Below are 135,952 nucleotides of genomic sequence, written 5' to 3'. Positions count from 1 at the left end.
GAATGCTGGGAGCCCGTTCTTTCAGAAACCCGGGAGGCCGCTCCCTAGCGCCCCCTATCTGCAGCGCGGCACGGCTCTCCCCCTTCCTGTCCCCACTCTGTCAGGGCGGGGCCCGGTGGACGGTAATCAGAGGCTTGGATGTGCGGCCCTCTTCGTGGGTTCTGCACGTGCTCAGTCGGTCCTCGCTCGGCCGCACTGCCCAGGGAGGAGCCGATGCTGACTCCGTCCGTGTCGCCGCTATTCAAAGATGGCCGCTCGGGGTCGGGCAGGCCTGGTGACACGGGCCGGTCTGGGCGGCAGGCTGGCTTCAGGGGGAATGCGCATGGAGGAGGGGGTGCGATCAAACAAAGACGATTTTTAGTTGTCTTTTTCATATTTAGGGTACGAGTCACTAAAACAAAATCGGAAGCAAAAAGAGAAAGCAAGGTAAGGAGATAACAGTTGGAGATAATGAGTAAACAGAAAGGTAACGAGGTAACAGTCAAATAACAAGTTAATGATCCGATAACAAGGTAACAATTAGATAAGGAGCTAACAGTGAGATAAGGACATAATGGAGAGATAACAAGGTAACAGTGAGGGTGAGGTAACAGGATGATGAAGCAGTGGTAAAATAAGGAGGTAACAGTGAAATGAGATAACAGTAAGATAACAAGGTAATGGCGAGTGAGTACTGAGATAGCGGGATGTAGCAGTTCCCCTGCTCTTTTCCCATTACAGTCGCTGAGCAAGCAGGCTCCCCCCAACCTGCAGCAGGGAGGCTGGAGTACACAGGGCCCTCTGAGCTGCAGCAGGGAGGCTGGGGTACACAGGGCCCCCGAGCTGCAGCAGGGAGGCTGGGGTACACAGAGCCCTCTGAGCTGCAGCAGGGAGGCTGGGGTACACAGGGCCCTCTGAGCTGCAGCAGGGAGGCTGGGGTACACAGGGCCCCCGAGCTGCAGCAGGGAGGCTGGGGTACACAGGGCCCCCTGAGCTGCAGCAGGGAGGCTGGAGTACACAGGGCCCCCGAGCTGCAGCAGGGAGGCTGGGGTACACAGGGCCCTCTGAGCTGCAGCAGGGAGGCTGGAGTACACAGGCCCCCGAGCTGCAGCAGGGAGACTAGAGTACACAGGCCCCCGAGCTGCAGCAGGGAGACTAGAGTACACAGGGCCCCTGAGCTGCAGCAGGGAGACTAGAGTACACAGGCCCTCCGAGCTGCAGCAGGGAGACTAGAGTACACAGGCCCCCGAGCTGCAGCAGGGAGGCTGGAGTACACAGGCCCCCCCCCCCCCCCCGAGCTGCAGCAGGGAGGCTGGAGTACACAGGGCCCCTGAGCTGCAGCAGGGAGACTAGAGTACACAGGCCCTCCGAGCTGCAGCAGGGAGGCTGGAGTACACAGGGCCCCCTGAGCTGCAGCAGGGAGGTAAGGTTAAACAGGCGTAAACCGCTGGGCGTCCATCACGGTGAGCTGTGAGTTCCCGGTTTGTGTGCGTTACGCAGCCTGCGCTCGGTGGCCGAAGGTGAGCGAGCGAGCTGCCGTAGCCGCCGGCGACCGAGCGGCCCGGGGCTGTAGAAACGCGCCGGCGCGGCGCCCTCTGCCCACCGCCGCGCTCGCCTCCGCGGACTGGCACCGGTGCCAGCTCCCCCACTCTGCGCCTGAACACTCTCGGAACAAAATGTACCCAAAATGGGTCAGAGACAGACCGAGAGGGAGAGGGAGGGGGAGAGGAGATGATCTCAGGAATGGTAAGCCTCTCTCTCTCTCTCGCTTTCACTCTGTCACTCAATTTTTTAAAAATCCACTTTACTAGATGACAAGATCAATATATTTGATTGCCATTTTATGTTAATAACATAAAACACATTGCTGTCTTTCTGTCTCTCTCTCTCTCTCTCTCTCTCTCTCTCTCGCTCTCTCTTTCTCAGTTTCCAGGTTTCTTTCAGCTCCATTGTCTTTCTTATCTCTGTAGGCACACTACCTGTACGTTTGTGTGCGTGCGTGTGTGTGTGTGTGTGTGTGTGTGTGTCTCAGGTAGTGACTCACTGATCTGTTTCCAGTAGCCTAAATGGTGTTTGTCTGTGTGTGTGTGTGTGTGTGCGTGAGTGTGTGTGTCTGTGTGTGTGTGTGTGTGTGTGTAAAGGGGGCTGTGACATGTTAGATTACCCAGCTTCCCCCGTTCCTCATCCCTTTTAATGTAACATTTTGGTTATCAGACTCTTCCTTCGCACCGCTTGTCCTGCCGTCTTCCATGCTCAGCAGCAGTGGAGCTGTGACTAGCCGGCCCGTGTCCCTGACTCCCCAGAGCAGGCAGCTAGGGACTCTCAGGCTAGGCAGCGAGGCTTCCTCACAAAATGTTAAGTACACAATACATTAAAATGCCTCTTTCAAACATTTTTTTTTTCTGTTTTGATAGTATATCTCTCTATTTATTTATGCATGCAGAGACAGTGTAAACAGTATATCTATGGGGACGCAATTTGAGCGTTTGTATATTGCAGGAGAAAAAAACGTTTTTGAAGGGCGACTTTCATGAAAAACCGTACACATGAAAAAAAAAAAATCTTCTGGCCAGAAAAAGGCAAAACAAGCTGAAATACAAAGAAAGGGAAAAGACAGGACCTTTCCTGTGGAGTTTGCCAGAACACATCTGGAAGTGATCAGGGCAGCGAGGCAGACCTGTCAGCCCAGCTCTGAGCCGGGGAGCTGAAAACAGGGCCAGGGGAGGCCAGGACACGCACACACTACTGCACACTACTGCACACACACACACTACTGCACACATACACTACTGCACACACACACACTACTGCACACTACTGCACACACACACACTACTGCACACATACACTACTGCACACACACACACTACTGCACACTACCGCACACGCACACACTACTGCACACTACTGCACACGCACACACTACTGCACACTACTGCACACATACACTACTGCACACGCACACACACTACTGCACACTACTGCACACACACACACACACTACTGCACACTACTGCACACACACACTACTGCACACGCACACACTACTGCACACTACTGCACACACACACTACTGCACACGCACACACTACTGCACACACACACACACTAATGCACACTACTGCACACACACACACACTAATGCACACTACTGCACACTACTGCACACACACACTACTGCACACTACTGCACACACACACACACTAATGCACACTACTGCACACTACTGCACACACACACTACTGCACACTACTGCACACGCACACACTACTGCACACTACTGCACACATACACTACTGCACACTACTGCACACACACACACACACAACTGCACACATACACTACTGCACACTACAGCACACACACACACTAATGCACACTACTGCACACGCACACACTACTGCACACACACACACACTACTGCACACTACTGCACACACACACACACACTACTGCACACTACTGCACACATACACTACTGCACACTACTGCACACACACACACTACTGCACACATACACTACTGCACACTACTGCACACACACACACACACTGCTGCACACTACTGCACACACACACAACTGCACACTACTGCACACGCTCACACTACTGCACACATACACTACTGCACACACACACACACACTACTGCACACGCATACACACACACTGCTGCACACTACTGCACACACACACACACTACTGCACACATACACTACTGCGCACACACACACACACACACACTACTGCACACTACCGCACACATACACACACACTACTGCACACGACTGCACACACACACACACGCTACTGCACACACGCACACACACACACACTACTGCCCACTACTGCACACACACACACACACACACTACTGCACACATACACTACTGTACACACACACACACACACACACATACACTACTGCACACGCACACACACACACACACACACACATACACTACTGCACACGCACACACACACACACACACACACACTACTGCACACGACTGCACACACACACACACACTACTGCACACACGCACACACACACACACTACTGCCCACTACTGCACACACACACACACACACTACTGCACACATACACTACTGTACACACACACACACACACACACATACACTACTGCACACGCACACACACACACACACACACACACTACTGCACACATACACTACTGCACACTACTGCACACACACACACATACACTACTGCACACACACACACACACACTACTGCACACGCACACACACACACACACACTACTGCACACATACACTACTGCACACTACTGCACACATACACTAGACAGCGCCGTTCCTCCCGACCTTTAGAGGGAAACGCTCCGCACGCAGAGGAAGGAAGCGTTTGAATACTAGAGACAGACGTCAGCGGTAAACACGCCGTCTCGGTGCACCCGAAAGGGAGCGAGGTCTGTGTGGGGGAGGGGGGGTCGGACGGGCTCAGGAAGAAAGCGCACATCCATCACGGTGAGTGGCGGGTGACGCTGAGGCATTAGCGCGTGTGCGTTCCAGGTGTGGGTGGGCGGCGTGTCGCGGGGGGAGGCGGGACCGGCCGGCCCATTCAGCTGGCTCAGGGAAGCGTGGACAGGACGGCGTATTGATGAGTTTGGTTTCGGTCGACGTTCGGTGGGCTCCCCGGTCCTCTCAGACTGGATGGGACGGGGACGGGGGAGGGGCGGGGGGCTGACGGATTCGACGAGAGAAAGGGAGAAGGGAAAAGGAGGCGAGGTTTGTTGGTTCATAAACAAACGCAGAGAGGGGAGGGGGAAGGGGGGGATTAGTCGCTCTCACTGAATGAAGTTTTTGTGTCTGAGGTAAAGTGGTGCGCCTCCCCCCAGACGGATTTCCATGGATAAACAGCCCACAGTCAGGAGACAAGCTGGAGAAGATCATCAATCACGCATTCACAAGAGCAACCAAAGGAATGACGAGCCTTTCTCGTTTGCTTAGCCCAAACTCTTTGGCCTGCTTGGTAAACTCAGCATGTTCCAACAGTACTTTCTAGATTTCAATCTCTAGGGTTTGACGGTTTGACTTCAGATTGAAAACCGTCCAATCCCGATGCCGTCAGTGGGAGCTGGGATCGTTTGGTAGTGTCTGGTGACACGTCACTTGTCGTCACTCCATCAGGGCCTGATCGGACGTCCTCCGTCTCTCTGGCAACCCGCATGCATTCCCCGCCTTGTTCTCCTTTACTCTCTCTCTCTCTCACCCTCTCTTTCGCTCTCTTTCATTCCATCTCCATCCATTTCAAAGTGCCCCTTTCTCTCTGTCTGTCTTTCTTTTGCTGCCCCTCTCTCAGAGTCTTTCAAATTCAAATTGAAATGGAGCTCTGTTGGCACAGCGAAAGAATCGCTTTACCTGAGCGTAATTGCCAAGTAACCAATTCAATTTGAAGTACTTTGACATTTACTTGCATGACACATTTTAAAATGCATTTTTCACAAAACGTCCGTGGTTTGGACTATTACAGATCAACAGATCAGTTAGGTCAAATATACATAAACAACAGCAAAACAACAGTAATTATTATTATTATTAGAATTGGAAAAACAAGAAAAACTACATGAATTACAAGATGAAAGTTAAAAAACAAAATGTTAAAAATATGCATACATTCCTCGACACTTATCCTGTTCTCCTCTCTCCTCTTTCTGTTTGAATGCTTTTCTGCAATGGCTTCAGAGATTTCCCTTAAAGACCCCGAAATGCAGCGGTTGCATGATTACAGATCAACAGACAACAGATCAGTTAGGTCAAATATACATAAACAACCAAAGCAACAACAATAACATAATAATAATAATAATAATTGGAAAAACAAGAACAACATGAAGTACAAGATGAAAGTTAAAAAACGAAATAATGCGTTCATTCCTCAACACTTCTGTAACGTTTCTCCGTTCTCCTCTCTCCTCTTTCGGTCTGAAAGTTTCTCTGCGATAGCTTCAGAGATTTCCCTTAAAGAGATTTCCCTTAAGGAGATTTCCCTTGAGGACGGCGGAATGCAGCGGTTGCATGCGGGCTGTAATATTTTCCAGGGCTTAAGCGCGGACGGCTCCTCTGGCGCACCGCGCCGGCCTTGCGGTACATCTCCCTTTCCCGCCAACTCCGAACCTACGTTCGCTCCACGTTCATATTTGGAGTTTTTTTGGCTTAAGAGGGGCAGTCGAAGGACGTCTGTCTGCCCGCGAACCGCGAAGCCTGACGTCTGCTTTTCCACGGTGTGGGATTTAAGACCCGGCGGGCGTGCACGCGACTCATCTTACATGTTCTGTGTCCCTTGATTACCGTCTGCAGTTTCGCCGTACGCTCTCGCGGAAGGAGGAACAGCTAAGCGGTGGGCCGTGGCGCTCAGACACGAAGCGCGTTCTGATAAAATCCTTCTCGAGCTCGTCGGGCGTGAGCAGCGTCGTGTTCACGCCGACACAGGACGCTAATGAAGGCTAATTAGACGTAATCAGGGGAAACGGTTTCTTTTTATGGCAGCAGGCTAACAGGCAGCTTCCTTTACGTGACTGTGGAGAAGCAGAGCTCGTTGAAGGCCTCGCCTCCATGGATTCTCATATATAAATGCACACATGAACATACACGCATACACAAGCGCACACACACACGAACATACACATATACACAAGCGCACACACACATGAACATACACGCATACACAAGCGCACACACACACGAACATACACATATACACAAGCGCACACACACATGAACATACACGCATACACAAGCGCACACACACACGAACATACACATATACACAAGCGCACACACACATGAACATACACGCATACACAAGCGCACACACACACGAACATACACATATACACAAGCGCACACACACATGAACATACACGCATACACAAGCGCACACACACACGAACATACACATATACACAAGCGCACACACACATGAACATACACGCATACACAAGCGCACACACACACGAACATACACATATACACAAGCGCACACACACATGAACATACACGCATACACAAGCGCACACACACACATGAACATACACGCATACACGAGCGCGCACACACACGAGCATACACACATACATGAGCGCGCACACACACATGAGCCTACACACATACACAAGCGCACACACACACACGAACATACACACATACACGCACGCGCGCACTCACACACACACACACACACGCACACAGCTAATTCTTTCACGCAAGCAGCGGTTCATACGTTTGCCCTGTCGTGTCTTTCGGGCATTTCTGTGATAAGCACCTCTCTATTGCGTTTTTCTGAGAAATTGAATTTAACGGTCATAAAATAAATGCGTTTCTGAGAAATTAATTTAACAGTCATAAAAATTATGGCTTTCAGATTATTTTCAGTGTGTTACTGCAACCAGTGCTGGTGTCATGGTTGAGGACACAGTGCATCACAAGCCCACAAAGCAATGGGAATTTCAGTAAAGATCTATGAAGCGACACATGCAAAACAGAATCTGCAGACCTGGGTTGCCACTTGTTGCTTGTGTTGGCCCCGCTGAAGGCGAACTCTTGTTCTTCTGTTGTGTTTAAACAGAACCACAAATCATCCAATCCGCTCTCGGATGAGGATGGCTCCGCCCTGACGGACGACGTGTCCAGCCACTCATCAGCCGCCGCGGACAGCGAGGAAGAGAGGAGGAGTGCCTTGGAAAAGAGCATGTAAGAGCTGACCCAGAATCCCACGACTCCTCCACCACCTTTACCTGTCAGTCGGGGTGGAAACTAGCTGGAACACAAGAGCCGAGCTATTTCTGCTTACCTGTGCCTTTTCACTTCAGCTGTCTCTAAACGAAACTCGAGAGGTGTTATAGCTCAGGAGGTAAGACCGATTGTCTGGCAGTCGGAGGGTTGCCGGTTCGAACCCTGCCCTGGGCGTGTCGAAGTGTCCTTGAGCAAGACACCTAACCCCTAACTGCTCTGGCGAATGAGAGGCATCAATTGTAAAGCGCTATATAAATGCAGTCCATTTATTTTGATCTGGCTCATGCTTTTTAAAGAAAGCTGTAGCTATGTTTTCTCATTTCCTGTTTTAGCTTTGCCTGTTGTAGAAATGGACTGTAAGGATGCGTCAGTTTCCAGCACAGGCAGGGCTTGCTCCTCGCTCCATTATTAAGGGTTCTGAACAGGGCGGCGAGGCTGGCCCTCTGTTTGATTGCACAATTCTAGGGACTGATTGAAGTGGCTCTCTGGGTAATGTCATCTGTCATTTTCCAACCATTCCCCAATAATTATTTCTTTTTCTTTTTCAACACATACTCACACACACACGCACACACGCATGCACGCACATACACACACACACACACACAAACATACACTCTCACACACAAACACACACGCATGCACGCACATACACACACATACACTCTCACACACAAACACACACGCATGCACGCACGTACACACACATACACTCTCACACACAAACACACACATACTCACGCACACACGCATGCACGCACATACACACACATGCACTCTCACACACAAACTCACACATAAACATGCATACACACACACACTCTCTCACACACGCAAAAACACCCACACGCACGTACACACACATACACTCTGACACACACAAACACACACTCTCACACACAAACACACACTCTCACACATAAACACACATACACACATACACTCTGACACACACACACACACACACTTCCAGCTACGTCCTGAAGGAGCTCATTGAGACGGAGAAGCTGTACGTGGGTGATCTCGGCCTGATCGTGGAGGTAACGTCATTCATTTATTTCACCGTTTAAAAAAGCAAACTCAAAATGGGACCGAACTCCGGGTTCACAAACCGGGGACACAGGCAGGGGGCGGGGACAGGGACGTATGGGACTGCCCGGCCAATCAGCTGCAGGGGACGCTTAGGAGGAAGCCGCCCTGCTAGCTTCCCATTTAGCAGATGCTCTTATCCAGATATATACTGGATATATAGTGAAGAAATTCAGGTTAAGTACCCTGCTCAAGGGTACAACGGCAGTGTCCTACCCGGGAAGCGAACCTGTGACCTTCAGGTTACCAGACCAGTTCCTTGCCCATTATACCACACTGCCGCTCCTGTGTGCAATCAGAGCAGCCTTTTTCACATGCGCAGCTATAAATACACCAGACTATGGGAACTGATAGAGCTTATAGCTGAGAGATGTGGAAAAGGGATTCATGCTAATCCGTGTATCTGGGCTCTGTTAAGATCCCTGGGTGAATCGTGGCTTCGCCGTTCCCAGGGCCAGACGCGAGGCCAGACGCGCGCTCTGACACGGCCCCATGCGGCCGCCTGAATTTACGGAGTCCGCTCGTCTAAACGCGCCGCCGGGCGCGTGGGGAATATTCAAGTGCATTCTTTGAGTTATAAAAACATATGTCATAAGCTTGTCATGTGAAACCTATTTTGTGCATTTTAAAAGGTTTTTGCTGCTCGCAATTTACGTGTATTTTCCCACGGATGTCCCAGTTAAGTGGTAACAATTTTACTCAATGTCGAAATGTTCAAATATGCTGTCACGTTGCAACAACGTTGTGGCACTTTTGAAAATCCAACATATGCGAAAACGGTTTAAAATTTTCCGATTGTGGGGTCTCGCTTTTTCTTGTGAAACATGGCCCAAATAGGTGAGGTGAGCTACAGTATAAGTGTTATTTTTGCCATTTGTTTTCCCGAAAGCTGGCCTTATGGGACACTGTCTCTCGCTGCAGGGGTACATGGCCACCATGAACAGCAAGGGTGTGCCAGAGGACATGAAGGGGAAGGACAAGATTGTGTTCGGGAACATTCACCAGATCTTCGACTGGCATAAAGAGTGAGCGTCTTGGAGCCGATTCCTACATGCAGGCGCACGTCTGTGTGTGTGTGTGAGAGTGTGTGTGTGTGTGCGAGTGTGTGTGTGTGTGCGTGTGTGTGTGTGTACGAGTGTGTGTGTGTGTGTGTGTGGACTGTACCGCATGTGTAGATCGTCAAATTTATCACATGGAAACCTCACACGTATTTACATTGTAAGATAGGGTCAACGCTGGCCTGTGTGTGTGTTCACGCGTGCGAGTGTGTGTGTGTGTGTGTGTGTGTGCTCGTGTGCGAGTGTTTATTGACTATACCGCATGTTTAGCAGTTCATATTTATCACACTGAAACCTCACACGCATTTGCACTCTAAGGCAGGGTCAACTCTGGCTGCAGTCCAACAAGTTTTTTTTAGTTTTCTTTAAACAATACCTTCAACACAGAGGGGAAAGGGAAAATGGTGGATTATCTTTATAATCAAATGGGCCTAAGCAATTTGGGTGGCGGGGATACAACACTGGCCCTGGAGAGTTCTCACTGTTGTTGTTACTCTGCGTTTACTTGACCAATTAAAGGGGTTTGTTGCATAGTTAACTAACCACAGCTGGCTTTTTTGGTCCAAACTGATTACAGTTTTTAGGGTGAAACCAAAAGCCGGCAGACACTGTAGCTCTCCGGGACTAGGGTTGTCTACACCTGATGTAGTGGATCTTAAAAATCCATTTGGATTCCATTAGAACTGGCATGATTGGCTAGTTCCATGAAGACACGGATGACATGGTCGCCCATCCGGCCCGAGTGAGAGCCCGCAGCCGTCTCAGGCCTTCAGTGCACTCCCATCTGACCGCCCCCTCCCCCCCCCCCCCCCCCCCCCCCCCGTCCCTTGCAGCTACTTCCTGGTGGAGCTGGAGAAGTGCGTGGCCGAGCCAGAGAGACTGGCGCAGCTGTTCATCAAGCACGTGAGTTCCCTTCCCACCGGCGGCCATGTTTGGGGGGGGGGGTAAAGGGGGGGGTTATCAGTGGGCTACTTCCTGTTCCTCTTCGAGGGGGGCAGAGCGGTCCCGGGACGGAACGCTTGAGGCCACGGCGCCGCATATTTCCCTTTTCTTTTTTTGCGTATGTGCTGTGCCTCAGTCCCCCTCCACTTTGCTGCACTCTTTTCTCACAGTTTCTGCATGACTGGTTGGAGTCCAGATGTGACCTGGTGTGGTCAGGAAGTAGAGAGGGAAAAAAACATTTTAAAATTAAAAAATGTGTGTGTGTGTGTGTGTGTGTGTATTTATATACACTACATGGCCAAAAGTGTGTGGACACCTGACATCCAGCATCTCATACAAAATTGTGGGCGTTAATAAGGAGTTGGCCCACCCTTTGCTGCTATAACAACCTGCACTCTTCTGGGAAGGCTTTTACTAAATGTCGGAGCATTGCTGCGGGGATTTGCTTCCGTTCAGCCAGACGAGCATTAGTGTGGTCAGGCACTGATTGGGCGATTAGGCCTGGCTCGCTGTTGGCTTTCTAGTTGATCCCAAAGGTGTTGGAGGGGATTGAGGTCAGGGTTCTTCGCAGGACAGCCAAGTTCTTCCACACCGTTTTTGACACGTCCATTTCCATATGCACCTTGCTGTGTGCCCGGCGGCATTGTCATGCTGAAACAGGAAAGGGCCTTCCCCTAACTGCTGGTGTAGCACAGAATCGTCTAGAATGTTATTGTGTGCTGCAGCGTTAAGATTTGCCTTCCCTGGAACTGGGGGGCCAAGCCCAAACAGTGAAAAACAGTCCCTGACCAAAGGGCTGTCCAGATACTTTTGGTCTTATAGCAGTAAATACGGGCCTGAGTGCTGAGCGGAGTGTAGTTCCTGGGAAAGCGTGAGTTTACGCTGAGACAGGAGTCTGGCTCTACAGCAGCGCAGGGCTGGGGGGGGGGATAAACACACAGCCTCACGGAGGAGCACGCCACGCTCCCGTCCACCCGCGCAGGAGCAGGGGGCGCGGGGGGTGAGCGCTCCGCACTAGGCACATCTGGGCAGGGGCCGCATCGGAGGGCCTGTTTCAGGGCCTATCAGAGGAGAGCGCGCCCGCCCGAGATTCTCCTCTGTTCTCTTTCCCAGTCAGTCAGCGCTTGATTAATTAACCTGATTGAATTACTCCCCTTGGGGGGTGGGGGGGGGGGGGGCGGGCTGGCGCTTGGTGGGCCCTGGAATGATTTAATAAGATGAATTGCGCCATTTGTGCGGTCCAATCGAACGCGTTCGGAGAACAGAAAGGGGGGAAAAAACACGTCAAGCGGCGTAAATGAGAGGATGGATGGGGCCTGGCTCTCAGGCTGCAGGCTGTACTACAGGCCTAGGAGTGAGGTACTGCTTGACTGTGGCAACATGAACCAGATCCAGTCTCTCTCTCTCTCTGTCTCTCTCTCTCTCTCTCTCTCTCTCACATGGCACCCACTCCCCTTTGCCCCCCTAGCCCTCCTGTTAGTCATGCACCCCCCACCCTGCTTTATTCACCACTGTGTACCCCCTTTCTCCACCCTGTCTCACAGAGACAGGAGTTATATATAGGAACTCCCTGGAACGTACTTCAGTGCTCCTAAGACTCCTCCTCCGGGCCCTGGCCCCGCCCCCTACCCTCAGATCAGGCCGTTTCCAGGCTACGCAGAGCGGGGGCGGGGTGTTCGGCCGCTCGGCGGATCGTACCTGCTTTTAAAAGCAGAGTTAGCACTTTGGTGCTAAATCACACACGAACCGATGCTCGCTCGCGCGCGGCTCCATTAGAGCCGGTGGGAGCCGTGGCGACGCTCGCGGGTGCCATGGCGACGCTCGCGGGCCTCGTCGCTCACGCGGGACGACACCCCGGCGAGCGAAAGAGAGCGTTGCGTAACCGGCGAGCGCTAGCTGGTTTCCTCGCGCCTGGCCGGCCTCGCCAGAGGACCGGGCCGAGCCGCGACATGCTGCGCCGCTGCCCCGCAGAGCTCAGAACACAACATGCCAGGCCCACTGGTGGCTTAGACACACAGCAGTCTGCTCCCTGGCGTTCCACACCAGGCCCACTGGTGGCTTAGACACACAGCAGTCTGCTCCCTGGCGTTCCACACCAGGCCCACTGGTGGCTTAGACACACAGCAGTCTGCTCCCTGGCGTTCCACACCAGGCCCACTGGTGGCTTAGACACACAGCAGTCTGCTCCCTGGCGTTCCATACCAGGCCCACTGGTGGCTTAGACACACAGCAGTCTGCTCCCTGGCGTTCCATACCAGGCCCACTGGTGGCTTAGACACACAGCAGTCTGCTCCCTGGCGTTCCATACCAGGCCCACTGGTGGCTTAGACACACAGCAGTCTGCTCCCTGGCGTTCCACACCAGGCCCACTGGTGGCTTAGACACACAGCAGTCTGCTCCCTGGCGTTCCACACCAGGCCCACTGGTGGCTTAGACACACAGCAGTCTGCTCCCTGGCGTTCCATACCAGGCCCACTGGTGGCTTAGACACACAGCAGTCTGCTCCCTGGCGTTCCATACCAGGCCCACTGGTGGCTTAGACACACAGCAGTCTGCTCCCTGGCGTTCCACACCAGGCCCACTGGTGGCTTAGACACACAGCAGTCTGCTCCCTGGCGTTCCACACCAGGCCCACTGGTGGCTTAGACACACAGCAGTCTGCTCCCTGGCGTTCCATACCAGGCCCCGAAATTAGGCCTGAGCGCTGTGTCCCCTCTTGTAGTTTCCCCCTTGGTGTGTGTTCGTATGAAAGAAGAATTTAGAATTTACCTTCTCAGTATTCATAAAAATTCATATCTGTTCAAATTTTAAGTAATCTGTAGGAAAGGGTTTAAGATTTCAAATGAATTATTTGCCCTAGGTCTGATACACGTTTATTGTGAATTATATAGTGCATGTGTTTTTTGTGGTAGTATATTTCTTGGTTGTACGATTGATATATATGAGTCACTTTTTATTAGAAGTAATTATTTTTATGAAAAGATTTCACATTTTCGCTGAATTTGTTTGATATGCCAGCTGTTATGCTTATGATTTGTTGTGTTGTGATATTTTTGCTTTGGTGCCAGAGACGGCACCCGTCGCCGGTGTAGCGGTTAGCCTCAGTTAGCGTACGTGGCGATGGCAGCGTCACCCGCAGCGCTTGTGTTTGCGTCTTCCAGGAGCGGCGTCTGCACATGTACGTGGTGTACTGCCAGAACAAGCCCAAGTCCGAGCACATCGTCTCCGAGTACATCGAGACCTACTTCGAGGTGAGTCCCCCCGTCGCCCTGGTTACCTGAGCGGTGGGCGTGGCTGTGACCCCGGACAAGCTCTTGTGTCTCTGCAGCACGTGCCTTTGGACCAAGGACATGTACAAATCCTTCTTGCATTTGATTGGTTCATCCAATCTGTCCTTAATTTATAATTTTACGAGAAAATGCAATTTTGTGAAAAGCCTTTTTCAGTTAAGGTACAGGTGTTTATTTTAATTTGGTGATGACTGCTGAACTCGCCTTTCTCAGAGTGAGAAGGTGCGCTTGTATTTAGTAGTAGTGAGCCAAAATTTCAGCGCAAATGGAACCGAACTCTGACGTCTTCAAAGGCACCGTGGCTAGTTTAATGGGGCAACTAAACCGAGAGAGTTTGGATTTTATTTGAAACGAAAATGGATGTAATCGACAAGAAAATGCCAAGTCATGTGTGCGAATAATATATTCTCTCTTAGTAAATGTTTTGCTTGCGCAGACTGGTTGGCGGTGGAATGATTGAGAGGAAAGTACAGCCAAGACACTTCGCATTACCTCATACAAGGCGGTCGTGATTGCAGAGCTGTGCTGCGCAGTCACGCTAAAAATATTTATTGCAACTTGGCCCACTTGCGCTTTTTTCCTCCTCCACTTTGCTAATTTTGCCACCTGAGAATGCGGTCTCTACACCTGCTGTGCTACACCACAGCAGGAAGGGCAGCGTGCGAAGGTCTGAGCATTTGTTGCTCAGCTGTGTGAAGTCGTTTTAGTCTAACTCGAAGTCTGGCTTGAAGTGTTGAATTCCCGGGATGCGGGCATTGCATCGTCGAAACGCAACTTTCAGATGCGGTTTCTCTCCATTTTTAGAGTATTTTGAAACACAGAAAAAATATCAAGTTGACCGCAGTCTGTCAGCTGGTCGTCGTGTAACGGAACTGTGTGTGATGGAACTGCGGCGGGTCACAGTTTTCTTTGAGTACATGTATCATCACACCTTTCCACACCCAACCTGTCCCCCATCCTCCCATCCCTCTGTCCTCCTGTCCCCCATCCTCCCATCCCTCTGTCCTCCTGTCCCCCATCCTCCCATCCCTCATCCTCCCATCCCTCTGTTCCACTGTCTGTCCGTCCCTCTCTCCCTCTGTCCCTCTGTCCTCCTGTCCCCCATCCTCCCATCCCTCTGTTCCACTGTCTGTCTGTCCCTCTCTCCCTCTGTTCCTCTGTCCATCTGTCCCTCTGTCCCCCTATCCCCCTGTCCCTTTGTCCTTCCGTCCCTCTGTCCCTCACTCCCCCTCTCCCTTTGTCCTTCCATCCCTCACTCCCTCTGTCCCTCTGTCCTTCCATCCCTCACTCCCTCTGTCCCTCTGTCCTTCCATCCCTCACTCCCTCTGTCCCTCTGTCCTTCCATCCCTCACTCCCTCTGTCCCTCTGTCCTTCCATCCCTCGTGTCCAGGAGCTGAAGCAGCAGCTGGGCCATCGCCTGCAGCTGAATGACCTCCTCATCAAGCCCGTGCAGAGGATCATGAAGTACCAGCTGCTGCTCAAGGTGAGCCTGGCCCCACCCACAGATCCTGGTTCCCCTTAGCAACCCCTAGTTCTCACTCCAATGAGTGCAGGGACCGTGCTGATCCTGGATCAGTGTTTTTGGGCAGCATGTGACCCCTAGGAGCCGAAAGCGATCGCTTAAAGTGATCTGACCCAGTCAAACAGAATTGGATAGCAAGAGAGCAGTCTTCTTCCGTAAGTGGTCCTTCCGTGTAAACAGGTGCATTGTGGGATGCAGGGAACATGCATGTCAACATTCCTCAATGCGTGTCAATGACACATGTCCCTCTCTCCAGGCTCGGCATCACTCACTTGAGTTGAATTTCCCACAGTTCCTAAATCTTTTTTTGCCATCTGGCCATCGGCAGGCTGGCTATTTTACATCCTTCCCAAACCGCTGGAGGAAGCTGTAGCGATGGGGTAGCCCTACAGCTAGGTTTTCAAATCTGGCAGCGAAAGAAATACGAGGGAGTCAAAGAATGTAAATAAACGAAGATGAAAACATTCCTCTAGGATCAGGACAGCCTTGCTGTGGAATCTCTAATGATTTACCTCTAGTCCAGGCCCTGAGTTGAAGATTCTCGGACTGAATGGCAAAACCCTTACGAAAAAAATCACGAGAAATTCGCCTTTTCACTCGTGAATCTTACATCTTCACGTGTGAATTAAAATATTCACACGTGAAAATAAAATGTCGAGTGAACTGGACATTTTCACACGGGAATGAAAATTTCCACATGTGAGCCATTTCCCCCTTCACATTTTGACATCTCTGGCTTATGAGAACTACAGTTTTTAAATGTGCAAATCAAAACGTGTCACTTGAAATAGCATAGGTTACCTTTTTCCGCTCTCGTCTTATAAACGGGATTATAGTTCACATGTGTACTCTTCACATGTTTGGTGTTCACATGTGGTTTTTGAACAGCTCCCCGGCGCAGGGCTGCTCTCCGGCGCAGGGCTGCTCTCCGGCGCAGGGCTGCTCCCCGGCGCAGGGCTGCTCTCCGGCGCAGGGCTGCTCCCCGGCGCAGGGCTGCTCTCCGGCGCAGTGTTGCTCCCCGGCGCAGGGCTGCTCCCCGGCGCAGGGCTGCTCTCCGGCGCAGGGCTGCTCCCCGCACTCCGTCGCCGGCGTTGGTGGAGCACAATAATTAAGCCGGCTGTGTAGTTAGGGGTTGAAATGGAGTAGAAAGCAGAGAGGTCTGTGCCACCCCCCCCCCCCCCCCCCAGGACCGGGCTGGCCGTCCCCTGCTCTTATGACTGCGTATTCGGGTGCCTTGAGGAAGGGAGAGAGTGGCTGGTCGTGTTGACTGAGCCGACGTGTCGTGTGACATTTGAAACAGCACCAGCTGATGGGTGTTTGGGGTTAGCGTCTGTAGACGTGTGAGTGTAACCTGAGCAATGCAAACACAAAGCAGCACCTGACACTTTAACACAAACAGCCCGGTAACAAAAAATGTAACTATCCCCTGCATCACAAAATTGCACACTTTATCAATGGCACCTATCATTAAGTAGTAATTATTATTATTATTATTATTATTATTATTATTATTTTGGAAATTAATTTTAAAAATAAGCGATCTACAGGGTCTATCTGTGCAAAAGAATATGAAACGTTTTTTCAATATATGTTCATCTGTGTCTATGTATAAATAGTTTCATAATTTATCATTAATAATAATAAGTTACCATAAAACACTGGTACTCTTACCTCTTATACATTTGAAATGGCAGCTGAGATGTGACACGTTGTTTTTTTTTCTGAACTCATTAAACCTCTGTTTTTCATTGTGTGTCGCTTACTCCGGCTGCAGCTAATGAATTGTGATAAGTAATTATTTTTAATGAATTACTGGTTATAGCGCCATATTTTCTCCTGCAGGACTTCCTGAAGTACTACACCAAGGCTGGAATGGACACGACAGAGCTTGAGGTGCTGACTGCTTCATAGTGGAAGTTTCTCTATGGTTTCTCTTATGTGGAAATGCATTAAAACTATACCAAATTAATAAAAGTAAATACAGAACAAGACGGAAAAAAAAACTGTGAGAAGGGCACTGCTCGTGAACAGCCACGTGTCAGTATTGTTCATACATTGTTTGGTTAAAATCCACTCCTGGGAATGGGGGTCAATTTGTTTTAATCCAATCCATTTGGAAAATAAGTTTGATTCCAGTATTTAAAAATGGCCGTGATGTTCTTTGAGGACTCTTGGATGAAAGAAATGTATTTCAATTAATTTCCTGAATTGACTGAATTAAAATGGAATCGGCCTCAGCCCTGATCCCCTCATCCACAGATTAGTGAAAATGGGCCAAATAACATAGGATTCTGCTATTACTATTGCTTGGAGTTTGCTTCCGTTGCAGTCTGTCCCCTTTCATTATGTGTTATTTTACATGTGATTTAAATCTTACTTTTCTGCTGCAACTTGGGAATTAGGAGTATATCAGTGTAATTCACCCCCCTCTCTCCCCTCCCGCTCTCTCTCTCTCTGTCTCCCTGCCCTCTCTCTCTCTGTCTCCCTGCCCTCTCTCTCTCTCTCTCTCTCTCTCTCTCTCTCTCTCCCTGCCCCCCCCTCTCTCTCTCTTTCTCTCTCTCTCTTTCAGAAAGCTGTAGAGGTGATGTGCTTCGTGCCTAAGCGCTGTAATGACATGATGAACGTGGGGAGACTGCAGGGGTTTGAGGTAAGTCTGCTTTTTCCCCTGATTTTTTTGCCAACTCTTTTACCACTGGTGCAAAGGTCATTTCTGATTGGAGGTTTTGGTTCCATAGCCATTCCTAATATTCTGTGCTGCTGGGAAGGGCATTGTTCACTAGAGTAGTGATGCCACCTCTTGCTCTGTCCATCTCTCTTTCTCTTCTGCTTCTCTTTCTCTCTCTCTCCCTCTTCTACCCCCCCTTTTCTCTCAGTTTCAGTTCAATTCAATGTGCTTTATTGGCATTACAAAATATTTGTATTGTCACAGCATGGCAGGTAGAACATGGAACATGTACAGTGCCGTAAAAACGTATTTACCCCCTACCTGATTCTGTGTATTATTGCATATTTGTCACATTGAATGGTTTTATATCTTTAGACAATATGTAATATTAGACAAGGGGAGTCCTGAGTACATTTTAATTGAATTTAGTTGAAAGAGGTAATCAAGCTCCCTTAGCACCCATGTGAGAAAGTAATTGCCCCATTTAACTTGAACTTAACTGGCTGCCGTTCGTTTAGGAGCTATAACTGCAGCCAATGAACATTCACCTTTGCTGAGGTTAGAGAGGCCTGCAGTTCTTTGGATGTTCTTCTGGAATCTTTTGTGACTTCCTGGATGAGTTGTCGCTGCAGCCTTGGAGAACTTTTGGCAGGCCAGCCGCTCCTGGGAAGATTCACCACGGTTCCAAATGTTTTTCATTTGGAGATGATGGCTCTCTCTGTGGTTTGGTGGAGTCCAAGGGCCAAGAAATGGCTTTGTAACCCTTTCCAGACTGATACATTTCAACAACTTTTTTCTAATTTCTTCTGGAATTTCCTTTGATCGTGGCATAGTGTGCTAGTAGAAACTTTGTGGTGGTGACTACATCACTCTGATGGTAAGGAGGTTCAATATGAGTGAGGTTTAGATTCAACAGGGCTGGGTCCAATCAAGCCTGGCTGTGTGTTTACTCAGTTTTCCTTTGTCTAATATTACATTTTTTTCTAAATATCTGAAACTATTCAGTGTGATAAATATGCAATAGCCGAGGAAATCTGGAAGGGGGTGAATACTTTTCCATGGCACTGTGTAAATCCTCACAGGCTAAGGGACTCTGTAACAGATGTAGTGTTACAGCACATTTTTTCCCCTCCCTCTCAGGGGAAGATCACCGCTCAGGGGAAGCTTCTCCAGCAGGACACCTTCATGGTGATGGAGCAGGACAGCAGCTTCCTGCCACGCCCCAAGGAGAGGCGGGTCTTCCTGTTCGAGCAGCTGGTGATCTTCAGCGAGCCCATCGACAGGAAGAAGGGCTTCTCGTTGCCGGGATACACCTTCAAGAACAGCATAAAGGTGTCCCCTCCCCCTCCTCCCCCGGGTTTCCATGCCAACCTGTGTCCTGACCGTGTTGGATATGCGCGTATCTTTATACCCATGTTTGTGAGAGTCCTCCATGGAACATATTCTGTGGGTAATTGCTGCCGGCTAAAATTCTGTCATATTTATAGATGCTATTCTGTGTCTCTGGGTCTCATCAATCAGACAGATAGTGCTGGGTATCAACTATGACGTAGCGTACGATATTACTCATCTTAAGGAGGACATTGTGACCTAGATTCCTGAACACGGGCTAATGAATGATTTATAACATTGTAATGCTGTGGTTATAAAAGCCTTATGCATGCTTCATGAAGGCTTTTTGAGTACAGCTTTTTCACTGCGTGTGACCGTTTGTGTTCTTGCAGTGAGGGAGGCCGAAAGCAGCCTCTTGGATAATTCAGTTTGAATGAGCTGCTAAATGACTACTAAAGATTATTTGACTAATTTGTTATGAAATGACTGTGCTGTGGTGTATGTCATGCATTGACTCAATGACTTCCTATCATTTCCCTAAAACTGGTTTCATCAAAATTAGTATTCAGTAATAATAATAATAATAATAATAATAATAATAATAATATAGGTAAATTTGGATATTTAACTCCTTTAGTACTCGCCATTTGCCGCTCTCACTAAGAGTGCATGTTTCTGAGTTTGTTGGTATGTGACTCATCGTACATTTCGACACCGACACCTCTCTGGATCGTGACTGGGCGGGGCCCCCTCTCTTCCGTGTGCCAGGTCAGCACTCTCGGGGTGGAGGACTGCGTGGAGGGCGACCCCTGCAGGTTCGCGATGACGTCGCGGGGGGCCGACGGGAACTCCATCCGCTTCGTCATGCAGGCGGCCACGCCCGAGATCCGCCAGGCCTGGGTGGCGGACGTGGGCCAGATACTGGAGACCCAGCGCAACTTCCTGAATGGTAAACGCCGGTCGAGCCCGCCTCTCATCGCTATAGCAACCTTTCCCCCTCTGTCTGATGTGGACGTGCGGTCACTGTGCCAGAGCGCTGCTTAACTGATGCAGGTGCTGCAGGCGGACTGCATGTACCCAGATGACGGAGGGAGTGTCCTGCCCTCCCTCCCTCTTTGGGCGGTGCTATGACCAATAATGCCCCGCCTCCCTGTCAAATAATGTGCAAGGCAGGCTATGTATTAGAAGCATGGGCCCTTAGGGTGTTCTAGACTAGTCTTCACAAAGTGCTGGATGTTCTCCTGACCACGGATCTCAAATTCCTGGATGGCCGCAGTGCCTGTTGTTTCTTGGTGTGGTTCAGCTGTTGTGAGTGCTTAATTTAAGCCATTGACTGGCTGCAGTGTCTACACACCTAGTGTGAGTTTCCCTTCTCCTTCTCCCTGCCCAGCCCTGCAGTCGCCGATCGAGTACCAGCGGAAGGAGAGCAAGTCCAACAGCCTGGGCCGCGCCATGAGGGCTCCCCCGGCCCCAGTCTCCGCCCCCGGGCTCCGCCCCCACTCCTCCGCCTCCATCGACCGCCAGCGGCTGCCCTGCCTGCGCTCCTACAACAGCTCCCTGCCCTCCCTCTACCTGCCCAGCCAGGGGCTGGCCGACACCCGCCCTCAGCACGAGGTCAGCCTCGCCCACCGTCTTCACGGCGGCCATGTTTTCCGCTCCCCGGCCTGGCCCTCATCCATCCCGTTCCGTCTGGAGCCAAAATGGCAGCTTTTGCCAGTGTCCACCAGGGCAGGGGGTCGGTACCATTTCAAGTCAAGTCGATTCAGGAAACATCTAAATTAATTTCTATTGAATTGAATTTCAGTTCATTTCCTGAATTGAGTGAATTGAACTGGAACAGTATATCACCCTTTCGATTCATCAGTGCTCAGTCAATCAGATGATTAATCACCCAACGGGCTTGGCTATGGGGAAGAATTAGGGTATATGCCATGGGTACAATTTAAGTTCGTCCTTTTATTACTTCTTTAGATCAAAGAACTGCACAATGATGAGAAATAGGAGAAACTCACCTCAACCACCTGCACATGTATTTCGTAGCTCCCACCCACCATCCGTACTGTTCCATTACTTTTACTTAGTTAAACGCTTTTATCCGAAGTGACGTACGATAAGTGCATACCGAAGGTCACAGGAACAACTACAAATTAGTGTTCAATAATAATAATAATACTGTAGATTGTATCTTACTGCTGTTGTGTTTAGAACCATTTGCTCCTGTACAAACCCTCTGAGCAGTCACAGTATTGCATCGCTGCATATTCCTCGTAATACAGAAAGCAGCTTCTGCTTGATTAACTGTGTACTGACTGTTTGTCCCCTGCCTGTGTGTCCTGTAGTTCACCGTGGTCCAGCACAGCCCTTCGCTATCGAACCCGAGTTCCCAGGCCCTCTCTCCAGCACACGTTCACTTGGGTTTCCCCGAGCAGTGTGGCTCCCCCCCAGCGCCCCCGTCCCCATCCCGCCAGGGCATTTCCAACGGCCTGTGCTCTCCTGCACTGCACAGTATACAGGTACGCAGTGCACACACGGTGCCCCCTGCTGGGGTCGGGGGTGAACTGCAGCACCCATGTACATCTTTGGCCTTCAAGGTTTCTGTGGGATTGACCCTTATTGACCCCACAAATGAATTCTGTAGTGTCGTGCAGCACAATTCACATTCAGTTCAGGATTCAATTCAGGAAATTATTTTAAATTCAATTAAAGACCAGATTTTTTTATTATTAATTTTTTGAATTTACTCAAGTTAACAGGGAATTGGCACCAACCCTGATTCAATATAGTTATTCAAGGGATATAAACGTGTTACTACGTGTAAAGTACGTCAACATTTATACAATAGTCTTGAAGACTCGGGTTAGCGTAATGGATTTCAGACGATATTTAGATGTTGCGAAGATCGGCCACTTTTTTCAGCCGTCCACCGGCGCCCTCGCACCCGGGCTCGTCCAGCGGGCTCAGGAGCTCCAGTTTCTGGGTTTTCTGCCGTTTCTCCCTCTCCGCTCTGAGCAGGAAGCCTCTCGGTGCCTGCTTCCCCCCCCCCCCCCCCCCCGCACGTTCAAAAACATCCTGTTGTTGCGCCCGAGGGGGCCGGAGAGGAAGCCCGGGGGGCGGGGTCCCGCCGTGCGGAGGGGACCGGCCCGTCCTCGCTCCGGGGGGGGGGAACGGCGGTGACAGCTCGCCGCTAGCGCTGTAGCCCTTATCTGGCGCGGTCAGGCCCCGCGGGGAAACGGGCCGTCCTCAAACGGACGCCGCCGCCGCCGCTGCCGGAGTTTCACAGGAACTCATTTGTGTATTTTTCCTGAATTTTCTTTCTTTTTTTCTGTCTTTGCGGGGAGAGGCGTATTTTGGTTGTCACAGCGTGGAAGCAAAGTAGTTTGGTTAAATTGCTTGATGGGAAATGCTACTCTAGACACAAAACAACAGTCTGCCTGGCAGGAGGAGTACTGGGCTGGGGGGGGGGGGTGCGGACTCTCCTGATTGGATGCAGGATATCGCAATCACGACATGGGTCTACGAATACAATTGGCCATTTCGGATTCTGAGAAAACTGTAAATCGGCCATCAAAATTACAGTAAAAGACTAAGAAACATATTTAGTGAGGTGAAGTATAGGTGTAAACAAACTGCATTCTTTTTGCAGTTATTTATTTTTCTATTTATTCCTGCAACAGCCCCACACAAATGATTTATTCCAGCACAGTTTTTCATGTCGAAAGGTCCAGGTTGCTCTTCTTATTTATTTTAATGGTTCCCAAGTAATAATGGAATCAGACATTAAACTATGCGCACTTAATTCTGATATACTGGGGCTAAGCATTCTCTGTGCACATACTGTAAGTGCTCCAAAGCCAACGGCTGGATTTAGAGTGTGGCAAGTAGGCATGCAGCAGGCGCATGAACTCAAAACCCCCCCTGGTGGCCGCTCGCATCAAAGACGTTTACGGGTACAAGGCAGCCTTTTACGATATTCAGCTGAAACTTTGGGCTGGACTTAACCGATGTTATGACGTTGTAAGCACATCGTTCTCTTTTTTATATTCATCACAAGCTCCGTTAACCAGTTTCGTTTTGGCGATTGCTAAACTTGCCAAACTGTTGGTGAATAAAACAATAGAAAAGCAAGACATTAATTGAAGGGTAAAGTTAAGGCCAAAAGTTGATTGAATACAGGCCATAAAGTCTGTAAAGTTAGTAATGTCAGGAGGCAGAATTCTGGAATGCTGCCCAATAGAGTTTGCGGGTGAGCGCGCCTCAGGCAGAGATGGGCCCGCCATTGGCGGCAAGTCCTCCCCATCCCTGTTGCTCCGCCTCCGTACTTATTTTGCCGTTTCTGCACCTGGATTTGCAGACGGGAGGGTCCGTGTCCCCCCCCTCCACAGAATGCAACCAGTCTGTGTAATCATAGGATGGGGGGGGCGTGTTTTGGAGTTTTGACTGTGCTCCCTTCTTTGATTGGCATGTCACATGCTATATTACCATGCCAGCTGAAAAAAAAAAACGGGGAAACATTCTGTTTTATGATATATTTCACTTTTCCACAAGTCAGAGTGCAGCAGCCAACAGTTTTTTCTCTTTGTCCAGCTACTCGTTAGTGATCCCTGCTCTGATTCCCTGCTCTGATTCCCTGCTCTGATCCCTGCTCTGATTCCCTGCTCTGATTCTCTGCTATGATCCCTGCTATGATCCCCTGCTCTGATCTACAGAAGTGACAGACAGATTAGATTTTCTGCATACATCTGCATGCATTTACCTCTCACCTCTCGCTCACTGTAGTACAGAGGAGCAAAAAACCTGGATGGTTTAATGCTCATTACACATCCGCTTTGCAAAACAGAAACTTAATTATATCACAGCAGGGGTCCGGCGGGAGAGGAGGGGATAACAGGGAGTTAAAACTAGTAATTATTGTGCTGGCAGGAAAAATGATTAGACCCTAATAAAAAAAGTAACAAGAAGGTGAACCGGTCCTTCCCCGAATGGAAATAAGATCGTTTTTCAGAAGATGAAAAGCGGGGGCGCATCACTTGGGAAACCGTGATCCTTTCCTCTGCTCGCTTCCCTTCCGCTCATCGGATTTCTCAATTAGGCAGCCATTTGCATTTTCCTCATAACAGCGTTTGTTAGGGTAATGGCAGCATAATGACTCTATTTATAGAGAGCAGCTTGCGCTTATGCTGTGCCGTACTGCGAGAACACAAAAACAAGACTTGATTTGAGGAACCAAATTTTCATTTGTAGGATTTTTGAGGGACATTCACCTGCTTTGCGTTCAAAGGTTTAAGTCATTTACATGCCGCCGGCCCCCCGTCCCGCCCCCCCCCCCCTCCCCCCGTCCCGCCCCCGCATCCATTTTTCACTCCTTACAGGCCCGTCTGGTCTGTGGTAGCTTCTCTGTTTGGTACAGCACTTGAGAGACCTCTGGTGGGTTTCAATGTGTCATGGACCTATAGACATAAAGAGGGAGCACAGATTCTATAAACACACCAGATACTCAAGTACCCCTACAGCAGTGGCTGTCAGCTCTGTTCCTGAAGATGAACTGTCCTGTAGGTTTTCATTTCATTTCACTTGTTGAATGAGGTGTAATTTGTTAGGGTTGGAGTGAAAAACTATAGGACGTTGGATCTCCAGGAACAGGGCTGTCCTGCAATATGTCTCTTCCGTTCTTTCTGTTTTCAAATACTCATTTTCAAAGGTTTATAACCTGTGATTGGACTTTAAAATGTCCCACTTTGGGAAAGGGCCCTAATGTTTAAAGGAAGATTGGACAGTCTTACATCAGGTGTTTCATGAGAAAAGGAAATAACCACAATGTGGACACTGTGTGCCAAATATGAGATATACCAGTGTTCAAATCCTGCGGCAAATTGGAAAGAGTTCTAAACCAAATTTAAGATGGTGCCATTTCACTTTAAAAACACATGCTATTTTGTCTTTTTTTAACGGAACTTGGCTATGTTTTAAAATAACACAACATGATGTAATGTATTCAAGAGTGTTTTTTTTTCATTCCAAGTCATTTGTTTATTCGGCTGTGAAATCAAATCAATGTTTTGGCGATGTTATCAAAGGTTTTCTGTGTTGCCAACCCCCATGGTCACAAAAAATCTTAAATCTTCAAGAAGCCAAACTTTCAGAATTCTTGTGATTTGTAGTGTGAAGCCTTCAGTCCTGTTCTCCACACCAATAACACATGAATATAATAACAAATACATTTTTAATTTAAATCATATGCTATCCAGTTTTGTTTATGCCAACCAGGGCCGTAACTACCGTTGAGGACACAGAGGTCATGTCCTCGATATTTTTTTCGTGTCCATTTCAATTTTTCTCACAAAGACACGCGTTTCTTGAATCCTTTTTTTCAAAATAAAAGGTTTTTTTTCTTTAGGTCATGGTTACACTCCTGATACCAACAGATTACGACAAAATACTTTTCTTCTTGTCTGTAATCAATTTTAAAATGACTGTTTTGAAGACCGCCAAAGCATGGAGAGATTATCATTTGCCTGTAAAGCAAAATCAATGAAAAGGGATAAAAGAAATCAGAAAATCAGCGACATGAATATTTGAATCGACTATACATCTCACCCATTGCAAATATTAAGGTTGTGCCTTTTCCACCAACCGCTGTAGGGCTTCCCTTAACTGCCATCGAACACGGTTTTTATTTCAAGTTTGCTCGTCTATAAACGTGAGCTGTTCATTCCGACTCAAAATATCTTTAACCAAAACCTTCCGGAATGATCCGTTGCGTGTGGTTTGAATTCCGTGACGTGGACGGGAATGTGCGGAGGGTCACACCTCACCACAGCCGAGCTGCTTACCCGACTGTGCGGCAGGAAAAACTCACACAACCCAGGCGTGGACTCTGGAGAGGAAAACTGTCCTGCGTTCCCCACCGTAGAAAGGGTGCAAATTTCCATTTTTATTATCCATTTTCCCCCACAGTTCTTTGAGACCTACACTCCATATTGTACTTACACCTGTTCTGTGTTTGTTTTGTGTTTCATCCTCAGGATTAGCATAATTGGGATAGCCAAGCAAATGACATTCTCGGTTCCTGTGATTGGAACCAGTGTGCCAGTGATTGAATATGTTTTATCTCTATTGCATTCGGCCTGGTCTTCTCTATAATGTGCCAGTATGTTGCAGCACCTTATCCAGTGCAACCTGCACTTTACAATTACACAAATTTTGCATACAATCCAGACTAAAATTACGCTTACACAAATATTACATACAGTCCAGCTGAGAACTGAACCCGCAACCTTTGCCATACAAACCCAGGTCCCTAACCATTATATATAGGCTTGGCGATCCTGAAGGGTGCGACGTGTCTGTTTGGTGATTAGCGTCTTACCGCGAGCGCCGCACCGCGCCACATTTGGCGGTTCTGACAGCGCCCGTGACGTGCAGCGAGTCACCTCTCTCCCTCTCTCTCTCTCTCTCTCTCTCTCTCTCTCTCTCTCTCTCTCTCTCTCAGGGATCCAGTAACGGTTGCCACGGAGCTCCGGCAGGGGAGACCGCGGGACACGCACCCGGCTCGTCCGACGCGCCGCGTTCGCGCAACCTGGCTCAGCTCGCCGAGGACGACCCGTAACCCCCCCCCCCCCCCCCCCCCCCCCCCCGCGCGGGACTCCGCCCCCTTATCCTTCTGACTCACGCGCGTGGGCGTCCCCACCGTTTAGACCCTTATCACCATTATCCTCGTCATTAGTAGCTCATTATACGTTTTTTTTGTTGTTATTATCGTTGCCATCGCTATATTCTACGTTTCAGACCTTACTTATTTACTGTTACTGTTCGGGCACAAAAAGAAAATGCCCGGATGCTACAAGATGTGTTTTTTTTTTTGTTGTTGTTGTTGTTGTTTTTGTTCATTTGTATCAAATCGACTGGGGTCAGAGGTGTGAGTGGAGAATTTTAATTATTCTCCCGCCTTTTTAGCAGACACCGTTGTTTTTAAGTGGGCAGGAAAAGGTGTGTTTTCTTCTGGGAGGCTGACAGTTGCTTTAGCCCCGCTCTCTCAACACCCGAAATGTCTCGCGCCTCAGTTATTGTACATAGCTCTGATTCTGGAGAAGGTGCGGTGCAGGGCGGTCAGGGGAAGCGGGCGTGGTTTCGGTGCGGACGCCCCAAAGGTGAAGCCTTGCCGTGGCACCTTCCAGCTGCGACCTAACACAGCAGTGCTGATGACCCTTTAACCACTGTAGAGCTGGAACCGGACTGGCTCATTGTACTCCTCCCTGTTGAGCTGGAATCAGGCTCATTATCCCCCTTTCCCACTATAGAACAGGAAGTAGGCTGACTCATACTCCTTTCCCACTGAAGAGCAGGAAGTAGGCTGCCTCATTATACCCCTTTCCCACTGTAGAGCAGGAAGTAGGCTGGCTCATTATACCCCATTCCCACTATAGAACAGGAAGTAGGCTGGCTCATTATACCTCTTTCCCACTGTAGAGCAGGAAGTAGGCTGCCTCATTATACCCCTTTCCCACTGTAAAGCAGGAAGTAGGCTGGCTCATTATACCCCATTCCCACTATAGAACAGGAAGTAGGCTGACTCATACTCCTTTCCCACTGAAGAGCAGGAAGTAGGCTGCCTCATTATACCCCTTTCCCACTGTAGAGCAGGAAGTAGGCTGGCTCATTATACTCCATTCCCACTATAGAACAGAAAGTAGGCTGGCTCATTATACCTCTTTCCCACTGTAGAGCAGGAAGTAGGCTGACTCATTATACCCCTTTCTCACTGTAGAGCAGGCAGTAGGCTGGCTCATTATACCCCATTCCCACTATAGAACAGGAAGTAGGCTGGCTCATTATACCTCTTTCCCACTGTAGAGCAGGAAGTAGGCTGGCTCATTATACCCCTTTCCCACTGTAGAGCAGGAAGTAGGCTGGCTCATTATACCCCTTTCCCACTGTAGAGCTGGAACCAGGCTGGCTCATTATAACTATCCTCCGCTGTAGAGCTGGAACCAGGATGATGAGCCACAGTAAACCTCTGCGTGTGTGTGTGTGTGTGTGTTTGATTATACACAACTGTACACGGAAAGAGGTATTCAAAGTAAACCAGCCTAAGAAAGACCTAAGAACGTAGTCATTCCTGAACATGGGGTGAGCTCAGAAGTGCTCCTAACTCCACCTAAACTACATCCTGTCTCCTCAGATGGAGTGGGTGGTGGCTAACTCCCACAATGCCCTCTGTCACCTCCAGTGACACCACATCTGGGGGAAATGATTCAGTACGATAGAATCTTTGGGGGTGCTGCCTGCCTGGCTGTGGGATTGGTAACAATGACCGCATGCATCAACCGATTCGATTTTAAATCAGGGCGACGAATGAGAAATGAGGCCATCAATCAACGGAGGAAAGGAGGATGTCCTGGTGAAAAGGTCTAATTGGATGATTGGGCCTCAAGAGCGTACACTACACGAGTTAGAGCATGACACACCGTGCCTAATCCAGCTCGCTGAAGGGCAAAGGCACCATCGTCTGGATCCCATCTACATTTTCCTTTCATTTCGACTGAGAGAATATAAAAGCAAATCAATAAACGAATGCTTCTTTTTCAACCAGAACACTTTTTTCTTTTACAACTTTTTTATTTTTCTTTTTTTTTTACAAACACCAAACTCACCAAAACTCTGTTTTCAATTAAGAAAGAAAAAATGCTTGAATTTGATTGTAAGTCAAAATTGAAGGACTATAGCAGACCATTAAAGCCGACCCTTCTGTGCTCCTTGTTCACCTTCACCATTTTGAAATAGCAACATTTTGGTTATTTGTGTTGAGTTTTGTAGTCCCGTTCTAGTTCAGTTCTAAAACCGGAAAATGGTGCGAGGGACTTGTCTTTATCAAAAATGAAAGGACTACCTGCTTTACGGACTCCTGGTTCCGGGCGCAGTTGTTTCTTCGCCTTCGAGGATCATCAGAACTTTGCTGTTTTGCATGTTTTACCGAAGAGAAAACGGAGACGGAATGAACTGAGACGAACGAAATCGCGAGAAAGGGAAGGAGATCGGATTGATTTAGTCAATCTGCTGTATCATATCAAATAAAATCTTGTCTTTTTGAAATGAATCTGCGTCCTGTTTCCAGCCGGAGCCAGTTATCTGTGCATGTGCGCCCAATGCGAGGCTCGAGCCATGTGATCTCAACCAATACGACCACAGCATTCATTCCAGTCGCTGCCCGCTTCTAAGAAATTGTATTTTTTAAGTTTGTCGTGACAGCACTTTAAAGTATGAACTTAACTATCTGCAGATTTATGGCCCCGGGGATGTACTCTCACAAAAAATAGCGGTCAATGAGGTCATTTCTGCTGTGTGTTTGAGGCTAACGGGATGCAGCAGGAAGCATGGGGCACAGGTCAAAATTTTGGTAGGGCCTGAAAAATGAATGAATATTTTTTTAGTTTTTTTTGTTACAGGCCTTCCATTTATGAAACTGCCATCCGCAGCAAATCGTCATCATTATCATGGTCATCATAAATTAATGAATAAGTGGAACGCGCTATGACACAGTTCTAACATCTGCAAATGATATCTGGTTTGGGGTTCTGTTCTGATTCTTTTGGATTTAATGAAGCGGTAAGAACTGGCATTTCTTTCTGAATAATTCGTTGTTTCGTGTATTCAACCTTTTTTCCCCAAGTAAAACGTTTCTGGGCTGTAAGTACTTCCATTTATGTACTCGTATGGTTGCCTTGAGATACGCCCACAGCGGCACCAAAGTAAAGTGTACAATGCCGCCCTCTGATGGCTAAGTTTTACAACGACAGGTTATTTCCTTCAATTTACTATGAAAGAAAACGAAAAACTATACAAAATGACACGCTTGTTTCCCTGGAGCCGCTCGTTAATGCCTCCGTTGCTATACCGTGATACGTTTATTTTGGGGCATTAGGAATACTCATATTGATGGTGCATTTAAAGTACTTTAAAATGGGAAATATAATGATAATACTAGTAATCGTGGTCCTGTGCATAAAAAGGCTCATGGACTACAGCCAGGTGCTAAAAGACCGAATATAAGATATGGACGAATTAACTGCTGTAGTATGCTAGTCCTACGGCTCAGCGATTGCGTATTTATTTATTTATTTGCTGACTCGTTTGTTTATAGCAGTGGTCATTTTCCAAGCACTGCTTTCGTCTGCTTATCCTCGAATGAAACAAAGCCTACGCATTACATGATTGACCCCAGCGTTAAATTCGCATAGACTATCAGGTTAAAAGCGCAAAATGTAAAAAGAAAAAAAAGAAAATGCCGCAACATTAAGTACAGGTCAATAAAATACGTGTGTATTTGTTTTTAAATATACAACTGAATACGACTCGATGTAGAAAGTGTGATAAGATTAAGAAGATTGTGAAGTCGTGAAAAAAAATCACTCATCAAAGTCCGTAAAACTATGCTTCATGATAATGACGTATTTTATTGTGGAATAAGCTATTGAAAATGTAATATAATATTTGATGCAGTCACGTCAAAGTAAGATTTGAGGTTCCGCATATTTATTTATGATTATGTTTATAGTTTCAGCTGTCTAAAATGAAAATGCTAAAATCATATTCGCACCCAAATGTGACCAAAGTGAAATGAACCCATTCTACTCCAATTTCTTTCTTTATTTTTATTTTTATTTTTTGTCAGTGAATACAGAATTATACATATCTAAAAGGGCATACTTTGAACTGGTTTGAAAAACTGGAAATTACAATGCCACGTGCACACACAACAGTGCAAGTATTTTTGTGGGTCTCTACTCACAGAACCAATGAGCGCAAAAAACTTGTGAATTCTTCCATAATCACACGTTTAAGCAGTTAATATATGTTTCATTTTAAACTGTATGTCTAAACAGAAGAGCAAAAAAAAAAATTTTTCTTCTTTAAAATCAGCCCAAATACTGACATAAAGTGGAATGGAAGTGATCACCTCTACCGTTGATCTGTTTGCCTGTCTGTATGTCTCATGGGGTTCATTTATATAAAATGTTGGCTAACATATTTTTGGTGCACAACCCTGTAGAATGTTATGAATCATAAACACAACCATGTAGAATATCAAACATAAAAGCCAACATTCCCTTTACACCCTTCCCGAAATAATCTCCCGCAAGGATGGAGATTTTGCTATTATAAACATGTAGCCATAACCTTTTCTGAAATTTGGTTTAAGAACAATCGATTCTGACAATGCCGGTATTTGTAATTGTAAAACTTGCAGGAGACTTAAAACGTGTTTAGTACGGGCAGAAAATATGTATAATATATATATATAATATATAAGTTATCAAGACAAAGTAGACTAGTTTGCAAAAAATACTGACACGGTGGAAAAGGCATTTTATTTTTTACACTTCAGTTAAGAGATATCTGATGTTGCAGATTAGACTTTTTGGCAATTGGCAGACGCTCTGTATATTTCATTTTTAGATTTTAAAGACCTAATGGATTGTAAACACACTAATATGATATGCATTCCTGTTTTTTTGTGACATTTTTAAAAATGCCTTAACTAAGCTAGTCTGTTGACCAGGTGTTCGTATTCAACTTCGATTCGTCAGCAGTCGTATCGAATTCACGTGCGCAATGCGTGAGATTATGCGAATCTCACGTGGACGTCGGTCACCGTTGACACCCGAGACCTTACTCCAGCTACCAAAACTCCCCGGCTGCCCTAAAAAAAAGTAAGGAAAACTTTTTTTTTAAATACAGAGTGCAGGGAATTGTTAGTTAACACCCTGGTGATTGCGATTTGGATGTGTGAACATGTGGGGGCTGTAGAAATCGGTCTCAGGCTATTAAGTTTCACAAGACGGCAAAAATCAAAGGGAGCTCCCATCCACCGAGGTGGGTCATCGCCGCAGCGGGGGGCCCCATTCCTGTCCAGTGCTGTCTGGCGTACTATTGACACAATCGTTCCCACTGAGAGAAAGAAAAAAGAAAACTAATTAAAAGTCTACAGACACACACGCAACTGCGAACTTGGAGGCAAAAGACAAAAGAACTTTGATAACCTTGCCATTCAGTCAAACTTGTTAAATGTCTGGACGCTTTGTTATTCAGTTGTTTCCGTTAACGTTGCCTGGCACTCACTTTCTATATTTGGCAGTGGCTTTTATATGTAACGTGACAAAACAATGAATATTTAAATTAACATTCATGTTAAACAGCAGCGACTTCAGCGTTTTGAAGTAAAGCATTGTAATTCTAATTCACATTTGGAACCAAGGCATTCATTTTAGTGTCATTTGAATGCACAAATCTGCAGGACAGTGTCCATTAATTGTTATAATGCAAAATATTATGTTCTAAAAATATCCGAAGTCTGCTCTGGTTTTGCTCGTTTTTTTAAAAATCGGTTTTTACCATAATTGTAGACAGAGAAATATATATATTGATACAGTGGGACCAACCATCACGTGTTTGTCACAAATATTTTCACAGTCACGTGCTAGGATTTAGCCACCCGAAAATTACAAAAACATATGTAACACTACCGTGTCTGTCAAACAAATCATTGCTGGTGTAAGTTCGCAGTGGTCAAAATTCCACCCTGGTTGCTTGTCTGGGTTGAAACTGAAAAAGCAATGTTTTATTTTTTAGAAACTTTAATTACGACATGATTTCATTTGTTATCTTTATTTCATTTAAAATAACATTTTTTACATGCCGTTTCACTTTACATAGGGTCAACATACTTATGTACATTTAAGTACATCAATATTTTATATATACAGGGTTAAATTCAGAATGGTGACATACCTTGTTCTTTTCAGAACAAGGAGAGTGATTTTGAAGAGGAGAATAATGGTAATAATTGAGGGCACCCCAAAAAATAGTTTCAAAAAGTGTATAAATGACACTAAAGATTTGCCAGTCTGTTGTCTATAATGTCAACTCAAGCCATATTGGGAAATACATTTTAATGTGGTCTATTACAGTAATGATTAACACACTTTTTTTTCCTAACACAAAAAGAGCTCTTTCCCAAAATATACATACACAGAGAAAATATTCAGAATAATTTACCATGGATATGTATAAACTGTACCTTAATTAATTTCTGCCAAAAGGAGAAGCTATACTCAAATATAAAACAATATATTTGGTTTCTGAAATACAGCTATCTTGGTCATTCTACAGTCTCTATTAAATATACTGACTTAGTAATTACTTCAGTGAAATAGATATTTACAGCAATAAAAAAAAATCACAGTAATAAAAAGGAGACATATGTGTGCGCGCATACACACACACACACACCCACACACACACGTTGGCTGGGATCTGCGGACCAAATCAAACCCCTGTAAGATCTATATAGTTGCCCACAGACCATAGTGAAGTAGTCTAACAGGTCAGGTCGCTGAATCGGACAGCCGCGGGACGTTTCACAGGAAGTGTACTCCTGCAGGAAGCCACGCAGTCCTGCTCCCTCGTCCCCATCATTCACGCTACGCAGGGAACGGCCGCATGCTAGCCGCGTTCGCCGTACGGCTAGCTGTCTCCCACTCCACGTTCTCCGGCTAATCAGCGCAGTCTTGGGCTGTGAACGCTTTCCTTGCGCCAGATTGTCCTTCGCGCCGGCGGTTTGGATGTGACCCCGCCGGTCCTCCGGTGAGCGCTGATTGTCATCGTTCGCAAGTCGAGAAACCTCGCGCTGACGTGGAAAGGGAGTACCCAGTCTGAAGAGCATCCGCAGGGTGCCGAGCGCCGTTCTCCGAAAAATGGAATTTCGGTGGAACCCCAGTCACTTCTATTCACGTGTATATCCGAGGAGCTGGAAAGGCCGTGAAGCTTTGCCATGTTGCTGGATGTGCCCAGCATGCAAAAGTCAACAGACCTCAACGTGTTGACACGTAGATGCCGACGTGCCTTTCTGCATACCTTACAGAGTAGGTTTGCAGCTGCAGGCTTGAGCAATAAACTTAACCTGAAGTACTTCAACGGACAACTAAATTTGTAGCGCGAATATAAAATGTTGACTCTGTAACCACTGTGGATGGTGACGTATTGTAAGCAAACATACAAACATTGAGGATTCGTGCATCCAGTCTTATCCACAAAGGGCTGTTGTTGGGCACAAGCTTTTATTCTAGCCCAGCACTAAACACCTTATTCAGCTAGTTAAGATCTTGATGAATTAGGTGTTGCAGTTCTGGGTGAGAACAACAGCCTGCACCCACACTGGCCCTGCCTACAGTAAAGACTGGTCATTTCGGTGATAAACAGTGTAATTCCCTGGGTTCGTATTCCTCAGAGAACAGACCTAGGTACCCTATGAAGGCAAAGACTGGAGCGGAATTTGAGAAGTAGGGTATCGTTAAAGCGAAACAGGAATGTAATCTTGGGGGGGGGGGGGTGGGTGTCTCCTCTATAGCACCCTGAAACAGGCCCCTCTACTCCTTCTTGATGTTCCTCAGCAGGGCGTCGGTGGGCCCGTGCCCCTGGCCCCCCCTGCCCTTCTTGCCCTGGTGGGTCTTGACGTGCTTGGCCAGGTGGTCGCTCCTCATGAACCTCTTGCCGCACTGCTGGCAGCCGAAGCGCTTCTCGCCCGTGTGCGTGCGCAGGTGGCGCTGCAGCTCGTCGGAGCGCGTGAAGCTCTTGCCGCAGAAGAGCCAGTTGCAGACGAAGGGCCGCTCGCCCGCGTGCCAGCGCAGGTGCGCCTTCAGGTGCGACGTCTTCTTGTACACCTTGCCGCACTCGGGCACGTGGCAGATGTGCAGCCGCTTCTTGCCGGGCTCCTCGGGGAGCTGGGCCGCCCCCCCGCCGCCGCCCGCGGAGGAGGAGGCCTGGCAGTTGGGGCAGCGGCACCTCCGGCACCGGCGGGTGGAGCTCAGCAGGCCCTTGGACGAGCCCTGGAGGAGGGCGGCGATCTGCGGCTGGTGACCCAGGACCAGCTGCCGGCCCAGGGCGAAGGGGTGGCCGGGCCCGCCCCCGCCGGTCTGGGGGAGGCTCCACCACTGGTGCCCCTCCTCCATGGGGTGGTGGTGGCGGGCGGAGGAGTTCTGGAGGAAGCTGGGGAAGTTCTGGCCCATCCCGCCGTGCTGGGGGTGGTAGTAGGACCCCCCCGCCTGCACCTGGGAGGAGAGCACCTTGACGGGGGAGAGCTCGAAGGAGTAGGAGGCCGGGGGCTCGGCGGGGGGCGTGAGGGGCAGCTCGTGGTGGTGGTGGTGATGATGGTGGTGGTGGTGGTGCGAGTGGCCGCCCGGGCCGGCCTGCGGGTGACCCGGCGGGAACTGGACCTTGGGCGCCGCCAGCGCCATCTGGTGGGCGCCCAGCCCGGAGCCGCCGGCCGCCGTCACCTCGCCGCCCCACAGCGGGAACATGCCCGGGGCCGAGCCCACCGCCCCCTCATACGGCAGCGGGGCCCCCTCCGACCCCCCTACGCCGCCCGCCTGCCGGGGCTGCCCGCACGCCGAAGCGGCCAGAAATGAGAGAGGGTGCGAGCCGCTGTCCGGAGACGAGCTGGGCGTCCGGTCCTGCCAGACAGACGCGAAACAGAGGGTCAGGGACACGCACCACACATTGGAAAAATTGATGTTTTAAAGACAGGACTTATTTTTGTGTTATTTTACTATACAAGTCCCAATGATAATTGTTGACAGTCTGCGCAATTTACAACCACAAATTATGTATGATTATGTTCAGTCAGGTAATGGAAATTAATAATTATTCTCGTTTTAAAACAACAAATACTTTGCGACAACCCTCTTGTGTCAAGTAAAGCTATAGACAGATGAAGTATGTGTAAAATTTCACCTAACTCAAATCCGGCTCAACTGAAGTTGGCGGGTGATTCATTGGGGCATAACATGAAGTAACAAAGTTAGTTTCCCTTTTCGTGATTTCCGGTAGACCCGTGCGCGTGATCAAACGTTATATTCTTTGGAACTCTGGAATGCTTTCAGAAAATTTTTCATTTGTGCGTAAATGACCATTAAATTTTTTTAATGATTGTTACATTTTATGTGTTTTCCACAATTTGTTTTTCAGTTTCATAGGTCTGTTAATTACAAAAAGACAATTTTGCGAGTATGAGTATACATACTAATTTACTTTTGACACCAATAACATTTCCTCGGCATGTATCTTGCAGTGTGACAAATAGCCTACACAGTTAATTCTCTTAACAGATACCATTTGGTCCCACATTCCAGAATGAGACCAAATGTCATCTGTTAATTGTTGAATTAACACTGTTGGAGTTGAATTAACACTGGACATTTTAATGTGTGGCCGATTTATAGTACCCTACTTTCTGCTGATCAACAGTTCAGTTTAGAGTATTTTCCCCTTGCCACCAGGTTCAATTAAAGTTATAGAGTAGGCTATTATGGTATGATAACTAACAATAAAATGTGCCCAGTAGCCTTATTGATAACTGTAAATGATAAATACCCTTATTGAATCACTAACCTGTAAGAAGGCGTGCAGAAAATGATCCGTCCTGGGCAACGTCAGTGCAGCCATGCGCGTGCCTTAGTGCGTTCTTTCTACTCTCACCTGCAACACTGAACGCAAGCTCTACCGCGACAGAAAACGACCGAAAAAAGATCAAGTCATTGGGTCCGCGAAAGGCCTGCCACAGAAACACGCAGTTTTCACAGAGAGATACGATAAGAAGGTGAAGAATACAGCGGTAATCCGGTTAAATTGTACGCTTCTTAAATCCGGAGGTCAGTGCCTGTCGTCTCCCTATTTCGCATGCCTTGGCGCTTTGTACTCGCACAAACTTTCTTGGCTGCGCTCCTTCTGATAACCAAAGGCTTTCAAACACCGTGTCCTTCTTTTGAAGTGGAGGGAGAGCCAATCGCTGCACGTCTCTGGGACCATTTCAAAGGCGGACGGATCGCATCTTCCGCATAGTGAGAAGACCCCCCTGCGCGCGGTCTCTTATGTATGTATTGAGAGAGACAGTGAAGGGGGGTTGCATGTAGGGCGGGAGTTTTATGAAGACTGAGGCGACGAGGGGGGTAGATGTGAGGGGGTAACTAGGGATTAAGCTGATAATAGGACAATGAACATATTTTATATATTTTTTTAAACCCCACCCATTAGTTTGTTTGAAAGGCCTGGACACTTATTTTTGTACTTGCCACAAATCGGTACATGTACACAGACTGTAGTTATATAAGTCACTTTCTTTCTGAAACAGCGTATTAGACCATTTGCACAAAGTCACTCGTTAAATGTATTCTTATAAATGAACAGTGGCTATGCCATCTGAAAATACATAGCGTATGCTATGCTACTTTTATTCACGTATTTTTCAGTTAACATTTTCTGAAATCTTAATCCTTTTTTTATCCGGAGTTATTTTCATGCCAATGATATTTCACATGAAATCGAAACAAGTACGTTGTCTGAGTGCAGAGACTTTCGCTTTTTTCTCCTTGCCTGATGGCATTACGCTGGCATATAGGCTAATGGTGCTGTTGCCTTGGCACGGTAAATTGCTATTCAAAGACGGTATCATCATAATATTGCCTACCCGCGCATCCGAGTCAATGACTGCTTTAAGTTCAAAAACATATTTTCTGTCAGTATTTGGTCATTATTATTATTGTTACATATTCTCTGAACAACCAGTTGTATTTTGCTCAAGGCTACTGCCAATCTGCACTTGACATACAAGCCTGTGACGAGTTGATACGTAGTGCTATCACTTTTCCGCGGCTCACCCATTTGGGTGGTTTTCCATACTAATTGAATAAATCCGGATCAAAGCATCCGGCTTCTGTTAACTGCCTCGTCAAATCAGCAACCCGGTGCTGTCACATTCTCACACTTAGAGGAGTTCGAGTTAAGGCCGTTCTGATCCTATCGCATTCAATGCAAACGAAGGCGAAACAGTGTCTGTCTTTCCGAGGACGTCCAGAACAGTGGCGGTGTCATTGACATTGAAATTAGGCAGTAATGTCACACCGCGCGCAGTAGGAGTTATTTGTGCATTGACCACTTGTCTCAGGATTAAAGTATCATAATCCCGTGTTGCTGTCACGTGACGGGTCAAAACCCTGTTCTTACTGAATGTAAAGAATTCCAATAAATTGCTGAGAGAGAAACAGGAGAAAACGTTCATTAAATAAGATCACTTTATATGGACGAGTACAGTTACTTCAGAGGAAAAAAGGTCATTTATTTAAAGGATGCCCTCGTTAATTAAAAACTAAATAAAACATAAAAGCCCACACATCGATATTAGCAATTGGTTTGTTGCAATCCAAATGAGGCAACAATTAGGTTCTGGGACAAAAGTTAGTTTTTGCCCCTGAATATAGCCTTTATTTGTGTTTGCCCTGTGGCTATTTTGCCGAAAATTTGCTATATGTGAACAAAACCTACGTTGTGCATTCAGCACCCCTCAAAGTCGGGCCTGGTCATTTTTCTCTCGAATATTTTTTTCTTCTTAAATTCACATCTGACTTTCAAAACCGACTTGGATAATGGTGTCTAAGAGAGATTCTCAACCTTTTTGTAGACCTATAGCAAACACACCAGGGGCTTTGAAGTTATTTTAGTAGGCAATTATTTTATTAACAGGCTACTTCAAAGCCTTAGCATGTAGTGTAACTCTTAAGAGCGTACTATATGCGGATTCAATTGTGAATGCCATTCACTTTTCACAGGAACATGAATGCATTGGAGTGGGAGGACATCTAAAGCCTAATACTAAAGGACCATTGAAATTAGAATAGTTGTTGCAAATTTAATTAGATTAGCGTTTCATGTTACAATTAAAATATAACATGAATAGGGCCAAAACTAATTGTAACTTGAAATTAATTTGTGATTTGTGGGAGTCTATTTATTTGGAAATTAACCTCAGGAAAGATGTGTAACTGGCCCAATCAAGCATACCCACCAAGTGTATACCCATCTGCAGCAGAGTTATGGGTGATTGATAGGTCCTGTCCTTCACTTTTCCCTTGTTAGCTTCTTAGAGCAACGTGCTATTAGCAATATTTTTTTTTTTAACTTACACTAAAAAGTACCTCGCAGAACTAAGTGTAACTTTTAAAGCTGAGCTTTTTTACATTTATCTTCTGATCCTCCTGGTCAAGTCTGTCTTATTTAGGGTGTCAAAGCACTTCCTTTAAAGGGGAACACTGGTGGGTGGGTGGGGGTGCCTCACTGACGGAAAAGGAAAACAGACAGCAGTAATCAGGGCCACCGCTCCCAAACAGCTGGCTCGGCCATATGTCTCCCCACACAAAGACCATTGATTTCCAAAGATGGCAGCGTCTGAGGAAGGTGGGGCGGGATAGCGCCGTGCCACTTCAGCACCCCAATTAGCCATTAAAGCGCAATAATGGGCTGGTTAAGAAGCCAAGATGTTATGCAGCGGCTGCAACAAACCGCTTTTGGCAACCCGGATGTTTTGGCCCGAAGGCGTAAAATGACCGAAGGCCTGGGAGGCCCAGTCACCCAGCACGAGTCAGGGTCACCACATCTGCTTGGAAACTCTTGAAGATCACCACACACCAAAATTATTTTGAGTAAGCCGCACACTGCCACCGAATATGGTTCGGTTTATTTTTTTAGCCACCAAACATTTTAAGCTTGTTTTTTTTTACAAAGACACACTGAAAGGCATAATTTGCATGAAATGGCATAATTTTGTGGTTCCAAGTAACAGTAAAAGTAAAATTTGAATAGGAAGATAGTCTGGATGCACCCTTCAAAAAATGCAACCTTGAAATCAGCAAAAGAATACCAAGTTAAACAAAAAAGGAAATAAGTGTGTAAAATATTATGAGTGAAATCTTAAAAGAAGAAAATGAGACGGATACAGAATACTAAGGTAGTAATTAAAAGGCAGTTATTTTATGTGAATTTATGTAATATTATTTCTAGAGAAATAAGGAGACCATAGCAGAAACTTTCAGAGTAACAACTGGAACAATATTTCAAACAAGCAGCTGACTATATTATTGCCTGCGCATGGGAATTTAAAAGGCATACATCAGAAAACAAAAGCAGATGAAAGAGTGAGAAAAGACCACTGGCCAGTGCCAGGTATGTGACCCCCCCTTATGCGCCACTTTACCAGACGGTAGCAAACAAGTACCGGCACCCAGAACCCCTGGTGCGCCTCACGCAGGTTTCAGCCCCGAATTCTCCCTCAGTCGCTCTGCGGTTTCACCGTGTCCCTGCGCCCGGCCGAATCACTTCCTAAAACTGTCACCGGCGTAGTGTTGTCATGTCACATGATTGCTGGTGATTGCTCCCTCCGAGCCTCTGGTGGGCTTTAATCATGTCTGGGTTCCTGCTAAGTGACCTCAGTGGTCTGTGTACACTCCCTGCAGACCCAGAGCATGCAGTGCACATGCTCAGTGCAGAGTTCAGCTCCTACTTGGCTTCCTCTCTACCCGGACACCTTCCACAGCTCCTGTACTGACCCATGCAGCAGTCGTCATGCAAGTGAAGAGCATCACGTTGAACAATGTATCATTTTTGGGTTTTGGGTCAACATGTATACACTTCAGTATAATTTTGTACTGCAGATTACAGTTTTTGTTTACCCTATGGATTGAGCTATTTTTGCCATAATGGGTGATTTTATATGACCAGAAACATTTTTAAGTTTACACATTTTAATGCCTGAGACCTGTTTGTGTCCAGTTGGCCTCTACAAATGGGCTATAGCAGCATTTTAATGGACAAATTCAATGAAATTGCTGGTTGGGTGCACTTTTCTGGTGATTGGTTGAAAATTTTTACTGTTGATGTAGCAGGGTTTTCATTACTAAAAGGTAGAGAGCACTGAAACAAACTCACAAGAAGCAAAACAGAACATATCATTTCAGGTTTTACCTGATGCTTTTTTTTGTCAAAAAATCTCTTAAATAAGGAAATACTCTTTGTCATGTCTTCTTAATACAGGATACATCAGATTAAACACCTGAAATTACTTTTTTTTAAAAACACAAAAACTAATGTTACGAAAAAACATACGCTATGATATGGGAATTCTAAAACTTGTTATCTTCAATCTAGACAATCTGAAAATAGAATCTTGTAATTCAAAACTCTTGAAATCAAAACAAATGTGTTTTATCTCTTTCAATGAAAAAGTGTGTTTCCAAGATAATAAGCTATGAATTTCTTGTGCTCTTTAATGTAAAATTACAAAGGTGGCAAGCCCAAAAACAGAGCAGGTTTAGCAAAAAATCTTAAAAAGAGGTTACAAATGAGCACAAAGGCAAGAAAAAAGAGAAGCCAGGTAGCTCTATAGGACTATATGAAGCACTCTCCGTCTCCTTTGGTGGGTTTTTATTATTGAACAGAAGTTGTTAATTACCCTGATTCTCATTTCCTGTCCCTCTACCCCCCCCTCCCCCCCCCCCAACCCCGTGCTCCCCGCACCCCCTCCTTACTGACTCCCTCCCTGATGAGAGCCTTTGAAGTGCTAACAACTCTCTCCTCACTTTGAACTGAGCAAACAATGCTCCTGTGGTTCTGCCTGTCTTCCCCGCGCTACCCCGACTCATTTAAATACACCTGGATTCGCCTTCCGCGATTTTTCCAGGGGAAAACCGCAGATCCCAGGGATAATTAAACAGGAACGAGGAGAGAGAGAGAGAGAGAGAGAGAGAGAGAGAACCCGCTGCCACTCCAGTTCCCGTCCTCAGCCCAGGACCGCCGGGGGTAATAGAAACTTAATAAATAATAATAAAAAAACTTTGCTTTTACGTTTACAGGGTTTTTTTTTTTTCTTCAGAACCGCTCAATCGCTTGCCGTGCCCAAACCGAAGCCGGTACGATCAAACCAACGAATCGCAACGGCGGCTCTGACGGGGGAAGAGGCCCCACTCCAACCCTCTCTTACACGCACACCAGTCAAAATACACAGAAATGAATCCGTCCAGGTCCGGTAAGAATCATTTTTTAAAACCCACGGCGGAACCTTTTTTTTGGAGGCCTCGTTTAGCGGGGGAGCCCGGCCCTCTGTGGTCACAGTCAGCCCCTGTGATGGGGAAGCGGCTCCGTTCGCTGCGGGCTCGATGCGCGGCTCTGGATAGCGGCTCTGGATAGCGGCTCTGGATAGCGGCATGCTGGGAAGCAATGGGGGGAAGGTGCAGATCTACAGCAGAGGGCTTCCTCCTTACGGCGCCCGGAGGGGGGCTGTTAAACTGCATTTCCCCTGAAGATCCCCAGCTGCCCAGGCCATCTGCACACTAAGAAAGGCCGACCGCATGGAGGACGGGGCTCCTTTAACTGGTGGCCGCGCCGTAAAGCTGATTTCACGCTCGGGCTTTGACTAAGTGACCCCCCGCAATTGATCCCAGAGGCTGGAGCCTCAGATTTTACGCTCTCCCCCCCTCACCCCCCTCACCCCCCTCACCCCCCCCCCCCCCGCCCCCCCCCTCCCCACCCCAATAACCATGCCCAACATGGCGATTGAGAACAAAACAGGAGACATGCAAGCACACGGGCGCCTGCTGCTCCCCCCCACACCCCCCTGTCCCGTCAGACATGCGCCGTGACCCCCCCCGCCCGTCGCGTCGCCGCGGTGACGCGTCAGACCCGCCGACTCGGACGCCACGCGGCCAGACCGCGTTCTCCGGTTTCAAAGACGCGCGTTCTCTGTCCCGTGTGTCCGTCCAGTCATAAATTCCAGAGGAGAAAATTCTAAGATCTGTTTGGACGTTTATGGTCTTGTTTGAGGCCCAGTGTGCGGACAGCCCTTTCCCGCTTTGAGCAGGTGATCACACGCGGGCGGGCCCTGCCGGCGGACGCCCAGGATGGCGGTAACGCGTGACTTTGGGCCGCGACGCCGCTCACGGCGGGAGGATTTCAGCCGGCAGGGCATCCCCTGCCTCACCCCTCGGGGGTGGCTCTTCTGGCGGACGGGGTGCGTGTGGGGCGTGTAGTCTGCCAACGCCAATCACGCGGCGCTCCGGCGCTGAAGCTGAACCGCTCCTCAGACGAGCTGCAGCTGACTGCTGGTACTTTGGAGGATGTGTGTGAAGCTTTGAATGATGGAGGATGATTCAAACCTGAGGGGGGAAATGGGGGTAAAAAGTGGAGGCAGGTGGCTCCTGTGCTTGGTCGTTGGGGAGGAGATATCGTCGGATTGCTTAGTCCCTCCAAAATGGGACTCATTTGAGAGGCTCAATCAGTAAACCCTGCAAGCTAAACAATGTCTGGAAAAAAATGCAAAAAACATTGTGTTCTTGTGATTTTGTTAGGTTGCAAACATGTCCTAGTGATGTTTCCCTGTGAGAAAGTGTGACCTGAACCTATTTACAGCATAGATGTTGTAGCAGAAGAGCTAGAAGTTGGTTTGAGGATGGTTACAAAGAAATGCTGAAGAAAAAGTTGCTAAATTGTTCATTTTCACCAAAAACTTGCATGGCCTTTCTGCAATCCTGTTAATAGGTTGTAATAATATTCTATGCTAGCTGGAATGGTATTCACCATATGGGCAATCTGAGCCCTTAAGCTATAAGACATCAATAATTAAGAGGCTGTCTATGTAATTAGCCAAGTATGACCAAGAATTCATAGCGACAGGACACATTTCCTCCCAGCTGGGTAGGGTGGGTTTTTAAGTCAACCAAGGTTCTTCAGGTTTCCATGGCATTAGTGGCCCCAGTGATAACACTCACTGAATAGGAGCTAGCAAAGCAAGGGTGGGTAGCCTTGTGGTGATGCCACAACACAGGCCAATTGCAGGTACTGAAATGGTGTCGCCTCGTGGTCTGGTATTGAATCCAGACTGCGGCCAGCAGCCCCCACGAGGCGGCACGGGATTGGCTCTAGCGTCGCCCAGGGATGGGAGGGTTTTAGTTGGCTGGGGAGGAAAAGGGAGATTAAAAATGCTCTCACTGCTGGATGGCTCATTCAGTTAATGCCCCGCGCTGTGGCACCTGGAGAAGCCCCGCAGTTTTGGATCGAATTCGAATGCCGACTTTGGCCGGTCGCTCCACAGGGGCCACGTGCAAGTGCCGATTACGTCACCCAGGGTGTGGGAGGGTTCAGCCAGTCAGGGCCCATGTTTCAGTGCTATTTATTAGCAACCCTCGCTGGTCACTGGCACCCGTGGACCACACGTTAAAGCTGCATATGAAAGGTCCTCCCCTGACTCCACACTGTGCGGGCTTAGCTTAGCCTGCGGGGTGCAAGCAAGCAGCTGGTGACACCATGTGTTTCAGAGGAGAACCGCGGATGTCTACACTCTCCCAAATCAGCAGTGGGGTTCAGATATGGCCATATAACTGGCCAATCCAAATTACGGTGGGGATTCGATACGTACAGCCCCAAGTTGGGTGCCAAATTTTTAATAAAAATAAAAATACACGGTATCACCTGATTCACGCCTCAAGTTTACCCTGCGAATGAATCCACCGCTGATACCACATTCTGGCCAGCTCCATTCCAGATGGCTCAGTCAGTGACAAAATCAGTTTGAAACCTATTCTCTGAGCGGCAGTTATTAGGGACAGCAGTTCTTGAATACCATAAGCACAGGTCAACTCATAACTAATATGAAGATATGTAAATTTAAACTATCTAAATATTATAATTTGATTAATATTCATGAGAGGGGTGGGGGTGGGGGGGGGTAGGCCTAACACTGTGATCCGAATGTGTAAACGCACTCCCAGCCGAGCGGCTTTACTGGTGCACTGTGGGTAGAAGCGAGTCGCACGCAGGCGCACGTACCTGCACTTGTCAGAGAAAACTTTTATCGATATCCGAGGCGCTTGAAGTTTGTTTGCATTTTGTTTTTCACCACTCTTAACAGCTTCAGAAGCCAGATCACAGGAGCCCGTGATCAAAGCGTCTCGCGGTTAGCTCTGGAAACACGGGAGCAATACGCAGCGCTTTGATACGCCACATCAATATTTCAATTCAACAATCGCTTGACATGCACCCCCCTTCTCCCTGAGACGAAAGGAGAGCGAGAGAGAGAGAGAGAGATGGAGAGAGAGATGGAGAGGGGGATGTTGAGGGAGCAGCAGTGGGAAAGGAGCTGCTTGGCGGAAATGGCGTGCTCGTCTCGCTTTTTCCCGTGCAATCTGCCCCGGCTCGTTCCGCCGTGCCCACAGGCCATTTCCCTCTTTGAACCCGAACCGTGTTTCTGTCTGGCGAAGGGCGTAATCCTCCACCAGTCAAACACATCCTGCGCCTGGAATCATTCTGGGAGGAGGAAAAAATACTCATGTAAAAAATGTAAACATTTGGAACAAACCGTTTGTTTTGTTTTGTTTCGTGGCAGGCTAATGCTAAGAACTCCCCCTTAATTCTTACTAAAACCTCTTTAAACTCGCCGTCAAAAGCAAGTTATGTCATTGCGAAGCCCTTGTGAATGTTGCCGGCGTTAAGTGAGTTGTCAGAGTTGAAATGCGTATACTAGAGCTGCTCCTTCAGTGAATCCACACCTCCACCTGACTGAAGGTACTCGGCTCCAGGTCCGGGCTGTGGTGTCTGCAGGTATTTGGTCCAACCATGTACTACACCACCTGATTTCACTAATGAACCAAAACAATCAGTGAAATCAAGTGGTGTAGCGTACGGTTGGAGCAGATGCCCGGAGACACGGCGGCCGGCAGGATCTGGAGTTGAGTAGCGCTGATATTTAAATGCAGGCGAGTGAGTGGAATAACAGACTCACTTGAGAAGCTGAGCACATACGAAATGAAAGCATTCAAGGACACAGGAAAGAAATTGATTTACTGTTCGCTGCAGTTGTGCCAGATGGTCTATTTTAGACTGCCCGTTTTTACTTGAATTCTTTTTTGAAAACAGAATGTTTTGTGTGTCGTCTCTCTGAGTCTCCCATTTCAGTCCTTTTGTGTGACAAGAGCACGTTTTGAACATTAAAGCATATAAACTTTGGTTATGTGGTTAGCAGTAAAATTGAAATTGAAACCCATAGAAATTGATGTTGGGGCAGAAATTCGGAAATACAGACGTGACTACTTCCAAAATTGATAAAGGTTAGTAAGCTGCGGTTGAGAGAGACTGTGATGTGTCTACTTACATGATGCAAACTAGACAAATCGGATGAAGTGGTCCGGTTCTGGTTTTTCTCCAACGCGTAAGACGTCAGAGTCTGTTCTGACATCGTTTTATTACCTCTGAGTTGGCATAATAAACCAAATGTATCAAATCCTCGAGAAGGAAAAGATTCATAGATATGAGGAGGACCGGCTGTTGACCCACTAAAGTGTTTATTTAGTGAATCATCTTTGGCTGTAACTGTCAGTACCGCTAAGCACCAAATCAGTGTTGCTCGGTTTGTGAAGACACCTGCCATGAGCACAAGCAGGCCTCTGAAGTCCCACGTTTGAGCCTAGCCTGGGCCCTAAAATGTCGGGTCTCAGGTTTTAGCTTGGCCTGGGCTCTATAGTCTCCGGTTTAAGCCTGGTCTGGCCCCTAAAGTCTCACAGTGTGACCTTCAGGGAGGAAAACAGTTGCTGCCTTGCAAGCGAGCGTATGCACTCCATTGTGAATGGAAGCTGGAAGCTGCTATCACCTGATGAAACAGAATACATTTACTTAAATCAAATGTAACACTAAATCAAAGCAAAGGTTTCTTTAGCCAATACTTAGATAAAACTTAGAGGTCAGTTTTTAGTCCAGCGACACAGTCGCTCAACTGAAATCACAGAATGTTCATGGATGACACTGAAATAGATTATAGCAGCTCGTTTGCCAGATAGCTACAAGTATGTCATTGTAACCATTCACAATACGGATTACTTATTATATGATACATATTAACATAGGTAACTTGTAAAGCCAGCTGCTTCCCGTGTTAGATTGCATCTCATTCTTAACACAGTCTATTTGTAGTTTAGCATTTTATATCCCAAGTCAACCAGGAGATGTTTTCACTTGACTTGAGTGCCATCTCTCCGTGCAGTGAAGGCAATATTATAATATCTGACATCATTGTTCCGAAGAAATTAGGCCTCAATTTTAATGATACACACATTCATATTTATATTAATTTGATACTGCATGTCTCAATCTATAAATCTTAAAATTTATGATAAACGCTGTAACTGATCATTTGTGATTCCAAATCTATTTAGTCATTCCCTTGATTCTGCATTTAAAATGGATGATTACTAGTTTACTGGGAAAATGAGATTTATAGGTGTATAATTTATTCATATGGCTTGAGATGCAAAAGCATAAAGCAGACTAATATTTCACAGTGGCTGTCACAATGTGCTAATGCCACAGTATATGAATAATACAGAAAGCCAGAGCAGAAACAACAGAAAATCCAACAATGCAATTATTAATCACGTCTGTTCACCGCGAACACACACGCAGAGATTTGTACGAAAGGAAATAATTAGCGTAAACACTCGACAGGGTTATTTTACAAACCATCGAGTTCGTCTGGGTATTCTGCCACATTTGGGCCCTTGCCAGTGTGTTTTAACAGCTCTCCGGTGTGACTGTGAGTGACTCTGACGTGTCAAACTGACAGAGGCTTGTGATGTAATCGGCTGTACGCCGGCAGGGCTGATCCGCGCTCTGTGCCGTGGTGTGGCTGCGCCTGGGGCATTCTGGCACTACAGCTTCAGCTTCAGGGCCACATGCACGGATCGCTGAAGCTGGCTTCCGCCGTTTCCGCCGTGTCGGTGGAACGGGGATGAGGGATGCAGGTTGAAATCAGTTGAAGGTTAATGTTGCGCAGTACATCTTGAGGCTGGATTGTACCAGCCCCGTGCTCTAGTCTGGGGGCCAGAGCTCTTTCGGTTTTCCACTGAAGGGCCTGTATTAATAAAGCATCTGAGCAAAACCGATCCCACAGATCACCAGTCCTACTGGGATATGTTTTATGAATATGTGCCCACTGCTCTTTGGTTCCCAGTCATGTCGGTTCACTTTAGGCCAGAAAAATTCAAGTTGCAAAAAAGGCTTAGCATGCCCTGGACCAGTGTGACAGGAACACCGGATGCTGGTGCTGGAGGGTCACTGAGTCTTGGAATAACTCACCATGACTCAGTGATATCAGAGACCCTTGAAGTGTACTAGACCAGGGCTTGACACGTTCCATGATTCATTGTTGACTGCAGATAGAGTGGTGAACACAGATGGACTGAGTGCCCTTTTTGAATCATTAAGTTTTCTTTGCTTTGTACCTCCGCAGTAATCTTTATAGTTTCGACTTTTTATCAGGCGGCGTGCTTCTTTGTTTGGTTTTCGCTTAATCAGAGTAGATCCCTAGACTGTCAAATACTTTTCTGGCTGTGTACACAAAGTGTATATGACAATTCAATTAAGCATCAATATTAAAATGATCAGTACGTCTGGGCAACCAAATATTTTGGTCATTGGTCAGTCTCTCTGTCTAATATTACTCTGTAGCATTTGGGCGCCCACGTTTGCGCGGGGTGCAAATTCGGATTTGCGTCTGTCGCCACACACTGTGGGCATGGCATGCTGAACGGTGACCCGTCAGCCGAGCAGAAGCAGAATAGCAAAGACTCTTGAGAACACACATGCCTGACTTTCACTGCTTTCATCTTAACCTCATCCTGCAATCTGCACTTCAGCACGGTAGTCGATGGCAACTGATCAAATATTCATCGAGAAAAGTCCTCCAATTCCTAGTCAGCAAAAGTTTTTATATTTATGCAGTTATTGTGGTTATACAAGCACAGTGGCCAGTTTGGTTTCTTTTGGTTGACACTAACATTCATGATAGGCCTATGACTTTCTTCCCTACATAAACACACATGTATCCACAGTAAAAGTGGTAATGTAGGCTATGTGATAGTACGTGTACTATGTAAATGTGATAAATAATAGTCCTTTTATAATGCCAGAAATTCCTTGATGGGCAATTATAATACACAGACTAAATCACAAATAATTGGTTTGGGTATTGCGGTTATCACACAAAAATCAATAGATATAGATTGTGAAAAATACTAATAATATTTGTGTTCTAATGTAGCCTGCTGCCGTCTACAACATCATGCAGATTATGGTGCTTACTAAATGTTTAGCTTTTTCCTAAAAACTACTCTTCAGCCTATATTTACTGCGATCATTTGCTGCTGCTAGTTACCAAGAGAGGCAAACTTTGATATACTTATTCATGCAAACCAGCAATATACTACCAGAATTACACCAAGGTAGCTCAAAAACCATTCAAGCCAGACTTTGACTGCATTGTTGTATGATCGGGGTGAATGTCAACATTGTATAGTTTCTTTTTTAGCCAACACAGAAAATCAACTTCCATGATACATTGTAAATATAGGGCTATGTCAAACTGCCACTTTTATGCAAAAAGTTAGGACATGTTTGGGGTTGAACAAAATCATGAGCCAAACCTGCATTCTGATAATAAGTTTAAGGGAAATTTTACGGAAGAAATTAAACATGTATTCAGAAACCTAATGAGGAGTTTATTGCTTAACCTTACACAGTAAATTGCCCAGTGATAGGTTGAATTCAACTGGCACACAGTAGGCTTCTTATGGATCCAATAGGGACCATGTATTCTGTACGAGTTGATTTGAATATTGAAAATTTTACAATGCAGTTTTTCATTAGATCTAATAATAATAATAATAATAATAAAAATGGTTATCGCTTTTTATGTAGGCCAATTGTTTGCCATATAGCACAATCAGTGCAATATGAGCATGCTCATTTTTATTATTCATGGCATGCATAGCCTAGCTATTTCTGACATAATGCATTTTAAGAGGTTAAATAATTTCTCTAAACATGAAAACCACGTAATAGAGAAAGATCAACAGCTTCTCATAATTCTGGGATTGCAATTGTGGTCGGAACAAAAAACAGGATACAAAGGGGAGCCAATGAACGAGTTTGGGATACCTCTGGCCTTGCCTAGAGGCCTAGACACGACCTAGAATCCCGTGCCGAATTAATATAGACACCTGCGCGCCGCGGTGATCTGAAATGAGAAGGAACAAATTTAAACCGGACCCATTTTGAAACGGATCGTTGGAGTATAAGATACACAACGTAGCTAAGTTAAATAGGCCTACTCCACAACCATACACAAGCTGACTGCCAGCTATAGTTACTTGCATAAACATGATCTGTCACGTCTTCGCTCGTCAAGTAATTTCCGTCGAAAACATGACATCGTGCTAGTTTATTGATAAATATGTTACCTATATAAATAAGGTATATTATGAGAATAAATATGTTTGCAATGAATAAGCAATGGTGCACCTAAAAACACAAACAAAAGCTTTATTATTATGCAAAATTAAAGGAAGTCAATCTATTGATGTTGCCTTACTAATTGTATGGCGTGGGACTCAAAAGCAGATGTTGCATTTCAAAGCGGCAGGGCGCGTGGAAGATGGGCTATGATTTATGCTAAAACGCGTGGCTTCAAAGCGCAGATTGCGGCATCTAAACAAATTGAACAAGTCAATCGTTATTCACTCAGGACTGCAAGCGGATCAGAGGCGCACTTCTGCCGCTTCTAATATCCCTCAATGGATGCGCGGTCCCGGCGGGCGAGGCGAGCAGCTCGAGGTTGAGCCGATCAGCGCGAGAAGGCAGGGGAATTTTGCGCTCATTATTTGTTGTAACACCTGTGCAAGAGAATATGAGCTCCGTGTACAATACAGAACCGTCGATTATTGGGTGGGAGTGTCTCTAGACGCGACACAGGGACTTGTTTTTAGAGTGGAGGGGAAAAAACGAAGCAGGACTTATCACGGTGACAACTGACCCACACCGCGTAAAAGGGACATATGGGGTACATGGGAGTAAAATGGTATCATCTTATATTTATATTCCTTAATAGAAATATTTACCACGGCCCATTATAACGAATAACCCATTTTCATTTTAGGCTACATTGAGAGACAATCATTTATACAAAATTAAATGTATAAAATTAAGATTAAATAAGAAAATCATTAATATATATATTTTTAAAGATACGCAGGACGTAGCCTACTATTACAGATATAGTGTCTGCATTCAATACGATTACTCAAAGACAAACGTTGTTTTTTGGAGATCCTGATGGAGATGTCCGGTCCTTGGTTCAGCCGCAATAAGAAATTTCCACATCTCGCTCTCTCTGGCTCCTGCCTTTCCTCCACGGACAAAATATATAAAATAAATGAATTCATGAAAGTATGTCATAATTCCTTTCCTTTTCAAAAAGACACGGATTGGAAGGCAGCAAGCAGGCTACATGGACCATCACCAGAAGTTGTTTTTCCTTCTGTCGTCTTTTCTCCCATTTGATATACAACCTAAATTGGAGCCGGAGAAATGAAATGCTAAATCTTTAATTAACTTTATAGCATCTGCACCCGTACTTTCAAGGAGCCACGCGCTTCTCTTTTAACCTATTCCAACACATTTGCACACCAAGGTAAATCTTGATGCTGGCACTCTTACAGAAAGGAAGAGAAAAAAAATCAAAAATGGAAATGAACTCTCACTTGTGTTCTCCAGATCAAAGACGCAGAATTATTTAACTTTCGCCGTTGCTTGATCTTCAAATAAAAAGGAAGAAAAAAAGATAAGAAGTGGGGAAATATAAGGGTGGATGGATATGTCTGAGTTCTGTCTTTTTTGTGTTTGACTTATATTTTTAGTTTTCAGTTCTTTAACCGTTCTATATTCTCCATTATAGGGGTACAGAAACTCCCGTATAAAGTTGTTTGGATTACTTTACATGCTGTCAGCTGCGGTATTGTTCTGTAATATCCTTGTAAGGTGATGTGGCAAGTCAGCTTAAGTCTGCTACATTAAACACGTACAGTGCGCCTTACAGAGTCATTTTGCCTGCTTCCAGCGGTCCATATGTACAGTGGGCTATCACGTTGTGTCATTTATACAAAAAATTTGCATGTTCTCAATGTACAGTTTGGGTGCCTACGCTACGCACAAACGAACAGACATTGTTTTGACATGTGGTGGGAACAAATTCCTTTGTGTCACCATTCTTAGGTTTATGTAGACTATTTTGTGAATTAAAATGAAATTAACTTCCGTATTATTTGAAAAACTCAATGTTTAATGTAGCCTGTTCTAGTAATTCTTCTTGCCCATTAACTATACAGGTGCTTCATAAAAAGATATGTTACTGAAGGTGAGACAATATAGGGAAACGCTTGAAAAAAATGTATTTAACCCTTCAAAGTGTAAAATCAGATATATGGTTAGAATGTTCTTAACTTCTAATGCTGCAACAATCACTACTGGTGGTTGAAAGTTCTAGTTCTAGAACGCTGACTTAGAAATTTGAAGAAAAAAAATCCCGAAGACTTCAAAGGGTATAAAACAACAGTATAGATCCATATAGAAAGTATATTGGTCCATTATTTCATAGTTGTATAGTAGCAGTCTTGTCCACTAGATGGCACTAAGGTGACAAGAAAGTGGAGAGCTTGCCATGATCGTTGGAAAAGTTGGAAAGTACGCTTCACACGTGCAAACTGTAAAATTGTTCAATAAAAATAAAAAAAAGCATACTTTAAATATGTTCTTGTTATAAGCGTAATTAATTGTACATTATTATAACAAACCCTCTGGGAAAGTGGAAATTGTATTTTAGTAATTTTGTTATTTTTATTATACAAAATTAGGCATCACAGACAGGACATCTTATGTCATGTTAAGTTTAGTATGTCAACATTATTTTAAAACTTCTTTTATAAGTCCGTCTACTACAGTCTGAGCCCCACCTTCCACAACTCAAATAGCTTCCACTTTAAACATGAATAAACTTCATCTGCTAACATTACTACCAAACCTCCTTGTAGTGTATGTGGTATTGAAAATATGTGCAAAAATGTGCTTTATGTTACATTACATTATGTGCCAGAGACTATGTATTGTGTAATGTTCTTGATGGATCTATGCAAGGTTCTGTGTTTATGTATGAAGACAATTCTGGCCCAAAGCAAGTATCACTGGTTTGTTCTATTCTATTCTATTCTATTCTGTCTGCATGGTTCCATATTTGAAAACATACATTGACAATGTTTTATACTCATTATTAGAACTGTTATGCCTGAATTCAGTCTGCACCTGTCCTAAACTGAATTTTAGTTATTTATTTATTTATTTGTTTATTTATTTTAGCAAGTACATATTTGTGAGTTCTGTGATTTCCACCCAAATTATTGAAAATATGTCTGGCTACATCCTAGTCGGCTAGAAAACTTTCACTTTTCACCATAGTGCAGCCGGATCTTCACCTGAACCACCTAGACAGCGTTTCAAAGACCTTTCACTATGAAAACATTCACTGGGTTCTGTGGCCCGAAGTGTACGCTGAATAGGTGGATTTTAATTTCAGCAGCAAGTTAAAACTGCATTTCCGATGGCTGCAGATATACTTTTAATACCACTGGAGTCACTGAGGAATAAAATTGTGAATGCCTGTTGCAATTATGCAGGGAAGGTAATACCAGACAGCCAGAGGGCCACAAAATAATAGCACTCCGTGTGTTTTTTCAGTTTTGGAAGAGACCGGTCCTTCAAGGGTTTCCACATACCAGCTTTACGAAACAGTGTTACATGCTGAAGGAAACAGGTTCTGTGATGGACAGCTTGCGAGTGAGCCCAAGCCTTTTATTGTTTGGAAGGAGATACAGCACTGGCTGTCCAGGGTTAAAGAGAGAGCTTGGAGAAATTAGGGCTCAGTCAGTAGATGGAACAGGTTTTTCAGCATTGATGAAGTTGATGACATTTTGGAAGCTTTTAACTGCACGTTTTGAAGATTTCCATTTTGAGTGGGCAGTTTTATTCAACAATAGGCCCACCCCATCTCTGCACCATCCACTTGGGTTCAGACAGCACTCCTACTAAGCTTCATAGCATCGGAAAGATTCACTTCATCAACAGTGGGCACAAGAATGGTGCTCCGGATTGGCTAAGTGATCTGACTGCATGGTAAGAACAATTCAGCTCACTTAAATTATCTGCGGGATACTATCGGTTCAATTGAGAGCCGCTGATCGCAGATAACTTGGGTGGGCTGGATTATTCTTGTCATTTAACAATGTCACTCGGTCAATCAGGAGCACCATTCTTGTGCCCACTGTTTTTGAAGTGAACCCTTCCGAAGTAGGGCATATGCTGCCTGAAATTGCCATAGGATGGTGCAGTGGGTAACACTGTTGCCTTAAAGCAAACAGGTTCTGGTTCAAATCCCAACCAGGGCCCTTCTGTGTGGAATCTGCATGTTCTCCTTGTGTCAGAGAGTACTCCGGTTTCCTCCCACAGCCCAAAGACATGTAGGTTAGGCCAACTGTAGAATCTAAAGTGTCTGTAGGTATGTGTGTGTGAGTGAATGGTGTGTGTATAGGCCCGTCCAGGGTGCATTCCTGCCTTTTGCCCTATGAATGCTGGGACAGGCTCCAGCTCCCCTGCGACCATGACCAGAAGTAACCTGGTTAGATAATGGATGGCTAGATGGATAATCACAGTTGCCTTGGTGCGATTAGGACAGGCCTATATGTAATGTAATCTAATATCCTTGGTTTTCAAAAGGGGGTCCGTAGACCCCTGGTGGTTCTTGAAGGTAATACAGGGGATCCTTGGCCAGACCTTGAAATGCACTGACTACATATAGATTTGGGAAAATATGTCAAAATATAGAACATTCTTTTAAGATTAATATGATGGAGGTACTCTGGATGCCTTTGAGCCTGAGTGGGGGTCCCTGAATCAGAAAAGGTTGAAAATCCCTGGCCTGTATGATGTTAAGTACCACAGCTAGAATCGCTTTAGATTCTGTTTCTTCAAAGCCTGACGTAGAAACCCTAAAGCTCCTCGTATTAGAGTGAAGAATGAAAACTGAAAAGCTGTGGGAAAAAGCTCTCGGACAACCCTGGCCCAACGCACGGAGAAAGACAACCATTGGCGATTGCTCCTTATTCGCCGCTGTCCCTTGAGCGACTTCAGACCGCGAGGCGCCGCTTCCTCTCCGTCGGCACGCGGGAGCTTCCTGCAGCCTCATTATGTCAGCTCCAGTTTGAGCCGCGGCCGGGGAGACAGCCGCCCTCGCGGAGGCTGATTATTCCCTAATTAGCGGGATCTCTTCCTTCGCCGGCTTCGCTCAACCTCGGGTTCGGCGCTGCAGCTGATGAGCGTGTCTTCTCCAGCTTCGTCATCTTGGCCTCATTTGTGTGTTAAAACGGGCTTTCATTTTCTCTGACAGAACGCATTTCCTGGTGCTATTTTTTTCGCCTTAGATTGACAAAAGCACGTCGGTAGTGGCCGCAAATTCTTGATGGAATGTCTGTGTGTTTAGTATCACATATACCTGTATTTACTCCTGTAAAGTAGACGGGTATAAATTATTTTAATTAAAATGTAGTAAATTCAAAATTCTGTATAGATAACAGAAAAGATGTAATGGTCGTTTAGAGCGTTTTTTTTTTATAACAGACTACATTTGTCTTCATGGCTGGACTTCAATTCCAGTCATACTGTCAGTATATGCCTATAGTTGCCTAATATTTATTTTTTTTGCAATTCAAGCTACAGTAGTTTTTGGACTTTAGGCAAAGTGTGTATTCTTAAAGGTCTGCAGTGCATTCATGAACATTTTTTAACATGTACATGAAGCAAATGCGATGCTTTATGAAGGATGGAGCAACAGATGTTATGTTAAGTCTCAATTGTGAATCACACTAGTTGTGACTTGACTTGAAGGTCATCCCGAAGCCATGAAATCCGCACGCTTCTTACGACTGACTGTGCTTGACGCAGTCAGGCCGGGTGTGCTTGCTGAAATCTGCTCCTCTGGAATAAGGGCTGTGCTGCCTGACAGGGTTCCACAAGAGGTCTTACCACTCGGGCGCATTGGTGCGCCGTCCCTTCAGCACCTCAGGTGTTTCGGTAACCTGGGAGCGCTGCAGGACCGTGGACAGCGCCGGTCCCGCGCCCAGGCAGGGCAGCAGCATTGCCTGCTCATTGGGCTCAGTAACAGGCCTCGCTCCTACGTGGCTTCTGTGGTGTTTCTGGTTCTGCTCATCCTGGATTATTTCCCCTTGTTGTTTAAAGCTGCGTGTTTGAAATATTTTTTTTTTTTCCCATTCTTAGTTTATCAAGTTTTGTTTTCCGTTAAGTTCCAGGACAATAAAAGGCAGTAAACCAAAAATGTTTAAAAAAGGGATCACATGATGCCAGTCATGTCATGGTTACTGAGAAATTAATTCATAATTTGCACATGGCAACGCAGGCTTTTTAAAATGCAGTCTAAATCTTACCACTGTTTACATTTGCCTAATGCACATTTAGGGCTAGCAAACTGTATTTTACAGGAAGGTTCACCGTATAAGAGAGTTAACGCTTTAGCACAGAGGTGGTCCACCCAGGCCCTGGAGAACCACAGGGTCTGCTGGTTTTTTCTTTCACCTTAAAATCAGCAAATAAGACCCAAGAAACCAGGTGAGGTGGGTGACCTGTACTCACTAACAGAAAACCAGCAGTCTCTGCTGCAGGTCTTTGATCAGGGCTGGTTACCCCATCTAGCGTCACATTTAATTTCACACAGAATGTCCATTTTCAGTACGGAAGATGGACAAAATAGTAATGGTATTAATTGACTTCATAAAGTTGCATTAAATTAGCGCTATCATACCAATAACACGACTGTTGACTATGTAAACAGCAACCATAGTGGAGGATATTTTGATTAGGCCCCCCCACTGCTCTTTTCTGAATAATTAATCTAACTACATATTAAAAGCACCACATAGAGTAAGTCCATGTGCATCACATTCAGAAACAATATTCATCTGATTCTGCCTGTATGTGCAGCCAAAAAATTCAGTAATATCCAGGGATTAGAATATAGGTTCTGTTCTTGTGCATTTTGTGATTCTCTGGCGTAGGCGTGGCTTCAAAGTGAAGCCTGTGATGCGTGCGAAGAGGGCGGAGCCTCTCAGCTGCTCAGGGGGAACACCCAGCACCCACTGCAGCTACTCCCTTTACATGGAGGTCACTTTCGCAAACATTTGTATAGCTGTAAATATCTTGTAACAAACTTCTCTGTGTTCTTTGGTTGGTTTTAATGTGGCAGAAACCATAATGTGAAGTGACTTTTTGTAAAAATGTTCCCAACAAACACAGCCATATGGGCGTACACACACACACACACACACGCACAAACACACTTGCATCGTGTAAAACAATTTAAAGCCCTGGCACAAATTCAGTCAGATTTATTGATTACTGCTCCAAATCAACGTCATCTATACAAACTGATCAAATGAACACGAGGGCGTGGCCTTTTGCTGCCGTCGAGCCTGTGTCAATCTACGTGGCCATAGCGATGAGAGCGGGTCTCAAAGATACACAGAGCTGGGGGCGGGGCCAAAGCGCAGCATAGCGGTCGCGGCGATGAGGCAAAATACAGCGGCGAGAACCAATCAGAACGTGACGTGCGCTTCCCTTCCCACACACACTGATACAGCTGAGCCATTGTGGAACACTGGGGAGGCGTGGATCTCACTGCTAAGGTCTGTGCGTTTGGGGGAGCTGTTGTTTGTGTGGGGAGGGGAAGAATTATTTCCCCTCAAAAGATGAGGACCAGGAAACTATACCCCTCTTATGATCTGAACACAGTACACGCACGAGCTCAGAGACTGAGGTCTTCCACCTGTACGTCTCCAGGGAGACCGGGATGGAGAAGAGTCTTATCGCACGATTGGTCAAGTCCCTTCAGTGTTTCGCAACAGAAGAGTCACACAGACAGGAAGACAGAGGCTTAAATACATAAATAAGTACATCAAACGACAAACAGGAGGGAAAAAAGCACTTAAAATACGCTTAAACACAACTAGACTTTAGCACCCAGTGTTTCCTTCAAATACCTGATCTGCAAAAGGGAGCCTTAGCTAAATCCTCCGTAAAGGGATCAAGTAAAATAAATAGGATAAAAAAATACGCATATACACATTTACACATTCTCCTCATCTAGTGTGCCTCACAGAGGAAGGCACACACATACTTACATGCAATTCCATTTACAACGAGGGGCTCCGAGCAGCTTATCCTGAATCAGTTCACATATCACATTAGCCTACTAATATTTACCCCAACCTGAGCCCCGTTTACAAGTGGAAGGGATGGCATGGTGCGTGCACATGCCCAGTGTGGTTAGAGAGAGATATTGGCTGAGGTCAGAACAATGAACTTGGGTCAGGGTCTCTCTAAACCGGACTGCTTGTCAATACCGGAATACCGGATGTATTTCTGAGCACTTTGCAGTCACGTGTACGCAAATCCCAACACTGAATTCCCACGCCTCCCTCAGTTCGATCACAAACATCGCTACCTTGACCTGGTACATTTAAATCAGTGCAAATCAAGTTCAAACACAGGACAAAAACACACCAAAAATATGATCAACACAGAAAGCAAATCATCTGTCTGCTTGATGTTATGTGCTCACACTATTTTTTTCCCCAGTTCATATTTCAAAGAAATCTCTTGACGGTGCCCCCTCCGGGCATTCCCTTTTAAAGCTCATGGAGTATTTTGCTAATTGGCGTTAGGGGAAGCAAAAAAAGTAGCCTCGCATCAATTAATCTGCCAAACACAAGACTGTAGCCAGCCGTATTTCAGGGTAATTGCCACAGAAGGCACCCCTCTACACCCTCAACCAGTCTCCAGACACAACATCCAATATTACCCCCACATGAAACAGTTAACACACCCCACAATTCATGTATCTCGTGTTCCCCGGTTTATAGACCTCCACGAACAGCTAGCGCAAAACTTTATCGCAACTTTTTAACAACGTCGGCGGTGAATAACAACACTATGGCAACGGCGTTTTCACAACTTTCCACAACCTACAAAAAACGTACAAAAGTTTGGCTTGCTGGGTATTAATGAATATGCTTTTTCGATCCTACTGAGAAAGTGCTGACGAAATGGTATCGGTAAGGCCATGCTGTTTTAAAACGACTTCGTGAAGTAAGCTACACATGCATTAAGACTGCCTGGGTGCGCTTTATATTCCAACACAGGCACTTGGTAAACGGGAGTTTAGCTTTCCTTTTTTCAGTTTACCAAAACCCACGGCAGCTATGGTACGAAACTGCATGCTGGAAGTAAATAACGTTAACTATTTACAAGTGCGCGCGGGGCACGAAGCCCCGCCCCTCATGTAATCCACGGAGGTTCACAACGAATCGAGAGGTTCCTTTCCTCCAAATAAGGCCTCAGTTCAATCGAACAGCAATGCGATTTGTTTTTAACTATTGGGTTCTGAAAAAAAGTAAACGAATGCCAATTTAGGTTTTGATTTTTAAACATTTTTGTTAGTTTTAGTTACTGCCAGTTGCATAATGTTAAAAGAAGCTCCTGAATGGAACCGATTCTTAAAATGAAGGAGGGATCATACTACGAACGCCTTGGTCTCACTTTCATGGTAAGATCATGGTTCCTTGGGTTGCATCCAAACCCAAATAACTTATTTTGTAAATGCACACATAATACGTTGTATACAGATATATTTTCTTTCCACAGTTGACCAACGGTATTCAAAAGTTTTTTTTTTTCATTTGATTTGTAAATCGTGAAAATCCCATGTTAATGCAGAAAATACCGTGCGATTTGTATTAAAAAAGCAAACTTTGAACAAAAAATGCAGTCACGCTTTTTGATGATTAAAAAACTAGAAATACAGGTCTCACTCTAAAACTGCACGTTTGGTCCATCTAATTGCAATGAGTTTCTAAACAGATGCATTTATTGATGAACAGAGCAAGAAGCAGTTTAAGTTGGGCTGGGTTGCCAGAGGCGGCTTTGTGTCTGCTAACAGCTGCCCAACTTTCAATGCCCCTTCACTGAAGCGGTGTCTTTTATGACAAGGCAATAACCATACCTAGCTTGCTTTGAACCCGCCTGTTCAGTAGCTTTTGGTTTCTCAGTATTCAACACACACAAGCTACATTATATATGATATTGTTTCTATTTGTAATGTTTTCATTTTTGCAAAAGCAAGACAGATAGCTTTTTTGCTAGCGATTGTCAGCTATAGACCGATTACTATTATGTTCAGTTTTATGTCATGTCTTTCAGAAATGTAATCCCATTTACAGCTTGTTTAATCACTAGTTATTAGCTTATACAAATTATTTATAGAAATAAAACCAGAATAATGTGAGTAGCTCAATTGAATAAATTACTGAAATTAAACTTTTGTGTAATTTGCCAAAAGAGTGATGAACATTTCAAACTTCCAGATAGATTCCTGTCTCTAAGGTTCTACTGCAGTAGAGGGGCTAAGCAGTGGGCCTGCTGCAGACAGACAGACACACGTGCACGCACACACACACACAAACTGGAGGGAGAGAGATACTGCATAATTCTGCTAGCTTAGTTACACTGATATGTCTATTTGATTGCTACCAAAAATAATCAGGCTTTAGCAACTACAATCAGTAGTGTTTCGATATGCACTTTTAGACATTTACACTCCTGTCATACACATCCAGCACAAATTTAATGTGGTGGAAGTGAACATATGTATGTGAGGGAGACTAGTAGGCTAGTAGATGCCAGTTAGCTTGCTTAGTGTACTTGGCTAGCTAGCTAGCCACAGTGAACTGGTTGCTAGCTAGCAACAGCCTAATACGGTTTTTCCTAACTTTTAGCAAAGTACTCGGATGAAATGGTCAAGGCTGGTAGAGATTTGACAGAGCTGCCTGCTCCCAGAACACCAGTGTCTGGTGCAGCTAGTGTGAGCACTTGTGTTGTTCAGAAAATGATAAAATCTAGCTATATATAATGGGTCATCATTAGAATGTCTAGGGTAGTGTTGTTTGTAAAATACAGATTTTAAAATGAGGGATCTTTCAGCATACTTGATGATTAATGATATGCCTGTGTTAAACCACAGGTCTGCCGCCTTGAAAATAAGAACGGCGATGCCAATGTTCACTGGGCTTAAAAACTTGCATTTTTACATTTACATGGCCATTTCTCTCAAAATACAGGAGCATACGAGGATAATTTTGTTGGTTGGTAAAATACAGATATAGTTGTCTATGCACACTCCTGTTTATAAAAGTAACTTGAGTCAAATGGGAGTAAAGGGTTTCTCTCGTTTTGGCTGAGCCATGCGAGGCTGGATTTAAGTGACCTGCGGTCAGGACGTGCGGCTAATAACACATCACACACCCGAACCAATCACGCCGCAGGCTGACTGGTCTCCGTGCACGAGCTCATTTCTGAATAAGTTCCTCGTCGTTTTTTGGACCGACTGGTTCAGCAGATATGCAGTGGCACGGCTGCACACACGCGCTCAGACGGGCAATTTAGAGTCCTAAACAAAAAGGTTTGCAAACTCTTAAAAAAAATGTAATTTACATGTTTGAATTTCAGTGCACAGTACTTTGCCCAGGGCTTATAGGAAATGTATTAATCTAACCTGGATATTTATGGTCCCTTTTTTTATAACAAAACAGCAAAACTTGACTCAACTATGATAAATGCTGAGCTGAGACGTCACCACTGCCAGGAAAGCTCTGTTTCTCGGCATTCCAGCAAACCCCAGCCATGCGCGCATCACACGCAACACAACACAACGCGCAAATCCATCTCTCCAGTGCCTCCATCACCCGCCTGGATTACACCCCAGGACCTCAGAGCGCGAAACACGCTACCCACAACATGCATTCTTATTTCTCTGCTCGCAAAGGGTGGCCGACAGAGAAGAAAACAAAAGCAAAGCAATAACTGTTGAAAAAGTTCGACAAAGCACGTCCCTCGATTAACCTTCTGATACCATTAGGTGCATATAATCTGGAGGACAGAAAGGAAGGTATCACGATCTGGTCACAGCATCCAAATAGCAAACAGAATCTTGACACACATTTCAGTTCATTATAAAGTTTCTCATCAAACAAAATGATGAACGCATCTAGTGGGTTTCTTAATGAACTCACAATGAATTTAACCTCTCCAATTCCTTCCTATCTGCTTCATGAGATTTATAATATGGAAAAGACCTTTTTGGTAATACACTTTTTCGATGGAAGGCGGCCATCTAGTGGTCAACATACAAAATGGCAACACAAAACAAAACGTGTAACGATACCCTTGGGAAAAAAAGGCTGTATAAAAACAATTCTCCAGTCTTGTATAATTGATTGAGTTACACACGATGAAGGATATTCACAACTTCAGTCTGAACTCTTGGAAAGGAATGATGCATTGACTGGATTCATGAGAACAACAGTTAAAAAGACACTACAATATGTCTCAAAAGCCAACTCGTGGCACTGTGGTAAACCCAAGTGTAGGCCTCACGTTTGGTGCGTCTTGCAGCCCCCACGGTTCTCTCGTTAGGTTAGCAGTTCAGGTTCATGCTGAGCTGCCGCCATCACGGTATTCCTTTGGATGTACTTTCCGGAAACAGTGTGCTTTGGTGAAGCCAGCTCCCTCATTTGGGCACGCTCCAGGACGTGTCCGTCTAATAGGAGGTATGGAGGGAGGCCATTCTTAAACACTCTGCAGGGTGCACAGACCCCTGGGTGGGGTTACAGTTGAATCGTATCTGTGCAGACAGGGACAATATGGGTGGGGTGGGGTGGGGCATCACAAAAGTGCTCTTGTCCTTTTCCATACGTGAGACAGCATCAATAAATTAAAAAAAACTTACGGGTGGCAAAATTTAAATTTGTTGAACAAAGTCGTCAAGGAACACGTTAGCCCAGCTGGAACACCTCGACTGTACGGTTCTCTTCTTCATATCGCCACCTTCTGGCAGACGTCAGAATTGCCGCCTCACTGGGAGACCGTCGGAGGCCGAGACGGGGGCAGCCCGGCCCCGTCGGCTGCCGGCCCAACCGGCGAGCCCGCGATGTGCTCTTTCAGACGCAGTGCTCGCCTCCGGAGCGCCAACCGCGGGAGGCTACCAGACTCTCCCGGGTCCGTCCTCTGGATCGCGGCCGTTCGGCAGTTATGTGGGCTGGGGGGGGGGGGGGGGGGGTGTGTGGGGGGGGGGGGTGTAGGGAGGAGAGTCACACTTTTATATTCACGGCACTATAACTTAATGGGGGCCGGCGGTCTTCCTGAAAAATAAACCAAAAAAAACCAAAAAGAATACGGAATAGCTTCTGGGTCTCACACAGGAAAGGGACCTTCTTTGGCAGCTCAGTCGGGGGTCATTGAGAAAGGGAGCAGGAGCGGTGAGGGGCAGGGGGCTCAGTTGTGAGTCAAACACTGGAAGCGGTTCTTGAAGTAGAGCAGGCCGTTCTTGGTGTGCGTGGCGTCGGAGGAGGCCGGCGGGTAGCGGAACTTGGCGTACGTCTTGTCGCTCTCCGACTGGCCCCAAGGCAGCTTGATCTTGGTGGCGTGGCCGACGATTACGTCGTCGCAGGAGCCCACGTGGAGGGACCCCAAGCCGTCGATAAAAAACTCTGAGAACGGAAAGAGAGAGAGATCCCTTGTAAAAGTATCCCAGTGTTCCTATGGCAACTGCTGTTTTAGTGAAGTTATTGTGGCTACCATACTGAATGCTGTGTAAGTGGAATTACTATATCTAAACCATGGTATCATGACTGATGTGTGCTTAGCATCCTGGTGTAAAATGGCTTCCATGTACCACTTAGGTAGGTGCTACACATTAATGTTGGTTCCTCCTTCCCTGTAAAGTGCTTTGAGATCCCAGTACAAAAGCCACTGTACAAGTGAAATCTATTATAATAACTATCATCATTATGCTTTACCTGTTAGCACATAGCTTGGACATTCGTTTCTGAATTTAGTCGCTAAGAGTCTGAGCCTGAATATTTAGTCTGAATAGTGAAAAACCTCCAGCACACGGTCACCTGCATTCATCTAAAATCTGGGTTTTTGAAAGCGGCAAAATGTCTGGCACTGCAGGAGCAGGGTTGCACAGAGCGTCACATCAATTCATTTGACTTTTCGGAATATATTAGCAGGACAACTTTGCACTATTTTTGTACTGTTGTTTTCATATTTCAAACATTCTCTCTGTAGACTGGCCCGTTTTCCATGGGCCAAATAAAAATACACACATCGACAGTGTGAAGGTAAGGGCTGTTTAAGCACTGCTCTAGTGCATGGACGTGCCCCCTGATGTGCCGACTGGGCCGACAGGGACAGTCAGCCAGGATGCCAGCATCTCTCATGGCACAACAGTGACCTCTGGTGGTCGGTTGGGTACCTGCAGGCTCACTTGATAAGCTACACATAAACGGTCTTCCTTCCACTTGTGTCTGTGCGAGGCTGAATTGCGAATTGCGGTGCGATGAGAAGCAGCAGGTGATGTCACATGCTTTGCAAGAGGCTCTCACAAATTGACATAGGAGGTTTTGATGAGTGTTTCGGTTTAAGCATGATTCAGTATTACAAACTGGGAATGAAATAGGAGAAGACATAAAAAATGTTAATAAACGCGAAAAGGCAGAGCAGTTGCCCTCCTATGCAATTTTGCTATTGGAAACGGAAACGGTCTTTTCACCTGAAGATGGTTTTCAATGTTACAAGTGTGACACCTAGGGCCTCATTTAAGAACTGCAGTCAGAGTGCTGATATACTCTGTTTGTCCAGAACAACAAAATTTCATAAAAACTGGATGGGATTAACATTAGTGTAGAGAATCAGATGACCACTAAGTTAGATGTCAGCACTTAGTGATGTACTCCCAATATTAAATGACCTGGCTGCACAGTTGTGGAACTTGAGACTCACAGGTTCCACTAACACAGAACAGAAAATGGCTAACATTGGCTCTGCACATATCAGGCATAATGTGGCTGGGCATTCGTTTCCTGTGTTGCGTCTGTGATATGAGAATACCAATAAATCCCGGGACTCAAACTCACCCAGGTGAGCGACCCGCGCCAGCCGGGGGTCGAAGCCCACTTGCTGGACCTTGTCGGTCCGAGCCAGGAAGAAGTTGATGACACCATCGGTGATGACGCAGTTGGGGAATCCCTGGACGACGTGGTGGAAGCCCCTGCGCATGTGCAAGCAGTCGCCTTCCTCCTCCCCGGCCTCGATGGATATCGTCTGCCTGTAGGTGGCGGTGTAACCCGTGGCCTCCCGCACGGCTCCGCCCACCTGCGTGCACAACCGCGCCGCGAGGACACACACGTTAGCACGCGCAACCGCGCCGCGAGGACACACACGTTAGCACGCGCAACCGCGCCGCGAGGTCACACACGTTAGCACGCGCAACCGCGCCGCGAGGACACACACGTTAGCACGCGCAACCGCGCCGCGAGGTCACACACGTTAGCACCCGCAACCGCGCCGCGAGGTCACACACGTTAGCACGCGCAACCGCGCCGCGAGGACACACACGTTAGCACGCGCAACCGCGCCGCGAGGACACACACGTTAGCACGCGCAACCGCGCCGCGAGGACACACACGTTAGCACCCGCAACCACGCCGCGAGGACACACGCGTTAGCACCCGCAACCACGCCGCGAGGACACATACGTTAGCACCCGCAACCACGCCGCGAGGACACACACGTTAGCACGCGCAACCGCACCGCGAGGACACACGCGTTAGCACGCGCAACCGCGCCGCGAGGTCACACACGTTAGCACGCGCAACCGCGCCGCGAGGACACACACGTTAGCACCCGCAACCACGCCGCGAGGACACACGCGTTAGCACCCGCAACCACGCCGCGAGGACACATACGTTAGCACCCGCAACCACGCCGCGAGGACACACACGTTAGCACGCGCAACCGCACCGCGAGGACACATACGTTAGCACGCGCAACCGCGCCACGAGGACACACACGTTAGCACGCGCAAACATGGAAACCGGGCGCCTATGCACGTTCTTTTAGATACTTTGGAGTTTAATGCAGTGTATTTTCTTGCTTTAGACCACAAACCTTCACACCAGGAATTGTGAACCTTACGGAAGGTTCTCTTTTTGAGATTATTCTGTAAGTATCTAAAATGATCTTCTTCGCTCACAAAAAAATATCTGGGCCAATCAAAACATTAACTAAAAAGAGAATTGTCCCTTTAAGGAAGCGGGCCTGTAGCTTGGAGACTGCAGGCTCAGTTCCTGAGTGGAGGGCTGTAGCGTATCTGAGCACAGGTCAAGTCCTTAACATGTCCCCACTTTTAAAGTGCCCTTTTTATTTAGAGGCTCGTGTTTTTAATTCTCCAAACTGCAAAGCATTTACAGTTAAATTATGGTTAATAATAATACAATGTATTATTATTATTAACTATATTAATATAACAAAACAAAATTTCCTTCAGCAATTGGATACACATTCTACATAATGTAAGCCACTGTAAGTTAAGGGAGCTCTCGTGTTCACTAGCATAGCGCACGTTCGCAATCACAACTGTGATTTCAGCCCCGCCCATCACTCATCCAAGGACACCTGGAGAAAGGTATAAAAAAAACACCTCACATATCCCACAGACCACCCCGCAAATGAAAAAGAGCACAGCTGAACAATAACAAGGCACGCACACTAAGCACCAGACACGACAGAGACACAGGCAGATTCTGGTCACGTGTGTCCTATGCGCGTGGGCTTTTTTTGGGGGGGGGCTCTTTTCCTGTTCTGTTGATCGGGGGGACGCGGGGGGACGCGGGGGGGACGCGAGGGGGACGCGGGGGGGAGGGGCAACCGCATGTGAACCCCGTCTGGCTCCCGCGTGTCGAGCATCTGCTCCCTCTTCAGAGAGAGGCCGCCGCGCACAAAGGGCTGCTTTCTCGCCGCCCAACACTGGCGCCTTTCTCCCGGGGCCTGCTGGGTAGGCTGGGTAGGCTGGGTAGGCTGGGCGCTGGAGCGAGGTATTTACGCGCACAGAGAGCGGCTTTCTCGTGCACGGCTCTCTGTTCCACAGCTCCATTTTTTTTTTTTTTTTTTTTTTTTGCCTGTTCTGCTCTTCTGGATCTCAGAGTAAGAAAGCTTCCGTCGTCTAAAAAGCAGCTGACCAAAAAAAAAAAGAAAAAAACCGGGAACGAAGTGTACCGCCTCTGGCGTTCTACTTGTGGACTCGCGAGCTGTGCTTCATTACTTCACTTTTGAACTGTCCGTCGGCCTACGCGTTTCCTTTCCACAGCGTTTAGGCAAAGTCAATGTGCATTAAAACCAGCCCTTCGGGCTTAACACAATCAATAGCAGATGTACATCAGCACCCGGCCTGCTCAGGCGGTTTTTCAGGCTGAATGTGTGTGCAGTGATGCCCCTCTGACAGAGGAGTTATCCGCTCATAAATGCAACAGACAATCCCAAAAGGAGGAAAAGCACAACCCATTTGAAACCCATGACGGACTCAGACCCAGTAGAATCGTAAATATTCATTTCATAACCTATTTACAATTCTACTGGGTCTGAGTCTGTCATGGGTTTCAAACCACTGACCGAAAGACCAAATTCCTTTGCTTGCACAGATAATTTCCAGGACTGCACAATACAATGCTGTTCTCTGTGAAGACTCAAAGCAAAAAGGGGAAGCCTGGGTCGGCTTGTTTGTTTAATGAATCAGATGGAATTTTAATATCGCTGATTCTAACTGATGTACGATAACCAGTTCATCGATGTGACCGTGCATTTATGTGCACTGTATGGCGCCCTCTGCTGCAGGATGGCGAACCACCTCCTCAGACTGATGATATATATTCCCCCCGACTCATAACGCAAGGTAGTTAACAGAGTGGCATCATTTGTTGGACTTTTAGTACGATAGCAGGTGTCGAGCTTTTTGTTTAACGGCCTGCAACAGTGCTCAGCCCTACACAGCTGCTCAGTGAAGTAATGCATCGGCGCCATTTTGCTGTCCCCTCCCCACAGACCCAAGTCTTCTCTGCTCACGCCCACATTCCGACCGCAGCCGCACAAGCTGTTCTCCATTTGGCAAACCACGGGAGCGCCGGGGAGTGTGCGGTTCGGTGTTCGCAGCTCACGGGAGCGCCGGGGAGTGTGCGGTTCGGTGTTCGCAGCTCACGGGAGCGCCGGGGAGTGTGCGGTTCGGTGTTCGCAGCTCACGGCAGGTCACCGGGCGTGGCCCTCACCAGGTCCAGGGTGGTGCTCTCCAGCACGTCCACCAGCTTCTCCAGCTTGGTGCTGCCCGTGAAGATGAAGTCGTCGTCCACCCACAGGACGTACTTGGTGGTCACCTGGGAAACGGCCAGGTTGCGCCCCGCGAACCAGCCCTGCGGGGGAGGGTGGGAAAAGAGTCCGAAACACTGCCAGTCATTATGCTGTTCCTACGTTTTTTCATTTATCTCAAAAAACAGTGTGTGCAGCTGTTTCTCCGTTTCCTCTCCCTCAAACTCCCACATTGCTAAGTCTTTGTCTACCATGTCTCGTGAAATGCTTAATGGGAATCGTGTTACTAATGTAGTGCCAAATCATAAATTCAAATTAAATGAGAAGCCAACATTTGCAATTGTCTACGAAGACCCCCGATGTTCCTCACTTTGGCGCGGACTCTCACCTTCCCAAAAGGCATGATGTAATGCTCGATGTAAGGGCCGGTCACGGGCTTCGGGTGCTCGCTGTCGTCCGCGATCACTATGGTGACGGTGGGGTAATACCGCCGTATGCTGTCAATCAGATTCTGCAGCTTCTCGTAGCGCAGGAATGTTTTGGTTGCTATGGTGACTAGCGCACTGATATTGTATTCTGTAAGGCAGAGGAGCAGACAGAAACGTGGCCTCACCTTTTCATGAAGTCTATTCGCTTAATGACATTTACGCGCTGACATACAAGCATATTAATCTGTTAGTCAATCCCAGAGAGCTGTTATGATGTATCAATGCTGTCTTTTTTGTTTCTAAAATTAAAAAAAACAATTTCATTGAAAGAAAAAAATCTACGAGAAGAAAAACTTAAAAAGAGCATAAACAGAAATGAAAAAATCTTGGCAGTACATTCAACAAAGCAGGTTACTCAAATAAGAAAACATAAGTACAGCATTTGATTGATTGATTGAAAAATATTGCCAAAGAGTGGAAGAAATGCAACACTTAACAAAACAGTGTTCCTCAGACTCGAGGACAGAGTGCATTGCAGCCAGATTTAAGACGGCCTTTTCCTATATAATTAATAATGTATAGTGTCCCAGTCTTAAGCCATTAAATATTATTGCATCCACATTACTGCAAGTCATCTGAAATATATCCTCATGGGTAGGCTCATTGAAGTGCCTTTATAGATACTATTAAACAGTGACTCACAAACTACTTCAATTAAAAATGAAACATAACCATGATGAGAGCTGAACATGCAGAGCTGTTGTTTTAGGCGTAATCGCCTTGTCCTTGTACAACGGAAATACATTTTGGAGCAGTTCATCCAAGTACAAGCAAGGCAAGTGATCTCTGTTCTTTAAGGCTAATGTGGTTGCCCTTATGCTAGCAATCCCCACTCTGGAAGGCTAATATTATGTTGCTATGCTAAGGTTCCTTGTTCTTGATGAATAGCGTTGTCACTGCTAAGCCTAATGGCCACATTCTCAAAGGCTATCACTGGACTGTTACGCTAACTGCCATTATGATATGCACATTTATGCAAACAATCCACATTCTCAAAGGATATTATTGTTGCTACTGAGCTAATGATCCTCATTAGTAAAGAATCTTTGGCGGTGCTACGTACCTCCCTTTGGTCCAGGGTTATATAGTTTTGGGGTGACGCCATGACGGACCTTGACTGTGAACATCGCCTGGTGTCCATCGGTCTCAAACTGCACTGAAAGACATAAAGAACATGCTTACACTCGCATACTTATACACCTGGAGCAGCTTACACTCGCATACTTATACACCTGGAACATGCTTACACTCGCATATTTATACACCTGGAACATGCTTACACTCGCATACTTATACACCTGGAACATGCTTACACTCGCATACTTATACACCTGGAACATGCTTACACTCGCATATTTATACACCTGGAGCATGGGCACAGGTTGAGCAGGTCACAGACCACTGCAGGTATGAATCACTTAAATATTATACAGTGGGTGTTGTCATTTTACATTTTGCTGTCTATAGTGATCAAAGAGATATACTGATTGCTGTAATAAGTACATATCAATTCAGATCTCATTCAGCTGCGTCAGAAAGCCTGTAGCTCTGCAGAACTGCACAAAATAACACAAATCAGTAATAACAAATGAAAAAACAAACTGATAATTAGAAATGGAGCTTTGTGGCGCAGTCCCTACGGCAAGCTGCGTGCGAGTCCTCCCGCGAGGGCGGGGATTCAGTCGATATGGCAAACCATTTTAGAATTTATCTTTTTGAATTAAGCCATGTCCACATGCAAGTTAATTGACTTACTGCAGACATGTTCTTAAGCATAGTAACTTTGTTTGTATTGGGGTATAAGATATTTGCTAGTTGATTCTATATTCCAAATTGTGTGCAAATTGGTCAAAGTGTCTAGGATGAGAGATTTTTAAGTTTTTTCAAAAAATACATAAATACATAACGGCATAAAATCTAACCACATGCACTTTGTCTCGGTATGGATGAATTTGTTATTGGAGAGGAGAGGAGGGGAATCTAGCAAAAAAGAATTTTGGTCTGTCAAAGTTTGCATTTTCAAACATTTTCTGTAATGCCACAAAGTGGTCAATCGAGGCCATTGCTTAACTGCCGTTTGCAGTAACCCTCTGTCAATGTGGCAAGTTTCATAAAATGGAACTAGGTGGTTTTGCTAGTACTGGAAAACAAATGGTGGAAGAAATCACAATAATGATAATACTAATAAATATGAAGGGCGCCTCACACCTTCAGTGCCTGGCACCCAAGTAGCAGCCAATTGGTATACAAGCACCTCGTGTACAAACTTGAGCTGCAGCACAGCCGAGGTCCCACCACATCTCGTCTTTCCAATTACGCTCCCTTTTGCTCCGAACACACACTCGGGCGAACACGTATGTTTGGTAGTACGGTACATACTGTTCCACCAAGCTCTAGAGTGCGTGACCCTGCAAACTGCACTTTGGAGCACTGCCAAAGAGTGCGAGAGCACGTGGACACACAGTAACTGCCCGTACAATGAAAGGGGGGAAGGGGGGGTTCATAGTTTTTAGTTTTTAAGTGTTTTTTTGCTTGCATACTGGGACTCAAGCAGTTTAAAAAGGCATCATGACCCTTGTTATTAACCTCACTCTCTGGCTGGGGCAAGAACTCACAAAGACAAGATGCCGTGCAGCAGGACATGGGCCACAAGTGTAAGAATGCACACTCCATAATCATGAGCTTGGTAGTACACACCGCCATGTACACAGTGAGCATGTCTCACCACATGCAATCCAGCAGTAGTGTTTACATTTGAAGTACAAGGCTTTGATGTCACATCTTCACCTTGCCATGAACTTTGACCTCTATCAAAAGAGGTCATCGATATCTTGAGTATAACTGTCTGTCAAGTATGTTGACAGAGAAAAATACTTGATTGATTAATAGTAATTGGAATCTGTGAAGTGTCACAAAACAAGGTCTCCTGGGAGCTACAAGTATGGATGGAAGCGTGCAACAATGTTTGCTACTATTGTTTTGTCCTTCGAGAATGAGAATGAGAGCACATCTGGGAAATTTCAAAGTCAATTTGAGTAGAAGGACAGCACTTCACTCATTGGCCACTAACCTCTGTTAAAACGTATTCCTAATTGTCGTAGGCAGTACGAAAGTGTGGGTTTTCACGACAACAGCTTTGGTGTCGCCTCACCTGTGTCGGCAGTGCTGGGGTGGAAGAGGGTGTTGGTGTAGGTGACAAACTGCAGCTGTCGGTTCAGGTTTGGCAGCAGGTTGCTGGAGAGGGTCATGTGCATTTCCCCATCGCCTTTTATCTTTACTCCGTCCACTTCTGCGGCCACGTTGAACGTTCCCAGGGTGGCAGTGAAGTTCACCTATGAGAGGGAGAGTGTGAGTGTGAGTGTGTGTGTGTGTGTGTGTGAGAGAGAGAGAGATGGAGCGAGGGAGAGAGGGAGACTGTGTGTTTAGATGATTAGAGGTTAATTAAGAAATAACAAAACACTATCCTATCAACAAGAGCAGAAACTGTGGAAACAGACGAGCAAATATCCATCGAAAGGAACGATTTCACACTTACCGAGTGAAGATCTCTGGGTGGTTCTTGTAGCGCCAGCCCTGAAACAAAGGAGAGGAACGCTCAGCTGCAGCTGTACTAACTGCATCTCGTGAGCTCAAAACGGTGGGAAAAAATCAGAAGAAACTTTAATTTTCAAAAATATTCATTCATTTTGCTCGGTTTACAATTCAGCAATCTTAGTTGAATAATGCTTGCCGGTTGGCAGCCAATTTTATTATGTCCTCTACGTTTAGACAAGGTACAGCACTTTTCCAAGCATATTTAAAAGTGTAGATTCATTCATGTTGCAACCATTGCACTTACAGCAGCAAAAACTGCTGTTTAAAGGCTCATGAAAATGCATCCCTGTTCCATTCGCAAGTTGGCTTGCAAGTCTTTTTGTACACGCTCCAAGCCTGTGTAGTATCCTGTTGCACAGCTACTGATTTACTAGATTTACTAAATGTACTAAATTAAATGCGATGCCTTTTGTAACAATGACAAAATTGACTCAATCCTACCATTTAAACTCAGAAAGAAAGAGTACCATTCCAGTGTGCAGATTTAGCTAATTTTCTTGCTCATAATGTTCCCATGACACTGAAAGGAGAGCTTTCTGTCTTCCCCATTTGAAGCCCAACCGACAAAATTCATATTTTGGCTCTCAACTATTTAACGGTCAGTTTGCCTGTCGAATGAACTCTACTCTAAACACAATGTGTGAATTCATCTCCCTGAATGAAACGTTCAATCCTGCTCCTACCCAAGGTCATTACTTCATTAGGTACGTATTTATAGCTTCACTCGAATGTGGAACAGGAAAACAAGAATAACTTTCAGTCCATTAGCAGGCAGTTCTGTTGCAACAGGAATAACCTAACAGAAACACACACAGCAGGTCCAGGTGATTCTGGACAACAGGTACATCCATTTCAGACACACAAATCCAAAGCAACATTTTGTATTAAAAAAAAAAAAAAAACCTTTGTCACACAAGAGAAAGCCATTCACGTTCCGATAAGTAATATTTTAAAAAATGAATATGTGTGAGGACAGCAGCTCAAATGAGCTGTCAAATCAACGCTGAGGGCAAGGACTCGCCTGTCTCCATCTATCAGCGTCACAGGCCTGCCGCCAGTCTGCAAGCGTCAGCCCGCTTTCAGCATCAAGACAATCATATCACATTACAGTCTTTCTCTGAGTCAGTCCCAGACTTTAAAATGACATCGCCTTCCTTCCGCTCAATACCTCCAGCAGGTCAAAGATCCCCTAGACTGTTTTCACCAGTCATTTACTGCGCCAGGATCCATGGCTTTTGGAAGTTTTACTGTATTACTCTACATAAATGTGGACCCCATGAAGAGTAGCTGTTGCCTTGGCAACAACTAATGGGGATCCAAATAAACGATAAACAATATTAATACGATCCCTGAGTAAACCAGTTGCTGCTGTGGATATGTGTCATATAATGTAAAGCAGTGTAGTAGTACAGTTAGGGGAAATTGGTTTGTAAGCTGCCCTTGCACTCTTGGGTAAAGTACTTGTATTTCTTCGGTATAAATGGATACTTTGTCAAAATATAAGATGTGCAAATCTCTTGACAAAAGATGCCTCTGTGTAAAAATAAGCTAGATGCCTTAATGTAAATGTGTGTTTTGAAAGATAAAATCTAATCAAAATAAAATATTAACCCATTTAAGCCCACAGGCAACTAAAGTTGCCGAAGTCTCTACCACTCTTTTTCCAAATGTGAATATTTTTTTGGATGGCTATAGATGGTTATGTAAGAAATCTCTGGGAAAAATCTGGGCATTAATGGATTACTGTTGTCATTATCCATCATAACTGTAACCACCACCCTCATCCTCATTAACACTGTTGAGTGCTGGTGCTGTGTGTTCAGGGCAGTGGCGGGAGGGTGCTCTCTTACCCGGGATTAGGATGGTTTTCAGGGGGCGCACCTCAACCCCCTGGGTGGGGTACTGCAGGGGGCTGTTGGCTTCTGCTACAATAAGCAGATCCGCAGGTGTCTGGGACCTGTAGTAGAGCGGTCACAAACGCAGTCCCGTTAGCATTTACCAAACCGACCCAAAAACATTTTAACAACGTTGTGGGAACACAGCATGGCTGGGTCCTCATTTGGTTATCACATAAGACCGCGAACATCATGTACAATGTTATGTGATGACCAAACAGAGACATACTAATTGAGAAATGATCACACTTGTCCTCAGCTTTGAGGCATGATTTTATCAAGTCTAAAGGCAATGGTGTTAGAACCCAGGCAGTTTCAAATGTGTGACACTGAGCCACTGTGTGTTGCAGAGTGGGATGAGAACAAGCTAAGCAGCACGGTTAGGAATGCTTGTGCCTTAGGGCTGAATAAAATTTCAATGTCGACAATAAGACTGAAACCCCCACGACGCCACAGTGCAATACAAAAGCTCTCATTGTAATATTTATTTTAGACAGTGTTCAACTGAAAGATTTGAGGGTTAATGTCTTCCATTGACAGTGAAGTTCCAGAATTAACATACTGCACCCATCTATTAACACTGATACTGTAGACATGGCAGCTGTACACTGCTGTGCATTTACCACAGTGCTCTAATTGCCCCTGCAAGGTACACGTCACTACTTCCTGTGTCCTGTTTTCATGCTTCCTGTTGCTAGTGTGCAGCTTGTAATGATGCCGTGTGTTTCGTGTGTGCTATGCTGTGATGCTCTGTGGGTGAGGACTCGCCCGTTCCTAGGCTCAGCGAGGCACTGCAGCCGCTGCTGTCAGGCGGTTTTTGAGGAGGGGGGAGGGAAACGGGGGAGCGGGGAGGTGGGGTTTTTTGTGGGGGGGGGGTTACGCGCCTCATCTGGAAGCCGTGGTACTCCTGGGCGCGGCGGCGCTTCAGCTCCTCCAGCTCCGAGGGCTCGAAGGCCGTGTGCAGGGGGTGGGCCGACACCCGCGGGAACAGCAGCTGGGCGAAGGGCAGGCGGACCCCCCCGCCCTCCCCCTCGCACGCGCAGCCGTTCCGGGCGAGCAGGCTGGACCGGGGCAGAGACACACAGGGCAGAGAGAGCTCTCAGCCGAGAGACACAGGGCAGAGACACACAGGGCAGAGAGAGCTCTCAGCAGAGACACACAGGGCAGAGACACACAGGGCAGAGAGAGCTCTCAGCAGGGACACACAGGGCAGAGAGAGCTCTCAGCAGAGACACACAGGGCAGAGACACACAGGGCAGAGAGAGCTCTCAGCAGGGACACACAGGGCAGTGAGAGCTCTCAGCAGGGACACACAGGGCAGAGACACACAGGGCAGAGAGAGCTCTCAGCAGGGACACACAGGGCAGAGAGAGCTCTCAGCAGGGACACACAGGGCAGAGACACACAGGGCAGAGAGAGCTCTCAGCAGGGACACACAGGGCAGAGAGAGCTCTCAGCAGGGGGCGTTCTTATAAAGGAAGAACGTTTTTGCCATAGCATCGCCCAGGCTCAAAGCAAAATCAACTGTCTTATAAGCATAAGCAGAAAAATGGAAACCAATGACAATTAATCTCAAGATTAAGCACACCAGCTCCGGCTGCACCAACATGCCAGCTCACAGGACAGAAAGAGTTCCTTGCTTTCAAATCGGCAAGAAAGACATGAATCACCCAGACACTTGATTTAATAGTGGGGGGAAGGTCTGCTGTGTCTGCATGGCACGAATTGAGATATGATTGGCTCTTTCAGCTCCAGTAATGGGAAAATAATTATGTCAATATTCTGGATCTAGTGGATGACATCAGCTTCAGCAGTGTGTTTTCACAAGCTCACTTAGTGCTGTTTCCATACTTCAGTTCCTGATAGATGCCTATCACGTTTAGAGTCCCCCAGATGTAATTCCAAACTCCAGACAATGTTTGTCCTGGACATGGAAACAAATGTTTGTGTACAGGAAATGAAGGGGCTGGGATGTAATACAAAGAAAGGAACGGAGACACAAGTCTTCGCTGCATCTACACTGAACTGTGGCAAAGCCAGGAAACAAACAAGAAGCAACAAGAAGAGTGTTACTAAAACCTTTGTGAGAAAATTTGTGTCCAAGGTGGGAAAGTAAGCACAGGTAAACCTGTCCAGGCCTTCTTAACCACTCCAGAGGGATGAGCTTGAACCCACTCCCTTGGGGTTTCAATTGTTGCTTTAAACCTGCACTCTCCTCTAGGCAGCAGCATATACTGGGATATCTGTGATACTGATCCAGCTACACTGTCCTTCAGTCAGTAGGGTATACTGGCATATCTATGGTACTCACCCAGCTACGCTCTCTTTCAGGCAGTTGGGTGTAGTGGCATATCTATGGTACTCACCCAGCTACAGTCTCCTTCAGTCAGTAGGGTATACTGGCATATCTATGGTACTCACCCAGCTATGCTCTCCTTCCGGCAGTTGGGTGTAGTGGTGTATCTATGGTACTCACCCAGCTACGCTCTCCTTCAGATGGTACGGTATGCTGCTGTATCGCTGGTCAGAGTCCTGCAGCCTCTCCTCCAGGAGCCGCTCCACGCTGTTCCCTGGTCTCTGCCGGACGTCCACGGTGGTGTAGGTCCTCGGCGTCCAGGAGCGGAGAAGGGCTGCCACCAGCAGCACTGAGGCCACAATCACCAGCAACACTGTCTTCCGCAGGGAATACATCCTGGACACTATTCCACCGCAAAACACAGGGACGGATTTAACGGTAAATACCAGGAAGACTGTGTGTTCCATTACACAGTAATAGTTATGTAACTGTGGTTAATTAACTACCTATTTCTAGACATGGTCCAAAAACCTGCATAAAAACAGCAGATTGTGCTTTATCTAAATAACAAAGAGTTTTTTTTTATCATGGTTCCTTCTTGCTGAGTACTCTCCTAGGTAAAGATTTAAATTGAGTTCGCTCAATTTCTGATTTTTATGCGCTTCCTGATTTTTCATTCACTTTTACTGATTTACTGTTTTTTATTTTTTTATAAGGATCACAATTTTTTTCACTACTATATCTTCTGCAAATTCAGAAGACCACTGATGAGCAGTCACTCCGTAAAGCATGTGCTGCCAGCTCAGTCATTGAGCCAGAGTAGCACACTTCATCCACGGCTGGCACAGGCAAACTACAAACTACAGCTGCCTGATCAACCAGAGGAATCCCTCTTGCCCATTAAGATAGGACATTCCCATTGGCTAAAACGTTCTCTACTTGTGTGGTGCTTTGGCCTATTATGTGCTGCCCAGCACAGCCATTAGCCAGTTGCTTAACCACTGGCCACTGAAACGAAACCAGTGATCCACGAGGTGTGGCCTTAGAGTCTGTGCTGAGTCTTAGCCTTTGGAGTCTATTGTCTGTTGCTGTTGTCTCCCAACAAGAGGGCCAAATAACAGTTTAAAGGAATTACAGCCCTTTATATATAATAACATTTTCAGGGGACCAAATGTAATTGGAAACAATGACAATCTTAAAGTCATATTTAGTATTTATTTGCAAATCCTTTGCATTTGAAGACTGCCTGGTGTCTTCAACCCATAGACATCACCAGCCACTGGGTATCTTTCCTGGCGATGCTCTGCCAGGCCTGTACTGCAGCCATCTTCTGTTCCTCTGATGTTTTGGGGGTGTCTTGTCTTCAGCAGGTGAAATGCACATTCAAAGCATTTGAAATGCATCAAATGCAATTGGATTCAGGACGGGTAATTGACGTGGCCAAGAACCAAGACATGGCCAAGAGGTCAAGAACACTCCACTTTTTTGGCCCTGAAAAACTCCTTGGTTGCTTTAGCAGTATGTTTGAGGTCATTGTCCTGTTGCAAAGTGAAGTGCTGTCTGATAGGTTTGGAGGCATTTGGTTGGATCTGAGCAGGTGTTTCTGTACACTTCAGAATTAATCCTGCTGCTGCCGTCAGCAGTCACATCATCAGTGAAGACAAGTGAGCTTGTTCCAGGGCAGCCATACATGGTGAAAATACTCCATCCACCATGTTTCACAGATGAGGGGGAGGGGGTGGCTTGGATCATGAGCAGTTCCTTTCTTTCTCCACTCTTTCCTCTTTCCATCACTGTGATACAGGTTAATACTCGCATCAAATTCAAAACATTGGTCCTAGCATACCAGGCAGTCAAGGGATCAGCCCCAGCATACCTTCACAAGATATTCAAACCCTACATGCCAGCCAGATCCCTCCGTTCTGCTACCTCAGGACGCCTAGCACCTCCCCCTCTTCGCACCTGCACTTCCAGAACACGTCTCCTGTCTGTTCTGGCCCCACGATGGTGGAATGACCTCCCTGTGGAGGTCAGAACAGCTGAGACTGTGACCCATTTCAAACGACGACTGAAGACCCACCTCTTCAGGCTGCACCTCTCCCCATCCCTCCCTTCCCCCCTGTAAATGACTAAAACTTAGGGTTGTAACTAGGCAGCTGTTTCATAGGTGACTTAGTCGATGCGCCTGTCTTAACGACTAATTGTATTTTTATTTATTTTTATTTTTCCATAGATTGTGTTGTTGCCGTTCTCGTTGTTAGTGTTAATCAGTTTAACCATCAGGGTCCAAGTTGAACTATGCGGTTGTTCCCTGTACTTGGACCGGTACTTCTCTCTAGGGTTTTCGTCATACTTGTTCCTGGTTATGGTTATACACTTTGTTGTACGTCGCTCTGGATAAGAGCGTCTGCCAAATGCCTGTAATGTACTCATCTCATCTGCCCATGAGACTTTGTGCCAGAACTCATATTACAGTTTTTAAATGTACTTTTGAGCAAAATACAACCTGGCTGTTCTATTCTTGAGGCTTACCAGTAGTTGCATCTTGCTGTGAAACTTCTGAGGTTAGGCTGGTGTAGTCTTCCCTTTATGGTAGTTTTTGACACATCTACTCAATGCCTACAACCTGGAGAGTGTTCTTGATCTTTTCAACAATTGAAAGGGGGTTTTTGTTCACAATTGAAAGTATTCTTCGGTCATCCAAATATTCTTCCATGGTCTACCAGTTTGTTTGTTATTGCTGAGCTTGTAACAATGCATTATGTAATAACATCGTATTATGTAATAACTCGACAAAATGTAATAAATTTTCACTTCATTATGTAATAATACCCGCATTTTGTAATAATCTGCCGCATTTTGTAATAAACCGCCTTATGTAATAACAAACCAAAATAGATGTCTGCCTGGCCACTTTATCCTCTAGTGAGCAGGAAACTTTGATATGCAGTGGCAGAAACTTGTTTCCATGGAGAGAGATAAGACCACTGCAGTTGTCAACCCTGCTAGAAATAAAAGCGTGAATGAGTTCTTCCAGGTCAGCTTTTGACACGAAGTCCCTGAGTTTGGCTGTATTTGTAAGATAAATATGATAAAAAAGCTGATCTTGTTACTGCTTTTATGTGGCTATTTAGACTAAGGCAATATGTAATACTTTATTACAAAATGCAGGGAAAATTATTACATATTGCATTCAAGCTGTGTATTACAAAATGCGGCAGATTATTACAAAATGCGGGTGTTATTACATAATGAAGTGAAAATGTATTACATTTTGTTGAGTTATTACATAATGCGGTGTTATTACATTACATTACATTGTTACAGAGCTGACCAGTGTTTCCTTGCTTCTTAACAATGTATTAAACTGTTGATTTTGACACCCCCCATATGTTGGCTATGTTTATGAGCAATTTCAGATTTTTCAGCCTTGTGATGGCCTGCTTTACTGGCACTTAAACTTATTTGGTCCTTATGCTGAGAGACAACAGCAACAGACTCCAAATGCAAATTTCAGAACTAGAATGAACTCTAGACCTTTTGTTAGCTTTCTTGTGCCAGAATTAATGATGCACAGACACAGCTGGCCAAGAAACAGCAGAGCAGCTAACTGTCCAATTGGTTTTGCTCCCCTAAAATGGGGAGACAATGAATAAAAAGGACTGTAATTCCTACACAGATCATCATGGATGTAAATATGCTCATATTAAAGGCTGTACTTTAAACCCATATTCATTGTTTTATGTCAAATCCAATATACTGGAGTACATAGCCAAACCAACAACAAAATTGTGTCACTGTCCCAATACTTTTTGATTCAATTTTTCAATTTGTAATCAGACAACTCAAATGTGGTTAAAGCGCACGTTTTCAGCTTTGAAAGGGTATTTCTCAATATTTTGGTTGCACCATGTAGAAATTACACCACTTTTTATACATAGTTCCCCCATTTCAGGGTATCATACCGTTTCGGGCAAATCGCTTCACTGGTGGTTCCGATTAGTCAGGTTTGTTCAGTTGCTTCCTTAGTGCAGGTATAAGACAGCTTTCAGAACTTAGTCTTGATTCTTGGCTTTTTATTGCTTTTGGGGTCTGTTATTAGTGGTCATCAACAATGATCCAACTAGTTTTCCCCAAAATGAATTCAATCTGTTGTAAATACACTGAAGTGACAGGAAGAAACATGAATCTGCCGCATCAAATTTAAAAACAGAAATGGGGTGTTATAGTCTGATAAATAGTTGCAAGATTTGTTGTAGTCTGTATTCCCGGTCACTTGTCTCCCCAGTACTGTCTCTGTGTCTGTGTTCCCTGAGCTGCTTCACTCCCCTGTACTTGTGTGATTTCACTATTCGGGTGGTTCCGGGTTTTCGTGGTTTCCCCCCTTCTTTCCAGTCTCGCTTTACTTACTTCCTGCCTATTTCTAGTTTTACTCATTTCTACTAATCCCTACTAACTTATAGATTGTAAAGTACTAACCTCACTAATATACTAACATGTGAATATTACTAATGGACTAACACTCACTAGTTTTGGGTTTTTGATAGTTTAGATCACTATACTAATACATTAACCAGTCTCCCCTTTTCCATGCTGCGCTGTAGCTCCGCCTCTTTTCTTTCTAGCCTGCTCTAACGCTGAGTTCTGCAATTGCCTGCACCTGTCTCTTGCTCTGACTGCACCTCTCTCTCTGCACGCGTTTTACCTGCTTCACCCAGCCGTCTATTATCATTGTTGTCTATGTGATTCCAGTCCGCGTTTTGTCAGTCCCCTGTCATTGAATTAGTTTTCCTAATGTTCTTCACCTGGATGTTGTTTGTTACTCCTCCCTCACTCACTTAACCCCTCCTTGATTGTTACCTTCCCCAGTGTATAAATGTCAGTCTTTTCCACCAGCTCAGAGTCAGAACGTTGATCATATTCATTGTGCCGATTATTTGTAAGCCTTTGTCTATTGAGATTCCTGCGACACCCCTTTGCCCGACTTCGAGTTTGCCTGCCCCTTTTGGTTTTGTTTGCTTCTGGTTCGACCTTCGCTTTGCCTTGACTTCTCTTTTGCCTGTCCCTTTGTACCTTCGCCATTCTGATCTCCTGGTTTTTGATTTTTTGCCTGTCTTTTCACTATTCTTTTGGAAACTCGATTCGGCACCGTCCTCTCTCTGATTACCTGGCTTCGAACCTCGGACTGAATAAAGACAACGTTTTTTGGATTTCCCTGGTCTGCGTGTGGGTCCTTACACAGAACATCACAAGATTATCAGTAAAAAATTAATGTTGAGAGCAGCAAGCAGTAGAAAGGTAGCATTTTTTTTCTCACAAGCCACTAGGTGAAGCTACATTTAATAAAACAAACTCCATTCACCCAGTTAATGAAATAATTGCATACTCCTAATAATTAATATATATACTGAGACATAATGTTTAAAACCCCTTTTTTTAATGCAATCAATTTTTAAAAAGATACTGTAACTCATTATAGGGACAGTTCCACCAGAAGCAGTTCTAACGTAGCTAAGGAAACCTGGAGGCTTGCATTGTCCTATACATTCACGAAGCAGTGCATTGTCTTACCCTGTTGAGTATGATCATTGATCAGGGCACAATATGGTCACTGGTGTCTTCCCCATTAGCCTCGATCCAGTCTGAGCAAGAGGAGCGGCGATCTTGGGCACGATCCGTCCTTCCTCCACAGTTCCACGGGTGCAAACGCGAAGGTCCAGAGCAGCCGCCGTCCCATCTGCGCATGCCGGACTTCAACACTGCACCAAAAGCCAAAAGAATGAGAAGCTGTGAGTTTGGGGAAGTGGAGCTGAGTGGTGGGACGGAGGAGGGGGGGGGGGGTGTCACGTGTTCTGTGAGAGGCAGAAGGAGGGGCATAATTTCTGGGAAGTAATCTGGTTGAGTGCATAAATCTCTTCGGGGCTGTGGGATGGGATGGTGTGTGTGTGTGTGTGTGTGTGTGTGTGCATGGAGTGCAATTCAATGCAATAAGTAAACTGAAATAATTAATGTCTTTCTGTGAAAAAGACAACAGTTCACAAGCTCTGAACATGCTACAAACACCCTGTTTGACATGAATGCAACTGCATTGTGCAATTTTTCCAAATATATAAAATAACGCTGGGGGGGGGGGGGGGGTCATCCCATCTGGACACCGACTGTCCCAGTGAGTGGCCTGATGGGCGTGGTTCAGCTCATTTTTACAGAGTTAGGGCAGTAACCCATTAACAGGGATACAGACAGGGCTGTGCAGAGACCTTTTGAGGGGCAAGTGCTCAAAGTGAGAAAAGGGCACCCCAGCTTAGAAGAACGGTTTTACAACACCCCGTTGACACGGACTCGCATTTGTTTTGGTTAGGGGAAGGGGGAGGGGCGAAGTGATCTGAAAAGGGGGAATTCTGACGGACGACTTCGCTTGGAAGAGCCGTGGCGACCGAAGGCATTTGAGGACAGTGACTGCGAAGCCCCATGCTGCACCTGCTGCGCCGCTCTGCACCGGGGGCGCTGTGCTAGGACTGGTCACTATTTTGGAGGGGATGCTGGATCAAGGAGAGAGGGGGCCGATTACTGCCCACTGTCCTGACCCTAAGCGCCACATGGCTGGGTATGTAATAAAAGACCAGAAGACCTGGCAGACCAGCGTCTGTCCATAATCCTGTCCCTCCGGGTGATCTGAGTGAATCCGGATCCTGCTTACTCCCCCTGCTGCCTTTCGAGCCAACAATGCATGCAAATCCCCTCTACAGCTATTCTGGTCAAATCACACCCGGGCTCTCTTTCCTGGACCATCTACATCAGTGGTAACCCACTCTTTTCCTGGAGATCTACCATCCTGTAGGTCTTCTTTTTGTAAGTCTAATTTGGCACACTTAATTCTGCTAATTAGCTCAACAAGATCTCTAGTTGTTGAATAAGGTGTGCTTTCTTAGGGTTACAGTGAAAACCTATGATCTCCAGGAACAGGGTTGGTCACAACTGATCCACAACTGATGTCCACGGTCATGCACACGAGCAGACTGGCACGGGGACTGAGGCTAGAACCAGCGGAATTTCCCTCTGAGAACACGGTCTAGTCTAGGCTGTATGTTCCACATCTTTTATCCTGGGCAGAAAGACACACCCTCGCATTCTCCATCATCTCGCCCCAAAAAGCCGTTAAACACAGACATAAACAACCACACAAGCTCCAGACTTCTTGAAAGGAAATAAAAGCACACATTGGTAAAACGATACATTGTTGTAGCCTACTCGCGGACAGTCAGAAAAAGAGGAAATCTGAATCTGTACATCCGTCACGTGCAATGCATTTCTTGCCAGGAGTAGGCTACCAGGCCGGTTGGCGCTCCCATAGCACCCAGGAATTCCACAGACTATGACCAGGCGCGCGCAGAAAACATCGCTACGCCATCAACGTACGCAGGGAAATACCTCCAGAAAACGTATCGATCTTTAAAAATGCGTCACACCCAAAAAGCGACCAAATTCAGGCACCACTGATTGTCTTGGTATGGGGGATGGGGATGTCGTGGGTTTGCAATGGGTTTGCTGGGGTGTTTCCAGGGAGAGAAAAAAATACATGACTCTCAAAGCAAACACAATTTATTTTATCAACGTTGACATGTAGGGTAGTGGTCACTCCGATTTTGAATAGTTATCTCCAGGATCACATTTGATGTGGAATACGGGACCACGAGCTCTGGCGTGCCCGTTGCTTATTCTTAACCGGTATGTAAAGAGAAATCCAGACCATATCTATTCCAATATCCACTGACCTCATAAAGTAATTCAGATGATATACAATTAAATACTATACATTTCAAATGAACGAACAACAGGCCTACATACGATTATTATACAAACGACGTGGTTATAAATATCCGATAGGCTACTATGTCAGAGGCCTCGCTACAAACCTGGAAGAACCGGGCGGTGTTATTAAATCATGCATTGACCATACCTCCTGACAACAAATCGACTTTAAACTAATTTGCCGCTTCGTTTGTAGCATGCTACATTTATCCTGCGTAGAATTCTTAAACGTGCTGTAGAATAGTCCACTGTGATGTCGTACCAATGAATAACCCGTTAATGATATTGGAGCCAGCCGTAATTAGCTGCATAAATAGCTATTTACCCAATTGACCACTTCTACATTGCGCTGTTTGGAGCACTGGTAATATGTTACACGCCCCCACTTCCTCGTTACATATAATCAAGTTGATTATCGTTTTATCTACGGAAACTGGGTAAACCATCAGTATTTTGGAAATTAAATCAAGATAATAGGTTATTACATTAGAACCATAAATAGGCAACACGCAAAAAGCCGATCATGAATCTCTTCTTACCGTCATCAAAGCAAAGGCTGTCCTTTCCTCAAAATGACGCCAGAACAACAAGTCCTGTTCAAAATTAAAACAAAACTGCCTGCGTGTCACTATGGGTGTAATATTGTTACGACCCTATTGCACTGTGCTGCTGCAGTCGCTCTCCTGATTCGGCCCATCTTCTTCATAAAGGCGTGATGGCGCTTCAAGCGGCCGAAAAGTGGAACTGCATCTTGCAGTGAGGCGTCCTGGAGCCTGTAGAAGTACAGTTGCGTCGAACGCCGACACATTATACACGCACTTAGGATGAGTTCTTAAAATAAGGAATTTACATCAAATGCATGGATTTTGTTTTATGTACGTTTTAATTTTTTTTCCTAATGCGACTGCACACAAACCACTGCTTAAATTTATTTCTTACGACAAGTGTTATTATTATGACATGACAACAAAATCATGATTTTGTATCGTCATGTTCCCTTGAGAATCTGGCCTCCAAAAACAGCAGCCATTTTCACACAATTAATGTCATGGCTGTGTAGACTTCGGTCACATCAAACAAACAGTCACCAGCCATCGAAGTGCACTGCAGTTGCACAGATGAGAAGGGATATGTGGTCTTCATAGTGTCTACACAAGACACCTGTCCATGGTTTTCACAGAAGTAAGCAGGGGTTCATTTCAAGACAACGCATACAGTCTTAATGAAACACTGCTTACATTATAAGAAACAACTAATTTGCGAGCATAAAGAGCGTAAAGTTTCCTTTTCAGCAGTGCGTGCTTGCCAGATTTATGGGAGAATGGGATCTCGAGCAGAGACGCTATCGGGATTCCAGAAATGAGTGAAAATGCAAATACTTTCCACTGCCCGATTGAAAATACTGAATAAAATGTACAAGAAAAAAGATTCTGGAGATATCAGCCCATGGAAACAAATTCTGTGTGATTATTGAAATGATTTAGTGCACAAAATCTGAGATACTGACAGACAATCAACATAAGAAACCATGGAAACACGGTTATCAGCATAAATCAGGCCTGCTCAGGTGGAAGAGGAAACTGCATTAAACTATCGTTTACTGGCACAAGACATTAAGGAGATTCCAGTTCTGCTTCTCCACATTGGAGATAGATTGGCAGAGTGTGTGTGTTTACCTTGTTCTTCAGGATTATACAATAATAAAAGTCAGCATGAGAGAAAGACATGGATAACCATTTTCAAAAAAAACAAAAAAAAAATTCATTTTTGGAATATCCAGTGTTCCACGGAGCTGAAATAACCATAAGTACATTTTTACGTGCCTCCGTTTCAACTCATTTTCACCCTTCTGCTGAGCTTTCCAGAGAGAAATGGTTCCCTTCTATTTGTGCGTGAGAAAAAATACGCACAAAATTCACTTTGTAAAAAAGGGTTTATTAGTTATTCTACCGCTGTTGGAGAAATAAGGTCCCAATTTCCTTGTTGCAGCCTGAAGCTGAATTACAATACAAGGTAAAATGCTTTGGACTGCTTGTGTAGTCCTTGGTGTATTCATTTCATTTCTGATTTATTTCTTACTTCCTTCCCACCATAAAATACTGGCTGGCTGCTGCTGACGTCCTGCACTGGTCTGGCAATATTGTCAATGCGTGCGCTGTAATATGATTTGTGCAAACGACAGGGTGAGGCAAGGGCGAGGGTTTACATACCTGAAGCGTGAAAACTCGTATGTATAACTCGTACTACATATGTGTGTGGGGGAACACCTTGGTAGTAGTCAGTACGGCCTGCGGTGAGACTGGTTCTCTGTTTTGTAGTGGTGACTGGGACCGGGGCAGTGGTCATGCCAAGAAACTGCATGTGCTTCACCAAAGACCCCAGTTGCATTGTGGGAGGGAGATACTAGAGCGGCGAGTGAAAACTCAACTATATTTGTGGAAATGTGCCAACATGTTGCTGATTTAGTGCTTGCGTTCTGTGCTTTCTGGTCGAACGCAGACATTCTCACCCTTCTTTTGTATATATATATTTTTTGCCTTAATTTCAGACAGGTAGAAAATAAAGCGGGTAACTGATAGAGAAGGGATGGCAGCTCCTAAGGTGCCATGGTGGGGATGAAACCCCAATCTCCATGGCGGGATTTCGAGAGGCAGCTGGCCCACCAGGACTTGTTAGGAAGTGGAAACCCTGGGGATTTTTAATGGCTGGCTTGACACAGTACAGGATGCTCTTTAGTCTGTGACCGAAATGACACTTTCATCATCTGAATGGCCTGCTTTCGTCACCAAGCTTTCTTTTTTCTGTGGTCCTTAATAGGGCTTAGCCATGTATGCCTGTGGAAGAGCATTTCAGAGAATATTAATGTACTTCCTGGTGTATGTGCTATGTCAGGTTTAAATGTTTAATGACCCTTAAAAGCACTGCAGTAAAATTATTGTTCTGTTTTTTTCATTATTAAATTTGGTGCCCAACGTGGGGCTGGGCATGTCAAATGGACAGTTTCCAGAAGAGGAGTAGCAGCTCTCTCCACCCCTCCTCCATCCCTCCCAGCATCATGCAGGGTCACAAGGGGTCAACCAATAAGTGCGGGAGCCTGTAGGTCTATATCTTGCACAAAATGCCTCTGTGGTCTTCAGCCATCCTTGTGCATATTAAAACAGGATAATGTGCAATGAGAGCCAATACATTTTGGGATTTCATACCAACTTATTTTCTTAATTGATTTAATTAATCAAATCTTATGTTTGATGTGAAGTTTTTGATAAAGCAATGGGCTACACCTGTAGACTGTAAATTAATTCATGGTGAGAGCATTTTATGGCATTCCTATTGCAGAATTGTTGTGTTCAGCGGTTAAGCTAGAAAGAATAATTGGTTGAAACGAACCTCAGTATACACGGTGACCCTTCAGGAGCCGAGCAGTGCACCACTGTGCTACACGGACCGGAAAATTTCCGCGCAACTCATTTTCTGAACCCCCCTGAGTGCCTGGGGCACAGTGGGTGAGTAAGCTGCAGAAGCTATGATTGATGCAAATGCATCAAACCACAAAAACGAGTGGTGTCATGGATGGGAAACAAAGACATAGCACAGACAGTCTACTGGACAGCTGTGCACTAAGCTAATGATAACACTGACGATCAAATTAACTTCAACCCTCCCACCCCCCTTCCCCGGATAATAACATTTCTTCATTATGGGCAATTACAGCATATAGGAGGATTTACCTTTCAATTTTATCTCTGTTTCATTTTTAAATACACACACATGCAAACAACTTTCCATAGTTGTCATTTTAATTTGCCAATGTCACAGAAATGTAGGGTAAAATAAATGTAAAACATCCTCCAAATGGAAAAATGTACTATACTTGTATTTTTGGAAGGGAGATATTCATGGTTTATCCATCCATCCATTATCTACACCCGCTTATCCTGGTCAGGGTCACGGTGGGTGCTGGAGCCTATCCCAGTATGCACTGGACAAGAGTTGGGACAAGTCAGGAATAATAAAAGATCAAATGATATAGTTCAGAATAGTGCAATTCAGAGGAGCTGGGTGGTGGATCTGGAGCTCCATGCTACATCAAGGCATGGGCAGGGGAGAAACAGGGCTGAAGCAGTTCATCACCCTAGAGCGAGGGACAGGGCTGGAGCGATCTTGTGGACACAGGCCGAGGAAACAGGCTGGAGCAGTCTTTGAACTTAGGGCAAGGTAAGGGGCGGGGGCCCCATGGAAAGAGAAACAGTGAAGATGAGGTTAAGGCCAGCTTGACACTTGATGCTGAGCTACCTAGTGTGTCAACTCCGTAAGACCAACTTGACACTTGAGGCTAAGCTGACCAGCATGTCCGCTCCATAGAAGCAAGCTTGACACTAAGTTACCTGGTGTGTCAGCTTCGGAAAGGCCAGCTTGCACTTGATAGGCTGATAGAGAACAGAGGACAGGGTTTTATTTAACTTTGACAATCTGCCTAGCGGTCAAGGTTAAGAGCAAACAGCCCAGCAAGCCAAAGTTGCAGTTTTTTTACAGAGTAAGGCAACATAATCCAATAAGAAAAAACTATCACATAAGAGTTTTGGTAAGAATTGTTGTTCCCTGAAATTCATAAAGAACATGAATGTATGTGTTTTTGCTGTCTGGTGATGTTATTTAACAAGCACGGAACCGTCCAGACAAACAGCGCAACTCACTTCCGCAGACACATTTTAGCTGGCACCACCTGCGCATGCGTCCTACTAAACGAAGCACCACCTGCACATGCATCCCACAAAACTTCCCTCAAATGTCATCCGTGAGTGAGTGAGTGACCACAATTTGCCATGCATAGTCAGTTCCTGCACACCGTGGGAAAAAGTAATTCGATTTTTAAAAGAATGAAAAAACTATGTTTCATCTCTATATGTATTAGGTGGTATTATGTGGTTTAATATGAAATAAGACAAAATACCTGAATTCACTTTTTCAATATGCAGAATTTATATGGATATACTTTAAGATACAAAGTTTTTCCAGGCACCCTTATCTTTGTTTTGAACTGCTACCAGGTTGGCCAGTAGGGCTAGCTGGCTATATACGTATCTGCAGTACCTCCTGTCTTCATATCCCCTGAACTGTGCAACCAGACCTTGGAACAGAACTGCAGCTATCTATGATGGTGTCATTCAACTGAGACAGATAAGCATTGCTATTGGGGCAGTCCTGGGTTGCCATGTGATTCAGAAATCACCCATTGGTCAGCCAGAATTTCCCATTGTACCATACATTACTTCTCCAATTGGAATTGTTAAAAAACAAGGAATGGTATGTTGAGTGTCACTAATCCAGTCCTTCACATTTCCATTCCATAAAATCACTGTCACTTTTGTGTTCCATACATGATGGCCAAACATACCCACCTCAGTGAATGCATAAATATGCACATGTGTTTCAGAAGCTTAAGTTTTATTTTTAATTTTTGTTTTATTTGCCAAATACATGTACATGTGGTGCAAAGGTACACAGAACTGTCAAAGTAGCAATCATAAAAGTAACTAAAGAAAGGTACACTACATTTCAAAAGGTATGTGGACACCTGAACATCACACCCATATGTACTTGTTGAACATCTCATTCAAAAACCATGGGCATTGATATGGAGTTGGTCCCCTCTTTGCTGCTGTAACAGCTTTCACTCTTCTGGGAAAGCTTTCCAGTAGATTTTAGAACATGATTTGGAAGAGTCGGTATTCCAGTTCATCCCAAAGATGTTTTATGGGGTAGAGGGCAAGGCTCTGTGCAGGCCAGTCAAGTTCTTCCCCACCAAACGAAGCAAACCATTTCTTTATGGACAGAAATTGGCCTTCCCCAAACTGTTGCCACAAAGTTGTAAGTGCACAATTCTCTAGAATGTTACTGTATACTGTAGCATTAAGATTTCCCTTCACTGGGAACTAAGGCGCCTAGCCCAAACCATGCAAAACAGTCCCAGACCTTTATTTCTGCCCTAACATACTTTACAGCTGGCACTATTCGGACCAGTGCAGTCGGCACTACGCATTCCGCCAAAGCCAAATTCGTCCGCCAGGCTGCCAGATAGTGAAGCGTGATTCATCATTCCAGAGAACACGTTTCCACTGCTCCAGAGTCCAATGCCCATGTGCTTTACGCCACTCCAGCTGACACTTGGCATTGCAGATTGTGATCTTAGGCTTGTCTATGGCTGCTCGGCCATGGAAACCTATTTCATGAAGCTCTTGACAAACAGTTCTTGTGCTGATGTTGTTTCCAGAGGTAGTTTTGAACTCTGTAGTGAGTGTTGCAACTGAGGACAGATGATTTTCATGCGCTAGCCTACATGCTTCTGCACTCGGCAGTCCCGTTCTGTGAGCTTGTGTGGCCTGCCACTTCGCGGGTGAGCTGTTGTTGCTCCACTTCACAATAACAGCCCTCACAGTTGACTGGAGCAGCTCTAGCAGGGCAGAAATTTGACAAACTGACTTGTTGGAATGGTGGCATTCTATGACAGAGCCATGTTGAAAATCACAGAACTCTTCAGTACGACCAATTCTACTGCCAATGTTTGTCAATGGAGATTGCATGGCCGTATGCTTGATTTTATGCTCCTGTTAGCAATGGATGTGGCTGAAATAGCCGTAACCACTCAGTAGAAGGGGTGTCCACAAAATTTAGTGTACAGTATCTGTCCATCAAGTGATGCACAGGGCAAGCCTGTCTTCTCCTACCTGCCAATCAGCATCACTTCCAGCAGCAGCAACCTACTTTTCCTTTTTGGTCTCCTATCCAGTCAGGCTACAATCCAAATACAGCCCCAATTATTTTCGAATGATTGCCATGGTCCAAACAGGAATTGGCTGCTGTAAAAGTATTTAACTAGACTAATAAGAAAACTTCTGTTTACCCTTCGCTTTATAATACGATTCACCATGCATGACTCCGTTATCCAATAATATCTCCGTTTTAATTATATAATATTTTTTATTCACTCTGTGAACGGAGGAATCACTGATCTGAGCCCCGGCCGAACCCAGAGTTTTATCTTTAACGCCGAAGACATCAAGCTCATTTAAACCAATACGCGTCCTATTCGTCGCAGAAGGCGGGGATTAAATATGGTTGTTTTTACCCAATCATAAGCAGAGAAAGGGTTGATTGATTTGTGCACACACTAATTGTACGAAAGACATTCTTCAGCACACCCAATCAGTGTCTACCAAGTCAAACGCCTCGCATTGTGGACTAAATAATAAAAACAGGAATTGAAAATCCGATGTGGGACAAACATGGCTGCTTCCATGGTCCGGTGGCTGAGGGGCTTGTATATTTTTTTTCTGACCTGTCTTTTTACCGTCTCTGCGTTTTTGAATTTGGACGAACTAAATGAGATGAAATATGGAATCCAGATTCTCCCAGATCCTGTCATCATGGGACAGGTGAGGTCTAAGAGGTTGTTTTGCAAGCTCGCACTAGCACTGTGGCAACTTGCTAGCTAGCAGTGTTGAACACTTCAGTGTTGCGTTTGCTTGTTTCCTGCGAGCTAGTCTGTCACCAGCTCTCTAAGTCACTTTATCTTACTGGATTAATCGTCTAGCTAGCTATCTTAGTTAACATTAGCTTATTTTTTAACTGAGCACAGAGATTAGCTCGCTAGCTAGCCAATCCACGCAACGCGCTAATTGTCATTGTGATATCAGCAATAGTCATGGATAGGTTTATAGCAGTAGCATTTTCATTTGTAAAATGTCACCTAGTTGTCCAGCAAGATAACTTACGATAGCTGGCGAACTATTTCGCTTTTGGTGACCATGTCTACCTGAAAGCTGACTAATTTCGTCGAGCATATTGTGCAGCTAATGTTAACAGCTGTCTAACTTTCGCACACAGAGGTCATGTGATTTATATTGTTTGTGGACGCCTGTTACATTAGGTATATAGCTAACTTTGGACGATGTGATCAGATGGCATAAGTAGGTATTAAAGAGCTGATATCTATGCAAATGCTTAAATATATTGAGTCAGAGTTCTCATTGTGGTGTTCCAATATTTTCACGTAAAATGATATCGATTAAATCATTAAAACATGTCTATGTCAGTGCTTTCACTTGTACAAATGGGGTGAGTCATTGATATATTCCAAATAGCTGTCTGCTGTAATCAGAGCTGTTTGCCTGCATAGCTCTCTTGGTCTTTACAGTGACCCAGCCACGAGAATGCCTGTAGGTGCAGAGTGTCAAAACTAGCAGTGGGAGAAGTTCATTAGTGAAACTCATCATAGATTGAGCTACAGTCACCTGTCAATCACTTACTTATTTGAGGAATCATAAGGTTTTACCCTTTAATGCAAAATGCAATAATTGTTTCAAATTGGTGAGTGATTGATACCGTTTGGTCAGTAAGCCCATTTTTGGTTTCAGCAAGCTTCTCTCTCCTCTATCAGAAGCACCACTGCTTAACTGCAAGTGCAGACTCTAAGACTTCTCTACTTCTCTCAGTGTCCCTAGTTAAGGTTTGCTCACGTTGGAGTGTGGAAAGCGTTGACTGCGTGGACTGATTCTCTGCAGCGTTGCCGGGTGTCTCACTTCTGTGTCCGGTCGTTTCCAGGCCAAGTCTGAGAACGTGATGCTGGTCTCCAACAAGTACAAACAGCTGTATGAGTGCCGGCTCCCGGCCCAGGCTGTGCGTTTCCACCAGGACCCAGCGGCCGAGCCCGACCCCCAGGGCTACTCAGGCCCCGGGATCTCCGAGCTGCTGAAGCCCATGTACAGCGCCCCCTGCCTGGTTAAGGTCAGCAGTACAGCCACCGTCCTGTGGCAACGGCCATGATGAATGCATTTTAATGCAGCACCTTTCAGAGTCTCAGAATACTTTACGGTTAAGGTGGGAGCTCACCTCAGCCACAGCCAGTGTGTAACACCCGACTGGTGTTGAGTCAGTGTAAAAACAGTAGTTATAAGGGTGCTTACTGTTTATGTATTTGGTAGTATTCAAATGTTGCACAGGTGCTACTAGGAGTTGCACAAGTAAAATTGTGTCATTTATAGCTAGTCATTGTATATTGCATACATTTTTGTAAAAAGCTTTTTTATTTTATTGTTATTGTGCTGTGCTTTTTGGTTAATAATAACTATAATTAAGATTCAATTGTAGCTTTGATTCCTGATGGAAATGGGCCTTAACATTAATGTTAACACTAATGTTGCAAATTTAGGACCTCGGTTTGGTTCCCATTTACCAGTCATTTTTAGCATCTCTGCAGCTGAAACTGTTCTTCAGTGTGGTGAATTTGGATCTGATAGAGCTCCGTATGGAACAGGGATTAATCCTCACGCATTGTCCCCTTTGACCGCAGACCAAAGACTGGTGGACGTATGAGTTCTGCTACGGACAGCACATTCGACAGTATCACTTGGATGGTGAGATTTCTTTCCCCCCCTCAAGAAAGTTTTTATTTCCCCGTCACCTGCTGTCAATCAAATGACGTGTACCCCTTTGTTGATATATTCTGAGAACTTTTGGTCAGCGTCGTGTATGGTTTTGTCCATAGATTCAGAAATCAAAGGAGACGTGCTGTTCCTGGGTTATTATGAGTCGGAGTTTGACTGGAATAATGAAACTGCAAAGGTAAGCAGGATTTAATTTCGAGTCTGTTTCACATATCATCTAGCTCATCTTTCGCTCTCGTTTACTCAGCACTTAATTCATTAACTGAAGTGGTTAATCGCACCATTAACTCCTCTCATAACCCCATGACCTCAGGCTGTATTTATAACGCTGCACGGAGTGAAAATTTACCCCTCAAGTGTGGGAAAACTTTATTCCTACTTGTAGAAGTTAGAAGTTGAGATGTACATAAATATGTAGCTTCAAAAATATTTGCCATGAATTTAAGAGCCCTCAAGAACTCTAAAATTTTTAAGAGGAGTCAGAATGGTCACATTACCAGGGCAGAAAAGGTGAGGCCCAGCCTTTCTGAAAGAAGAGATTCTTATTGTCTAATGCAGAGTAAATAAAATCAATAAAAATAATTAAAACAAAAAACTGAATTCATACAGCCCCTTCCATGCAACTTGGTCTTGTAAAGGTCATCTTAATGCATGTAAGTAAATTTGCTATGACTCTTCACTTAAAATTGATTAGAACAGCTTTGTAGCGTACATGTTTTAGTCTCAAAATTTCTCTTAACATTACTCTTGAGAGTAATTCTTAGAAGCTGCATACAGCCACTGGTTTCTTGGGACTAAACTGGTTACTGAACAAAACAAAAAATCTGCAGACCCTGGACCAGGGTTGTGTGGACCCTTTGTTCAAATAGCTTTACTAGGCAGGTCAAATGAGAGCTAATGTGTGAATTAAGTTAGTTCTGTAACTCACACATATGCAGTGCTGTTACTGAGGCTCAGGTCTCTGTATCTGCTCTGTGGTCTCCTGGCACGTGCGGGGGGGGGGGGGGGGGGGGGGGGGGGGGGGGGTTGTTATTGTCTGTGTCTGTCACTCACAGTAATAATAAACAGAAATGGTGCATGGTGAGAAGCCGTGTTTCATCAGAATTTCTTTTCTATTTTGTATGTAAATACTATGAAATTCATATTATATTTATATTAAAATTATTATAAATATGTATTGAATTAAGCTAGTTAATGTTGAGAACATTATTGCTTTGGGATGTATATCATGTGAATTGTGCTGTTCATATGCTGTATGTTTGACCTGAAAGCTTTCCTTCAGTCAAATTTGAGATTTTCTGTTGCCAAAGTAAGACTTTAGACATTTAGCACTTTGTGGATACATATAAGAAGGCTGGATGAGCCCAGTGCGCATCCAGAAATGGTTTCATTACGCAGTTCAATGAACGTGTCATTGTGTGAAACAACGCCACAACACACACGCTCTTCACACACGAGTACCGGGGGCGAAGATGAGCACAGCCAGCAGGTCAGGAGCAGAAGCACTATACAGTACCACCAGCAGGTCAGGAGCAGAAGCACTATACAGTACCACCAGCAGGTCAGGAGCAGAAGCACTATACAGTACCACCAGCAGGTCAGGAGCAGAAGCACTATACAGTACCACCAGCAGGTCAGGAGCAGAAGCACTATACAGTACCACCAGCAGGTCAGGAGCAGAAGCACTATACAGTACCACCAGCAGGTCAGGAGCAGAAGCACTATACAGTACCACCAGCAGGTCAGGAGCAGAAGCACTATACAGTACCACCAGCAGGTCAGGAGCAGAAGCACTATACAGTACCACCAGCAGGTCAGGAGCAGAAGCAGCAGTCATTCGGCCTCAGCTACTGTTTCCCGATGATTGGCATGAAGCAGGTTATTGAAATGCCAGCGGTGCCAGCCGAAGACGTGCTCAGTTTGCGCCGCTGGAAGCAGGAACAGGAGTTTGTGGTGACCCGTCGGTTGCCTGCGCCCGTGAAACTTGGCCCCGGTTTCACTGTTGCGCCTCAGGCTGGCATTTAAAGCAGTCAGCGCGGTGGCATTTCGCGGGCTTGCCCGTACCGCGGTGCCGCCCTGAACGGCAGGCACCGGACCCGCAGCGCTCTCGCTGCCAGCCTGAACTCTACCCTACCCCGCATCGACGCGCGGTCGTTCCCCGCGACTAATGTGAAGCCAAGCTGTTTCCACAGTCGGGGCGCTCTGACAAAACACACAAAAGCATGGCAACGCAAATGTTTCGCCTTTTGATTTGTACACAGACAGTCTGAGCCTCATTGCTTCATTTGCCTTCTCTTGCCTAATTTGCTAGTTCATGTCAAATGTGAGTTTCTATTTTTGGAGAGTTTGTCATTATTACTGGGTTTCTCAGGGAATGTACAGCTATCATCACAATTAAGTTATTTATCTGGGTGCGCTACATTTTGTGAATGAAAGCCAAGTTATAGTCCGTGAATATAGTATTGGATTGTAAAAGGACAGCCTATTGATTCAAAAGGAGGGCATTAATCCACAGGGCACTCAACAGCTATTCTGCATTCTGCTTTTGCCACAGATGTTCTGTATACAAACCAGAGGGTCACTTCAGCCTTCCTTGCATCTTCTGTTCTTCCTCATTCTAGGAGCCTTTCCAGTTGGTCATGCTGACCTGCAGTACTGTACTAGCCAGTCTTCAACGAAACCCCTTCGTGATTATCAATAACAAGCCAAAAATCTTAATGCTTTCAGTTTAAACATGACAATGAAAACTTTCAGTTTTAAGAATACATAGGTGGCCCTGTGGTTTGTGTGTAGACCAGGAGTGTCAAACTGTCCTGGAGCACTACAGAATTGTGGTTTCCTATCAATCAGCAGCCAGTTTAAGCCTTGGGGTGTGTGGTCTCCAGCCGATCGATGACTAAAATTGATCACAAAGTGCTGAAAAACAAGCAGGCACTGCAGCCTTCCAGGACTGAGAGTTGAAGAACGGTTGTGTGGCCCGCTGTGCAGTGCAGCACAGTGTCCACCAGGGGGCCCTCCTAACACGCTTTTCTGTTTTCCATGTACTTCCCCCCCCCAGGCGTCAAAGCAGCACAGGCTGAAGCGTTACCACAGCCAGTCGTACGTGAACGGATCCAAGTGCGACCTCAATGGGAAGCCCAGGGAGACCGAAGTCCGGGTGAGAGAGAGCGTGACCGTGGCATTTCAGCATCGTTTGTCCCGGCCGTGTGCTCGTTCTTTAATAATGCGCCATGTCCACAGAGGGACAGTGTTGGCCCTGGGCAAGTTTTAATGTTTGGTTGACACTGTGTGAATTTACATAAAACGTACTCCCCACATGGCTCGACACGGCCTTATTGGTCTCAGTCCGTCAGCTGCCCGTGAAATTTAAAATTACATTATGTTAAAAACCGGTTTATCCAGAGGGATGATTCGTAGTGGATAATATCAGTGTCACTCCCAGGAATACAAAACTGGGTGCTGCTGGGTGGCTCACTCCGTAAAAGCGCAGCTTTTTTTCTAATCTGACCCGTGTCAGTGCCAACTGTGGCCAGTAGCCCTGCAGGGTGCGGTACACAATTATCTTCACTTCGCCCGAGGGATATATGGGAGGGATTCAGTTGGCGGGGATAGCGGTGTTCATTGCTTGAGCTACTCAGGTTGGCTTGGTCTCTGCGCAGATTGGGTCTCCTCCCCCCCACCCTGCATGCACGTGGCTTGTGCCTGCGGTGTGAAAAGAAGCATCTGGCTGACGCCGTGTGTTTCGGGGGAGAAGTGCAAGCTGTCTTCCCGAGCCGGCAGCAGGGGTGTACATGGTTTGCAAATTGGTCATTCCAAATTTGTGTGGGATTGGAGATGCCAAATTTTTTTTAAAAGAAAGGTATAAAAAACTGTGGTATCTCAAAGAAGGTGGAGGCACAGGGAAGTGTAATAACAAATATTAACAAAGAACAAGTTGTACTGTAACAAAAAAAGGCTATGATTGGACAGAACCTGTTTTATGCAGCTGTAAAAGAAGTCTTTGTAGGAAGAAAGAAATATTGGAGCGCAGATGGAGAAAGTCATTATCTCCTGCGGTGGAAATGAGTCGTGTGGCTTTGTCATCAAAACTGAATCTGTCAATGAAGAAAAATGTGAGTGGTAATAACTGGCATAACAGGTCAGTGAAAGCACAGCCGTGGCATTTGGGCGGGATCACGAGACGCGGCCCCTGCCAGCTCGGAAAGACGGAGAGCCCATAACCGTTTTGACCCCCCGCCCCCTCTCTCTCTCTCTCTCTCGCTCTCTCTCTCTCTCTCTCTCTCTCGTGCTCGCTCGCTCGCTCGGCGCGCTTTGCCTCCAGTTCCTGTGCGAGGAAGGTTCCGGAGACTACGTGGCGCGCGTGGACGAGCCGCAGTCCTGCCGCTACGTGCTGACGGTCCACACCACGCGCACCTGCCACCACCCCTTCCTGCGCCCGCCGTCCACCACCAAGCCCCACGGCATCGTGTGCCAGCCCGCCCTCAGCCCCCAGCAGTACATGGACTACGTCAAGGCCCAAGTCTGTGAGTGACGCGTCGCCGCGGCGCCCTGTGAGGCTCACAGATTCAATGGCAGGGCTCCCCAAGACCCGTTAAAGAGCAAGCCAGCACTCGGCAGAAACCACTCTCTATGGTTAAAATGTTTAGCCTGATGATTGTACTGCTGGCTCCAACCAATCGGTGATGTCATTACAGGTATTTGCCTCAGCTGCCAATAGAAATACGCACTTTGATTTAGGTGTGGCCAGCACTGCAACCTAGTTACTCTTCAAAGACCTCAAATTAGAAAAAAAGAAAACTTGAAAATTTATGAAAATAACATAGCATGGCTATTTTTTATTTGGATATTTTTTATTGTACTCTGCCATTGCAAGAAGTTGTTCCAAACTCTCTGAGCATGTACTGAATACCTCCAAAACAGAATGTTTGTTATGGGCATGCAGGGTCATCCTGCTTTTTACTCCATCTCGTTTCACCCTGTTGAGTGCTGCCCTTTTCCTCCTCATTATAAAACGCTAATTGCTGTCTTCTGAGGGTGCTCTGTCTGGGACGTGCAGCACCCTGCAGTTAGTTACGGGGGGGTGACGGTGCCTCCCCTTCCCGCAGCTGACACCAAGCGCAAAGTGGAGCAGATATCAGAGGAGCTTAAGAACCTGGACGAGATTCTGGCCAAGGACGAGGTCGCGGATAGCAGAACAGGCGAAAAGACAGCAGAGGAGGATGCTGCAGTGCCCTCTGTTGGCCAGGAGGACACGGATAAAGGTAAAACGTTGCGTTTTAAGGGTACATTTTGGGGTTAACACCGTTAAATATTGGGGTTAAACAATAACAGGCTGGGATTGAAGAGTAAAGGGAACATGCAAATCCCACAAATTGAATGTGGATCAATCAGTTGCTAGTCAGATGTTAGAGAGCCAGGTATGTATGTGTCAGTGTGTTTTGTATAACTTGTTTGCCCTTTTCTTGGGTGACTGGCAAAGCTCACAGTTGATTGTTTACACAGCTGGATATTGATGCAATTCAGCATGAGTACCTCGATCAAGGGTCATGTCAAGTGGTCAAATGTGTTGGTCTCACATTTTGCTGTGCAAGTTCACCTCAGGCTGATCAGGCATAGTCATGTTTTTAAAAAGTCAACTTAAAAATAAATGTTGACCGTGACTACATTTGGGGCTCGGTGTCAACTCGACCATCATTTGTAAAAGCTTGTTTGAGTCATGACGCAATTGTTAACTTGCGTATGAAATTTTGCATGTCATGTGACCGGTTTCATTCCAAATTTAGACTCACCCCTGTGGTCTGTGCTGTTCCATGCATTTAAAGTCTTACTGTGAAAGTCCCTGTCATAAAAATGTTGTCTGAACCCTCTTGGTTCCAGCCTCCCCATTGGTCTTTGACCCCTCGCAATAGATCATTCTACCATTTTATTTGTCTAGTTTAGGACAAATAAAATGAATGAAAAAAACTGCTGGGTGGCCTTCAATAAATAATACTAGTTTTTAGAGAATCGTTTGGTACTGCACAGGGATCTGCAACCCTGGTCCAGGAGAGCTGCAAAATCTTGTGGTTTTCGCTTTTGCCTAAAAATCTGAAACCAGTTCAGACCTTAAAAACCTGCTGAAGTGAGTTTACTGTGTCATCAACTGCTTTCAGTGATCATTTAAGTGCTAAGGAGTAAAAAATAAAAAATAAAAAACCAACAGATCCTGCAGGTTTCTAGTTCCAAGGTTGCAGGCCAAGGGTATGAAATCTTCTCGCTGTCAGCAAAATTAACTTGTCAAACTTGGAAACAAATTCACGTTTTCTTCACAAACACAACGGGGCGACATAGCTCAGGAGGTAAGTCTGGCAGTCGGAGGGTTGCCGGTTCGATCCCCCACCCTGGGCATGTCGAAGTGTCCCTGAGCAAGACACCTAACCCCTAATTGCTCTGGTGAATGTGAGGCATCAATTGTAACGCGCTTTGGATAAAAGCGCTATATAAATGCAGTCCATTTACCATTTACAAAGTTACGGACAGAAAACATTGAGTGGGCACAGGCCTCAGAGTGTCTCCTCAGCCTTTGTTTCTATTTTACTCTAAGGAAGAGACGATGGTGCCGGTGCGGTAGGAATTAACCAAATTGCGGACGTAGCGCTCTGATTAGCCATGTGCGCGTTTGAGCAGGAGCGGACGACGCGTCGCCGGAAGACGTCTCCGTGGAGGACGCGGAGGACGAGGAGTTCTGGGAGAAGGCGGCGAAGCCGGACGGCAAGACTCCCAAGGACACTGAGGAGGCGCAGAAGGTAAGGAAAAGACATCCTTTAATGTTGTCATTTGCAGTTTATTTTAAAGAAGATGTTGGTTTAGGCACCGTGTAGTGCAGTTTTAAAATTATCATTTTATCCATCCGTATCGGAAAAATCATGATGATACCCATCCCTAGCGTCCGTGTACCAGAGGAACGTGGCATTCAAACTGGGTTAAAAAAATAAAAATAAATTTAAAATCATCTCTTGTACTCCACCATTGCTCTATTATAGGGAAATAGTCAAAACCAAGCCTGTGCATCTAGCACAACTGACACTAATTGAAAGTCTTTTTTCATTTAGATTTTCCAGGCAGCCAACGTTAGTTGAAAGAATTTCCTGAATTTGGAACGCAAAACATAATTTCTTTTGGAAATGCTGCATACATTATTTCAATAAATTCTGTCATACAACTAAATTCTTGGTTGATTGGCAGTGGGCCATGGGCTTGGATTACTAATGCAGTTTTGTTTTCACAGATTGACGGAGATACAGCAGAAACTGAACTCGGAGATAAAGGTGAAGGTCCATGTCATAACCGAGTGGCTTTTTTTTGTTGTCTTTTCATCAAATTTAGCCCCCTTTCCACAGATTCATTTACCCAGTTTTTATGCTTTCTCCAGCAGAATTCAGAGAAGGAAAATTCAATTTTAAGATTGTCACAGACTCGTCGGACCTAATGAAATTCGTCAAGCACCTGAAAGAGAACAATAGAAAGGTCAGTGACTGAGTAACCAAGGACAGGAACTTCTCAGTCAGGTGACTTCCTGGCCTGAACAACGTTCAGTAGCTTCTCAGTGACATCTTGGTAACTTCTCGCCTTCAGTAACATCTCAGCAAGGTCTCAGTAATGCTTTGCCTCAGTTATGTGCAATAATGTCCTCTCTGGTTTCACTAATTTTTTGGTCTCCAAAGCGTCTCTGTAAAGTGTAAAGTCTGAGTCTGTAATGGTCTGCTTAGACAATAGTAGGATTGTTTGTAAGTCTGTAATGGTTTGTTCAGACCGTAGTGGGATTGTTACTAAATTGAAAAAACTGTTGAGCCTGCAGTTTTTTTTTTTCTTCTCCAAGCTGCAAGCTTTCCAGTGAGTATGCAAATATCCCTGTTTGCTTCTCCCACCGGTTCAGCCAAATCTTTAAGGAGTGTCTGAACATTTGTAGGCCACGTGAAATTGAATGAATGGGCCTGTCTTTGTAGACAAATAAAAGTGTTGCACCAGAGAAGGTCAGATAACTGTTTGACCACTCCTAACTGACGTCAGTGGCAAACGAAATGGGGCACCATGACTGCACGAAATCCGACTGTCTCACCAATAAAGGATTCATGTGGCCTCCTTCCTTTGTTCAGACTGGGATGAGTGTAGGCCTGGTTCTATGCAAATATGAAGTCAATGGCATAACATAAATCACAAGATCAAATGTAATAAGCATTAACAGAATTACTATAAACACGCATGAAGGGAATGTCATCCGCAGTGTAGACATGTTTGGAATAATTTAACACACGGTGCAGAGGCAAGGAAAAACCTTTAACCTACACCTCGGAGCGGAGTATTGCGCTTATACCATGGTCATTTGCCAAAGATTAAAATAAAAGAGAGGTCCTTAAAGGGGCAGTTCACCAAAAAAATAAAATAAAGCTATATTAGCATGTGGTATAAGTGCAATCTGTCCATCCAGATAGTTTCAGTAAGATTTGATGTGTTTTCTAGATATCTGCTGGAGCTCACCCTGATACAGTGGACACCAAACGGGGCTCAAAGTACCAAACATATATATTTGAAAAACTCAACAGTAACATCTCATTCTACTATAATGAAACAGTTGCTCATGAACTTCCATAGACCTTGTTGTGCACGGTATCATCGAAAACTACTTTTCAGGGAAGTACGCCAACTGTGCAAAGCCTCAACCAAAACACGCCAGTGTTCTGGGGTGCAGTGTCGGCATTGTTAAAAGAATGTTTTTGCAATGTTTGAAAAGATGTTGATACTGCACTCCAGAATACTGCCGTGCTTTGATTGAGATTCTGCGCAGATATACACAGTTGGCATACTTTGGTAGAATGTAGTTTTCGATGAAGGCAATGACTAGTATGAAACAAACTTATGTTTGAATCATTACAGTCTAATAATAAAAATAAATTTGCATATTGATGCATGCACACCGGTATCTGACTCGTGCTGTGTAATATTTGACCGACAAACCGCAATACTGCTCTTTCTCCAATGGCTAATGTGTAACCGTGGTTAACCAATAATGGCAGCCAATAAGAGGCGGGGCATAGAGAGAGAGACTAAAAGGCGACATATAAGCCTTCTTGACACAAACCTTGATACTGAAGCTATGTCCGTTTGCCTGTCCCTTCACTGTCCTCACAGGTGGCCTCTGCCGACCGGAGAGAGAGGGGAGAGGGCGGGGCTGAGGGCGGGGCCGAGGGCAGGCAGGAGGAGGGAAAAGACAACGCAGAGGAAGGGGAGGACGAAGACGAGCGCCTGCTGCAGGAGTTCGAGGAGGAGATTGCCGACCTCTCCGTGCCCTCGGCCAAGATCGATGCCATCAAGGAGGAGATGCAGAAAGAATTTGACAACATCATAGACGAGGTACAGAATGGGGGTCGAGCGGTTTGGTTGCTAATGGCTCTAGCCATGAGCTGAGGCCACATTCTTTCCCATGCCTGTAGTCGGAAGACCGAGAGAGAACAGAGCCCGTCTGCCAGATCATATTATATTCTCTGTTTCTCAAAGGTGGTAATCTAACAACTAAATATGCAACACTACTTTAAAAGAAACTTACACTTTTGATTTAGTTTACGAAACTAAGTTACCTTTGCTTGACTGTCCCATTGTAGAACACTCCTGTATGACTATGTTCTACAGCCAGCAACTGATTATTGAGGTTTGTTCACCAGGCAACAACATGCAACATTCCATGTGGCAAAATGCAAAAGAATAGGATAAAAACCCATTTGGTACTTTTCTAAACCATGCCTGGCCCCGAACCTTTTTCCTTCAAGGCCCAGCAGGAGCTGGAGACGGAGGGCCTGAAAGGTGAGTTCGACCGTGGCCAGGCCACGCAGACGCTGGAGACCACACTGGACAAGCTGCTCGACCGCCTGGAAGACAAGGAGGTGCTGGAACCCGGGCCCGAGGGTGAGCTTGGGGCCGCGGACCCCGCCAGGGGCAGCCCGAGCCTCGCCCCCCGCCAGCCAGGTAAATGACCCGTCCTAACCCCCCACCCCCCCAGCTTTGACGGCCTTCTGGATGCCAGAACACAGATTCTTTAGACCAACCAGTTGGTTAGCACCTTCCTTCCTCTCTGCTTCTTAACTACAGGAGTTTCTTGTGCTATGAATATTCATGAACAGGCTTACCCAATTATTCGACTTTACTTTAATTGGTTGTGCCCCTTTACAATGTTCCAGTTTGATTCATCCAGTTTAATGCATGAACTTATAATGTTTCTGCTTTAGAGGCACAGAGAACTTTCAGTGTCAAGAGCAAGGAGATGAGTATCTTGTTTGCCTACAGAATCTGTGGCCAAACCCAAATGTGCTCTGCAAACACAGGTTCAGTTTGCAGACATGTTGGGTTGTGACTGTATTCCTTCCATGTCCATCCACAGACCTCTAACCAAACCTGATCAGTGAAGTTCATAGTTGATTCATTAGAGTTCTGTGGGGACATTTTGTAAGGGTGAAATATCTTTTCATTGTTTGAGTGGCACGCAAACCCAAGGTGATCCCCTATGTTTACATGGACCCTACAGTTTAGGGCAGGCAGGGAAGGAAAAAAGTGAGTGCTAACATGTTAACATTTTCATATGTACATCAGATTTCCATTGCTTTAGTGAAGTGAGCATTTGAAACTGAAACACAGGGATTTTTGGGTTGGACATGGCAAACACGCCCAGTAAGTGATTTTCACTATTGCGGAGAGAAAATCGATGTACAACCAATTTCTTTCCCTGGTTGACCATCTTCAGAGAACAGCCTTGGGTAAAGTTTTGATCAAGGTGATGCTCACAAATTTTTCACACCTCATCCTCCATTCACTATTAATCCTGTCTGCCTTTTAACCCAAAGACTAAGAAACCTTCCGTTTAAAGAGGGCTATTCTGGGGGGTGAAAGGTCCCTCAACCGATCGGAGGCAAGGGTCTCGCCCGATAAGGAACTGCTCTGTTGGTGCCAGCTCAGGGTCAGGTCCAGCGCCTCCTGCTGTTCAAGTGACCTTGTTGTTTTGTTTGTCGCTACCCAGACCAAGCCCCTGACGACCATGTTAAAATCAAAGTTACTAAGTATAAGCCGGGCGGCAGCCCCGATCGGCAGTTGAAGGTGCAGGAATTGAGCGAACGGGACCCCCAAATGCAGCACATTAAGGACGTGGTTAAAGAGCAGCTAGAACGTGCGGGCCTGAAAACGGAAGGTAGGAGAACGGTGGCATCCGCTGGGCACTTCTCTTCTTGGGGCTGGTGTTTAACCCAACCTTCTTTTCCTGCACCCCCAAAAAAAGCAAAAACGATCAAAACATCCAGAAGGTGGACACTAACCTCTATCAGGGAAAACTCTAAGGCGGAGATCTGCAGCCTTGGTCCTGGAGAGCCTCAGAGTCTGCTGGTTTTCTTTGTTATTCAGCACTTAATTACTTGTACTCAGCACTTGATTATCAAAGCACTTTTACTTTTCTCAACTGGTTTCTTGGGTCTGAATCGTTAGCTCGTTCTAAGGCACAAGTAAAAAGCCAGCAGATTGTTTGGCTGTCGAGGACCAGGATTGGCTAGCCCTGCTCACAGGCGCCACGTCGCTCGGCCAGTTTGTTTGAAGCAGACGCCATAGCGCCCCCCCCCCCCCCACACACACACACACACACACACACCGGCCACTGCGGGGCCTTGTGTCGGCAGTAAGTTGTTCTGTGTGTAATTTCAGCCCTTTTTAACGCTCGACTGCTCTCTGCTTCTGCTTCGCAAAAGATGTTCGTCTGGTTTCCACGCCTCATTCCCCACACGGTCCAATCACAGCCGGCAGACGAGGGGCATAAGTGTCACACCGCCTCAGCCATCAGCTCTGTCCACACCCATTCTTTGATCTTTATTTCCAACCCTTAATCTTTTGTGTCCCGTTGTGTGGATTGCTGGGAGTGGTATGCTTCCCTAAAATAGTGTTACAGTTTGTAGTCCTAAAACCTGGAAGTACGTTCGCATTTTTGAGCCATGGGTTCCCTCATCAGATTTCCAATGTTTTTTCCCCATAGGGATTTCTTTTTCTGCCAAAAATAAGGTGTGTTAACGTAAGCCTAAGAGAGTTTCACGTTTTGTTTTACAAAAATAAATTATACCCATTGATATCTCAACCATACATTTCGAAGCTGTTATGTGCTTTAAAAAGTAAGTTGCTGACAAGTTGCTATATTGAAACTACAACAATGGTTGCATTCTGGCAACCGCCACTCAAGTTTCCATACTAGCCCACCTGCACACAACAACTGTTGTATCCTTTAAAGGACATAGCGACTTCGAAATTCACAGCTGAGCTATTAATGGGTGTAATGTCTCGTAGAAAACATGAAACTCTTGGACTTATGTTAACCACAGGCCTTATTTTTGGCAGAAAACAAAATTCCTATGGGGGGAAAAAAACGCGTTGAAAATCTGCCAAGGGAACCCATGGCGTAAGAAACGTCCGGGTTGGCCTACAAAAAGACGTCATCGCTGTAACACTCTATTGTGTATGAATGCCAATATGTGGGCTGATGGGTATGTCCTTTCAGGTAAAATTGAGGTGAAGATCCTGACACGCCGGTCGGCCGAGGAGGCGGGGGACCAGTGGTTGACAGAGGAAGACACCAAGTCTTTTAGAGAACTGCTAATAAACCTGCTGGTAAAGCATGTGTTGTTTTATACATTTTATTTGTTAGTCCCTGGTATTGATCACTAGGTTTAGTTACTGGTAGTTTCAACTGGCTTCCAGCAACAAAACCACTCCTTGTGTCTGTATTGATAGTTGAGGAAAACACAATACTTTTAGAGAACTCTTAACGTGTTGGTTTCTTCCGCTATCACCGCAAATCTGATGATTTTCTTCTCTGTCAGACTGGGGGGACAGAGGAGGTGTACAAGGAGCAGAAGCGGCAGCAGGAACTGGAGAACAACTACAGGTTTGTGTGGGGAGAGAAGCAGGAGGAGGCTCAGTCCACCGGGACCTCGGATTCTGATGATGTGGACTTCTGAGGAAGACGACACCAAGCACCATGGAACACCTGGGAGGGGGGAGGGGAGTGGTCACTCTCGCCGTGTCACAGATCAGAACGATGGCAACGTGCAGCGTCCATGGCCATTAAAGAGTAGCTACGGGGGTAACCAGCATCCACAAATGCCCCCCTCCTCCAGGTGACCTACTTCACATAGCACATAGAGCATCGGCCAGTACGGCCGCGTCTCTTCTTCCATCTTTGGCGATCGACAACTACCCGGCAGACCAAACCGTCAAAGCACACAGGGTTGTGGGAAGTCGAAGGGGTTGGAAAACATAATTTTGAAACGGATGACGGGGAAACCACCGTGAGTTGGACTGGAACATCTGGACCTTCAAACAATCCGTATTCCCAGTACGTGGACTTAAGGAATTAGACGTTGTTCTTTTGACTTTGCTTAAGAATGATATAATACTCGTGGCCCGTCCACGACTGTAGTGACTGCTTGAGTCCCCTTTTCTCACTTTCATACCGTAAAATTTTCAGTGTATTTTTTTTTTTTTTTACAGTAAAAGCTTCTTCTGGTACTTTTCATAGGTTGGCTGCTTGTACCTTGGCTCTCACAAAACTCATCTGTGCTCTCTTGCCAATATAAAATTTGATAAAAACGAGTTTATTTAAAATGTGTGTATTGCCAACACTGTGATCATCACTCCCCTCAGCATTGTAACAATTTAGGGATATTTTGTAAGCTTATACCAATGAGGGGCTTATAGTATGTAGTTATAGCCACTTCATGATTGGCGAGGAGCAGGTCTTCCATCAAATCAAAACTGAAACATTTCATGTAGACATCAGTGTTTAAAAGCTGTACGGTGGTGTGAAGCGTAGGTCTGTCTGCTAGTACATCTTTGTTAATAATTTTGAAAATTTTGAATGAATGCACTGTAAATATACATGCTGGGATTATGAACAGTAGATTCTATTTCCTCAAACATTTATAGCACTTTAAATGTAATCTCCTAATGACAAACTTTGTAAACGTGTGCTGGATGCAAAAGTGCAAAACTGAGCAATTTAAATGTCCGATTTGGAGGAGTGGGAGGAATACAGGACAGAGGTGATTGAAACCAAAGTATTTGGAGAACAGTTTCCATCTGAGACTTTTGGCTCTAAACACTTGATGCAAGTTCACATTTAGGCGATTTCATGTTTTCCTCAAAGGGGGTCAAGCTAAAGCAGGGCGGAACACCCAGATCTTGAGCAGGGGTGCATTAAAAACTCAAACTGATAAACTGTGGACTCAATTTCCCATCAGCCACTTTGTGAAAAGTTATTTGGCTAAATAAAGTACATGTAAATATCACTACTTTTTTTGAACAGCACAGCTTCTGTGCATCTAGCTACCTTTCAATTGAATTGGTGTATATAAAATTCCACTTACAAAACCTGAAGCTTAAAATTGTGTGTTGAATGTATGAGAAAGGAATCCTTAATTTATTCAAACTGATTTCATAAATGCCCTCTAGCCTGAGCATCTGGCATCTGTCCATTTTGAGTTGACGTAACAATTTTGTCTACATGTGATTCACATGGAGCTATAAACCACTGATTTGAACCCCCAACCCCCCCAAATTTCTGCTGAAGGAGATATACCTGTAAGACATGAAAACCTTTGTCCACCATCCACTACCAGCAAACAAGGTTTTAAACAAAGGTTGCTTCAAGTATATATTTGATTTAATTTTTTTAATTCATACGAATACTTCTTTGTTTGTAGTTTTTTCCTCAAGTCTGATCAGATAAGTGACAAAGGGCTTTTTGTGTAAACTTTGTGAATAATTGTACTTCCTTAAATACTGTAAATAATTTTGCTTGCCCTGGGGTGTTTGGTGGGTGTTGGAATTTCTGTCAGCATAGTTGTTCATTGTGGGGCCATCGGTTAGCTTGTTATTAAAACAACTCTAATCCATTGTTTTCATCATTTTTACATTTATGTTTTTGATTGATATTCTGCCACATTGGTTAAATACTCAGTACAAAACCTTAGCTGAAGTACTGCCTTTCTGTTGCAATTCCAAATACATGCATGTGTATAGAAGGTAATGAGCGCCCAGCACATTTCAGTAAAGTACTAAAGGTATCAGTAGTTACTAAGCATCGCTGTAGCATTCATTTGCCTTGGATATATGCCTGGAAGTAGCTGCTCGACTTTAGGTGACATATAATGACCCCTTCTCAATGTCTCAGGGCCAGGCAATGCACTCTGTTCTTATACCGTTCAGTGGTCTCAGGTGTGTCGTGACACGTGACAACTGAAGCATACATCCAAAGAACTCGGGGGGGGGGGGGGGGGGGGGGGGCATGAACGCAAGGTGAACCGAATGAACAGTGTTTAAAATGTTTTGCCTCGTCAACTGCAAAACTTAATGGCTGTCTTTGGTATCCAAGTGTTGGCATGCAAAGGTGCTTTAAACTAGGGTGTGAAGTCAATGAATTAGAACTCCTCAATAAAACAACTTGATAGATACACGAGCCCAGCCTAAGGGTGATGTTGAAATGTGTTGAAGGGAGGTATTTACAACCGCCCTGTAAGGAGGCGTGTAGAAGTCGCCATAGTCACACAACTGTAAACTAGGAGGACATGAGTCGATTCGTACATAGTTTCAAAGAGCAGTTTGTTCCATTACAGAACGTGGGAAGTAACGCTACTGGCTAACATCAGCTAGCTAGCTACTCTGGGTTGATAGTAGAGCTTGGTTTGCGGTGTGAAGCTAACTTGTATAACCATTTTACAGTTAACACTTCCTCTAGGGAGTGACATTATGAAAATACGCGTTTAAAGAGGAACTCAATGAATGCATATTTTAGATTCTCAGAAGTAACGGTGACTAAATAAGCGCATGCAACTTTAATTGCGGACTCGACTGAACCACGGTCGTTAGAATCATGACAGACAAACCAAGTTAGCACTATCTAGTTTACATTTGCTACATTGTCCTAGCCGACAGACCCGAGGCTGGAATTTGCACTTCGCTGATAAAATGACGCTATATGTTGGTGAGTTTTTGAACACGATTCTAAATCGCTTTCAGGTTTTATTTCGTGAACTGGCCGGCCTATGGAGCTTAAATCTGTAGCTTGTTAGCTAGGAAGGATCTCATGCTGCCCAACTCTGGGTTGGCGAACTCGATGCTAAAGCTAGCTCTTTACAGTAGTTGCCTAGCATAACTAACATAAGGACGGCTAAGGCCTGACACGTAACATAGCTAAATTAACCGATGTGCCCTTACGCATAACATAGCTAGCAAGCACTAGTTGAGCTAGCTTAGTCCAGTTAACCAGAAAGTATGTCGTTAGACGGCTAGGTTTACAAGTTAAAGTCAACATTTGAACACTGTTTCCCTTGCTATGAGACTAGGGTAATTAACTAGTGTAGGTAACACGAGAAGATGGTGGAAAATATGAGACACTCATCCTACCTAGGAAAATAATTTGGCCTTTGTTAAGTCTCGTTCTCTTTGACTGAATAACATTTGTTATCATCATAGCTAGCTTGCCAGATCTCACTACGTCAAAATCTAAAACGTCATCGCTGAAAATGGCTGTATAGTGTAATTCCTTGCTTGCATTTTCTTAACTCGTTGCACATTATGTTGTCAGGGAAAGTTCCATCCATCTGCAAAGCGGTGTGTCCCAAATTTGAAAGAATTGTTGTAGAATTGGCTATTCTAGTGTGCCTAGCACTGGATAACTTTTATTGATCATTTGAAATAATACAAAAGTATACATTCGAGTAGGCATCATCATAATTCAGTATTTATTTTACTTGGAACTGAGAATTGAAAACATTTTACAGGAAACTGAATTTACGATTTGTCTCTACATTCCAGTATTCCCTCTTTTTTTTTTCCATGTATTATTATTATTTATTTATTTATAGATATTTGCAGTTTGTCCAAATCTGTGTGGTTAAGTTGTGGTCTGGTCCCCGTATACGGACATGACTAGTTTGCTGCTTCCTACGAACAACCAACTAAATTACAACTTCGTAGGCCTAATTTTTACTACACACAACAGATTAGCCAAGCCATTCTGTTCTGTGAGCTGAATTATTATTGACCGGAGCTACCTAAAAACAGTTTCCGCAATACAATATAGGCTATTATTTAGTCCAAACTTTAACGTGTGTAAACCAATTGTTTAAATTAACTGGCGAGGTAATTTTAGGATACGGTGTAGGATTTGAGTTCCTCATGTTTCGTCCATCTACTCATTTTACATGCCGTTAATCGAACTAGCTTCATAGCAATATATGACATGACATGTTTTTGTGGTTACAGAACAGTGAGAACACTAATTGTGCTATCAATGATTGGAATCATGCCCTATAGAAAGTGAAAGACTGATACCATATTGTGCATTCAAAAGGCAAAACTTTGACACAATTTTTTTTTTTAACCTTAAAAATCAAAGTTTTTTTGAGCCTTTACATTTGTCAAATGAAACGAATGTTGGTCGCCGAACCTGTTTCAGACTGGAAAGTCTAGTTCTGACTGAAAGTCTGGGCTTCACCCTATCTAGATGTTTGTTTAGCACCACATCAGCACAGTCATTGTACTAGACTAGTGACGAGAAATACACTGGCATGTACGAGAAGTACTTGCGGTGAAGAATGGGTGTAATATATTCTGGATCTTGACTGTAGCCAGACCGGCTGGGTTTTCACTGAATATTGAACACAGTGATTTGTGGGATTGAAAAACTAGCTAGCCTTTTGGCTGTTTTTGGCCTGGTTCCTGAGATCGAGAACGTTTTTTAGGCAGGCCGATTATGTCTCTTCACTGCGAGACTTCCAAATGAACCTGGTGACCCTGATGTAGGCTACCTGATGCCTTTCTGTTGCAGACGTGTAAAGAGAGAGAACATAGAGCAGCTGAGAGGGACGCGAGTCGGGACTGGTCGGGATGAAGTGCCTCGGCTCGAGGCTGGCCTTCTACGTGGGCTTCCTGGTGGGAACCTGCACACTGTACCTGTTTCTCAAGCAGATGTGGCTGGGGAAAGCCGCCGGTAGGCGGTCGATCAACGGCGAAACCCATACCTGGAAGGCGGAGGATCTGGAGCACCTCAACGTGCGCCACGACCACGTCACAGGTACCGGATTAATCAAATCTCTCTTCCCTTAACTCCTCTTTACATTAACTTCCTTTAACGTCCTTGTTTACATGCGAGAACATATGAAAACCTGCGATAAGTAATTTATATTTGTTTTTCATAAAGCTATCCTTTCTGTAGCTGAGCTACTCTTTAAACTTTGGCGATCAAAAAGCCGTACGCACATTTGTTTAATCGTTTGTGGCAAGCGGCCCCAGATTTGAATGGTGCCATAAAAGTCTTCTGGTGCTCTGATCCTGTTTTTATTTTCTCTGAGTATTGAGTTTGCCAGAATTTCTATATTTCTGGGATATAAATATGAATTTTATTAGACCGTAGTTTGATTGAAAACTAAAGATAATAAACACTGATTTCCATCCATTATATACCCGCTTATCCTGTGCTGGGTCACAAGGGGTGCTGGAGCCTATCCCAGTGTGCATTGGGCGAAAGGCAGGAATACACCCTGGACAGGCCGCCAATCTTTCGCTGGGCACACACACCATTCACTCAGCATTCACTCACACACCCATACCTATGGGCAATTTAGCATCTCCAATTAGCCTACACTCATGTCTTTGGAGGAAACTGGAGTACCCGGAATAAAACCTATGCGGACACAGGGAGAACTCCACACAGAAAGGTCCAGGCCGGATTCGAACCAAGCACCTTCTTTTGAGGCGACAGTGCTACCCATTGCACCACCGTGCCGCCCTTAACTCTTGCTTTGTTTAACAAATATATGAAGCAGTGAAGGGGGCTGTTGTTTACTCTAGTATGGCCCTGAAATCCTGGTCCAGTCCTGGTTTTCTTTTCTCCCACGTAATTAAATGAACAATTACTGCTACTGATTGGCCAGACAGTCTACACACCGGACTCAGGTAAAATGGAGGGTGGAAAACCAGCAGTTCTTGGCCCTGGAGGATCATGATTTGAATAAAAGGGCTCAATGTTCTCACTGTCATTGGCACAACTCATGTATTTGTCGTGTCAAGTCTAATTTACTTTTTGGTTTGTATTTTAACATGAATGGCACAGTCTTATTGCACTGGAGTGAGTTGAGTGGGCAGACAAATGGCAGTTAATTATGTTTTTTGCGTAAGATAGGTGAGGGGTGTTACGTTTTGTATTGTTTGTATTTTCAGTGGTCTTCTTATTTATGTTGTGAAGCAAAAGGCAAATTTCCATGTAAGTGGAAAATAAGGTCTTAGCTTTAAGAACTGAGACAGGATGATGGGCTCACAAATGGTTTGGGTGCCAAAAACTGGCTAAGAAAAGTGTAGGTTGGGTTTGTGGGAGGATTTACTAGGGAAAGTTTGAAGCGCTGATGTTGAGGGCGGGGCTTGGGGTCTTCCCAGGGCAGGACAACAGCGTGGCGGACGAGCTGTACCAGAAGGTGCGCGTCCTGTGCTGGGTGATGACGGGCCCCAAAAACCTGGAGAAGAAGGCGCGTCACGTGAAGGCCACCTGGACGCGCCACTGCAACGTGGCGCTGTTCATGAGCTCGGAGGAGGACCCGGACTTCCCCACCGTGGGCCTGGGCACCAAGGAGGGCCGCGACCAGCTCTACTGGAAGACCATCCGCGCCTTCCGCTATGCCCTGGAGAAGCACGGCCACGAGGCCGACTGGTTCCTCAAGGCCGACGACGACACCTTTGTGGTGCTGGAGAACCTGCGCTGGCTGCTGGCCAACCACACGCCCGAGGAGCCCGTCTACTTCGGCAAGCGCTTCAAGCCCTTCGTCAAGCAGGGCTACATGAGCGGCGGCGCCGGCTACGTGCTGAGCAAGGAGGCCGTGCGCAGGTTCGTGGAGGCCTTCGACACCAACACGTGCGGCCACACGTCCCCGGTGGAGGATCTGGCCCTGGGCCGCTGCATGGAGAAGGTGGGGGTTAAGGCCGGGGACTCCCGCGACACGCTGGGACGCGAGACCTTCCACCCCTTCGAGCCCCATCAGCAGCTGACCAGCAAGTTCCCCAATAGCTTCTGGTACTGGAAGTACTGCTACTACCCCGTCGTGCAGGCAAGTCGGGCGGGAACCTGTTGCTAGTAATGGCTGACAACACTACTACAGAATAAGAATGATCAATTAAATGTGTTACGAACCAAAACAGTCATACAATTGAAAAGTTTTGTTTTTTGTGAATATTGGTGGAAAATAGGAGTAATGATTTAAGTATTTCCAATCAGTATTTGGCCTAAGACTGTGCTGCTGAGAATCAAAATGGGAGAGTGATCATGTATGCTTACAAACATGGAGTGCCCGATAAGTCTTTTTCAGCATTAGTGGCATGACAGTGGGTGTGTCCAGTCTGAGGTTGGGTGTGTTTAGTGGTACTGAGAATCTGATTTGCTGTTTGGGCTTTTGACGAGTCTTGATTGGCAGTGTGGTAGCTAAAGAGTTTGTGAAAAGGCGTTTGGCTAATGAATACACCTTGAACGTAAGAGATAGGCAATTGCATGGGGTCTGTAACTATTCTGAGAGATCGCTCCTGCTCCTTTCCCACAGTAGCAATGTTTTGCCTGCGTAGCCGATCCATGCTCCCATTTGTGATAGGAGCTGGTTTACGGCTTGCCTCTTTACGCCCCTTTGTTGCCTCATGCTGAAACATTTTCTAAAATGGCCGCCGGCATTGCTGTAATGCCTTCTATCTGCACTCTGTCCCCCAGGGTTCCCAGTGCTGCTCCGACCTGACCATCTCCTTCCATTACGTGAACCCCGAAGTGATGTACCTGCTGGAGTACTACACCTATCACCTGCGCGCCTATGGCTACCGGCACCGCTACCAGGCCCCGCCACCCACGCTGCCGCAGACCGACGGGTTAGCGGTAGCGGCGGCGGCGGCAGAGAACGCGGAGGTGCGGCCGGTAGGCAGGGACATGGTTCCGGTTCGGTGGGAGGAGCCGGATTTGAAAAGGACGCAAGCAGCGCAGGAAGTCGGCACTGGGAATGCCGAAAAAAAGCCAGAGGATGGCGGGAATTTCGAAAAGAAGCAATAGATTGTTCCAGAAGATTGTTTTTTTATGTCTCTCCTCAGATAATGATGTCTATAGGAACTACGTCCAAAGGGAGTTTTTAAAAGGGATGTGCGTGTGCGTGCATGTCTGTGTATGTGGGAGTGAGAGAGTATAGGAATTTGTGGCAGTTAGGCTCGACCAGCTAAATTGCACGTGCTGATGGTGACTAACAGAGAGGGAACTTGACGCTCCTCTTTGTTCCACAAATGGTACAAGCTGTTAAAAATCTGAAGCTGCGCAACCTGCATTTCTAACATTCTGCTGGGTTGGCTGCACTTTTGGAAGGAAGTGTTGGGCATATCCAAGCAGTGGATTGTATTTGCCTTGATAAACCTGTTCCTATCATTGCAGGCAAAGCAGTTTGCCTTTAGAGGTGTTTGAAGTAGCCTGTTTTACTGGAAATGTGATATTTTCTCTGTGTGGTTTTGGCGATTTCTTGTTTTAATGACTTAAATTATTTAACACACCAGCATCCTTAGTTTACTCAATCTGTGAGCAAACCTGAGGGTTTTTTTTAATGCCCTTTTTTTTTGTCTGAAGATTTAGAAAAGAAAAAAGTTTGAGTTTGATCCGCTGTCTTAAAGAGCAGTTTTGCACGGTTAAAAAAAACCCAAAATTGGTGACATTAAGGGCCAGTTCCACAGACACGGATTAAGCATGGCCATGGTCTAAATTGAGTTTTGTGTGGAGGGGCTTAATCTGTTTCTGTGAAACTGGCCCTAAAAATCACCTCATTAAATAGTTGAAAATGGAGTGGAAGGGACCAAGTCATTGTTGACAAAGTAAATTAAGAGTCAACAGGGAACTCTCAAAAAATAAATAAATGAGCAAATAATAAATAGGTAAAAGTGAAGGAGAAAAAAAATGTAAACTTGAAAATAACTGCATCTGCCTATCCTACCGAAAGACTTTCGTGAATTGTGCGGACTGAATATCCGGACTCCCCAGTGCCCTCTCCTTTAGCTCCCTCCGAAGTAAATGCGAGCAGGAAACTATGAGCGAGTGCTTACGGCACAGGCTAGCTTAGCTAGCCGCTCGCAAACACACTATGGGTAGTTAAATGTAACTTCACATAAGCCAGCTACCTGATAATTCCTCATGCCTAAAAATGATCCTTAAGCGAAACAAACCCATGTAACGTGCCAATAAAGTGTAATCGTTATCTGTACTGCAACAAATTTTACAGCATAGTTTTCACGTGGTGCCAACCATTTTAAATCGTATCATACCTTCGCACTGATAGTGCCTAACAATGATCTGTCTGGACACACTTGCTAATTATCACTCCCCATTTCTGAGTGTTGGGCTGAAATATCCCCACTTAACATGACTGGACATTGTTTTAATTCAGCAAACTATCTAGCAAGCTAACTGTGCTAAATGCTAGTTTACATGCAATGTATAGAGAAGGAAAGTAGGAATGAATGTGTTGCCGTGTGATTCCACCCTCCCCCTCCACCTAACAGCATTTCCCCATGGTGGGTTGGAATATAAACCGTAGAAGTTTATTTATATATAATAGGTTGATTTTAAAAATTCAATACTCCCACATAATGCAGTTGGATGCCTTAATTCTGATGCATATGTCATTTCGATGCATTGCTCAAAACAGTGAGAAAAGTATGCCAATTTTAATCCTCAATCATTCCAGCCTGCACACTAGCTGGAATTTAGTGTGGGAACGTTTGTTAAATCATTTTTAAAAATGTCTCATTGACATTCTTTATAAAGAAAAAAGTAACTAGTGACTAATCTGTTAACTGGTATACCTCAGATTTTAAACCAAATCTACTTATACACATGTACATTTGTAATTTTCTTCCGAAGATTTTTTTAATAAAAAGTGACTGCCTGTCAGTAGTATATTCAATTATTTATATTATCAGATAAATTTGGTAAAAAAAATAATTTTTGTACAGCTAATGCAGTGTACACACACCTTGGATTAGTGACCTGGGTAGGAATTGTTGTACCTGTTTTTGATGCTACAGTCTTGCACAAACGACCTCTTCCATAATCGGTACGTTTTTGCATATTGCAGACGAGTTTATTTGACCTACAATCCTGTTTTTCTCCATTGCTTGAATTTCTTGTCAGGTCAGGAATGTTACAGTCCGTGCCGGTGTATTTTTCACGGTGATGGTTGAGCTCTGTGCTGCCCTTCTCTCAATCGCAATCGCAATGTTATCATCGGACTGAATAAAGGCAAATTTACCTTAAAAGGTTTGCTGTATATGTGTGTGTGTGAATATATGTATGAATATGTATGTTTATGAATGCATCAATCGGGTGTAGCACTGAAGAACTCGCAGAATCAGATTCGCTCCCCCAGGCTGCTGTGTGGAACTGACACTTCCTCTTACTCTGTACGCTATGCAGCCACACTGAAGGTAAGATTCATTTGATTCCTTTTTCTTTTATTTTGCATATTGTGTGTGTGTGTTTTGTGTGTTGTGTGTGTGTGTGTGTGTGTGTGTGTGTGTGTGTGTGTGTTGTGTCTGAGACCGAGTACCTGTGAGCTGGCTTTGATGATGGATATAACTGCTGAGAACCCGACAGTGTGTGTGCGGTGTTTCAAATGTGTTTAATATTAATAGGAAAGTAACAAACTACTTGCGAGACACTCGTTTAAAAGGGCACAAGGTTTTCAATTTTTTATGTATATTGCAGGATGGAAATGTTCAGTGTTGTATAATATATGGAATTTTTCTTTTTTTTTAAAATTAAGATGTTGCCAACACCGTCCTTGATGTCATACTTGCGTACAGCAAATCCTATTCCCTTTTTTACAAATGATCCTCAAATATCTATTTGTCTGCCAGCAATATTACCTGCAACAAAAAAAAAACCTTTTACAAAGCAATCCAAAATAACACAAGATATTTCCCTTAACACAAGTCAGTCTTACAATAGGCAGAATTTGTGGGCTGAAACTCACCCTGTCCTGCACATTCTTTTAACAGGATAAAGGGGGCTTTTGAGTTCGCCCTGCTGGATCTCTGCTGCATTGTGCAGCTTCACTAAATCATGCCTGAACTTGGGCACCCCATTCAGACACAGTTCCCTAAGCCAGTCCCCAGTGACAAAACTTTAATAGGAAGTTCCAGTAATTTAAGAGTGCCTGGCCATTTTTTAACGTAACAATGGCCAGAACAGAGACTAAATGTGTGCCTGTTTCTCTGTACAACTGGTTTTTTAAATGGCTTTTAAATAAATAGTCACACAGCAAATGGCAAGTATAGATAAAGTATGCTTCAAGGCACGGTGTGATTCTCCGTCTGAAGTACTCACTCTTGTGCGCTTGATTTTTTGTAACATTACTTGATCAGCTGCAAAACTTTGCATGTTTTAGAGCATTCTGGAAAGCATTCCCTAGTTTCCTACCAGTGTTTAGGACCCCATCGTGAATTCAGCCGTCAATCAATCAGTTCAAATGTAATTGCTCTCGAAAAGGAGCCGGCTGTCACACTGGATAGAAAATGGCTACCTTGATACCTGTGAACTGGTCTGCCTGATTAGAAAGACCATAAAGGAATATGGGAGACTCATTTTTCATAGCATACATGTCTTATTGTGACATAATGGGGGCTTACTGGGGAAATAAGTGAAATTAATCGTCTTAATTCAGGCGATACCTTCTTTGTTTCTGTCGACAGATGAGACCGCAGTCCTGATGCACTGTCGTCGTTAAACATCCCCTGGCACTAACTGCAGGGAATGAAAGGTTCTCTGGTTTTCCAGCCATTCTGCAGGAGCAGGATGCATGGCGGTGGCTGTTAGCAGGAAGACATTTATGTATAAAGTGCTTCTGATGAATGGTGCCGTATAAGTTCAGTCCATTACAATGCAGTGAATATTTGACGAGGGCTATTGAACGTGCTGAGTGGCTTATTCTCTTGAAACATTCTCGGGTAGTTTGCTGTGGGCCAAATTAGTCTACAGTACAGCCATCATGTGCCTGGTATGAAGACATATTAGATGGCCAGTCTATTTATCTCCCTTCTACACCCCCCCCCCCCCCCCCCCCCCCCCACCCCCCCCCCCCCCCCCCCCCCGGCGGTCAGATTTTCGATGCCTCATCAACCACAAGAGGCGCTATCGATGAATGACTTATCGAAATGCCCCTCCCCCACGCTTCCTGCAACACACTTGTAACCAATTACACGTTGCTCTGCAGAGCTCTTGACCACAGGTTTTTTTTTTTCTTTTTTTCTGAAGTGGTTGAGAAAAAGAGCACCAGGTCACAGGTGCGATGTCTGATCAACAGCTTTGCTCGCCTTATATTCTCCAGATGTCACGCTTGAATCGTTTCCAGAAAGTCCAGCGTCATCCACAGGTCAAAAAAAATACGGAACATACAGTTTCTACTGCACGTTATTGGCTAAAGCAGCAAAAACAAGTGGGGGGAAAACAAGAGCGCAGCTTGTGGAGTGTCTGTATATGGTGTAGGGCAGGGGCCCCTGCGGTTCGGCCAGGCTAGGGTTGGGGGCCCCTGGTGTCATGTGTCTGTTCATATCTGGACCCGACAGGCTGTTTGTTTTTGAATGGAAGTTATGTAGCTGGTCAGCATGAGATTCTATATGGAGCCGCTTATTGTTCTGTTGTTGGTCTTGCATGTCTGTATTTTTTAGACTAATAAGATTGTTTATCATCTCATGAGGTAGTAAGCTGATGAAAATGTTCCATTTTATGTTATATTTAAAGAGAAACTGCGAGTGTTCAACTCCTGCTGTTTCAGAAAAAGGGTGCATTCACTTTCTAAAAAATCATTACAAAGCCATATATAGATACCCGCACTCAGATCATTTATTAAGTTTGGCAAGAATTTAAGTGAAATTGATTTATATATTTTCTCATGTGGTTAACATGTTTCAACGACTGCTTCTAAAGGAATCCATGTAGAAAGTGGTGTAACCTTGAGAACTTTCCATGAAAATGTGCTTGGTAGCGATGCAGTCTAGTTCTTGAGTTACAGGTCACCAAATGACTTTTTCCACAATTGAAATAAACCCTTCTGTGGGCCCCCAGAAAACTAAAGCTGGCTAAAAGGAACCCTTTCCTGAGAGTAATTAAAAATGCCAAGTCCAGTAATTTGTTTTTATTTCCCAAAAATATACTTTTAAAGAAATTACACATTTCTTCAGAAGCAATCGTTAGATACATACACTGAATAGATCTGGCACTTAAGACAACATAAGATGTGCTTCATCTGCTGAAAGACCTGTAAATTGAGTTTACATCACACAGTTTGTTGTGAATAAGGAAAACACTGATTTACACAGACAAAGCAGAGAAAATAGCAGCTAGCAGCTGTTCATTTACTCCTTAACAGTGAACTCCCTCTTAACTCTTTAACTCCCAAGTTTCACGGTTTCCATTAGATAATGAGCACCCTAGGAAACTTGACTGAATAAAGGTTTAAGCTTTCCATAAACTGTCTAGGGTCTGAAATACTCAAACGGAAATTAAGAGGGAATACATTCCAGTAAAGGGCGAAAAGCTGGTCTTAAACACCGCGGCGAAACCTGCAACACAATGAGACAGACCAGTCAGACACATTGGCTACTATCATACTGAACAGTGTTCATTTTTATATGAAAGGTCATTCTGAACTCTGAAAATGATTGAAGCAGAAACTAGAAATGTATTATGCAGTAACATTTGTAGCTACGAATTGCTATCTAAATGCGTATATCTTCGGCTTGACAAGGAGTGCTTGCTCTGGTTTTCTCCAGCTGAAAAACGGATTGCAGTCAGGATGGATATCTGCTTTACAGTTGCAGTCATCTACACAAACATTCTCGACCAACACATTCAGAACTTTTTTCTGTTACCTCTGTTTTTGTCTGAAATGACGGCTAACATGCAAGGTAAGTACCAGTGAATAAGCTTGCTAGATGAAAAAGGACTCACTACTAGCTAAGTTCTACTGTTCTCATGAACAGTTTACTACTTTGGGTTGAATCACAACAAGCAGGGATTAATATCTTGATCATCGCTGAAAACGTTTGTGTACACCTGATGGAGAGATCTGCATGCAGAATCTTCCTTATGGATTAAATTGCAGAACATGGAAGACTCATCCCCTACCTCTCTCCCTTTGCCCCACTGGCCCTGCCCAGCCCCACTCCCCCTGGGTTAAAGCACAACTCACCTCAGTTTACCCTTGTTGAATAAAATGGCTCCTCTTCCCTGTGGATACCCCTCCTTTCTCCAGGATTGCAGGTGACCTGTAACCCAACATTCAGCACAACACTGTTCAACAGATGCTTTAGCAGCAGTCAGCCTCCTCTGCAAACTTTCTGTACTCCCTCCCAGAACTAGCTTAAAAAAAAGGTTCCGTTTTGTTTATGCCAGGTGATAAACTCTTATTTTATCAGTCACACAATGTAGACAACTGTTTAAAAACAAGGCAGTATTGTGTAAATTATAGCTCTTAGCATTGCTGCTATCTTTCATAGCGTGCTACACTGTGCAACTATTTTGCAGCAATGTTATACACTTGCAGGTATATGATTGCTTAATGCTTTACTACACTAATGTGTTACTCCCAATTCTGTGCCCATGCCCTGTTTTCATGATATGCATATTATGTCAATTTCTATGACTAAACTGTAAGCCACTCCGGAAAATGTATAATGCCTACAAATCAGGGATCACTGCCCCTGTTCCTGGTATGCCTCAATCGACACATTTTCAAAGATTAGCATAAGTGCCTAGAGGATGCTGTAACCCACATTGATTTAGCCCAGTGGCATTCACTGTCACCCATAGATAGCCAGTGGGTATGTAGGTATTCTGCTTAGTCCTGAGTAACACCATAAGCTAGTAGATTGTCTGAAATTCCTGTAATGTAGATTGTGGTTCTACAGGACCAGGGCTGGGTGCCTCTGTCCAACATTGGATCTCCAAGAGACGCCACTGCTAAACTTAGTCTTAGGCTGCATCTTTCCTGAATGGCCACAAAGAGACCTTGTCCAGTCCTTCTGAAATAAACAAGGTTCTTTCTGTGAACCACTTGACCAGAGCCAGCACTGATGTCAGTGTGAGAGCTTGCATATTGACCAACTAAGAACCAGGTCTGAAAATGGCAAGAGGTTTTGTGTTTTGACTTTGAAACGCATGCGTGTCACAGGGCCCCTAAGTGGTTCGATGAGCTCACCACTAGAGCACGTTTGACCAGGGATGCTCAAATCTGGCCCATCAGGCCAGTTGTGCTGCCAGTTTTCATTCTTCCCCTCTAATCAGGAATGTATGCAGACTCTTGCTAATCAGTGGCATTCATCAATCAATGAATGAGGTAGAATGGGTGATATGGGTGTTTTTCATTAAATAAATGAAATAATAAATCAGTTGTGTTTACTCGGGTTCCCTTTGTCTAGTACTAAATTTTATCAGTGTGATAAAAGGAGATAAAGAAGCATCCAGGGCATGGTCCTCATAGCCCATTGGTGGTTTTGAAAAGAGGACGAATGACACTGGAGGCCGTCTTTTTTTTTGGGTCAAGCTCAGTTAAAGCAGCAAACCACGATCGTGGTGCCTGACACATTGATGTTGGCTGTCCTGAATGCTAGGCCAAATGTAAGTGGTGGTAACACAGCATGATAATATTGCCATGTCACGTGAACAAATGGGGAAAAGTAAAAAATAAATACATGAATCAAAAAGCACACTGACATTAAGGGTGTTCTGTTCCCTGCTCACACTCACTGGATTCTGAACTCCTCCGGCCCATCAGTCCCACGAAGATATCGTCCATGTCTCCTGAAAAAGAGATTTCTCATTGTTCTGTATAATATTTCATTAATATTTAATATCTACACCTACTGATAGTAAATCTAAAGTCGAAGGTATTGCATGCACCATGCAGTCATACTGTGTGTACTATATATATGTGTGTGTGCATGCGTGTACATACATACATACAGTGCCTCCTGGAATTGTTGGCACCCTTGGTAAAGATGAGCAAATAGGCTACGTATGAATGTAGTTTATCAGCTTGATCTTGCACTCAGAATGATTAAATGAACTAATCTTTATTTGAGGTAACATTATTTTTTTTAAAAACATCATAAAGAAATATATTTCTCAGAAATGTGTGTTCTCAGAATTATTGGTATTCCTAGATAATAAACAAAAGTTTAAATCTTCTGATTCTTTAGGATGTCTTAAGTGGTCATCTATGACTTTCAGTGGGGAATAAATATGATGTGACACATGAAAACTCCCTTCATCATCCACGAACATGAGGAATGTCTGAGATACAAAAGTTTGTTGACCTTTACAAATCAGGAAATTGCTCTTTACAAAATACCTAAATGCCTGAAAATACCAATCTTCATTACTACGGCAATAATTAAGCAGCTTAAAATAACTAGAGCTGTGATGGACCTCCCTGGAAGAGGATGCAAGTGTAATCTGGTTTGAGTGGCAAAAATAAAAAATTAAAAAATCTCCAAGGATCACACCTGAAGAAATGCAGAAGTCACCAAGCCTCCAAAACAGCAATTAGACCTCCCCCATTGCCAACTTGCTGTTAGGAAAGCTTGGCAGAAGAAAGCATCTACTCTCATCAAAGCACAAACGTTCGGTAAGCACCAGGAGTTGTCAAAACCTTATTGAAGCGGTTATTGGAAACTGGTTCTAAGGTCATTTGACAATGTTAATTTTATGCGGCATTTTTGTTCATATTAATTGAGAGTGCCAATAATTCTGAAGGGCACTGTACATACATACATAGCCTTCAAAAAGTATTCACTCCCTTTAAACTTTTTCACATTTTGTCCAGTTACACCTTAAAAGCATACTATGCAGGATTTTATATTTGAAAATATTATAAAATAACTATGCTAAGGCATATCTATGATGCACTGGCAATCTCATTCTTTACACACTTTAGCCGAATATGTGCACCTTTTACCTGTATTTGTTGTTCTAAAATGTGTTCAGGACATTTCAGGATGTGGCGCTATTAGTGTGGGCAGGGTGGTCGTGGCTACAGAGTCCATGATTTTGTATCAGATTCCAACTAAGTGTTGCTAGCCAGTTGCAGCAACAGATGCTGAGAAGCCTCGATACAATGAAGCAAAAAGACAAGTCGACAGGTAGGAGTCAACCCTGGAATTACTTTTCTTCAGTGGCGTCAGCAGATGATCGCCAACGGAATGAAAAGCGACGGGGACTTGGCGTATTTTCTGCTAGTCCTGTAAGTAACGTTACTTTTAGCTAGTTAGCCTACTTTATGCAGCTTGATGCCCGAGGTTGGTTAGCTTTTGTATCAAATTCTGTTCTTCCATCAAGATGTCTTCCCCCTCTAATGGGTATTGCTGTTACTGTATATTGGTGCAACTTAGCTAGGTCAGTAATTCACCATATTTCAATCAGGGGAAATTAATTGAATACGTCATGCATGGTATCTGGCTAACGTTACGTGTAGCCAACTTCACCAACAAAGCTAAGTTGCAAACAACTTTGAAAGGCCACGAATAACTTCATGAAAAAGTCATCCACTTTACAGGTATATCAGATAGCTATGATAGAACTATGGCCTGCCAATGTTACTTATTCCACACGCGATTCCGTGTTTATATCCCAATTCTAAATATATGTCCAGGGGGGTATTTCACGAAGCAGGATTACTCAGTTAGTAAAACCCAGAACAGCTCTTTTTCAGTCCACGTTCCAGATTTGGGAGGAGTCCGAGTTATACTCAGTGCAGTTATCCAGCTAACTCAGGAATCCTGCTTCGTGAAACCTAGAATAGCTAAATACCAAACTAGAAGAAACCCAAATAGCTGTACCGACACTACGGATGAACTACCGTACTTTGTTCCCACGCGCTAAGGGGTGCACTCAGAGTAAAGATCGTTGTAACACTGCCTAATTACTGCTACAGTCTATATCGAATCATTCATGTTGCTGTTTAAAATATCTGACCACCTCGCCTCTTCGCTTGACAGTTTGCTTGCAGCGCTTGGAGGTGTATTCAGTGGGAATGTGGTTGGGGTAGAGAACGAATTGTAATGCATGTAAATATTTTTTATATATTATTTAAGAGTAAATTCAACAACTAATGATGCAAACATTTTTTATTCAACATATTTTAAAAACAAAGATTTCTCATTTACAAAACTGTTCACCCCTTATGTAGCAATTATGCATGAGTCTTCTCATGCCGATATGAACTTTGTACTCTTAGATTTCTATTTGCCTATTCCTGTATGTAAATTTGCTCCAGTTGCCAAAATAGACAGAGAGTGTTGGTGGACAGCAAGTCCATAGATTTTCAATGGGATGCAAGCCATGTGGCTGAGCTATTCCAGAATACTAATGTCCTTGTTTTTAAGCCATTCATTTGTAGTTTTCTCTATGTGTTTTGGGTGAGTGTCCTGTTGGAACATTATTCTTCACCCTCTCTTACAGACTGAAGCGGGTTCTTTTAAAGCGTTAGCCTGTATTTGGCTCTGTCCCTCTTGCCCTTGTAAGCAACAGTCTCCTCAGTCCTGCTGGCTAAAAAGTCATTCCATAGCATGATACTGCCACCACCATGCCTAACAGTTGGGATGTTGTTACCTGGGTGATGGCCTATGTTTGGTTTGGGCTAAACAGCACTTTTGTTATTTCAGGCAAAAGAGCTCAGCTTTAGCCTCCTCAGACCACAGATATCCAGAAGGTCGGTCACATGGCTTCTGGCAAAAATTCAGGCGTGACTTTATGGTGGCCTTTCTCAGGAGTGGTTTCTGTCTAGTCACTCTCCCATTTTGGTTTTGCCATGTAGAAATTGCAGCACATTTTATAAGTAGTCTCCCATTTCAGGGTATCATAATATTGTTTGGGACAAATGGCATCACGTGTTTCTTTCTGTCAGGTGTGTTCAGTTGATGCCTTAGTGCAGATATAAGAGAGCTTTCAGTCTCTAGTTTTGATTCTAGCTGTTTGATTGCCTTTGGTGTCTGTTATAGGCGTCTGTAAACATGTGGACCAGAGTGGTGCCAAGGAAAGTCAAGGAAGCCATTATGAGACTGAGAAATAAGAAAGAAACTGTCTTATTTCTCAGCCTCTTAATGGTTTCCTTGACTTACTTTGGCACAACTCTGGTCCTAATACCCCCCACCACCATGTTTCACAGAAGAGGGGGGTGCTTTGGATCTTGGGCAGTTCTTTATTGGTCTCCTTTATTGGCCTCCACAATCGTCACTGGACAGGTGTTTGGTGGGGTTACTTCTTTATGGTGACAATTCTTCAGTCATCAGCTGTAGAAGTCTTCCTTGGCCTGCCAGGCTCACCAGTGTTCTCTTTCTTCTTAATGATGTTCCAAACAGTTGATTTTAGTAAGTCTCAGGTTTGGGCTGTGTCTCTTTTTTTATTATTTCTTGGCCTTGTAATGGCTTTCTTGACTTTCTTTGGTGCAACTCTGGACAGATGTTGACAGATGCCAGACTCCAAAGGCAATCACACGCCTAGAAACAAGACTGGATACTGAAAGCTCTTATACCTGCATTAAGAAAGGAATTAAACATACCTGACTAATCAGAAACACCTCTGAAGCCATTTGTCCCAAACATTGTGGCACCCTGAAATGACATTTCAAGTGCGGTAATTTGAAAAGAAAATTAATGAAATGAAAATCTGCACTTCAACCACATTTGAATTATTTAATTACAAATCAATTAAAATATGTCTTTGTCCCAAACGGTATGGAGGGCGCTGTGTGTACACACACACACACACACACACAGACAAACACATTCTCATAAGTAACTACATTTTCAGTTTTTCTTTTGCTTGTGTATACAGTTTGCTTACTAAATCAAATATTGGCAATCCCTACGTGTTACTACAGTGACAACCTAATAATGTTCACCTGGAAGTGAGTTGATTTGTATTTTATGAAGCCATGTTGTGGAGTAAGTCGTGAGCATTGTAAATATTTCAATTTGCCTCATTGCGCATAACAGAAATTATTTAGTGCTTTAATAAACTTTTGCCTTTTTCATCAGTGGCCATTTGCAATATAGAAATCACACAAAACTGGGCTTCCACATTCAATTAGTCATATAATTACTGCAGTGTAAACCTAGTTAAGAAAATGCACAATAAAAATCAGAACAAAATGGAGGATTGTCTTACTTTTAAGTGGTGGTAGATTATTCATCCCTGAAAAAAGAAATTGAATTTAATGGCCTCAGTTTATCAGTGTCCATAACTGTGATGGAGTCTGACACAACAATTTCCTATTTTAAATAGGGAAGTGAATTTCAAGCCTGAATGCAATTTTTTTTAGCCTTTCAAGCCTTTTTTCTTTTCTCCTCTAATCAATATTTCTTCTTGGCTCACTCAGAAATTTTGGTTGCTAATTGACAAAAATTCCATGCATGCCAATTAAGTACCTTGGTGGATCATGGTACTTGTAGTTAAAAAAATTTTTTTTTCTGTAACCAGCCACAATACAACACAGCCATTTCCAAGGCATGGCTTATTTGGCAAAATGTTACCTAATTATTCCTTTCAGTATCTTACCTAACTGAGCATCAAGTGAAAAGGACATGTGAGTGACGAGTTTGTTTCCATGGGATGAGTTGTGCAAGGACTCCAAAATAATCAGATGATAAAAACAAAAAATAAGAATTAAATGTAGAAGACGGAAGATGAACCAGGAATAACCGACACTTACCCGACACTTATTTTGAATACTTATTTTTTCTTTTGAAGTGCTTATCATGCGGATCTTTATCTTTATTAGGATAATATTCTGATGCTATAGTACCATATCTCTGCATTTTTTCTCATTTTCAGCTATTAGAATTTTATTAGCAACCAAAATTACTGAGTGGGCCATTAATGTCTTTAGCATTGATGAATTGTCACCAAACCTTATTGGTCATACTCCATGGGCGGGTGTGCAATACCGTGTCCTGCATCCATGTTTTCCAGCATGGTTGTAAAACATTCCTGACATGATCTCTGTTGACCTTCTAGCTTGAGGCCAGCTAGCTATACCAATAACAGGACAGTTTATATTTTAAACAAAGTCACTCAAAGCCTGTGGAAGGCAAAGCTGTAAACAATGTCTCAGGCCCCCTGTCCGCTGTTTCCCAATTAACAGGATTGTCTAGCATCTTAGTTTCCTTGGCTGCTTTGGCCACCTGCTACCTAATGAGATGTGCATCTGGAAGTCATGGAAAGTCATTGCTTCTTTTCATGCACTAAGTCCTATTACATTGTAGTTTCTTCTGTACTGATTTCCATTTTCATTACTGACATGATGTCACTGGAGGCTTCCGTTGTTAAATAAAGGAAATATAAATACATGAGGCCTAAGCAGTCACTCATAATTGAGCAGTAATTAAGCAGTTTCTTAATTACCAGAACCATATAAAAGCTACATTCTTTTCCTTCATTTGGTAAAGCTTTTGTGTGATCCAACAAAACCAAAATTCCCTGAGCAAACTCATTCTGCTGATCATCTCCCACCCCTAGCCTTACCCTTCATTAGTCTTTCCTCTACTTCTATGGACTTCTGAGCCTTTCTTGTATTTCAGTCAGAGACCAGGATCATCCTTGAAAATCCCATAACACTAATGCATACGCACATTCTTTATTCCTAGTCATTATCCCGCTCTCCCAAGACGCTGTGGTCAGAATGACGGCACTGATTTGCTTTTCTCACCACAGTAGAAATTCCCTGCTTCATTTCTTGTCTTGTGCAGCATTTGAATTCTGTGCCATTAGCCATCACAGAACTGACTAAAGTCCGAGTTATTGTCCTGTAACATCCCCCAAGTTCACTTAGCGAGTCCCTAACAAACTTTACTACCTCCTCAGCACCTTTTCTGAGGAGTGGCCACCTGTCCAGCAGGTTCATCTTTCTCCTCCACTCCTTTGATCCCACGCTGGCACAGTTCTCTATGCTCTCAGAGTGCAACGTCTCTCAGCTCCTAATATCCTGTCAGCTGAACACTCGCCCCTAGGTTCCTATGCCCACACCTGTGCTCCAGGCCATCACTCCAGAACACCACCTAGGTCAACCCTGCCCTGTCCACCGGCTGCTCCCTGACCACCCTCAAGCAGGCAGGACTCTCATACCTGCTGGGGAAGTGAACTTCAGATGCCACTGCTTCACAGAGCCTCTGCGAAACGTGTCTCTCTTCATACACCTCTCCAATCCTCTTGAACATTCGTCCTTTATTCAACTACAGTGCAGTGACGTGTATATATGAGATTTTCTAGAGTAGTGGTTCTCAAATTTGTCAGCTTAGGTTCTTTCTATGATAAGCTCTGTATTTCCTCTTATATAACCATGGAGGCAACCAGCTTCGGAAAGATCCTTCCAGAATCTTTACTGATGGCTATTCAGCTTGTGTCATACAGGTGTACTCTGAGACATGTATCCTACACCACCATCATCACCATACTGAGAGTTGTATAACAGCTACACAATACCCTTACACATCAATAAATACTTAGTCAGGAACACTTACCAGCACTTCTTCTGCCCATCAGCCCTACAAAGGTGTCATAATCTATGTCATTATACCTCTTCAGGTAGTCACGCGGGAAGTTGTCAATGTTCAACCTTTCCTGGAAATACAATGCAGAAATATCCTAGGTTGTTTTGAGGGCTTTCCGATGAAGTACATCATCCTTTCTGGTCTTTATTGATTCTGTTTTCACTGAGTAAAGTAAAGGAGAACAAACTGTTTCTTTTGGAATGCCACAGGAATGTTTGACCCTCTTACCAGTTTGGAGGGTCCATTCAGCCCAAAGAACAGTAAAATTTAATTTAGCTGCAGGCAGCAGTTTACTCAGTTACTCAATTGCATTATTGGACTACTTGTTCAATAATTTTCTTTGTGTCTGTCTCAAAGGAGAGTGGAGCTTCCTCCTCAGAGGGAAGGGGGGTAATCACCCCTTATTAGTGTTTCCTGAACTATTCTCCATAGTAGACTGCATTTTGCTGGTTAGAATGTGTCATGTAATTACCAAAAAGGTTTTGGTAACATTTTCTTGTGAAAAGAGAAACCCCATGGTAATTCAAGGTTTCTGTTCTCACTAGAAAATGAATGCAAAAATGGAATATATTTTAAAATGCTCATTTTCCAAAATTTTAAATTCAATTAGAATATTACATGCAGTATGCTTGCCCCATCAATAATCTGTTTAAGAAAAAAAAATTTTTTATGTGGAATATCTAATTTGGTTTTCAATATTTAGAACATTTAAAATGTACTACATGTAATCTTTCATATTTATGGAAATTGTTATTTATTTTACAAATGTTTAATCACTGAAATGTGTTATGCATTGACTGAATGTTTCCAACAGTGAACAGTTTCTACAAAACAGGAGCACGGAATGATTTATGTCTCCCAAAATGCAGGGACTGAATGTGCAATGAATGCATGATTGTACAAACCCATTACAGAATTCTTGGAGGTAAAACACCCGGCATGTGGGGAAAATTCTGTTTCTTATGTCCTTGCTGGTAAAATAGTACAAAATGTTTTTACCACAGTGTTGAAAAGATGAGGAAATGACCCATCTAATCTCCAAAGCACTCTTTATTTGGTGTGGTACCATACATATAGGTTTGAGGGGAGACAGGGAGACATGTCACCCCACAAATTGTTGCCTGGTACACAAGTGACTGAGGAGAATGAAGTATAGTTATTTGATTGAGTGTCAAAAGTCAATGGAATATGAAATGAATAGACTTTTTTTGTTTGTGAGCTGTGTATGTAAAGTAGTGTAGGTAAAATATTGGAAACAAAAATGAATTTTTACTTTTTTGCGTCTCTAACATCTCACTGTGTCCGTGACATTCTACATGAGTTATTTCAGGCTTGATACATTCATCATGCAAGGCATTTCCCCCCCTCATGTCAATCATGAGGACATCTGCTGCAATGTTCATGAAAATGTCACCAAAAATAAATACATTTGTTGCGTGATTACCATGAGTCATTTGATTAATGATTTATGCACTTTACAAAATGTACGTTGACTTTTGCTTTTTGCTGTCTTTACACATATTTACACGATATTGGTACAGACATCTATCTATCCTCACTCTATAAATTTGCCTCAAGAACCACTAAAGGCCGTATGGGCGGGGCATAACACAAATCAGACTATAAATCAAAAATTGTTTGTCCAGTCATTACAAAACTCGCAGGATATGTCATTCATTCATTGAGAATGAACATATTGTGTCAAGTCAAATTCCTTGTATGTATAAATGGCGTTGACTATTACAATTACTCTGTTTCTGACTAGTTCTTATTGCACTTCGTAGCTTTTACCTTCTAACGGTCTGTGTTGGCTTGAACCCCGGAATTGCAGCTTGCGGCTATATTTATTATTATTATTATTATTATTATTATTATTATTATTATTATTACCACACCAGGTTGGCCAGTGAAGGTCTGGCTTCTTCCCGCTGGGGAGTGTTTTCTCACTGCTTGAGTTTTTTTTTTCCCCCTGTGGATATTTCCACTTCAGCTGCTGGATTTTTTGGGGTTTGGTCTTGATTTTGGCCAATGTTTCTTATTTCCAGTTTTGTTTTGTTCTTTGGTTAAGGACTTTTGGGACAGTGACTGTAAGAAGCGCTATGCAAATAAAATTTATTGTATTATCTAATATATAATTTGCTCTTTTTAAATGCTGAGGTCACTAGTCAGTCAAATAACTTAAATTGATCACTTCAAATTGATTACTTCAATCAATCACTTCTGATTATTGTTTCCTTTACATAATTAAGGAAATTATGTAATGATATATTGTAATTTGTTAATTGTAGAATTCTTTGATGCAATTAAGCATGTGGCATTGCAAAAGGTTTGCTCATTTTTCAAATGTAAGAAATATAATGTCTCTTGAAACTTGAAATGTTATTTACTAACGATTCTAAAGCCTATACATCATATTTTATAAATGCAAAACATTTGCAATGTACTTAAATGTAGGAGTATAAGGGAATATTTTTCTGAAATTCTCACTTTTGTCCCTACCTTTTTGCTGCTTTACATGTACATTTCCATGTAGTTTTCTTTCATTTTTATACATTTACGAAATGTAAGACACAAGTGATTAAACATTCATGACATTAACAAACAATATTCACTTTTGATTGATTGAAAAAATTAATCACAAGAACTAAGCTTATTAAACACATACTTATGTAACCTACTTATGGACGGTTGTATTTCATTAAATGTAAAAAAGACATTTTGTAAAATTCGTCACGTGCCCTTAAAAAAACATTTTTCCATCCTCTGACCTAATCTGCATTTTTACTTGCAAACCAGATGGGCAGCTACGGCTGTAAATCCATAGCAGTGGCGAATCCATACATCCAGAAAATGATACCAACGACTCACACTGCAGCAGTTTGGCTAGCATTGAAGTTGCACATTCTTTTCCTGTTTCGTCTTGAGATGGGTCAGCGCCAATAATTTTATCTCCGAAAATAAATACGACGAGAAAATAGGAATATAATGTATGCTGCCATCGATGGTTTGTATCGTCCAAGTTCAGCTTAAGAGTGTATTCGCCATTTGGAAGTAATAGGACATTTGAACGATTTATCACGAGCTTTCATTTAAAAAAATCAAATGAAATAATTGAGTAGCTTTGGTATCAGTGGTGGTTGTTAAGGGGGTTGGATAGTAGTCGTTGTGGTCTCCTGCTCACCTCTAGCATTGATTCCTGAGGCTCTTGCTCCTCACAACTTGATTGACACGATCGGAGTATCACTATGAAAGAAAGGATCGCGAACACCAAGTAGGGTTTCATCGTCTCTTTCTGGCCGGTACCCGCACGCACTGAAAATAAGGAATTGAAAATCATGAGGGACATGAATAATAATGTTTTACTGTCACCATGTAGCAAACAATTTAACTGACTTTTAAATCACTATTTAATCGCTATTTAAACACTGGGGGGAAATATGTGAAACATAATATCAAGTAAAATCGCAAAATTGCTTAACTGAGATTGCTATAACAACAACTTGTCCACATGTGATTTCTAGAGTTATTTCTCAACTGTACATGAGAATTGACTGGCGATATTGCCGATATTAGGCTACCGTTTTCTTCCTCAGTTTCACCCACTGATTATTTGAAGCAAAAATTACATTCTTTTTTTCCCCATTTTTCATCATCATCATCATCATCATCATCATCATCATCATTATTATTATTATTATTATTAATAATAGGCAACAATCCCAATTAATCCATTCAACTTGTGTTACTTAAAAACAGTCGTTTATACAATTTTGCATCTTATTTAAGTTGTTTATTTAAGTTGTTGAAATATCTATAATGTACTGTTGGCTACGAATCAATTTGAGATGGGGCCAGTGTTTCTTTTGGAATCTGAAAAGTTTGCGAACACGCGTAACAGTGTCAATACACGGTTGCGCGTAACCCACCCCTCCTAATTAAAACAAGACTGACAATATAATGACAATACCCCATCTCACTTCACTCTTATATTGGTTATGGTCCATAGCCTATGTCAAAATATCCCCCTGACGGGCGCTGCGCCAATGATCCTACGCTGTGGTAGGATCATTTTCCCCACAACGGTTCATAATGATTATTATTATTATTATTATTATTATTAATAATAATAATAATAATAATAATAATAATAATAATAATAATAACAATAAGCGTTCTTACCAGAAAATATTACGTTTTGTGTCTCTCTGTCAGCCGTTGAGTTAATTCGAAAATTCTATTTTCTCGGAGAAATGTCTCACAGGTGAGCTTTTCCGTTAAATGGTTTGAACTGCTCCGTACAGTTCTTCTCCTGAAATTCAACTACACCGCGAAGTCTCGCCATCTGATTGTTAAGTAACGGCATATTGTCTGCGCACTCCAATCAGACGCGGCTATGTGGGTGTGGTTTCAGGTTTGGGACCCTATTTATGTTCGTATGTCTCGACTCGCAGATGAATAACACGCTGGCTTAACTAGCTAATACGTCCATCTCGGGGGGAAGGAAGATAATTTGTGATTTTACCTTATAATTTTTACATAAACCTTGTAATGATTCACTTACAAGACACTTCATCACTTCCTTGCCAATTCAATACCATGATGGAACCAGGTACCTAACTAAACAAGGGATGCTAGCCACCTGTTGAATTGCCTTCTGCCTCTTCCAAACTGTCGTCTCCGTGAAAGAGGAATATGCTTACGCATGTCTCATTAAAATATGCCCAGCAGCTCCGCAAAAGCTGTTATAGTTTTCTACTTCAGATTCTTAATGTAATACCGGTTTAAATAGGGAAACGCAATGCGGTTAGAATTAGCAGGTAATCGCGTCCTTATATCTACAGTCGAATGTGGGGGGTGGCTTCACTTTTGCTTCAAATGTGAAGTTAGCTGCGGGTTGTGAACAAGTGTAGTTATTTTGTAAGTGTAATTTGATTTTAATATCACTTAAATCCCTTCTTCTTTGATTTTTCAAAATTAACTGATAACTGTGTGATAACTGGGTTCAGATAAAACAACTCGAACATAAGCCTAACTTCTTTACTATTCAAGTGCAATTAAATCAAGGCGCCAACACATCACTCATTAACTTGCATCATAAGAAAATGAAAAATTGGCTTGTATGTAGCCGTACATTTGATATAATGCAAAGAACAAACTGGAATGAAATTTTAAAAATATTTTTTAAGGTCTCGGTCAAATGGATAGGATTTTTCATTATACGTGAACATGACCTTTTACAAAGGCTTCTGGAACTTGATCCTGGGGCCTTCTTGTATTTTCTAGCTTTTGTTCTAAGCGTAACTAAAATTTCTTAAGTGTAATAATCTGGAAAAATAAACTTTTTGTAATTTGTGTTACATGGCAAATTGTGGTCACTCACTCACTCACGAATGACCTTTGAGGGACGTTTTGTGGGACGTATGCGCAGGTGGTGCCAGCTAAAATGTGTCTGCTGAAGTGAGTTGCGCCGTGGGTCTGGATGGTTCCGTGCTTGTTCTAAGCTCTGGTCAGTGCTGCAGGTGTGTATTATTTCATTGTGTACTATAATGCTTGTACACAATTTTCCTACTTTTACTGGTAGTGTGTGAGGTGGTATCCATGCGTGTGACAGAAAACACTGTCAATGACCAGGAATAAATTATACTGAAGAAATGCGTCATATAACAAGTCTGAATGGATGAATGATGAAACAAACGGTATTGGGGAAAGAAGTCGTAGATTCTCTCTTGGTTAACATTGTTCCTTCCAGGGTACGGTCAGACTGTAGACTGAAGTCCTGTCATCACGCAAAACTCTTACTTCTGGCAGAATTACACCGGCTCCCCCTGCATTTTAGTATCCAGTTCGAAATCTTACCCAGGAACTACAAGGCCCTATGTGATCTGGCACCACCATATGCTATATCTCAGACCTTATTTCTCCATCACTCCCAGTCATGTAAGGGCCTCTGCCAGCCTAGGCCTCTTTGCTGTTCCACACAGCAGGTCGTGCATTTGGAGACAAAGCTTTCTCAAAGTTAACAACCATGACTTTGGAATCATCTCCCTATATG

At 44.7% G+C, this 135,952-nt stretch overlaps 6 protein-coding genes across 10 annotated transcripts in view; 3 read left to right on the top strand and 3 right to left on the bottom strand.

The window, feature by feature from the left end:
* arhgef25b (Rho guanine nucleotide exchange factor (GEF) 25b) overlaps positions 1 to 29,745 on the top strand; it is an 80,089-nt gene extending 50,344 nt beyond the window's left edge. For both annotated transcript variants that reach the window (XM_035386997.1, XM_035386998.1), the window contains 13 exons: positions 7,588 to 7,712; positions 8,728 to 8,794; positions 9,765 to 9,868; positions 10,735 to 10,804; positions 14,005 to 14,094; positions 15,524 to 15,616; positions 17,498 to 17,548; positions 18,225 to 18,302; positions 19,461 to 19,652; positions 20,421 to 20,601; positions 21,043 to 21,266; positions 21,992 to 22,165; positions 27,142 to 29,745. In XM_035386997.1, the coding sequence (XP_035242888.1) occupies positions 7,588 to 7,712; positions 8,728 to 8,794; positions 9,765 to 9,868; positions 10,735 to 10,804; positions 14,005 to 14,094; positions 15,524 to 15,616; positions 17,498 to 17,548; positions 18,225 to 18,302; positions 19,461 to 19,652; positions 20,421 to 20,601; positions 21,043 to 21,266; positions 21,992 to 22,165; positions 27,142 to 27,258 (1,566 nt within the window). In that variant the 3' untranslated portion in view covers positions 27,259 to 29,745. The remainder of the gene's footprint in view (positions 1 to 7,587; positions 7,713 to 8,727; positions 8,795 to 9,764; positions 9,869 to 10,734; positions 10,805 to 14,004; positions 14,095 to 15,523; positions 15,617 to 17,497; positions 17,549 to 18,224; positions 18,303 to 19,460; positions 19,653 to 20,420; positions 20,602 to 21,042; positions 21,267 to 21,991; positions 22,166 to 27,141) is intronic.
* Positions 29,746 to 33,747: 4,002 nt separating this feature from the next.
* Positions 33,748 to 37,648, bottom strand: LOC118211249 (transcription factor Sp5-like). The gene is made up of 2 exons (XM_035388315.1): positions 37,095 to 37,648; positions 33,748 to 36,157 (listed from the first exon to the last, which is right to left on the bottom strand). The coding sequence occupies exons 1-2, from the start codon at positions 37,146 to 37,148 to the stop codon at positions 35,075 to 35,077; spliced, it is 1,137 nt and encodes a 378-aa protein (XP_035244206.1). The 5' UTR covers positions 37,149 to 37,648; the 3' UTR covers positions 33,748 to 35,074.
* A 25,987-nt stretch (positions 37,649 to 63,635) lies between these two features.
* b4galnt1b (beta-1,4-N-acetyl-galactosaminyl transferase 1b) lies at positions 63,636 to 85,530 on the bottom strand. Of its 2 annotated transcripts, none has more exons than XM_035388313.1 (12): positions 85,336 to 85,530; positions 82,559 to 82,746; positions 77,168 to 77,390; positions 75,576 to 75,752; positions 74,647 to 74,753; positions 72,738 to 72,775; positions 72,354 to 72,534; positions 70,266 to 70,358; positions 69,103 to 69,290; positions 68,678 to 68,818; positions 65,495 to 65,732; positions 63,636 to 64,063 (listed from the first exon to the last, which is right to left on the bottom strand). In XM_035388313.1, the coding sequence occupies exons 3-12, from the start codon at positions 77,380 to 77,382 to the stop codon at positions 63,849 to 63,851; spliced, it is 1,593 nt and encodes a 530-aa protein (XP_035244204.1). In that variant the 5' UTR covers positions 77,383 to 77,390; positions 82,559 to 82,746; positions 85,336 to 85,530; the 3' UTR covers positions 63,636 to 63,848. The 2 variants fall into 2 exon arrangements, with proteins under 2 accessions (XP_035244204.1, XP_035244205.1); XM_035388314.1 differs by lacking the exon at positions 85,336 to 85,530 and adding an exon at positions 84,945 to 85,081.
* Positions 85,531 to 92,031: 6,501 nt separating this feature from the next.
* Positions 92,032 to 109,191, top strand: os9 (OS9 endoplasmic reticulum lectin). Of its 3 annotated transcripts, none has more exons than XM_035387464.1 (15): positions 92,032 to 92,229; positions 93,398 to 93,580; positions 94,146 to 94,209; positions 94,341 to 94,417; positions 97,298 to 97,396; positions 98,561 to 98,762; positions 99,345 to 99,500; positions 100,906 to 101,024; positions 101,507 to 101,546; positions 101,651 to 101,745; positions 103,408 to 103,629; positions 104,043 to 104,238; positions 105,284 to 105,451; positions 106,796 to 106,905; positions 107,118 to 109,191. In XM_035387464.1, exons 1-15 carry the CDS (start codon positions 92,080 to 92,082, stop codon positions 107,253 to 107,255), a joined length of 2,019 nt encoding a protein of 672 aa, XP_035243355.1. In that variant the 5' UTR covers positions 92,032 to 92,079; the 3' UTR covers positions 107,256 to 109,191. The 3 variants fall into 3 exon arrangements, with proteins under 3 accessions (XP_035243355.1, XP_035243356.1, XP_035243358.1); XM_035387465.1 differs by having other exon boundaries at positions 92,080 to 92,229; positions 101,654 to 101,745; XM_035387467.1 differs by lacking the exon at positions 105,284 to 105,451 and having other exon boundaries at positions 92,080 to 92,229.
* Positions 109,192 to 109,581: 390 nt separating this feature from the next.
* Positions 109,582 to 117,623, top strand: c1galt1b (core 1 synthase, glycoprotein-N-acetylgalactosamine 3-beta-galactosyltransferase, 1b). Its single transcript, XM_035387463.1, has 4 exons — positions 109,582 to 110,278; positions 112,127 to 112,372; positions 113,731 to 114,395; positions 115,043 to 117,623. The coding sequence occupies exons 2-4, from the start codon at positions 112,186 to 112,188 to the stop codon at positions 115,370 to 115,372; spliced, it is 1,182 nt and encodes a 393-aa protein (XP_035243354.1). The 5' UTR covers positions 109,582 to 110,278; positions 112,127 to 112,185; the 3' UTR covers positions 115,373 to 117,623.
* A 2,551-nt stretch (positions 117,624 to 120,174) lies between these two features.
* On the bottom strand, positions 120,175 to 134,258 carry tac3b (tachykinin precursor 3b). Its single transcript, XM_035387322.1, has 7 exons — positions 134,080 to 134,258; positions 133,082 to 133,212; positions 129,871 to 129,970; positions 127,520 to 127,546; positions 123,101 to 123,154; positions 121,545 to 121,620; positions 120,175 to 120,915 (listed from the first exon to the last, which is right to left on the bottom strand). Exons 2-7 carry the CDS (start codon positions 133,181 to 133,183, stop codon positions 120,897 to 120,899), a joined length of 378 nt encoding a protein of 125 aa, XP_035243213.1. The 5' UTR covers positions 133,184 to 133,212; positions 134,080 to 134,258; the 3' UTR covers positions 120,175 to 120,896.
* Positions 134,259 to 135,952: the final 1,694 nt, after the last annotated feature.

This window comes from Anguilla anguilla, chromosome 13, assembly GCF_013347855.1.
Source record: "Anguilla anguilla isolate fAngAng1 chromosome 13, fAngAng1.pri, whole genome shotgun sequence".
Classification (NCBI taxonomy): domain Eukaryota; kingdom Metazoa; phylum Chordata; class Actinopteri; order Anguilliformes; family Anguillidae; genus Anguilla; species Anguilla anguilla.
This window is presented reverse-complemented; position numbering and strand designations above follow the sequence as displayed.

Coding starts and splice junctions, on each gene's coding strand:
- LOC118211249 (XM_035388315.1), bottom strand. CDS start 37,148: ATGGCTGCACTGACGTTGCCCAGGACGGATCATTTTCTGCACGCCTTC. Junction 36,158..37,094: donor TTCTGCACGCCTTCTTACAG/GTTAGTGATTCA, acceptor TCTGTCTGGCAG/GACCGGACGCCCAGCTCGTC.
- b4galnt1b (XM_035388313.1), bottom strand. CDS start 77,382: ATGTATTCCCTGCGGAAGACAGTGTTGCTGGTGATTGTGGCCTCAGTG. Junction 74,754..75,575: donor TACCACGGCTTCCAGATGAG/GCGCGTAACCCC, acceptor GCTCTACTACAG/GTCCCAGACACCTGCGGATC. Junction 64,064..65,494: donor GGCGCGGGTCGCTCACCTGG/GTGAGTTTGAGT, acceptor TTCCGTTCTCAG/AGTTTTTTATCGACGGCTTG.
- os9 (XM_035387464.1), top strand. CDS start 92,080: ATGGCTGCTTCCATGGTCCGGTGGCTGAGGGGCTTGTATATTTTTTTT. Junction 94,418..97,297: donor GGAATAATGAAACTGCAAAG/GTAAGCAGGATT, acceptor TCCCCCCCCCAG/GCGTCAAAGCAGCACAGGCT. Junction 99,501..100,905: donor CCAGGAGGACACGGATAAAG/GTAAAACGTTGC, acceptor GCGTTTGAGCAG/GAGCGGACGACGCGTCGCCG.
- c1galt1b (XM_035387463.1), top strand. CDS start 112,186: ATGAAGTGCCTCGGCTCGAGGCTGGCCTTCTACGTGGGCTTCCTGGTG. Junction 112,373..113,730: donor GCGCCACGACCACGTCACAG/GTACCGGATTAA, acceptor GGGTCTTCCCAG/GGCAGGACAACAGCGTGGCG. Junction 114,396..115,042: donor GCTACTACCCCGTCGTGCAG/GCAAGTCGGGCG, acceptor TCTGTCCCCCAG/GGTTCCCAGTGCTGCTCCGA.
- tac3b (XM_035387322.1), bottom strand. CDS start 133,183: ATGAAACCCTACTTGGTGTTCGCGATCCTTTCTTTCATAGTGATACTC. Junction 129,971..133,081: donor CTCAGGAATCAATGCTAGAG/GTGAGCAGGAGA, acceptor TTGTATTTCCAG/GAAAGGTTGAACATTGACAA. Junction 123,155..127,519: donor TAATCTACCACCACTTAAAA/GTAAGACAATCC, acceptor TCTCTTTTTCAG/GAGACATGGACGATATCTTC.